Source organism: Catharus ustulatus, chromosome 12, assembly GCF_009819885.2.
Source record: "Catharus ustulatus isolate bCatUst1 chromosome 12, bCatUst1.pri.v2, whole genome shotgun sequence".
NCBI classification, from domain to species: domain Eukaryota; kingdom Metazoa; phylum Chordata; class Aves; order Passeriformes; family Turdidae; genus Catharus; species Catharus ustulatus.
The window spans coordinates 4,488,565-4,632,743 of record NC_046232.1 but is presented as its reverse complement, the minus strand read 5'-3'; the positions used below and the strand labels follow the sequence as shown (position 1 = coordinate 4,632,743).

At 38.2% G+C, this 144,179-nt stretch overlaps 1 protein-coding gene and 1 long non-coding RNA gene across 4 annotated transcripts; one reads left to right on the top strand and one right to left on the bottom strand.

The window, feature by feature from the left end:
* The first annotated feature begins 8,943 nt into the window (after positions 1-8,943).
* On the top strand, positions 8,944-17,271 carry LOC117002043. Its single transcript, XR_004419201.1, has 3 exons — positions 8,944-8,992; positions 15,223-15,310; positions 17,221-17,271. It is a non-coding gene; the product is annotated as an uncharacterized LOC117002043 (long non-coding RNA).
* Positions 17,272-67,266: 49,995 nt separating this feature from the next.
* Positions 67,267-143,763, bottom strand: VPS13C (vacuolar protein sorting 13 homolog C). Of its 3 annotated transcripts, XM_033071157.1 has the most exons (85): positions 143,575-143,763; positions 142,220-142,263; positions 141,176-141,218; positions 140,320-140,415; positions 139,502-139,603; positions 137,170-137,232; positions 135,511-135,576; positions 133,735-133,844; positions 132,850-132,909; positions 132,234-132,293; positions 131,416-131,496; positions 130,719-130,776; positions 130,294-130,421; positions 128,283-128,389; positions 127,462-127,633; positions 126,939-127,001; positions 126,216-126,351; positions 125,557-125,651; positions 124,809-124,951; positions 123,456-123,648; positions 123,187-123,301; positions 122,699-122,835; positions 121,855-121,981; positions 121,120-121,237; positions 120,648-120,777; positions 120,291-120,369; positions 119,443-119,585; positions 118,732-118,885; positions 118,248-118,324; positions 118,012-118,071; positions 116,529-116,682; positions 116,257-116,373; positions 114,394-114,497; positions 113,927-114,094; positions 112,874-113,178; positions 112,478-112,625; positions 111,601-111,709; positions 111,008-111,141; positions 109,989-110,145; positions 109,211-109,290; positions 108,341-108,400; positions 107,095-107,260; positions 106,014-106,130; positions 105,388-105,491; positions 104,810-104,977; positions 104,088-104,392; positions 103,592-103,736; positions 102,319-102,475; positions 101,342-101,472; positions 100,213-100,382; positions 99,437-99,675; positions 99,029-99,258; positions 98,242-98,334; positions 97,394-97,759; positions 96,171-96,260; positions 95,561-95,716; positions 93,347-93,605; positions 92,382-92,539; positions 91,899-92,020; positions 91,427-91,721; positions 89,713-90,102; positions 88,933-89,037; positions 88,230-88,394; positions 87,754-87,882; positions 87,041-87,174; positions 86,689-86,815; positions 85,537-85,772; positions 85,067-85,217; positions 83,897-84,037; positions 82,784-82,865; positions 82,625-82,694; positions 82,083-82,194; positions 81,646-81,759; positions 81,060-81,196; positions 80,716-80,797; positions 80,411-80,524; positions 80,083-80,158; positions 79,769-79,932; positions 79,205-79,250; positions 78,069-78,192; positions 77,316-77,430; positions 70,810-70,901; positions 69,719-69,842; positions 69,373-69,456; positions 67,267-67,985 (listed from the first exon to the last, which is right to left on the bottom strand). In XM_033071157.1, exons 1-85 carry the CDS (start codon positions 143,672-143,674, stop codon positions 67,896-67,898), a joined length of 11,271 nt encoding a protein of 3,756 aa, XP_032927048.1. In that variant the 5' UTR covers positions 143,675-143,763; the 3' UTR covers positions 67,267-67,895. The 3 variants fall into 3 exon arrangements, with proteins under 3 accessions (XP_032927048.1, XP_032927050.1, XP_032927051.1); XM_033071159.1 differs by lacking the exons at positions 135,511-135,576; positions 137,170-137,232; XM_033071160.2 differs by lacking the exons at positions 67,267-67,985; positions 69,373-69,456; positions 69,719-69,842; positions 70,810-70,901 and adding an exon at positions 75,652-76,521.
* Positions 143,764-144,179: the final 416 nt, after the last annotated feature.

The window sequence follows — 144,179 nt, the reverse complement described above, 5'->3', positions numbered from 1 at the left end:
CCTGCTGCTGTCCTCACTTGGAATGAAAATCAAACTGTTTCTACTGACTCCCACTCCTAACCATTTGTAGCAGACAGAATGAAAGCAAAAAAGGGATTCCACTGAGCGAAGAAACCAAGAGGGCACAAGGCTTCGGCAGAGCAGCCGAGGAACAGAAGGCAGCATTTGCTTTGACTGATGCAACCTGACAAAAGCCAAGCAATGTGTCCATTTGCACAGCTGCATTTTGCTGTAAATGTGGCATGGACCACACAAAGGATATTTAATGTAACAAATCAGTAATACAAGTAGTCGAGTTTTTTTTCCAGTTTCATACATAAAAATTTAATACATCTCTATTTCAAAGAGATTCACACCACCCTTTTAGGCAAACTCTTTTTTAGAATTAAACATATGATGGGTTTTATTGTGCAAAATGGCATGGGTTCATGTGGGATCAAGCTGTGAACAGTGATAACACCAGTTGTTGTACTCTAGAAAGTCTATTGGTTGAAACCTGGATTAGTAAACCACAAAACATGAAGAAATGCCTGTCCACAGCTGGTTGAAGTTCTCAGAAATGTGCATGGTCAGAGAAGGAATGCTCAGGAAGAAGTAAGCAGCTCCATTGTTAGCCTTCACTGCTTTTGGTCCCCTGGGGAATGCAAATCACCATCTGGTTACCTTTTTGAGGAAAGAAGGCTTCCAAACCAGGTGTAACTGGAAAGAAAATTTCAGCTTCACTGAAGAGACACATATACACAAAAAACAAAGAAACAAACAAATAAAAATAAGGCACATACCTAGCTGCACAAAGCCATCTGGGACTCTCCTTACATGTGGGCCTGAAGTGGAATTGCATCTCACCCAACAGAGCTGGGGCAACTCCTAACTGGGGCACAGGGAAACTGGGCTGCCTGCACAGAAAGACTCCCACTATCAACACGGCCAAGACCAGCCTCTGATCTAGGCTGCCACAAGGATTCCAATTCACTGAGCATTAAATCAGAGGAATACTAGAACCTCTTAACTATGCAGTTTGTTTCTTCTCCCCCCTGCCAAGGACTGTAAGACCTTACTTTCCTGCTTAACACGTGAGTAATTACTTTTCAAATCTACTGTTGATTGAAAACATATAATTTTGGAATTATTATTATTATTATGGCAAACTTACATTATGATATTACATGATTCAATCTGCCATTATTTTTCAACAGTAAAATATTTTATTGACCAAATCCATTTCCTTAATCTTCAGAACAGGACAGTTGAAATAGCAATTTCCCAAGAACAGCAGAAGCATAAATATCCTCTGGCAGCTTATCTGCAGGGTTTAATGCATAGACTGCCACTAGCAGGGGTGGGCTGTTTTCCATGCACACTGTGCCTTATTGTATGTGCACACAGTCCTAATTGCCTTAGAACCTAATTGCTCTTACGCTACTGAACCCAAACCAGAAGTGTTTTGTTGTGTTTTATCATGGCTTTTGTTGTTGTTCTTGTTGTTCCTGCTGTTGTTTAAAATTAAAGAAATAAACAGACACCCCTCCCACGCCCTACCACAGAGGAAGCAACCCATAGACCACAGCCTCACGGAGCTAATCCAGCAAGAAAAGTGTGGCAAGTGGAGAAAACCGACTTGTGCACTGTTCCTCTTCCCCAGAGATGGCAGGGTGCACTGTGGCACTTCTCGGCACTTCTCTGTTATTTCTCTATAAGAAGATGCGTAAAATTTTCATCATATACAAATTAGAGGGTCGCCAGCCACCTCTCTTTGCAGTTTCCTCCCATTCACATCATGTTTTCTGAGCATGATTACAGTCTCCAGGTTCTAAAACATCCTAGGAATAAATGTAGGCTGCTTTGCTATAAGACAGCAAGTCCTTGGCTCAGGCTATAAAGGAGACAGGCCTGAAAAAAAGTGCATGGGGTGTGTCCAGCCATTGGGCTGGCCCTGTAGAGGAGAGATCACCCAGGACTGCCAGGATCCACAACAGTCACAGTTTTGTCTGTGCTAAAGCAAACATATTCTTTCATAATAATTCATCATAATTAATGTGTTCAATAAAGTCCTGATGAACCACTCTGCAACCAAAATGTACACTTCAGCAATTCACTGGATGTTTAAAAAGTAGAGGATGTTTTCTAATATAACTTTCCTTCTCTTTATCAAAACTGAAAATGCAAGGAGGATTAGCTGCAAGAGAGTACAATGGTAAACGTTTGTAGGTTAAAAATTTACCATGTTCAACATTCTTCTCACATGAAGAGGACAACATCAAGTACTTTTGCAATGTGCAAAAATGTAAAAACAGACTATATTCTCCTGCACTGAGGCTTTGTCAGCTAGACAAAGCAGCTAGTTTGGGGCCTCAAAATGTGTTCCAACCAATTTCCAGCTGCTCTGCTATGTTGACATTTTCCCATGACAGGCCTTTTTTGCACTGCCTAGTTAGCCTTGCTTGGAAAAATTGAATTATTAGTTTGTGTACAACTTGCTCAAGATGATACAATTGATATGATATGATATATCATATTTGCCCTGTCAAAAATATATCTTAATTAGTTAGGACAACAGGCATTTTCCAGATTTGGCCTGTTGGATAACATATCCTAGCATAAGAGAATCTTAAGGGTGATTTCATTTACAGAGCTTTAGTGAGATTATATTTCACCTTCTACATGTAAGTTTTTTCTTTACCTTCTTGAGGGCTGATACAGCTTATCTTCAGGTCACTGAATATCATGAGACATCATTCTTAGAGCTTTAGTAATTTTTATTGTTTAAATATTTAAACAACAAAACCTCCGGGGATGCAGAATTGCAGTAGAACACTACCAGAAATTTAAGGTGGACTATATGACAGATATGTTTTAATTGTTCTTTGGTGTCCTCTGTCCCCTGTCTTCCTAGAACTGCGTTATTTACTGAGACGAAGATGAATCCCAGTAAATTTAAACATACTATTATGATAAAATAGAGGGATCACAGCATGAAAGTTTATGCTTTCTATCACCACCAGAGCAAAAACCAATGAAGACAACCTTACAAACCCAGCGAAGCAAAGCTCTTCAAATGAAACAGGGACCATGAAGCCTGCAGTACCTTTACTGTGCCAACACAGCTCTCAGTACAGGTCACAGAGAGGATGGTAATGTGCTCTCCTGATTAAGTGTCTCTTTTTGAAATTAACCTGAATGTCTGGTTTGTTGGCTTTACAATAATTGCTTTGAGGATGCTCAGAATTTATTAATTTAGAGTTCACTGTATTTTATTTATTTAGTAATGAAGGACATATTAAAATCTGGTTTAAGGCAGCAAAACTTGTACTTATGCAGCTGCAATGACAACAGCATTAAACAAACACCTTGACCTGGACCACTAACACGACAAAGAAATGCAGTCCTCTGAAATCCAACACAGTGCAATCCGTTTTTTTGGGTTGGAGAGGGGGATGGGAGGGGTGGGATGTGTGGGTGTTTCTGCTAACTAGGGGAAAGGAACCACACAAGCTGGACAGCAGCTACTCCACTACTGGGAGCAAACTAACCCAGACAAGCTGTAGCTCCAAAATGATCAGCTCTAGTATCAGGCACTTCTACACTGTATGCTAATCACACTTATTTTGTCCACTCAACTCATACAAACCGCAGGTGTTGTGGTGCTAATAACCCATTTGCTGTTTCTATTCCCTCTGTGCAGTAAATTGCTGACCATTATACATTTCTGGAGGTCTGTTAAAAGCAAGAGAAAAGACACACATGTGAAATGTTCAAAAACAATGCGAACAAGAATCCAGCTGCTGTGAAAGGTTGCTGCTTATAAACACTTCACAGGACTGGCTGAATTGGTGCTGGATTCCAGTTGTATGTGGCACAGTTCTGTCTGCAAGCAATGCTCAGAAGATCTGGGCAGCAGCAGCTGCTCTCAGAATATTTGACTTTTGCAATGAATGAAAAGGATTTGTAAGGTAATTGTGAAACTGGACATGAGGAATATTTGAGTCTAAGCTGCAAAACCTGTGAGACCATTTAATGCCAGTTTATAGCTGACTGCATGAGCTCATTAGCCTCCACAAAGCTCATATAGCCAAGAAAATAACAGAAATATTGCAGTATTGCTAGTTTGATTTTGATACTAACCTAGCTAAGTCTCCTCTCTCTTACATGCACACGTGGAGACAGCTTCAAGGTGTGTCACATTTGAGGGGACTCAGCTTGGTCTGTTGGTGTCAGAACAGGGGCTACATAGGCAGGGGCTAAAATCAACACTCCAGCCATGAGCACTGCAACTACAGAAACTCTGGAACTATCTGTAGCCTGTGGACAAGCCAGCTTTACTCTTGCCAAAGACATCAGGGTGGAGGGAGCCTGTTTCTCTTGTTTCTCCTACATCCCTTCCTTTTGCTTTGTAAGAGACTGAAGATTTGGTCCTTAGTAAGTATAAAATAAGTTTTCTCTACAACCTCTCCCACTACTGTCTTACTTTTATTTTAGCAATAGTGTTTGGTAGTAAAATTGTAAGTCTGAGAGATTTATTATCTGCAGATTTCCAAGAGCCACGGGGAATGCAGGAATATGCACTGTCATTCCTTGTCCTGAAGCCCCCTTCCATTGTTGAATGACAGGTTCCTTCTAAGTATCTCTATATTGCTGTGGGGCACTTCACAGAGAGAGCACTAAGTGTAATCATACACCTGGATAGGTAATGATATAACTATTGCAGTAATTTTTCTTTTCCTTCTTATTTTTTGTTCTCCTTTCCTGGAGAACAGAAAGTGTTTGTTAAAAAATCTTGAGCACAGTCACACAGTAACTGTAATGGTAACAGACCACAGAATTCAAGCATTCACATCAGAAAATACCACAGCATACTCTGGAGGGTGTAACAGTCTGTTTTTTCCACAAGAAAATATTTTCTATAATAAATATATCTGGACAGTTTACAAAGTCCTCGGAGGCTAACCAGTTAGCTGTAACAAGTTCTACACCTGACACATTTTTCTTCAGGGTATTTTGCTTCATTCAGTGTTTTAATGTTTAAATAAACTGCTGCCCAATTCAATAACCTATGAAATCATTCACTCTGGGAAAGTCCTTCAATCCTTCCCCCCTGTTTTAAGTCAATTTATATGCTATGCTACAGCTACCTCTGGCTGCATTTCATTACCTTCCCACTCCGTCTTGTGGCAGCCACTCTGTAGTTTTGGCTACTCTGTGGTCAGCAAGGAAGTCCACAATATTTTGTTTTGTGCCAGCTTGTCTCCAACAGCTGAGCAGTCCTTCTGTCTGGTCTCAGGGTTTTAGATCACTGCTGTATTCCAGCAGAGACAGTGAAATCTGAGGCCAAATGGCTGGAACGTATCCGCCACTCTTTCCTAGTGACAGTAACTGAAGAGGGATCATTGCTGTTGGCTTTGATAATCTTAGATAAAGCAGGTGTGGGAAGAAACAAACTTAGCCTGTATTGATCCAATCCTGTCTTTTTTCCTTCCCAGCACCAAGTTTGTAGACAGCTGCTCTCCTATTGTGACATTTTTTAGAGATACTTATAATGTCTATTAACAAAATAGTTTCCCAAAGACTTCACAGAACACAGAACTGTTAGCCCCTTCAAAAACCCTGTAACTTCAATGATACGCAGTCCTAAGCCAGAGAAGTATTTAAGGAAATGTTTGAAATGAAGCTGGTGGGTATTGCTGTGCTAATAGAGATGGGACCACTCACACACTTGAACCCTCTTCCAAAAATGCAAAGGCTCCTTCTGTGGTTAAGAGGGCTCCCTTCAGCAGCAGAAAGTGTACAGCATATCCAATTGCCACATCCTTCCCAGGCCATACAGCCTATACAGCCACAGTATCCAGAGATCCAATTGGAAGCTTGGCCTCATAATATGAGGACACAGGAAACTACAGAATGTGCTTCATCTCAAACCACAGAAAATTGACAGTGGCTGTACAGGTGAACAGCCTGGATGGGATCAGTTCCAAGCCTTGCCTCACCCCAAGGCCATCAAGCCTGTTTTCCAGTTGTCTGGAAACAGCACAGTTACCAAAGGGAGAGGCAGTAGCCAGGAAGTGCCTGCCCTTAATGTTCTGCACAGCCTCAGGCTGTGTTCATTTATCTGAGATTCTCAACTGCCAATATGAACATCCACACCATAATTCTGTGTTCTTGGAGAAGACCCTGAAGACACTTTACAGCACAAGTTTCTGGTGGAACCTTCAGGAAGAAACAAGCCCTTACCAAAAAACAGGAGATATGGAGAAGAGATCCTGCTATTTTAACACTGCTTATTAGTGAATAATTACAGTCATGCTACCCTCCATCTTTTTAAAATGCAGGAAGACCTCCCTTTGAAACTGAAAAAATAGGAGTAAAAATAAATTATGTGGGAAAGTTTTTCCATTTATGCATCTGCTTGTCTATAGAAATAGGGTTGCATTTCTCTGCAGATGAACAGGAATCATTAAAAGGAAGGGAAACAGATTTCCCTCAGGCTCACTTCTAAATACACTGCCAGCCTACCTCAAGTAATGGGCCTCATTTACCAAACTGCTGAGGGCCTGGCTGTTCCCACTGATTTCAGCTGACTCCATGTGAACTGCTGCACACACTGAAAGGCCCTTACTCATCACTTACAAGTCTGAGGTTCCTGCTTCTGAAAACCTGCAAAAATCCTGAAAATTAGTTGGCAATACCTTACATTAATTTTTCAAATCTCTCTAGAAACAGAGCAATGATGGAAATAGAGCCACAGCATCAAGCATGTGCCTGTGAGCCCCAGAGGAGTGGTGGATGGCCATCCCTGCTGCTTCTGCCACCTCCACCTGCTGCTGGAATGCACAGCCCAGCCTTGGAGCTGCAGCAAGAGCTGCACATACACAGGGCTGCTTCTTCTTGTCTTAGTCTCTGAGGATGACGGGTGGGTCTGAGGATTTTCTGTCTCTCCTTTTTTCAACCAGTACAAGATGGAGAGCAGCATGCCTCCATTTACAGAAAACTTGTATTTAACTACATAAATTCAAGAAGCAAGTGTTTGGGAAAAGTACAAATTGCATGAAAAAATTAAGCAAACATAAAGAGAAAAAATCCCCAGACAAGGAAACATTCAGAAACTGCTCATTTGCTGCTGCACACTGTTCTGAGACTACAAACTTGGAGATACAAGAAAAAAGAAAAAAAAATGAGAGATCTTTAGGTTAGAATATTTTTTCCCCAAGAAAGCCTTCAACCCTTTTTATTTTATTTCTACTTTGGGAGAATGAATTATCTAGACTCGATTCCACCTGTCAATCACTGTGGACAGTAGCCTTCCCTGGCAGCCAAGTCATTAGGAGTCGTTAACACATTCTCTCTCCTCTGCCATCTTACAGAAAAGCTCCCAGCTAATGAGTTCCATACCAGGGCATGATGAGGTCACCTCAAAGTAAAATACCAGAGAACACTGGCCAGAAATATATCAGAAACTTTTGCTTTGCCTACGGCTGTAAAAATGAATTTTTACTGCCAAAGAAGCAAATTAAAAACACGTTTAAAAGCCAACTAAAAATATTAGAATTTGCTCCATTTGGGAAAAAAGAATCCAATAAAACCAAACAAGGACCTTCTTAGAGATTTGCCCAGATTCCCAGGAAAGCTGTGGAAGAATGATTAAAGAAAACATCACAAAGACCCAGGAAGATTCTGTATCCAAAATACTGTCATCCCAGAATAAACCTGTCAGTTTGTTATATAGCCAGGTGGTGTTTTCCTGTAGCTTTTAAGATATTTGACATTCATTTCTACCCTTGAGATGTGACACTGTGAAGATGGTACCTTCGTACTCAACAGATCATCTCTGCATGGATTTTCAGTCTCACCTCTGCTTATGTTAGGATTTAATCTGCCTTTCATCATCATTGTGCTACAGATTCTATATGATTCTGAGGGAGTTATCTATACCCCTAGGTTCACGTGTCACTGGAGAACAATTCTGTGCTGGACCATCTCAGGAACTGCGCAGGAACTGAGTCTCTCTTCAGCCAGATGCTTGCATTGGCCCCACAGCACAACAGCAAAACAGCACTGCCAGCACTGCCCCGTTCAGGTCCTTGGACCAGCTGAGCTGCCTCATGGGCTTCAAACTCCAACACCACTTACACCTGTGCAACCTCTGGGAAGGTCAGAGGGTGGCACGGGTAGAAATGAGAGCAGCATTTGCACTGTAAAAACATTTTGTGTGTGAACCAAGCAGCAGCTCCTTTCAGAAAGTCAGTTCTTCTGCAAAACTCACGGTCTTTTTAACTAAATTTAAGGACTCAAGTGGCAAAATACATGCAAAAAACTTAAACAGGCAAGAATATAAGTCTCACTGATGCTTCTTTTGCAAAACTACTTTGCAGTGGAACAGGTCAAAGTAAGTCAGCATGACCACAGTGTGTATTTTCAGAGAGAAGGGGAACAAACAAACATATCTAACATTTCTTCATGGAGTTGCAGGGTTTGCTATGCTGGAGCATACAAATCATCCAGTTTCATTCCCTATTTCTGGAAGCAGCTTACATGACATGGTTTTAACAGAGTCAGAAAACAAAGCACTCCCTTCTGCTGCATTGAGCTGTTAGTGCCAGACCTTATCCCTGGAGAAGACCTTCTCTCAGACCCTTCAGGTTATTTGACAAAACCCCACCCCTGCAGTTTTTGCAGCCCACCTCACCATAATTTGATCTGAAACCAGCTTAGAAAATAAACTCAGGAGAGGCACTCTTGAACTATTTGTCAAAGAAGAGAACAAGTTTTTAATTAAACAGATATTTGTACTTTTTTCTTTAAAAAGATAGCATAAAGTAAGAGATCAAAACATCAACAGAGCCAAGTGTTCTGCTTTGTGTCCTGTTGCTCAGCATACTTTGTAATAGCACTTTCACTTGAATTTAAAGTCTGCTCACATAATCTAACACTCACTAAAAAGTAGAGGAAGTCAGAAAGACAAGGACAGAGAGTGTGAGAGACTATCTGAAACCAGAGCAGGGTAAGTACGATTTTCTAGCACACTTCTTACTGATCTTAACTCATTACCATCATGCACAGCTAATCAGAAAAATGTCTTTGTACTTCCCAGAGTATAGAGGGACAGTAAAAACTATTTTCTCAGGAATATAAAGCCTCAACAAATGACAGGATATGACCAAATAGAAGAAAGGAACACAAAAATAAACTACACTGTGTATTTGTTTGACATGTGCTACTTTAAATAATTTGGAGGTTTTTTAGGCTTAAGCTTAAAGGAGAGTATTTTAGGACCAATATTTCAAAAGCCACCAAGTTACTACACAGTGCTGGATTGGACTTTGGAAGTGAGTGCAATATAAAAAGAACATGGGAATGTGAATATATCGTCAAGGAAGCAGTGGAGCAACGGAGGTTGCCCAAAAAACAACTTAAATAAGCACAAACAAAAGGATAAGCCATACACTGTATAGAACAATCTCTGAAGACTCCATAATGGGGTAAGCACAACAATATACAGATTTTGTTACAGCACTAAAGGAGGGCAGTGAACCAACAGACAATTATGTTACCTTATATGTAAAGCGTTACTAACCAATCATTAACAAGAACTAAGAACATTACCTTATTTGGTGCTACCGCATTAACATAACCATTCCCACAATTCTATTATCCTCCCCATAATCTATCCAGATGTTTCCCTTCTTAGCATCTTGTTTCCCATGGTCCTAGATTGCTGCTTACCTTCTTTTCAACCAGGGCCAATCCACTCTCGATCCCCCAACTCCCACAAGAATAGAAATAGCAAATCTCAGTTTCTTCTGTTTTGTTGTTTACTGAAAAGTGAGCAGGAAGAGAATGGCATCCTTTTACATAATTTGCAAGCCCTTTACATTTTAACTTTTAGAAGTCCCCAGAAAGCAGACAAGCATCAGTATCCATGCAACTTAATCATGCATATCTGTACCTAAGGAACAATCTTTTCAGGTTTAGCTGGTTTTGAAGATGAGGCTCTTTAAAATGCTTCAAATACAAGACACAAGTCAGTACCCATAGTTGCAGACTCTTCAAGTGATTGTTTCTGCCTTAATTCAGAGGATTATTAATGTGATTTGTTACTGATACAGTTTCCAGGATCAGTAATCAAAATCTGGCATGTCTGTGAGTGTGCCTGTTAATCTGTGCAAGCCACAGGACTGACAGGAGAACTGATGTAAGCCTAGCTAAAGAAAACTGCTGAAGAAGCCCAAAGAGCCCTCAGAAAGGCTGCACACCTGAGTTCATTTCTCATGATTTCGTGACCACATTATTGCAGCAGCTGGCAACAGAACAACTGAATATTCACTGAATACGAGTAGAAAAAGATCTTTTTAATATGGAAAAGTAATTTTACAGGAACATGTATTATTTTTCCAGTACAATGCACAAATACCATGGTGGCTTTTGACAAGGGTGCTACCCAGACAGAATGAGAAGATAAAGAGAGATGCAGAGAGCACAGATGTCTCCGGGGTCTGGATGTTCACATATTAGGTCACTGGTGAAACAATGGAACAGGACTCAGATCCTTGGGAATCTTCTTCAATGCCTTTTTCTTATGTCAGTGTAGCTGAGAAAAAAACATTGTTTCTAACAGGCCTAATGATGGGATTCCATGGAAGAATATTTCATGGCTGGAAACCACCTCACAGCAGCCTTTCCATTTCTAATTTTAATGTGTCATCTGCTGAGAACAAAGCACTTTCTCCTTGACCTGTCGTGATCTCTAATTCACTGGACTCTGCAATTTGCTTTGTATTGGAGGCTAAGTGCAGCTGCTCCAGTTGAGGACTGAAGGATAGCATTGTATTACTCTCCAGTGCATATATCTCATTTCTTACTAGAATGTACAGAGAAAGGAAGTTCAGAATTCATATTCACACTAGGATGTGCTCATGGTCTGAAGATGACTTTAATATAAAGCCGAAAAGTAATATTAGCTTTGTTACACAATTTATTCTTGAGGAACACTTCCATTTGAATAAGGTAACTCTGCTAGCCAAAGATGTGTTTTTACTTCTCTTGAAACCACACTTCTACTGTGAACAATATTAATTGCATAAAAGCTTTTTGTAACACCCGGATTGCATTCAAAACATATAAGGAGGGCAACTCTGACCCAGCATTGGCGCAGTAGATACAATGGAGATGTGCCTATCGCAGTATGACTACATTATAAATGTATTCAATATATTTCCCAAACTAATTGGTTTGTCATCTAATTCCCCTTTATAAAGTAGAGCTGACAGGACCAACAGTGGCCTCATCCTTTCATTCACTTTTTGGAAAACATTAGGGGCTCAGGTCTGGGTTTACTAGGTTAGACAATGCAGATTGATGAGGCAGAAAAGCCTGAAAAGACAGCCTTCTTCCTGAGACAGGACACCAGAGGCCTCTGTGTGGGATGTCTTTCATAGTAAAAGGCTTTCTCAGGGAATGCACAGCTCCTTGCTGCCCTACAGAAATACCTCTGGTGGAACAATAGTATCTTCAATTCAAGCAGTGTGAGAGCAGATTCTAACTGAAGGTGCAATCTTCAAAATTGTAGGACAGCCAACAGAAAAGAGCTCCTAGAGTAATTCCTAAGATTAGACCTGCTGCTCCACAACACTTTCACTCCAGGTTCAGGATAACCTCTCCAGAAGAATTCATTGCAGTAGCAGTCAGAGACACAGATGTCAATAGCTGAAGAGGGTCCTGTACAACAGACAAGTTTTCCTGCTTTGTTGAATATTCCCAATTGTCCAGCAGAAACGTAGCATGTACTGTGGAACACTACCCTTTCAAGTACAGAAATGTGGACATAGTCATGGAATTCATGGCAAAACTGAGTATTTAGGAGTGCATGTTTGGCAGCAGTTCTCTTCTCAAATGCACTAATCCAGTGAGCAGTGAATTACCCATCAGTAACTATGCAATTTCTCAGATCATTTTAAGAATACCTGAAAGTAGCTCAATCTAAGTTTGTCAGATGCCACGTATTAGCAGGCAAAACCTAACAACCAGGAGTGCCAGAATATCCTGAACAGAGGAGATTCTGAGCCTTAGTTTTGAAAAGCAGGTGAACAGAAGCACATCTGCAACTCCTAGGAACCTGTACATGCAGCAAATACACACTTGCAGATGTCAGGCTTGTCTGCCAATGCCACAACTGAAGGACAATTGCCTACAAAGCTTCTGGAAAGAAATTATTTTAATGCCCTTTCTGCTTGCTTGTCAAACACTTTTCTTATCTGAGTTAAATGTCATTAACAACTCATTTGTTTAGTGTTCAATTAAAAACAGAGGAGAATCAAACTAATCAGTTTAGGTTTGAATTGCATCCTTTTCCAGTTTGATTCACAGAAATTAGGGCTAGACTACATCTCACAGATGTGCTTTATCCCTCTCAAAGATTTGTTTCTCTTACTCTGTGTCTTAGTGCACCTCTCTTTGTGGTAGCAAGTCAGCTCAGACAGCCTGAACATCACTCTGCTGTTGTTAGATTTCCAGCAGGGCAGGAAATTTTAACATTAACATCTTCCAAATCTCAACATTCACTTATATTTAAAACTACAGATAAGAGAAGTTTTTTATTAATAGGTAGTTTAGCAAAGCTTGACAGAGTTCCTTTAACATCAGATTTCACTAACAGTTCAAAATTTTCCCATATAAAGTGGCTGCCTCACCTAAACTTTTATGGTCTGTTTATAGGCCTGAGAAAAAGGTCTTTAAAATAAAAACGCTGATGCAACTTTAACTACAGCAGGCATCTCTAGAATGATGTCTTTTGATAGCACCTACAATGACTGGGTTTTAAGTATGTTGTTATAATGAGAAAGGAGGGTATTTAGAGCTGCAGGTGGCATTGTTTCCAATCTAAGAACACAACTGGGTGCAGAAAATGACGCAGCTTTTATTTTCAAATAATAAGTAAGACTATGATATATATTGCTCTGAAAGGCTGTAAGACGGGGATGCAAAGGTGAACAACTTGCTTTCAAACCCAAAATCCACGTTCTGTACCGTGACCTTCAAAGACAGGCACGTCTGGGACGCCCTGAGATTTTGCTAAATATTAGAAAATGTGCTACTCAAATGTTTGATCCTTAGAGCTTTCCCAGGGGTCCATATGTCTACACCCCCTATACCAGAAGAAGAAGGTGGTCTCTATAGTCCATTCCACATTTCTGTGTAGAAACGGGTGCCCCAAAGTACAACAAGACTAGGAATAGCAAGCCAGCAAAATGGACACAGGCTTTCCAAAGCTTTTTCTTTTACACACACATGAAGGATTAATTTCTTAAATGGAAAGTACCAACCTAATATAAAAAAAGAGAAGGGACAAATGATTTGTATATACAGACATTTCCTTGCTTTGAGCAGGATCAGAGTAGTGCTCCTTCTCTAACAAGAATGAGGGATACTAGAAGCAGGAAACAAGGAAGCAGGAAACAATCTCAGTGTATGTGCCAGGCACCCTTTTAGGGACTGCAGCAGTTTGGCAAAGTCTAGATAAGGATACATGGATGACAATAGCTGAGATGACCAGCTGGAAAACTACTGTCTTGTTAAATCTAGGATGAATTTGTTAGCTAAGAAACCCCTTATTTCCTGAAAAAAACCTCATTCCTTCTGTTCAAATCTTTGTGTCTCACATTTGTACCACCACCTTACAGTGCCAGTTTAGTGGGGCTGCTTTAGGGCCTTAGCAAGCTTATAATTTATCAATATAGCCTCTTAGATAAATCAATCTGACTAAAAACAAACACAGAAACAAACCTTACCACACATATTTTCCATTAATTTTTTGAGGCAATCACCACTGTAGCAATGGTAATGGGTCTTTTGCTTTTTGTTCTGAAAACCTGAAAGCTTGGAGCTGAGCAGACTTTAGACATTGCATGGTGAGAAGAGGAATCTGCATTCTTCACTCTCACTGCTGAGAATTCAGCTACAGCTATCACTCGAACACAACAATGTCTGTTCAAGAGCAGTTTGACCACTGTTATCAATCTTAAAATATCAAACAATACTGAAACGTTTAAAAAGTGAAATGGCATAATACCGAAAAAATTACTACTTTAAAGATTATGTTGGTTTTCTTAAAAATTTCACCTGCTATGTGAGAAGAAAACAAAAATCTGAAATCACTGTTTTTTATAATTTTTGTTCTATGGGTTGTTTGCGAATCATTCTTTTCTAGAATTACAGACACAGTATCCTACATCTGATCTTGCAAACAGGAATGTGATCTATTTAATTCAGACATTTTTACTATGAGTTTACCTGTCAATACCAGAAATAAAGGAAAATATCCACAATTTTTGTTGTTTGTTTTTTTTTTAGCTTGCATCAAATTTACATACACAAGTTACACTCTAAAATATTACTATGGAAGTAAAACACCACATAATAAATATATCTGGATTGAATAACAAGCACCTAGGCATCTCTAATTTTAGTATTCATTAATATTTAAACAAATAAATGGTTTATGAGCTTAATATTCTAATATTCTCTTATTCCTGCTTTCCGTATGCAGTAGAGTACAAAATGCTACCAGGCATTTCTGATTTATCCACTTGTAAAGCACAAAAAACTGCCAGGCAGAAATTAATTTGAAAATATAATCCCACGGTGCCACATACTCCTGCCCCACTGACACAGCTGACCCAGAGCTGAAAAGGCATCACTGCTGTGAGGAGTTCAGCTGGACTCAGACAATGCCCTCTTCTTCCAGTGAGGCTGCAGCCATCAACCGCTGCCCTGCAATTCCCACTTGTTGCTTCAGCACACAAGCTAAAGTTTTGGGGCTGTTTGTTTTTGGTTTTGTTTTGTTTTTCTAATTAACATTGCAAATCAGTGCAAAAAGAATTTGCCAGATCCATCTGTCAAAACACTTGTGGATATCATGTGAAATATGTGTTTCTACACTTCATATTAGATGCAAAACGTGTGCTGGGGTAGACCTGAAGAGCAGTTAGCTTGAGAATTCTAACTCAAAAGATGAGCTCACCATTCTGTTCTGTACAAAATTGGTTAAGAACAGCATTTCCACAAAAGCAAAGATTTCTTCTTTACTCAAGAAGCCTAAATCCTTTGGAATTTTGGAAGCTGGTCTTGATCACACACTATATATCCAGCTTCTACCCAGATACAGGGATAAATTGGAAAAGATGAAACCAAAGATTATTTTTATTGTTCTCCCTTTTTCTCTTTTATCTACCGAAGGACAAATTCTGCTTTGTGAGTCTCAGGGGAAGTACAGCACAACCCAGGAAAAGGAGGGTACAAAGTCAACATTAATCAAATACAACCAGTGAGTAACGAATTATACTGTTGTAAGAACAGGTTGAATAAACACTGTACCACAGATCACTTCATTAATACAATTGCTTTGCCTTATTGTTTTTCTAACCCTTTTTTAAATTTTTCTTTTTATTTATATTATGTGATAGAAGTCTCAAGACATTAGTGCTGAACACCACTCCTCTCCAGCACGCTTTCAAAATGTGTTTTATATTAATCATAATTGGGAAATCAAGGCTTTTCTCCTAGCTTTACTTCTCGCTTTTGGGGCTAGAAGTATGAAGGTTGATTTTATAGTTCTCCCTTGGAAGGGCAGGAGTGATGAATCTCTAACAGAGATTTCTTTATAGCTCCATTGGAGGCTGAGGATGACAACAAATATTCGAAACAGCTCCTACAACATTCAGTTTCCCTGCCAGTTAGTCTGCAGCCTCTTCTTTTCTCCATTGCTCCTCAGCAGCGAAAAAACATCGAGATGAAATTTTGCAGTGAAAAATTGTACTACATATCCTACAGAAAGAATGAACCACACTCTGGGAACTTAGCCCATGGGGAAGGTGTAGCCATCCATTAGCTACCCTACTGCATCAGAGGGGATACTTTTTATTAAGGTTTTATGAGGTGAGTCTTGGCAATGTCCTTGGGATCACTGACTTTCTGCCAGGCAGCAGAAACAGAACTACAAACCATTAGAGAATCTGCAATGCCAGTACTTGAAATGCAATGGGGGGCCTCTACATCACTGACAACACTGACTTCTTTGGGTGTTACATATTTAAGAGAAGAAAGATGTGTTTTGCTTAAGACATGCTTGTAAACATGATGCTGTGTGCTGGACCTCTAGGTACAATACATGGCCACATAAATCTTACTCAGTACAAAAACATTTGTATTGAATACTGGCTATATATAAACCTTAAATACTCCAGCACTTTAAAGAAAATCTATATTTTATGGATTAAAATATGCATAACTTTAAATTTATCTGTGCATTTCTTCTCTGGAAACTGTTCCTTGAGAATAACATTAATATTTATTACATTTTCTATGTCTGAGCAATTATATGGGCATAAATTCTTCAAGAGCTGATTCTGCAGGACCTGAGTGGTTACACAGTATTCCATTTATGCCAGTGGGGTTGCAGGTAGGGACATGTGCAAGCCCATTCCTCTAAATTCTTCTATGGGCTTTGTTTGCATGGGCTCTGACATGCTTTGATACCTCTGAGAATTTATTATATTATATTATTATTATTTAATTATTTTCTACAAGAAAATATAGATCTTTAAACAGAACTTGAATGAGCACATTGAATTACCAGGTTAGCTGGCATTTCTTCACTCTGGGTCTGAGGAAGGAAGCTTTCTACCTAGACCACACTGTCAGTTGCTAAATACTTGTTTCCCACAACTACAATTCAAATTTCTACTTGCAGCAAATCTATAAAGCAAAAGGCATTGAAATGCAATTAAAAATAAGATCAAAGCCAAAAAATCATGGATCCATTCTATCTACATCCCTGAGAGAAACAGCAAATCAAATTACACTGAATGGAAAAGTAAATTATGAATCTACTAAGTGAGAATGATTCTTCACAAGATGAACAAATTAACTTCCCAGTTCCATTTCAATATGTTCTTCCTACACACTAAACCCCCCTCTCTCCTTCTGGCTTCAGGAGAGTGTACCTTCAGCTGGCAAAGACAGAATGCTAGCCACTCAGAAAGGTGACTTTTTTTGGACAAATGAGGAAACTTTAATGAATTCCCCACTCTACAGACGGCTGTAGTATATGTTAGAGCACCTGCTGCAACTCAGTTCATATCACATTGCAGTTATGAAAAATAGTTTGCTATTTTGAAATCCTCTGGCAGCCAAAGTGAATCACTGAAGGCCCAAAGCTCATTTATCTTTTGTCAGAACTGAAGCCAAATGAACGCCATCTTGCCCAGCAGCTGAAGAATGGGGGAAGAAAACACTGCAAGTAAAAATAACCAGAAGAGCTTGCAAGAGTTGCAAAGACAAGTAACTTCTGGCAGGTAATAAAAAGCTTTTCACAACTCACTCAAGCTTTTTAGACCGAAGATTTCATTCAACATCCTGAGGAAAGCAATGGGAGGGGGGAAGCAGGGCGGGCAGGGAGGGAAAGTGCAGGGAGATGATCTGGAAGAGGGAAGAGAAGGAGGAAAGGAAGTGCAGGAGAGTCTGAGCCACACTCACACTGTCATGGCTGGGTGACCTGCTGGCTGCATACACGATGACAAGTTTAGGATTTTAGAGCCAGGTGTCACACAGATGTAGGGCAAGAATGGCGCTGATGGGCACTCCACACCTCCAAAGCACCAAGGGCAAACCTGAACGATGCTGCTTGGCAAAGCCTGGGGAAGTTGTATGGCAGGTGGAAGAAATTGGGTACTATATATTATACTATATAATATAGTATATATATGTATATATAGACAGGGTACTATGTATTATGAATATATATATGAATATATGAATGCTCCTTCAATACTTTTAACCAACAGACACGTTATCTGTGCCCTCTCAAAGATCCACACTGCTTTACCTTCCCACACCTGTGTTGAAACCAGTACTTTCACCATTTGGGTGTTTTCTTCCTCCAAGACTTTATGTAGTTCTTAAAAGCTTGCAAAAAGCAGAGTGCAAGGTGATAAACTCACCACATATACCACAGTTGTTCATATGAGATCCTTCTCCATATATTTCCATTTTAAATATTTCAGTGAATAACTGACTGAATTACTGTATTCATTGTATTTACTGATGGAGGCAATGTTGCCTGCATTTGCCCCTAGCAGATGTCTGTGCTCACTGGCATAAAGCAAAACAAGCTCTTCTACAGTCCTGCATATTGATATTTTTTCCTTAGCAAAACACAGTAATAACATAGGAAGAGGTAGGATCTCCTACTAAACTATCTAGAAAGGTTTGAAACCTAAAAGGTTTTGTCACAAAAGCCCTTTTCCAGCTATGCTTGCTCGTCTAATGAAAGATAGGCTTTCTGTAAACCCTGCATTTTTAAAGTTTGCAATAATCATATAATCTGAATGTGGGGAGTATCTCAATAGATGCAGACACACTATCTTTCCTTTCTTCTTTCTATTATGTCTGGTAAGATACATGTTCATGAGCATTTTTTGGTTGTACATTCAAGCTTTAATAACAAATATTTTGTTCTGTGGCCATGAATGATATGTAGGAGTCCTTGCAACCACCATAGGAGGAATTTTAAGGCAACCTATTTCAGGGAAAAAGATAAAGTCAGGCATTAGCCCTGTTTCATGTATGTGACTGTTACACAGGGTTCATGTTTCTATAAGAACACTTTCCTCTCATGCTTCCTAGTTATCTTTTTCAGTTATTAAAGACACTATTAAAGTATTATTAGATACATACTAATAAATGAAATACACAAAATATGTAATGATCCATAGAAAGACGTTACACTTTCAAGTTCAGTAAAATCTGAACACATTTGCTGTGCTTTTCCCATTTCTTTTTCCCAGGTGGGGCCACAAACATCATCCTTGGAGTTTATAATACAAAGAGCATTAAAATGAAGCATTGCTCTTTGTTTTCTGCAGAATTAAATGTAACAGGATCTTCATGACTAAATGACCTGATACTAACGTTTACTTCATACACAAAACTAAACTATATTGAACAATACAGGGAATCAAACAAAGACAGGTCAATGCTTTTACGTGTGGAACTTTGAATCAACATGACAACAAATTATTTATTTTCATTTGTTTGCAGATCTTTTAAAACTTGTTATTTCTCTAGCTTACAAATAACCACTGACTTCCAGCCAATGAGACTTTTCTTGATTTCCCTGGGACCCAGATCATGGCTTTTAATTGCCTTTGATTCTTTGACATTTTGATAATATGATCTTAAACACTTCTTGTTCTGAAATTCAGCTGAAAGTTAGAGAGTTTTAAATAATTCTCATCAATCCAATCAATCCAATTTCTTTACTTGCATTAGTTTAAGTACACCACAGACTGTTGACAAACCGAAAAAGAGTCTCAGAAGAACAACAGGAAAGCAGGAAATGAGCTATGCAGCAGCATAATTTACAAACAGAAGAATAACACATCCTCCTTCTTAATGACCTGAGAAAATCAACATGGGATTCTTATACAACAGTGTCAGTGTTCATGACTTTGAATCACTTCTTTAAAAATCTATTCTGTAAAAATCATATAAAGAACTGAAAAACTGCCAGTATAGTCCCCAAATCTTCTTTGAGTTGCATGTCAGCAACGACATTTAAACAGCGAAATCTTATATCCTGGGTTTAACTTCAAATTTAAATTACAGGAAAAAAGCTTGTCCTCCATACACAGCTAAGCAGAGTTAACTTGATAACTCAGTTTCTAAGGTGGTTTCCAACATGCTCAAGTATTCTGCTCCAACCCAGACTCCCTCTGATACGTCAAAAGGTGAACGGAGTTACAAAATACACAGATTACATGAAATTATTCCGGTTAATCATGACAGAAAGACTATGAAGCTCTTATTAGAGGGAGCCTGGTGAGCAAGAATCATTGTCAAACATGAGATCCAAATGCAACTAAATGCCAAATACTCTACTGGAAAGAATAACCTGAACCACAGCAGCATCTTGCAGGCTCTGCATTACATCGTGACACACATGTACATCTTTTGCAGATAACTGAATGAGGAAACAATCCCAAACAAAAAATAACAAAAACTCAAAGATGCAAAATACATTATTCAGAAATACATTATTCAGAAAATCAGGAAAGTAATTTTCATTCCATATATGTAATTCAGAAATCTAATCTCCTTTATTGGATTGGGCTTTTTTGACTTTGAAAAGAAGTAGGAAAACATGATGGAGTGATTTATGAGTTGCAAATACTAAGAATGATCGAAAGCGTTTCAAAAATCCTCACCATATATGAAGCTGAGTCAGGGGTTTAATCCTCAGACAACCTAAATGCAGAGAGATATGTTGGAAGTAACTCCAATAAAAATGTGGATGATCACGGCTTAATGCCGTGGGAAAACCCTTTACAGTAGGGATGAGTAAAACATCACCCCCAGAATCCTCCAGTTCCTGTACCTTGATCATTGCCAGAAAGTTCTCTGCTTCCCTTGTTATCATTGGTTCCTTTTTGCTGCAATAATTGTAATATTCCTAACTGCCCTTCCATATTGGATCCCCTCCCTGAACTCCACCCTAATTCCTCCCCTGCTCCAAGTTTATAAACACCCCTGCCATGCCCTAACACCTGCTTTGGTCACTGTCCTCGTGCATGGAGCTAGCCTCCCTGTACCATCTTTCCTGGTTCGTTCAGTCAGTACAAACTGTTCAGTTTGCTGTTTGCTGTTTTCTATTATTAAAGCTTTTTAGTTCCCAAATAATCAGGTCAGATTTTCTTTCTGCGTAAAATCGCCGAGCTCAGTGAAGCCACCGACCCTAAAAGCTGGGCTAGGATTGGCCAAAGGCTTCAGAGATGTGACTATTTTGACCATAGTAAACCGAAATCTGGTGAGAAGACTTCTGGTTAGAAATATATTTCTCCAAAAGAGTTAGAGGAAAATAATTCTCTTTTTGATTTGCCATTAAGTTGTACAGCATATTTCTAGAGAGTGATGGCCAAGAACTTCACAAAATTGCTACAAACTGAGATACAATGCTGGGGAAAAAATTCTGAAGCAAGGTATATTCAGAAGTATATTCACCTGGCCTAAGATAGCCTTTAGCCAGGGTTGAGCAGAGAGCAGCTTCACTAATGGACAGTCACACACAGTGCTAAAGCAGCCAGAGCATCACTGCTACAGAGAGTTTTTACTCATTCAACATCAGGCATTTCATAGGCTACAATCTCCATTTCTGTCTCTGCCACAAGTTTCCTTCATCACTCTCCTACTCCTACACTTCAAACTTCTCTTCTAGCAAAATAAAAATAATCTTAGTATTTTAAAGAGGAAGGCTCTAAGAAGAATGCCTGCCACTTTGCCTCATGCCATGCTTTGGGAAAGTTTTCAATTAAAAGCATACAAGAACAAGTGCACCATGCAGCAAACTAAGAACATTTAAAGGTACCAGCATGACTACAAGTGTTGGGAGGCCTCTCAGAGTCTGAGGCTTCATTCAGTTGCAGTTCTCCACGCCAAGAACACATCAATCAAGACAACTGTGAGGTGAACTGAGAATGAATGTTACATGAGTCTATGTTGCTACATAGCAACATAGTCCATGCATGAATACTACATGAATGAGAGTATTTTTTAAAATGTTTGTCATGGACAGAGTCTGGTTTTCTGTTTCAACATTTCATATGTAACAATTCAGCTGCCCCCTTCCTTCCCCAGTCACTTCTTTAACTGTAGTTGCAGCTCCAGCCTAAAGCCAGTGTGGCCAATGGATTCAGTTTGTAAAGCTCCAGGAATTCTCTTCCAGTTATCAGGCTGAGGGATTCAAGCAGAAAACACCTCATCTTCAAACAGAAAATATTACTGATTTGGATAGAGCCTTTTAGATTTCTTCTGATGGTGCTCATAAATCAAACATTTTGATATGGGTGATGTTTGGGCTCACAAACAAAGACATCAGCAATTTCAAAACTCAACTGTTCAGCTGCAGGCAGAGGGTTTTGGGCAAAAGAGTCAAAGAGCACCCGTGGACATCAAGAAGTGGAGTAGCAAACCTTCTGCACGGGGGAGGAGTGGGTGTGCAAGATAGATACAGCCATTCTTCTGTTTCACAGGACAAGAACTCTCTGTCAATAACAGGGATTTGCAGGAGACCTTGGTATTGGCCCTGTACTGCCAAGTGACCTTACTCAAATAGAGGTCCATCTCTCTAGGAATAGATAATACTCAAACTGACAAACAAGCCCTATGTTATATATACATAACACTATACCCCCACACTACTTAAAGCTTTTTAACTTAAATTGATTTTTGTTCTTTAACAGAGTTATTCAGGTGCTGCAGTTTTTTTTTTTCATTTCACTTTTTCACATGGAGAAAAAGACTCTGCTTTCCAATCCTATTCTGAAGCCTTTTTACCACTCACCATTTAAAAAAGAAAAATGGGATATGTCACTTGAAATGTTCTCTTGAAAATATTTATTCATTGAAGAAAGCAGTGCTTCTCCCTTTTCTTTAGAGCCTAAAATATAAAATTAATTTAGGAAAATCAGGCATGTCAAAGCAGATCTCCCTATAAATACATTGCAAAATGTTAAATGATACCACGGCTCTGGAAAAGCCCAAGCAGTTATAGCAGAAATGAGACTATACCAGTTCTCACCCTGGTAGCACAGCCTTTGAACTTGGAACCCAGTTAAAGGAAGTACCATAGCTACGGTGCATGGAATTTTGTGAACTGTGTTCTGCTCTTTCTGCTTCCAGACAGGAAAAATCTACTGTGTTAATCGAATACTGAAATTCTTTCATATGCAAATATGTCAGGCAACAGCATAGCCTCCAGGGCACTGGCAAAACCTGAGAGGCACCAGACTACAGCGAGCTGCTCATTAAAGGTATGTTCTGATCAGGACGGCAATCTAAAGGGATTCAAGTTACATCCACTCTTCCTTCCCACAAAATACAGGACATCTAGACATTCAGAAGATTCCTGACCAGTTCTAGTTTCCTCATCAGGAATGCAATGGATTGGTCAAAACCCAGAGAGCTTTCCTAGGAATGTATCAAGTTCAAAGACATGCAAATCAAAAAGGGTTTCTTAGGTCCACAGTGGATTTTCAGGTCAAAGAGAAAGGCATTCTTCCATCTCCCTAGCAGCCTGGCATCTGCAGAATGGCAGTGGGATGGGAGTGACTGATCCGACACAGGCTCAGGGCTTGGATCTTTCCTCACCCTCCAAGCACAGAACTGGGAGGATTATTCCCCTCTGCAGACACACCAATGGATACTTTCAAATCTGAAATCATCGTGGCTAAATACATTTCCAACACAGCTCTAAACTACCACCTATCACAAGTTTCCTTCTGCCTACACAAAGGTTATACTGTGTCATACTCCTGTCACAGCACACAAAATAACACTTAGGTAAAAACACTTCAGACAAGGACAGGTTGCTTTTGCCCTTAAACATAAGACTGGACCTATTTTTCAGTGGGATGTTCAAAACATTTCAGAGACAACAGATAAATTTTTAAACCAATATGATGTGAAATAAAAACAACAAAACAACCCAAAGAACCCCACAACTTTAAAGGTAGGAGAAATTAGGTACATTTGCCCTAGAGCACACAGGTGGCAAGGGAGACAGGACAGAAGGGTTCTGCATCTCCACTTCTGACAGAAAGAAGTACCTCCTTTTTCTTATATATCCTTATCATAAAAATTTCCTGCTACCTCTGTGGGTAGAGAGCCTGCTGCATGTTGTTTAAATGATCTGGCTCACACTTCTGCAGAAAAGTCCTCTCAAATACTAAACATCTGCTGGAGGTGTTTCTTATGCAAAAAGTCACACCAAGAAGGTCACTCACATAGTGTTAACACCTTATTAAGTTATTCTTTCTTTGTTTTGCTTGATGCTCTAATATTTAGAGACATTTGAAATGTTCTACACTACTAGTAAGCAGCTTGTTCAGAATTATGGAATGAAGGTTACATTAAAGAGTCCTTTTCCTTTCAGATGAAGTTCGTCTGCAGCACTCCAAAGCAATCTAAGAAGCTCTGTCTTCATTAAAGTTTTGAGGCTGAAAGTACAGTATCAAAGGGCTTTGCTCCCCTGCCTGTGCTGCATAATTTCTCTCTCTCTCCCCCTGCTCTCCTCCCCATTTTACCTTTGTAGCCATTAGAGATATTTTAATGTTTCTGTGTTGGAAAACAATCTGAACCATGCACAATGCGATACAAAAGAGAGAGTTGTTTGTACTTACAATTTCAACTCTTTCGTAAATTCTTCTTATTATGGTCTGTTCTTCACCACTTTACATTATTCACCAACAGAAGAAAAACAAAGATGACTTAGCACTGGACTGTGAAACGAGTACGCTGTTTTTATATCAAAATGGAATCCCTGCTTACAGGAATTACTCACTATTTAGATAATGCAAATGATCTGTCATACACAGAAAGAAATTTGGCTCTCCATGTTGTAAACGTGGCTGTATTTACAGACAGACTTTGAAACTCAGCTCTGGGGACTGCACTGGGTTTTAGACAAGGTATTTTAAGAAGTGTGTGAGTCAGTACACCAGAGAAATAAGAATCAGAGAGCAAGACAGATCTCTTTCTAGTAAGGCGGTGGACAGCAACACTGCACATTCATCCAGCTTTGTGGATAAAAGGAGCAGAATTTAGCAAATCCTCACACACAGAAGCAGTGCTATTACAATTGCTCAGTCAGCCATTCTGGGGTGAATCTGGATCATTTGGGTTTTAAGACTATTATGATGGCTTTACGTTTCACTGAGCAGACTATTACATGTATAATTCAGAAAGACAGTGAATACTTAAATGTGGATTCCAAGCTCACTGTGCAGAAGAAAACAGTGGATATCTGTGGATATCATCTCTTACCAAGTATTGGGGAAAAACGACATATTTCTTGTAAAATACATACAGCATTTCCATACACTGGGAGGAATGATACCAAAACACTTCTGGGAAGAATAAATAGTTTTTATATGACTTGTTTTGTGCCCTTCCACCTCCCTATCCTACATTAGAAAAAAAAATATCTGCCCTTTTATATATAGGAAATTTAATTTCTGTATTTTACTGCACTATCCTAATATACTCATTGTTTGTTCACCATTTCTTTATCCCTTCAAATGTAACCTCCATATGTTTATTATTTTCTAATCAGGTGGATTACTGCATTTTGTACTTCACTGCTTCAGAAATAAAAAATTTTCATTTGCTGGGTGGTTAGAGCACAACACCAGAAAAATCAAAAGGCAGATTACTGAAGAGAAAGAAAATTTCCTAAGACACCTATATCTGTGTCTTGGCTGGCAATGCAGGATGTAAATAAAAGTATGGATTCTATCACTAGCTGTTGAAAATGAATTGGGGCAGTGATCTTTATCTTTAGGGGAGATACTTTTTGCTAATAGGCCATCTGTTAAAAACCAGGTGGGTCAGTTTTCTTTATCTTTTCCACAAGCCATCCTTCCTCCAGGGAGGTATCTTCTGTTAATGGGCCACTAAGTCCCACTGCATGACTGATAAAATTACTGCATCCCACTGGGAGATGCTCCACCCAGAGGGAGGAGCCAAGCATTTCCTACTTAAATAAAATCTGAGCTTTGGAACATCAGAGCAGCCTTTTTCCAGAGGAAAACCAGACCTTTCTACATCACTGGACCTTTGGAGGTAAACTGCACTCTTCTACTGGAGCACTGCTTCAACAGAACCATAGCTGTCACTCCAGGAGGATGCAGCCACCATTTAATGGGACTGCTACCAACACCCTGACTGACGGGGTGTCAGGTTGTATTCTGACTCTGTCAGTGTTTTGGTTTTTTGCAGTACTGTATTTCTATTTTAATTTTCCTGTTAAAGAACTGTTATTCCTATTCCCATATCTTTGCCTGAGAACTCCTTAATTTCAAAATTATAATAATTCAGAGGGAGGGGGTTCACATTTTCCATTTCAAGAGAGGCTTCTGCCTTCCTTAGCAGACACCTGGCTTTCAAACCAAGACAATCTGAGAGCTTTTATCCAAATACTGCAAATGTAATCAGTATCCAGGTGAATATAGCACAGTATATTTTAAAAGAATAAGGCACAGAATAGAAAGGATAGCCTTATACTTATTTTGATTCAAAGCACTGCTTCTTGCAATCATCATAAAGCTGCCTCTGTCCAACTTACAAATCATTTTTACAATTGGACAGCTACCTTTGTGTCTTCCTGAAAATTCCATTTTGAAGAGTTGGTTTGCATTCCTCACATTTGGCCTTGAAAACTGATGGAACATGGTGGAAAGATGCCAGAGATATCTGATATAAGGCAACTGCAAAAGTCCATGTCACAGTGTCCTGCATCCAACAGAGACCAAAAGCAGGTCCTCAGGGCAGAGTAGAAATGCAGAACAGGTATAAATGCTGCTTCTTTGGAGCACTGACTGCAGCTGAGTCCCCAGGTGTTTGCAGCTCAGCAGTTTCCTGAGTGTGAGCAGTTTCTGTGTTTAACATTCTTCCAAGGATTTTTCTTCCACAAACTTGTGCATACTTCTCTACAACAGCTCTGCTGGAGCTACAATAAATACTATTTTCAAGCCAAAAATCTATGGAAAGAGGGGAGGCACGGCCTAAAGGGTACATGAAGAGCCTCTAGCTTCTTCCACATGAAATTTGTATCTGCTCATTTAGAGTTCATGCCATGCATCAGAAGTGAAAGTATAATTTTCTGCTGCTGAAACATCTAGGTGATCAACACTGACACTCGAGCAGGTAAGGTGTAAGGGATCACCACTATATCTAGTATGGAAGATGTACAAGGAAATAGGTAAAACTTTCATCTCCTGTGGCCAAGGAAATCAAATCCCAGGTAAGTTTTAAGTTTTCAGACCTGAACAAAGCATCCTGGCACACACAGTCACCCTCTGACAGAGGGTCATCACCTGGGAAAAAAGGCATTCAAGCAAGAATGGACAAACCAGGAAGTGACTGTCTTGGGGTGACTTTATGATGCTTCTGTACCCCAAATCATCTCTTCTGTTGGTGTTGGATATTGAGTTCTGCAGCTTTAAGACTGATTCAAGGAGTGAAGGGGGAGAGAAGAGGCACAGAGTTTGTTATCAGAGACTGCACTTGCTCCCCTGCACACTTCTCACAGGCAATCTTGTCTGCAGTGGACAGCAGGAGAGAGCTCTCCTTTGCTCTTAGTTAGTTTTTGGCTAGCTGAGGCAGAGAAGTTCCCTGGACTGTGCTTCTTTTCCTTTTCCTTGGAATTGTTCCAACCTACTCTGGACTGAAAACCCAGAAAAGCACCGGGAGCTCCCACCTGTGGCTCCCACCTGGGCCACGGCATTTCCCAGCACCAGAGACACTGATAACAGACTGAGTGAGCTGAACTGCAACCCACAAAAAGGGACATTCTGGATTTGTCATCTCTTCAGAATTTTGTTTTTTAGTATTGTTCATTTTTGTGCTGGGGAGTGCTTTGTCTGTTAAATAAACAGTTTTCTTCTACTTCTCTCCAAGGAAATATTTCCCTGAAGCAGTCAGGGGAGGGACTGCTTGAATTTGTTTCCTAGAGGGACCCCATTCAGGGGTTTCCTCCCACATTTGCCCTAAACCAGGACAGTGCCCCTCCAGGTTCTGCAGCTGTGGCGTTCTGGATTGGTGTTTGAACCTTTAACAAGGCTGCTTTCTGCTCACACCTCAGGTTATTTAACTAACCTGCACATGCCCAAATCATGAGCAGACTAGAAAGTCTCTCTTCAGATCACATGCTCAGCCAGCTGAACCCCACCAGTGACAGCATCCTCATGTCCATGGAAAGGGAACCAGCTTGAAACTCCATAAGACATTCCACATATAGGATGCCAATTACCCGTATCCACTTTTAAATATCCAAAGCATTAGTCCTGATTTACTGCTTTTATGAGACACAGTTGGAGTTTAACTGATATAATTCAGTTAGGGTTTAGTTTTTAAATCTTTCTGCAAAGACTGACCTCTTTTAAATGATTGTCAATAACATTGCTTCATTTCCTATATGTTAACACCTTTTTATTTCAAAATTGATACAGTCTTTTGTGCTACTTATTAAAAGATTAATCATTATTGACAGTTAATGCCAGGGTGTTTTCCCCAGTCTTTTTGGTAAAAAAAAAAAAAAAAAATTGAAAAAAAAAAATTGAAAATTATTAAGATGTGTTTAGGGATCACATAGGATATGGGTCCTACATGAGACCACAAAAACTGTAGCAGTATCTTATGGTAACAGCACCACGGGGCCACACACTGCTCTAGAAGACATGTATCAATGTGATGTCTAAATTAATCTGTCCTTTATGCCCAACTCCTATTGACATTGAAGAGTTCTGCATACACAGAAAGAGTAGATAGAATATAATGTGAAAACAAAGTGGCAGCACCAGCTGAAGTTCCTTGTCCTCCTGAGTTTGTCAAGGCTTTGTTACTTGGCAGCTTTTCATACAATATTTATTATGGCTGCAATTTTTCCCCATTATCATGTTTTAATCTGGGAAAAATGTCACATTTTTCTATTTTAAATATACGAAGTCTGACATTTTTTGCGAGCTCATCTTTAGTATATCACTTTTTGTTCTAACCTCAGAGGATTGGAGAAAAAATGCTTCTCCTATCTTCTTATTTCTTTTTCCTTTGAAGTTTATATATTCCCTGTATTTTGGGTTTGTGTGGTATACAGATTCTCACAACAGAGTGGAAGTCACAGACAGTGTTCAAGCCTTAAGCTATTATCGCTCAAACTACAAGTGGATAGAAAACCTCTTTGCTAATATCAAAGACAGACCAAGTCATATATCAAAGAAACGGGTCAGAGCTGACTCCTCGGGCAGCCTAGATTCTCTCTGGTAGATCAGCATTTCAAATTAGCAGGCGCACATGTGCATACTGTACAACAAACTGGATAATCTACTAGTCGACAGCTCAAAAACATTAGCATTCAGTCAGATGGTACTTTATCACTTACTCAACCAGAGATGATCAACATTGCAAGCAGCATGGGAAAAGAATCTAAACATGTCATAGGAAATTTTTTAGAATTCACCAAAAGGCACTTTCTCTGAGTTAGTATTTTTCTTTTTTTTTTTTTTAAACAGTTGACTCATACAAGCTGAATTTTGTATCTGCTCATCTAGAGTTCATGCCATGCATCAGAAGTGAAAGCATAATTTTCATCCTTCTTCATGAACTGAATTGTTATTAATCCAGTTTTCCAGATGTGAGAATTTGTCATCTCTGTCAATGTCTGTGTGTCTAAATTCGTATTTCAACAATCTGGTTTAAATGTCTGAACCCCTGCTGTGCACCTAGAAGGAAAAGGTATTCCTTTCCCTCCTACAAGGAATGTTCCATTGTTATGATCCAATTTTCCTTTCAAATTTTGTCAGTATTATTTTTAAATTAGAGGTGTAATGCATCTAATCTATTTCATTGCCTTGAATTCCTTACCTAATCTGTTTTCTTAAAATTCAGAAATACCAGTTTACCATTTAAATCTGTGTGGAGATCATTCATGAGATAATTTTTTCTCTGTGCAGGCAGACTACCTTTACCTAAATAATGAAGTGTCTTTTAAAGGTAACATTTACATTCACAAATATTCCACATAAGAATCTTATTCTGAATAAATAGACAATATTGCAAAATAAATATGGCAAGTTCTGATTTCACAGTCTTTAGAGTAAATGTTTTTTAACCTACATTTAATGTCTTGAGGAATTGATAAGACCACTACTTTACCATTAGTAGATCAGATTCAACAGGATATTTGCTGCTTTCAGCATCTTTTCCTCTTTAAACGCTGTTTAATGACAGTGTAATCTTATTCACTGAGTTGCTTATACATGGTATTTAAAAAGCAAATTCAACTGAATATGCATTTCTGATTTTGATACAACTCTCCCAAGGCTTACCTAGACAGGTGAACCAAAGAGAAGCTTTGCCTGCCTTATGGACAGCAGAAGACATCCCTGACAGAGTGCCTCAAAGGGGAACACCTGAGGACTTCCGACCACATATCCATAATCTAGCTCTAGATCTTGATTCTATTTCCAGGCAAGTCACTTCCATAGAGCACACCTCTCCTTGTTAGCGCCCATGGCCTTTTCCAAAGCATTGTGTCAGCAGCTGCATGCAAAACAGCTGAGAGACATCATTAAAAATACATAGGAATCTCTTTGCTGATGGCATGCTGAGAAATAGTCAACAATTCTGGTAGTGCAAGCTCTGTCTCACATTCAGCTGCCAATCACACTAAACAGAAGGATGGACTTTATGAGCACTCTGAACATTTGGGCATCTCTACTACCCCCATATTTCCTATCCTGATGAAGTCCAGTGTCAGCCTCTAGCTGACAGAATAGTCAATATTCATCACTGACTGTTTCTGTCACGGCATCAGAAGACAAACAAGAAGAGGTTCAGGGACATTTTAATTCCAGCTCCTGGTAAGAGATTATGCTTCAAAACCGAATGCTGATTTTGAGCATTATGTATCTTGAAGAATCAGGATAGGTGGAAATTACTAATCATTACTAGGAGGTTTATATATGGAGAATTTACTAGCTACCTACATACAAAGCAGCATGGAGTCTAAAATTAACTCCTACATTGCACAAGGAATTTGTTTGTCTTCTGCACCAGCCCACCAGAGTGCAAATCAGACCTATTGGACAAGTACTGGAGTCAGCAGTTGTGGAAACTGCAGTGCTACTTGACATACAATTTTCATCTAATACATTATAAATGTTATAAATATTTTACTTTATAGGCAACACAAGGCAGCAAATATTTTACCAACTGACTGCTACAGGATTTTGCATCAATTCATGATAAAAAAAATGTTTGGTTTTTTTTTTTTAAGGAATGCCACTGGTTTTATTATCCTGCTGGAACAGTTACCCTGGCTTCTCTTCCAGCAGCCCCTTCTGTCAAAGTGGAGAGCACTACACAGCTTTTTGCAAATCTTCTTAGGTCATGCATGTACAGGTGTCATACAGATCCTTGTAAAGAGGGATAAGGATTTTGTTGATCAGGAAGGAACTGGAAGAATCTTTCCTCTTTCAGACCACTTTTCTTTGACCTCAGCTACTCCCCTCAGCAAAGTTTTTAGTCCCAGAAATATCTGAGTCAACCTTAGTTGACTTTCTTCCAGTCCCAGGCTCTCCTTTAGTCTATTTATGATTTTTTTCATACTTTCTACATCATCAGCTCCATGTAAAGAGCACCACTGGAAGTAATTTCCCCAGTTAGGCTGTTACTGCCAATATGGAATGGAGAAGTTAAGGCTACTTTACACCAGTACTGCTGGGCTCCACCCTGGTCCCAAAGTATTCAAGTAGCTCTCCTGGGAGCACACAACCTGTCAGTTAGATAAAATCTAATCCAAATTTCACTTCATGGTTGCACCAATGCAGACAGGAAAGCCCTTACCTGAAGAGCCAATGCATTTCTTTTTACAGCTGCCAAATCTGTAGGAGTAGGTCTGTGCCACCAGTGGGCAGAGAACTTCCCTGGGATTTAAAGCAAACTTCCCAGAGTCCCAATGTGTGCTGAGAGGGTTTGATCTGTGTCTTCCCCGTCCACACCTGTACCATTCTATTATAGAAAGGACTCAGATAGAATAGGGCTGCCTTCAAGGCCACCTATTCTCACAGGAACTTGTTCTGGATGTTCAGGAACTGGAAACAGAGATTAGCTTAATTTAACAAATGCAGACCTAATTCTTGGTAATTCATAAATTAGAAGTACCCAAAACTTCAGAACCTTATGAAAAATGAAGAGCTAATACCTACTACTAGTTTTTGGGAAGTCGTTAATACGATTTCCGTTTGATTAACTTCTGATTCTGTCTTTCATTACATCTATATCTACATATGTAAATATGATGCAGTAACTCTTGTAAAGCACTGTGACCCTGTGCCTGTGAAGAGCACAGACAGGGGCACACACACACCTGCAAGAGGGGGACAGGTGATCCACAGTGCCCAGGGCATGGGGAAAAGACAACGGCAAGGAAAGCAGCTTTACTGCTCTACAAACATCAAAGTTTTTTTATTTGTACTGACTTCTCAGTGTCAGTAACTTGCGGAATTCTTCTCTGACAAGAGAGGAGGCGGAAGATAAGAACATGAGCTCACTTTGTGCCTCACTAACCCCATCATATGCTTGGAAACTATAGAATCTTGGGACTAAATGTGGGCTTTGGTTTGAAACAGTGCAAAAATAAGAACTTTTGGCTAAAAGACAAGGCCTCATACTCTAGGAGAGTCTCTCTCTTCACCATCCACGATATGAAGAAATCCCAACCCTCCTGGAATCCACTCAAGAATGGATACAGCCACACCATCAGATGCCTCACACATACAATTTTAAATAAGTGCACAAACAGATGAAATCTGACTGTAACAAGCTACATATATTCAGATACCACATAAATATCAGCTGTTATTTTCTTATAAATGCAATTGCCAACATGTAATAAATAAAAGAACAAACCAACACTCTATCCTGCCAGGCAAGAGGGAGCCAAGACAAGACAGGAACTCATCACGACAATTTTATCCTGCTGCCACTGATGAGCTTCACTCAAAATTTGCCAGGCATAAGCTTCAGGTTTAAAGTAACAGTGAAAGCAAAGCCAAGAACCTTTCATTCCTGCAAAGTAACCACACTGCATTTGAAGTACTCAAATGGACAGAGTTGGGGTTTTTTTTAAACAGATTTTCCATTTTCAGTCTAAAAACAAAAGAAGTTCCTTTGGGTTTTTTTTTTTTTCTAATTTGTCTACATCTGTTTTTCAGCTTTTCTGCTCTCATGGTTACATATGCATAACAAAATATTCTCCTGTGTGTGAGAATATTTGTGTTCCTTGACAAGAAAAATCATACAATCATCCATATCATAATTTCTTACACTCAAGTACCTAGTTGAAAGCCCAGATCCTGCCTTCAAAACATAGCTGCCATTGAAAACAAAACCTAGAAAAGAAGTTCCAGATGTCAAGCTAACTTGGCTGCTGCTTGGAGGAATGTTAGAAGATGGAGCTATCCTATGACTCTTCGTTCTGCAAAAGAGAGAAAATGACTTGATCAGAGGGAAGTCTGTAAAAACCACTTGTTGAGTTGTTGATTGTGGTTTTTAAAAAGATATAGAGTTCTTAAGTTATTAGTGAGTGATCACTCAAAGGAAGTGTGCAGTTGTTTTGATTGATGATTGAATTTTAAATATTTATGATGGATGAAGTGTGTATCTGGAAATGTTTGGGGGTACTGCTGTTTGTTGTACGCTTCTCTCCAGGACTCTGCTGAAAATGAGATAATATCACTGGGTTTAATTCCAAGATAAAATATTGTAAGAAATTGTACAGACAGAAATACTGTATGTGTATGAAATCTAAATAGCTAAAAGCTAAATCAAGACTTTTTTCAGAATATTTTGAAATTAGTTAATTTTTTTTCTTAGAAACAATTTTCTGATGACTTGCTATTTGATGTACTCTTGAATCACAACTTTCCAAATGCTTTTTAGCATTCAACAGGAATTTGCATCACCTGAACTGTTTAAAGCAAGGAAAACCAAAAAGCTGGGTGGTACTAGTAACCACTAAAACAGAAAATCCTTTATATCCTGTATATTATCTATACATATTTATCTCTAGTATCAGGTGAGGAATTTTTTAAATTTTTTTAATTTTTGAAAATGAAAATAAAAATATAGGAGCCCAGGATTTTACACAGACATTTGTGTTTTGTTAAATATTTATGAAGTAATCAGAAGAAATAGTCTGTAGCTTTCTGCAGCAATGTTTTCATATAAAATGAATTTTGATTCAGTGTCTTAGGCTGTATCTCTAGCTGTGTTGGTGGGCAAGTATATTGCAGATTATAGTATTGATCCATTGCAAAAATTATGTGAGTGGAATTTAAATTCTCAAATTCTCAGATGGTTTTTTATATCTTTTCTATTTTAGACATCTTCACCAGGGCTGAAATTGTTTATCATAAGCTTCAGCCTAAGGCAAAATTCTAGACCTGAGCTTGGATCCATTAAAATACATGTTGGAAAAGCAGGTCTGGACACCCCAAGGAACAATATACCATTGCAACCAGAGTATTTCTCTGTGCCCAGTGACAACTAAAAAATTCCTTCAAATATTCATCATTTCCTGATGCTTACTTATTGAAAAGTCTAAATAATTACATCCTGTACTTGGCAATATTCAGAAATTATTTTCTGCTAGCGTAAGAAATACTTAGGATTAAAATGTTCTGTCATTGACACCTTTCTGTGTGGTATTAATACCACACAGAATGTATTTATATTTAGGTTTCACCCACGAGAAAAAGATTCTTACATAATTCAGTACTACACTTAGAGACAAACCTCTAGGCCACAATATGTAGTCAATATGAAGAATTAAGTCAGTTTATTATGCATCAACTGGTAGGTGAAACTCAGCTTTGTGTGCTGTAATTTATAATACAGCTTTATGCCCAAAGCAATATGGAAGCCCTGAAGCAATAAAGTGAATTATTACAACTGAATCTGAACACTGCCTCCAAAAATGTGTATGATTTCTTCTACTTCTATTGCATGCAGGCTATGAACATGATGTTAGATACCTCTGTGCTGCGAGGACACCTAAATAAAATAGGTTTCATGACCAGCATCAGCATTTGGAAGTCTGCTTCCCACAGTCTTAGTAAGGAGCAGTCCCAGCTGCTGCAGTTGATTTAACTAATTCAATAAAGTGATACGAGGAGCTGTTAACTGAGGACCTTTTGAACTCTAAGAATTAATGGATTTTTCTCTCCTGACAGCGTAGCAAATAGAATGGAACATAACAGTTCTGCCCAAGCTCAGACTTTATATTTCATGATCTGAAGACACAAAGCAACATGCTTCTGGAAATCCTCTGGAGCTGGAGCTGAAGTACCCTTCATCCCTTCTGCTTGCACACTGTGCTCCTACTGCTCCAAAGCAGACAGACATCCAGGGGCAAGGCTGGACTGCCCTTGCAGTGCCATCACTGTGGTGAGTTGGCTTCTGAATAGTTATATTATCAGAATACTTTACAAAGTTATACTTTGTACATGGCAAAGAAAATCAGAAATGGACATCACAGACCCAGTCAAAACAGTTTACAACCTCTTCAAATGCTGGAGAAATCAGCTGCTTGCCCCACATTTATTCATACAGCAGTCCAGAGACAGGACAACTACAAAACACATGGTGCTTTTGCCACCCCTGAAAACTAGACCTGGTTTTGTTTCTATCATTTTAAAACACAGCTGAGATCTAGGATTGGAGGTATCGCTCTGTAGGGTATTTTCAGCCATGATGTTTTTTCCTTGCCCACTCTCCTCCCATCACTGGGTTCTACACATAACAGGTGCATTAGCACTAAGTTTGCCAGCTCAGGCTTGGTAGTCACTTTTGAACACTTCTTTTAATCCTCTAGTAATATGTCACCCTGCTAAGAAATAAATTTTAAAAATAACCAAACTCTGTAATCAAACCCCACCAACATTGGCTAATTAATTCTGAGCATTTTGATGTTGCTTCTCACCACTGCATAGCATCTCTCTCTAAACTCACAAAGAACCTTATTTATACATTCCTTGGAGCAATTCTTCACTGCTCTATCCCTATCACTGCATTAGAATGGATTTATACACCTCTCTGACAGATCTGAACTAGTCCCAGGAGGTTTACGCCTCACCTAAATTAGTTCTCAGTGTGAAAGAATCTGCAAATAAACTAATTAGAGATTAATTGTCTAATACATATAGATAAGTTAATTAGAGATTAATTAGTGTTTATATAGTATGGTACTTAGAAGATGTAAATTGCTCTTAAGGTACTAAGTATAATATGTCAGTTTTTATGGCTGGTTGACAGCTCTTAGTTGCTGTTGTATCTACCAGCTCACACATCTCCACACAACTCCTTCTTAGAGCTTGTCATTATGAATTTGATCTTCTCATCTTGAAAAATAATTAACAGGAGAAAAGAAAAATAATCAAATCAAATCACGATGCACTATTGAAACTCACACACCTCCAGTCCCCTTCTGTTGTGCAGGAGGTATAAAGCAAACTTTTTTACAGCTTGTGCTGAGCTCTAAGTTGAGTGGACCTGGAGCAAACCCGGTCTTTCCAGAGTTTGGATCCAGATGCTTTCTCATGAACTCCTCTCCTTTAACCCATCAACCTTCCTGAGATATGGGCAGGAGCAAAAATGTGCCAGTACAATCTAACAACATGAACTCCTTCCTCTTCTGGCTGCCTATAATTTCCCATCTGGTTTCAACTGCTACAAATTTTATTTTTCTGGTTCAATCTAACTCCAACCAAGAGTTGCTGTAATTTCTCAAACCCTGTATTCTAATTCTATGGACTTTGGAAAACTTATGTTGCTGTATACTTCTATTGATGAAATGTGTTGTGAATTTTCTTTTATCAAGGTTTTCCATGTCAACCATGTATGTTCCTCAATAATGTTGCCAGTTCTGAACTGCTTACTGGGATAGATTTTGAGGAATGGGGGGCTATAACTGAGCTTGAGTCAGCCCCTGAGAGAGCAAAGGTTGAACTGCAAGCTTGTCATGCTGTGGTTTCCAGGTCCTGTACGCTCATCTGACTTTAAACCCAGTTTTACATATACCAGCACAGGCTGAACACAAAGCCAGTGAATATTAGTCAACTAATGCAAAACTGCAACCACAATGGACATGTATGATAGCTGCTCAATTTCAAAGATCACTTTGCTGATGTGCACACAGGTAGAGCTTCAGAGACAGAACAAAGCTACAGGTTTCAGGTCAGTGAAACTGAGCAGACTCCAGACACACAAACCTGTAAAAACAGAATTTCCTATTGATCAAAGCTGATATTTGTAGACCACAAAGGACAGAATCATAACTAATCTGTCGAGGAAAAGGAAAAAACACCTTTTTGTAAATCTGTGCCCTGAGAAGGAAAAATTTACAATCTTTGCTCTAATAGGCATTAATAGAGTCAGTAACACAAAGTTAAGAAGTCTTCAGTGAGTTTTGAGTAGAACTGTTATCGCAGGACTAAATGTCAGCCAGTAAAGGCTTTACTTTCACAAGAATCCTCATAGCACCAGCTAAATGAGATGTAGCTGAAAACAACAGGGGATTTCATATGCTTGTGCATATCCCACACACTAGCAAAGTAATCAGAAAAAACCTTTCATATAACTCACCTAAATTGAGCTCCTCAGTCAAGCTCTTGAACCTTCTTCTGGCTATAAACACAGAGTTCTGCCACAGCATGCTTCTTGTAAACGCCTCTGGGAATGATGAATTGGACCAATAATTCCTTTCAGGTGCTTTCAACTTAACAGATTTAAATAGAGTTTTATTCTGCTGGCACAGAATGGGACTTGTACAAGACAGTCTGAATAACTACCACAAGGATGCATTTTTCTTCTTCAGTTTTGACTGCACAAGCCAAACACTATCATTAGCAGGCAAATCCTAACTGTGAAGAAGTTGGTCGATGCAATACACAAAGTTCTCAAATTATCTTTTCCTTTGGTCTTTATAAGAAGATTGCTCTTTATAAGAAGAGTTCTACCTTGTTACCATTCTGGCACAGATGACAGACATTTGAAAACAAAACCTCCATAATAAAAGCAATTAAAGGCCTAGGCCTGCTACAAAAATCCACATTTATCTAACGAGACAGCACAATAAAATAGGCAGCTAAACAAGTTTGTTGAATACTCAAATATGCAGTAAGAAAAACAGAAGAATCAAGAATTGTCCTGCACTATTTTAGTCAAACCCATACATGGTCTGAATAATAGAGGATTTCAAAACCAGGAAGTAACCACAAATGAACACCAGGATAAGAACAGCACCTCTAATACTCCTTACATACATGGAGGGTAAAAGCATTTACCAGTTGTTTGCAACTAAGCCTCAATTGTTCTCTACTGATATACAGAATGTATCAGAGTTTTCAATTAGTTTAGATACACCTCCAACTTTTTTTCTTTAACTTACAAACATCTCATCTGCTTAATCATGAAAGAGCTATGGTAAGAAATTGGATGTTTAATTGAAAATTCATTTCATTTACAAATTTCTTGCTATGATTTGCCAGCTTTATACTTTCTCTGCTGTAGTGTTTCTACCACATTTAACAAGGAATTGACATAAATTTCAGAGCATCTGTATTTGTTCAATTACCTACAAAGCTCCAACTCTTCTTGTTGTTCACCCATAAGACTTTGTTTTCTTTTTCCACCACTTAGTTTTCTTTTTCCACCCACTGTGCTACTGTCCCTACACCTTGCTGGAAAAGGGTATTGGCAACAAGGGGCTACCTAACTGTGGAACATAATCAGCTTCACACATAGGTGACAACAAATCACACACAGCACGGTTTCTGAAATCAGGGTTAGTCTCCAGCCCCAAAACCAAATCAATTGTGAGGTCAGGAACATTTGGGTTTGCCTATGAGCATGAAAGAGAACCACGTTTATGGACCAGGATCACTGGCTGGAACAGCAAGGATGGTGGAAGGTGTGCTGGATGGGGGGCAGGTGCAGAATTGGCAGGGTCAGAATTTACCAGAGCAGGGACTGCAGAGGTCCAGCATTCCTGGGTACAATCAGAGCTGGCTCAACTCGGGTAGAAAGGGACAGATTTTTAGAAACACAGCAAAAGACTAACTGTCTGGGCTATGATATTGAACCATTTTGCATTTTGCAAAGTGCAGCAATAACTTAAAGGCAGCAGCTGAATACAAAGTTTTCAGAGTGCACATTTTAAAGATCCTCATTTCCTTCTAGCATGCCTTTCCACCCTTCCCCCTTTCTCCTTCCACACAGAGAAAGCCCTGCAGATACATAAAGAGTCTGTATTATATCTAGTCAAGGTTAGCAAAATCCTTTTTTGCATTTTTGTCTTTAAAGAATAACTTTTAAAAATCATTATTACCCTTACATGGGTGGTGTTTCTCAACACAAAGCCATGCTTGTAAATCAGAACCATCCTGTTTACAGGTGCAACTCTGGCAGTTGAAACAAAAGTCAAAAAAATGCAACAAAAAACAAACAAACAAACCAAAACAAAATAAAAATTACAAAAATCCCAACAAAACCAACAACAAAAAAACAACAAACAAACCAACCAACCAAACAAACAAAAACGTTTCTTACAGAAGAATGTATTTCCCTGGAAGGGCCATGGTTCGTGCATGTCCAGTACTGTTACCTTGGCACATGAGAAAATTATTCCTGGATCATTTCTGATTTTTCTTTTAAGTTTATTTAATTGTGAAATTCTTCAAATCATTTTCCCATCTGGACTGTTCCAGGCTTTTCCAGGACATTTGTAAATGCTTTCATTTCCCCTCAGTGAGTACAGTCATCTTTTTTGAGTATAGCCTTTTCCCTGCAAGCAGGCACCACTTGCTGAGCTTGCATACCCAGAGATTGTATCATGCAGTAGAAAATGTGCAAAGCTAGTGCAGGATGAGTAAAAGCTCTTAAGTGTATGTTGCTCATTAATTAGTCAACACAGTTTCCAGCTGCCTCTCTCATTCAAGGCTGGTTTTTTGCCTTTCCTTTTTTCCCACTCCCACTCTTGGGAAAAACAATTCCATATATGCAGCTTGTCTCTAATATCACCTATATCTAGTGCTCCATATAAAACCAGAGAGCACATGCTGACTCCTTTTCCTTGGAATCTCGGAATTATTTGTAATGTTTTTACTCTGGTTTTTTGTTTGCTTTTTTCGTTGTTTTTGTTTTTGCTGTCAAATTTACTGGTATTGCACAGGGATATGCTTTATTATGGACAAAACGTGCCCATGAGTGGGTAACAGAATCAAGGTACTCTATAAAATAAAATCATGTTATCCACACAGAAGCATGGGGAATCAGTAATGTTATTTGTTTTACAAGAGAGCTCAAAGGCGTCACTGCTAATGATCTGCTTTAGCAGTTCTCGACACTAAGCAAAAAATATTAATAACTTTTGACTCCCAAACTCACTATATGTGCTAGTGAATAAATAAAGTGTATAAATGTGGAAAGCGAGTTTTGCAAGGGCCAGAAAAATAATTGCCCTGTGGCCCAGCAGAGGAACTTGTATTCCCTGGAATACACTCTAGGGCTGTAACCTATCATCAGGGAACTGTAACAATTGCCAACGTTTGTCCAAAGCAAGCAAGAACTAAAATATTGCCATTTCTCTGGGCATACAGGTTCATGTATTGGTGTCATACATCTAGATGTATAAACATACACTGCACAGTGAAACTTCTCATCTTAAATAAAAGCTGAGGTTATTTTAAAGGTAGCTGAAGGCCAAAACATTTATTAGTTATTCCATTTATCCGGTTTCTCAGTTTAAAGAACATATCATATAGAAAATAATTTAAAAGTTCATGTAGAACATTTTGCTGGGATGTCAAATGTTAACACATGAGGGAAGTTTAATTGCTCTGCTTTTCAATCTAGTTCTGATAAAGGACCAGCCAGCCTCTAAGAGTCCCATTCAGAAATGCTTTTGGATTGTTTATGTCTTCTTTCACCAAATTTCTATGAAGGACATTCTTGAGCCATCTGGTGCCTATTTAATTTTTAACCACCTCTCGCTTGGAATATTTCTTTCTTTATACTTATTTTGTCTTAACAAATTGGCCATAAGCTAAACTGCGCCATCTGTGACTTCCAGTAAATACAACTGTTGCTAATGAAATTACCCAGCTTCATCATTTTGATTTAAATGCATTGCCTGCTTTTTCTATGACCTTTCATTGCTTGCCATCAAATCACAGCTTTCACACATTTAGATACACACTCATGTAGGTCAGGCTTCAGGAATAAATCTTATCTGTGAATCTCAAGAAGCCTGGCCAAGCTTGCTCAGCAGGCTGGCATGAGCTACCACAGCCAGGGCCATGCTAAGAAATCATTATGGCATTTGTGACCGTGCAGCTCAGGGGCTGAACTCAGTGTGTTCCATGCTCCAGGGCAAATCCCCTGCCATGTGACCAATTGGTCACTGCTTCTTGTTCTCTTGCCTCCCATTTGTTTGACTGACTGAATTAATGATTCTGGATGCACTAGCCCAGTCTTTTGGCTAGCCTATCTCTTATTCAATCACAGGACAAAACTGAGCAGATTGAACTGGAGGAAGAGACTGGGACCATTACCTTAAAGAAAAATAGAAGGAAACTAAGGGAATCAATAGAAGAGTAGAGCTGGAGGAGAGGTATATCATCATACAAATCATTTATATAGTATTTTATGCATAAAAGTAACCTGGTGTGGTTAATTTGGACCAGCAGATTCCATACCCTTACTCTCATGTTAAACTGGATGGTGCCAGACTTTTGGAAACAGATTACATCAGAAGGAAAAGACAGAGGTGAAATTTGGTCAGAAAGTGATTTACTCAAGGAGGTATTCATCAAGTAAGACACTCATGATACAGTGGGTGTTTACACAGCTCCTGCAATAGTTTTCATTCATGTGTTTGATACCAACAAAGCCTCAGTCCTTCAGAGAGATGTAGTCCCAGTGAGCTGGAAAAAGGAGAAGTGTCCATTTCACAGGTACAAGAACCTATTTCAGAAGTCCCCTAGGTGCTCTGCCAAGGCTTTGGTTCACTATGGATGCCCAAGCACCATCCTGAAATTGCTGTCCCAATGAGACATGGCTAAGGCCACACTTTCCAGCCTCATATTCAGAGGTACAAACAGTATTATGGTATCTGTTACTGACAACACCAGTGGCTCAAATGTAAGAGCAGATCTGAGTACATCATACACTGCTGTACTCCTCCCCAACCTTCTCCCTAGAAAACTAGTAACACCTGTCCTACAAATGATGTTCCATTGTTCTACAGTGTGGCAGGATCGTCAAGAGGTGAAACATGAATGCTGGAAGGATTAAGGAATGAGCAGCCAGGTTCCTAGGTCACATAAATTATTGGCTCACTGTCAAGACACAAATTTGTGCCAGTTTGTGAACCCTCTGCCATGGGTAAGGAACTCATAACCCTGGTGCAATTTGCATTCTAAAATGAACCCTTATTTCCAGTTACTGTGACAGAGAGCAAAGTAAATCAATTTAATACTTAATATATGAAACTGAAGAGCTCAAACTAAGTTCCCTTAAATAAGAAAGAGGAGAAGCCAACAGCAACTTGCAAAGTTCAACATACAATTCATATTTAATAATTTCTCAGTGATCTAATTATTAGGCAGCATTAGAAACATAAAGGCATAAAGACAAGCTCCTCTGTACGTATATGTTCCCCATAGCAGGATTATGACAATAGGCCAATGCAGGTGTTGCAAACAGCTTTGGGTATGGAAACTCATTTTACCAAACCATCCACTGCATCCTTTCTAAATGGACACATCTTCACTGGACTCCCACTCAGTGCCTGCTCAGCACTTCCTTCTACCAGAGCCAATCATGTATTGTTACAGCACACAACCCACTCTTGATCCAAGTCCTGACAGGTCACATTATCATGCAAGTGCTACCATAGATGGGGTAGGCTGGAGGACCAAGGAGCTGGTAGGGGAGTTATGTTTATCCAGAAGGAAAAGGCAGGCAGAATAAGAGCAGATGGCAATTGCACTGGCTTTTATTGTAAGATTTCAGAAGAATGTACATTTAGTTAGAAAAAGGGGTTTTGGAAATATGCTGGATACTTTCTTCCTGTCAAGGAAGGGAAATTACCTTTGCAAATACACTTACTAGTTTTATTTAAACTTCCAAGAAGCCTGGTAGTATCAGCAGTCTTTGCTGCTCCTATTTCCTGTTTTCAGCACAAAATACATTTTTCTATTGCTCCCAAAACAGCTGTCAGTGCAAACTATAAGTGAACACGCTTTATTTGCTTACTCCAGTAGCACAATCCCAGTAGCTGCTCATAACAAATTAGAAAACTTAATAATTCATTAATCAAAAAGCCCTTTTTGCTGTAGATATCACACAGTATTTTAGGAGAGCAGCAAAACACAGGCATTAATACTATGTCTTTGGAGTTAGGTATTTTATATTGGGGTTGGACTGGATGATCTCCAGAAGTCCTTTCCAACCTTATCAATTCTGTGCTTCTGTGATTTTGGCAGTGCAATAATTTTCATGTCTGGCAACATGAAAGTTTCTGTAGTATCAAGCTGATACACAGAAGCAAGTCTGTTAAAGGAAGCAGGAAAAGAAAAAAAAAAGAAAATCTGTAAAAGAACAACATTGTTCAGTGCTGAAGACTTCCAGAAGCTGGCAATACTTTTGTGTATCCCACAGAAACAGTTAAAATCTCCCAAATACAAGATGCTATATGGCTACCAGTAGATAAGCTGACTTCCTGTAAGCTGGGGGAAAGAAAAAAAATAAAAAGGAAGTTAAGACTCCAGCCAAAACCTCATCCTCATATACCTCATACCCCATATAAATAAAATGCACTCAGCAACTCCCTTCTGCATGGAGGTGTGATATTCAAGAGGCAATAACAAAAAGCCAAGCCAACCTTCATAAAGGGAAATGTGCATTTCCCATGGGAAGAAACAGAGCAAAAGGAATGTACTGCCAGAACTGACTTGTTATGAACAGACACAGAGACATCTGAAACCCTCAACAGTTTGGGTTACACAAGTGCTAATCTATATCAGCATGTCGACAACTGATAACAGAAAATCATTATATAATTCTCTATTTTTTGTTTGATGGGATTGGGTTTACTGGAAGAGATAAGGTACTGCAAACCCCCTCCCAGAGCCAAGGCAGACACAAGACAGACACCTGCCTAATTCCAATTATCCTGCAGTCAGGATGTCTCACAACACACCCCTCTTATAGGGCTGCAACATGATGACATTTTAAACTCTCACAGCTCATGGCTATTACAGCTACATGGATTTCTTTAGAACTGTAGTTTCTTTAAATATTAGAATAAAAATACTAATCTTGTTCAGTAACTCCCAAGAGATTCAAAGCTCTCTTGTCCTGCAGCCATGAGCGATATGCATCTAGCTGAACAACAAAATACTGTGTAATCAATTGTCTTTTATCCACACATTTGAGTATCAAACTGTTTATCATTGTGCCCACAGGAAATTTTTAAAAACTCTCCAAAAAGTACCTCAAGTAATTAGAATGATCCAAGAAGAATCAGAAACTCAAATATCCCAAAAGCAATTACAAGCAGCTATTTTTATGGCAAAAGTTATTTTATGAAAGTCATTATGCTACTGTTATCACAGTTTATCAGCCTCCAATGTTCTGTGTGCTTTTGTATTTTCAGACAAGGAAAGAAGACAGGCTAATTGGAGAGAACTGCATCTAGAAGAATAATATATGGTAGGAAATGTTTTGTGTGTTTTTTGTAACACACATTTCTCCATTGTCAACAGCAGGTCAGGATAACAGGGTGACAGAGCTATCTACCCAGGCAGCACAGATTCTCAGAGCAGTAATAACTCCTTTGATAGATGCAGTCAAGATAGAGCTACAAACATGTCTTATTGCAAGTAGGACAAGGCTCTGTCTTGGTTGAATTCAGGTCCAGTAAATTTTGGTATAATATTTTAAAGTGAAAAAATAATTTAAAAAGGAAGCTCAGGGGATGATTAAGCTATGTCTTGTTATTTGAGGAATTCTGTGGGGAAAAAAAATTGCAGGCAGTTTACATATGGTCTCTCATAGAGAGGTTTCTCCAGAAGACAAGTTTATCTCTGAGTTTAACAGCTTATACAAGACCAAATACTGATTTGGCTAAGATGACAGTTTTTTAACAGTTATTGTATTTCATCCCATGCCCTTTTCTATAACCTCCAGACTACGATTGTAACAGGTACTGACAGGATAACTAATTACCCCTACAAACAGACTTGTTCAAGGCAACACAGACTCCAGTCTAAATTTCAAAAGTAGCTTTGCTAGTACTTTTCCCTTTAAACTTTTAAATTTCACCCCTGTGAAACTTAAAAGTTCTGAATTATGGAACTGGAAGTCTTCCTAAATACATTTTCACCACTTGATGAAAGATTGAAATGGTACAACAGTGCCAGAGCTGGCATTTTAAAGGGCAAGCACTCCGACCTTCAATTCAGAAGGAGAACTTTTCCCTCAAAAAACTGAGAACACACTTTATCCCATTAACATAAATTATTTTTAATAGTTCACAACACTAATTTTAAAAGTTTAGTGTCCTGGTTTTATCATTCTTTCCCCAATTCGCATTTGTATTCATATGTATTTTTACACTTCCTATTACTTCTAATGTTTCTTAAATCTTAAAATCTTACCTCAACATTATGCTAATGTACAGATTCAATACAAGAGAGGTTTAAATTCACACTGTTAAACCACAGACAAATCCATTTGGATTCAAACATTAACCTGGAAATCTCCTATTAACTCGGTCCTCTGTTTTCTGTACCTTGAAAAGTCAAAGTTGTCTCAGTGTTTGTCAGGGCAGACACGTAAAACACATTGGTATGATTATGTGTTAAGTCTAGATAGCTCATTATTCTTTTAATGCAAATTAGCAAAATCCTAGGAGAACAAATTCATGGAAATTGAGGTAAAAGGCATCCGAGGAGCTCAGTTTCAGCAGACCTCAGTCAGTCCAACAGCATCTCAAGAGGACATTCCATATCTAAGCCTTAATTAGGAATTTCTCTTTTTCCTCGCTGCTGTCCAATAACAATGCAGTTTATGAAATAAAGCTGTAGTACATGATTCTGCCAACAAAAAGGGCAGACTTTCTTCCTCTGGGAGCCACCAATACCTGATACAGAAAATTAAATCCAGGTCATTACAGGAAATGACCCTTTGTTTCTACTAATATTAACTCTTATTTGTATCTTCAGAAAGATGAAAGGAACACATCATGTCACCCAACTGGATTACTAAAATGGGTCTATCACCTTTGTGCATCATCTTTGACTTTTCAATTTACCATGTTTATCAAAAATAAGCAAATTTGATCCTGCTAACTTTCATATGTATATCTGCAATTAATCTTCTTCACTATATGTCTTCCAGAGATTCTGGAGAACAGACACTGAATGATTTCCAGATCTTCTATTTAGAACCTAAAGGCAAATTCATCTGTTCTTCCCCAATTTTCTCTGCAAAAAGTGGAGATTGCCCTCCAGAGAAATGAATAAAACTGCATTTATATTACAAATTTACATAAACCCCCTCAGTTCTACAGCTGTTTAGTAAATACTGGTAAATACTTCTGCATTCAAAGAAGCAGATATACAGGTAGAACACACCTCTGACTAGCTAGATTTTAGCTTAAGGTGGCTGGTGTACACACTTCTGCAGGAGCAACTTCTTTTTAAAGCTACTATCTTTTAGATCTTCAAATTGTCAGGCATATTTCTATTTTGGGAATATGTATTTTTACTCATGACAGAGAATTAGATCTAGTAAAACACTATTTCTACTTTAAAAATAAAGCCCACAGAACATAATCAGCAGTGTGTCTGGTGATGCCTTTTCAGAGCATCACTTACTCATTATTTTGTGTAGAATGTGTGCAGGAAGACAGTTTGATGTTTAAGTGGGACTTGAGTCAGCTTTCAGAAAAATAAGCTTACAAGTACTTCATCAAGTCTTTTTAGGGATTAGTTTGTTTCAAATATATCCTTATTTGCATTTCAAGTTACCTAAAAGAAACTGCTATCAGCGTTTCCAAGTGGATAAAGCCAGACACTTGGTTGTGAATCGAGACATTTGATTGAGGGAAAGAAATATTCATATAGTAAAAGAAAGACAGTCACAACAACAGAGATTTGCTATGCTACAATTTACTGTTACACCATGCCATGAGTCTTCTTACCTACTGAAGGAGGTAATAACAGGAAATTTCCACAGAACTGAAACCTTAAAAAAAAATAGATCGAAAGAGGCTCAGATCCACTGTGCAACTTCAGCAAATTTTCTTTACCTGTGTGCATTATCTGCAAATCCTTAAATTTGTGACAGGAGCAGGGAACGGAATGATAATTCATTCATATAAAATTATAGTGTCCAGGAAATATACAGGAGAGAAAAAGGAAGACAGCTGGTGCCTGTAGCATCCCCTTGCCCTGTCTTCATCTCTGAGAGAATCTGAAAAGCTTGAGAAGAAAAAGATCATACACAAAAGAACAAACCCCATGTCATGTTTCTTACTCTGGTTTTTCCTGCTTGCTCTGTCCCCAGGAATCTGTGCTGCTGTGCAAATTACAGAAGGCAGAAACTCTGTTGTTTCTGTTTGTTTTTCATTTTATGGGGGTCCATCTTGAGTAATGTGGTCTGCAGAATCCGAGCACTGTTAATCACTACAAGGGTTGTCCCTGCAGTTAAAAACAACAAAAGAAGGGTAACCGAGGTTCTGAAAACATAATCATCCAGTAAAGTATGTACCAGATTTCTATCTGCCTGAGCTGTCCATTCCAAAACTGAAAGGAATGCCTCTACCTTGTCTAAATGTGGCATTTCTAAAATAAATTCGTAACTGTGAATTATGAACTTCCTCATGGAAATCATTATTTCCATATTCAATACAGTGTGAGTACTGCATAGAAAATAGGACAGGAGCCTATGCAATAAGGATAAAATGAAACACTGAAAAACTGCTCATTTGTTGAGTTTTGAGTACCCTGCATAGTAAATTAAATGAGGTCCTGCAGAAAAGGTATGTAATTACAGAATTAAAAATCACCTTATAAGTGCCTCTTCTCATAAGGAGGGCAGTTGAGGTTGTCTGGAAACATCTTAATTTTGGCATATTCTAATTTGAACATTTACCTTCACAATATTACAGACAAAATTAACTTCACTGGTTTATATGCAGTTCTATGCACAGCTAAAAGCTTGCAAATTTCAGAATGTGGGCCCATTTCACTGGTTAACACCCATGGTCTGATGCCACTAAATAATTGGGCTGAGTCCACTAAAACAGGGTAAATGGACTGAAATCACACCCACTGAGCACTCCCAGGGTGAGTATCTAAGAAGTGAAAACTCTTTCTATTCAGCACTGCTGAAAAAAAAAAAAAAGTTTAGTTCCAAAAGAATTTATCTAGAAAAAGGGAAGTGGATCTGGCAAGAGTTTGACATTGCTGAAGGCATGCACAGGTGGATGAAACTGCAGGCCAGGTCAAAGGAAAGAAGAGATTTATGTTGTGTGCAAAGAAAAGGGCAGAAGAAAAATAGCCGCTCAGTCTGGGCTGCACTGAAGTGAATGAAACAGCTGTTCATACAGGGTAGGAATGGTCAGGTAAGACAGGTTGGAAATAATAATCATAGGGCCATCTGCTGCCCTGGGACTTTGCACCCTCAAGGTATGAAACAAATTTTGTCTTCTAGGAGCTCAAGCAGTGTAGCTGTTACAAGCCTGTCAAGTAAACAACGCCTGAACAGGGCATTAAAGTTATCCCAGTTTCCTGCAAAAGTTGCTAAACTAGTTTAACTTCAAGTCAAAACTCAACAGTGTCCCTTTTAACCAGGTTTCCTATTTTACCCAAATGCTCTGGAAGAAATACACTGTATGAAGTGACACTACTGTTTCCTGCTTAGATAGAAGAATTAACAGCCATTTATTTTATCACTTCCTAAGAAAGATACGTTTTCATCTTGATGCTAACTTTTAACTTTTACCAGGACTTTTTTCAATTATTTCAACAAAGAACTTTAGATAGCTGGAATCCCTGGTGCAGGTATTTCCTTGACCTCTTATCACTTAGTTTCAGATTTAGAAAGCAGTAGAAAAGCTATGTTTTGAGATAAAAACATTTTCTGAATTAATTGTTGCTTTCATCCAAATCATACTATTTGCTGCTGCCTTGAGAAGAAAAAGAATGTATCATTCCATCTCCAGAAATCTGTGTAGCTCTGTAAGCTGTTTCTGAGATCACTGTTCATGACCACTTGAGTGGCAAACCTGTACTGCACTGCAGAAAAAACAAAGGGGAGACTTCAGAGCTGCAGAGAGACCTTGGATGGATTACAACCTGGCCAATTGGTCTTCTGCAAAAAAGCCTGTCCCAGGCTGGAGGCAACACAAGTCTGTTTAAATCCTCTCTCTTGCTTAAGTAGTATATCAAAGCATCAGGAGGCCGAAAAACCACTGACATCCCTGGTAGCCACAGCTCCAGTACTGCCTTTTCTCAAACTCCAACCAGCTAGAGAGGTGAAGAGCATACAGCATCACAGAATCATTTAGAATCATAGAATGATAGGATTGTTTAGATTGGAAAAGGCCCCTAAGGTCACAGAGCTCAGTCTTTAACTCAGCACTGCTAAACCCTCCACTAAACCAAAGTGCCACCTCTAGCTGGGCAGCCTGTTTCAGAGCTCAACAGCCCTTTTCCTGAAGAAAGGGTTCGTAATATCCAATCTAAACCTCCTCTGCTGCAACTTGAGGCCATTTCCTCTCATTCTGTCACTTGTTACATATGAGAAGAGACTGACCCCCACATCACATGTAGAGAGGGAGAAGGTCTCCCCGAGCCTCCTTTTCTGCAAGCCAAACACCCCCAGCTCCCTCACCTGCTCCTTATCAGACTTGTGCTCCAACCCCTCCCCAGCTCTGCTGCCCTTCTCTAGACTTGCTCCAGCACTTCAATGTCCAGAACTGGACACAGCACTCAAAGTGTGGCCTCACAGTGCCCAGCACAGGGGGATGGTTGCTGCCCTTGTGCTGCTGGGCACCATGGCTGGTCCAGGCCAGGTGCTATTGCCCTTCCTGGCCGCCTGCATCTACCCGGGCTTATGTTTGCACGCTAGTACTATAATTACTATAATTACTAAAATTACTGGTTCTGTATTCCTCAAAAAGAGCTGGAAAGGTATTTTACCATGGTACACAATTGCTCATTTTGGTGGCACCAAATGTTTTTACGCTGGCTCAATGGAAACCATATTTGTCAGACTGAAGAACACACTGCAACAGGCACACTCCTTCTCCAGCTGCCCTGCAAAGGAGCCTTAGGGTGTTAGGCTGGAAGAGAACAGACTCCAGAATAGGGGTTTTTAAAAGAAATATTGACAGACATGACCTTGCATTTGGGTTCCTTGCTGTTTGCATCTCTTAGAAAAGGCACTTTCAAAATTACATAGCATCATGGCATATCAAGTGCAACTGAAAAGGAAAGATAATTTATTTAATTTAATTTATTTATTCAAGTTAACCTGCTGGGATGGGAAGAAATGAAAGAAGGAAATGGGAATGACCTTGCATTAATGAAGATCACAATCTACTGGCAAAATAGTCAGGGACTTTTCTCTAAGGAAACCTGCAGCTGCTGAGCCTTGCCAATGCTAATGGCTATCGTTATGCACATTTGTGAATACAAGCCAAATCTTAGTAGCAGGGACAGAGAGATTCATGATGTAATCATAATATACTGAAGATAAGATGAAATGTTGGCCCAGTATCTTACTTAGCAACCACTGCTAAAATACTGAGACCCAGCCCAGACACTGTGATTAAAAAGCAGATGTCAGATGACTCAAAACAGCCAAATCCAGCACAGCCCAGGCCAGGCAATCAATGTTGGTTCTGTGTTTTTTGTAGAGTTAGATTTTGTTTTGGCTTCTTCAGGCTAACACCATGGGACAATAGCTCCTAAGTGATCTTTCCAGACAGGAAACTCTCCCTCAGATCAGCTATTGCCACTCAGCTGGCACAGAGAGAGATAAAATATCCCAAGTCAGAAATAACTATGCAAATGAAAGCAGTCTGGCCTTGCATCTATTAGAGTAAGTGTGAAGTCTTATTGACTGGGAAATCCATTTCAGCATTACCAGGAAAATTCCCCATTTGGGATAGTCACACACAAATAGAGTTTATTAATAAGTCCAAAACATATAAATCTTTTAGCATTAACAAGGCAAAACTGTGGAAATCATGTTCCCTGATAACATCAAATTTTGGACAATCTTCAAGCTAGAGGCTAAGCCAAAGGCAAATACATTTGCTGTGGGCATTATTTAATACAAATTTTCAGCTTTCTTAAAAAAAGAGTATCGAAGATGTTTAATTTATTGCATCTGAAAATTTGGAATATATAGGGGAAAAAACTGTAAAGCAACAATCAGAAAAGAGTGACTGAAGTCACCAAAAGTATTTTTAGCCAAGATTCTCAATCATGGAGCATAAAGCTTGGGTAAGCTTTTTCTCTTTCCCATCCAATTTAATATATTGCATCACACAGTAGAGAAATGGCCTTTGGACAATCTACAAGAAGAAACAACTAATGAGATAAGAAAATGAAGGTTTTAAAACTCCTCATATATCCTGTATATTTCCACTTGTTAACAATTTTTTTTCTGGAGACCAGTGATAACTCTTCCTTAGAAAGTTAGGATACATGAAAGTTTAAAAACTGAAGCCATGTAACTTTTTTCCATTTTACACCACTGGTCCCCCACATTAAAAAATGACATTCAAGATATTAATCCAGTTTGAATCCAGGACAAATCAATGCCTTTAAGAACTGTATTGCTAGGATTATAAAAATAATTGGTTAAGTAAGGATTCAAGCTTCCTCAATTTTGACCTCTGGTCATATTTTCATTTACTTTTAAAATATAAATACAGATTTATACAGAGAGTTGTTGGTTTAACAAAGACACCAGAAGTCCAAGGAATGCACTGCCAGATGGTAACAATATTCATGTATTACAGTGATTTTTAGATCTATGTTTGTTGAGTCTGAGATCTTTTCACAATAAAATGTCCTACAGGTACTTTACCTTTAAGAATCATAGTATTTTATAGACTTTGCAAGTTAATGAATGTGACCAACATACATATGACCACATACACATAAATGTTTGACCTACAATGCAAAGATACATTTCAAGTTACTGTTGAATTTACAGTAGGAACTTTTTTTGCCACTGCTACCCTAGAGAATTTTTATTTAAATTAACAAGCAAGATTTTTTATTGAAAATACAATAACTGCATTTCTATATATATTTTTATATATAAAATTGAAAATAAAACCCTCTTCCTAGGGACTTTCCCTGAAAGCAGCGATATTTCAGGACTTCTAAAAAATTACTTTCTTGGTTAATTCTCATTTATATATTTTTGTGCCTGTTGATAGAGCATGCAGTCCTTAGTGAACTGGATTCCTTTGCTCCAGGAAGCGGGGTCACACACATCATCAAGGAAATGCCAGACAAAATTGCAAATTTGTCTTGCACATCAGTAACACAAAGAGAGACTGCATTTTTCATTTTTCTCTTCCGTATGGGGACAGAAAGAAGAAGCCTCATGACACCTCAAAGCTTCACAAAGCAGCTTCCCCTTGTGTTCCATGTTCCTGTTTCTTTTTGGAAAAAGGAAGATTTTCTAAAGCTACAAGGAGCACAAATGAAAGGACACATCTATCTATTCCTTCCCCTAACTAGAGCCAAGTCTGCTTCTTTCATGCAGGAAGGGAGAGAAATAGAATCAACTTTAGGCTCCAAACCAGGTTCAAAAGATTAGCCTGTGGAACAAGCATTAAGACACCAGAAAAACTTTTTTCAGCCTTCCTTGATGTTTTCATTTAATTCCTATTAGCAGTAACAGAGCGTAGGCATGTATGCAGACAAGCTGCTAAACCACTGTGTGGCTAGCTAAGGTTTCATCTTGGTGTTGCTTGATTTATTCACAGTTAGAGGATAAATAGATTACCAGCTCTGTGCTCAGAAATCTCACATTTTTAACACCACTAACACCTTGTAATCTTTACAAGGTTATCCTCATAACTATCATCTCCAGCAAGCCTTGCATCACCTAATTTACAGGGTATTGACAGTGAAACTAGTCAATCCCTTCAATAACTGCTGGGAAGGGATGGTTATTCCTTGTTCTTGTTTCTAATTGTCTCTAATCATCAGGACAAATTAATTCCCTTTCCCTGAGGGGTAAGGACTGACACTGTGGGTGGAATAAGATGGGGTGACTGAAACAGCAGCTCTGCCACGGGTTCCTGTGTCAGCTACAGTAACAAAATCAAGATTCATTTAGTAAAATAGCACTCACCAAAAATCTTCCTGCTGGACATGGAGAACACTGTCACTTTGCCTGCTTTGCCACAGCATCTACACCACAGGCATCACTTAGCATCTGACATATTACTATAAAATAGCTGTCAATAAAATAGCTTTTAAACAGAGAGTAGAAGATTGCACTGTGTCTTCAGCAGCCTTTGGTGTGTATGTTGGCAAGCAGAAAAAGAGGAGAGGACAGCAGAGCAGAGGACTGATGACAGCAACTGTAGAGACAACTGAGTTGGATTTACTGCTGAACATGAAAAAAAGCCTCAGACTTGCTTTTTCAGTAGAAAGCCAAACATGAATTATGGCTCAGATATGACCACACTACAAGTCAGCAAGGCTGGAACTCGCTGGGATCATACCCTGCAAAACATCTCCACTGCCTGCATCAACTCTGCATACACACAAACAGCTGCTCAAGCAGCTGGAATATGAGCTATGGAATAGATCACCACAGGTACAAATTATATTATTTCCAAGTCATTCAGCAGATTGTCTTACCAGTCTAATTTATATTTCAAATATATCATTTGTTTTATTCAGAAATCAGGCCTATCCCTTGCCAGTTCCCACATCAGAGCATGCAAACCACTCATATAAATCATCTTTGGCAAGTTTCCTACAGCAAAAGGTTTGCTGGACAGGCAGTGGGGTGTGCTATGGCCACAGCTGATTAATCTTCATCCTACAGTCACCTCATGTTCCCCCATCCCTGAAGCAGTGACATTATCTTTCAGCTTACCTTACAGAACAGTTAGGAGACACTCAGCTTTGGTGCTCTTCAGCTTTGTCTTATGGTGGCTCTGAACTTATTGGAATTGTCAACACTATTGAATATTATATTTATGGCACACTTCAAGCTTATGCAAAAAAACCCAAACAATTCATGGCAAGTTCTGCCTATCTTATTATTTACATTAATGCATATTCATCTCAACTTGTACAGGAATGCATCCATTTGCAGGGGCAAAATTTGTATTTCTTTGCCACAAAAGGTATAGCATATTGCAAATTTTCACACTGCAAAATGCAGGGTTTTGGGGGTTTTTTTTGTGGGTAGAATCATTATGTTTTGCTACCCTGGTGTGTCTGTGTGTACTAGAAGACTCTTGGTTCTCTGGCTAGATCCTTAACCTCCAGACATATTTTTTAGCTGTTCTCCAGCTTCGTGCTTTAATTAATTTTGGGGTTCTTGCACTCTGTTTCCACTAGTAGAAAACAAGGTAATCTGGTATTTCTCTGATATATGACATCACTTATAAAGAGAACATGCAGCTCCTGTATTCCTAATCATGGCTGATTAGGAAAATAACTCATCACATACCAGAGAGAACCTTTGTTCACAGACCAAAACATTTTAACTTGTCTTGCTTAGGTTATGCTTCCAGATAGCACCTTCGTATTCATCTTGACCCCAGGAGGGATTCCACCTGGCTGCTCCTGCTGCCCCCAGGCTGCCCATGTGGTTGTGCCAGTACCACTGTCTGCAAGGCCACTCTGTGCCTTGGACAAGAAACTGAACCAGGCTGAGAAGCACTTTTTTAACACATACCTGCATTGTTCACAAGCATAGCTGCATAAACAATGGTGATGCCACAACAGAACAAAGGCTGTGGGCAAACATTCAGCTCAATCAGCAGCAGGAAGATTACTTACTAAAGCAATCACAGTATTTACTCACAGGGCACTGACTGGTACATGGGGGAATATCTGCTGCCAACTCCAACTGCAATGCAAAGTTCTTGGTGGTGTTTTAGTATTGGCCCTGGCAAATGGCAAAATAGCTACTGGACACCTGTAACATGGAGAATGAAGCCATGTCTAAAGTGGACAGCTGGAAGGAGAGAAGAGGCAAAACCTATGAGTAGAAAACAGAATTGTGCAGCAAACTCAGCCTGTAAGGACCAATGAAAGATAACTCTTTATAATCAAAGTACAAAGTACCTTCTGACCCAGCTCATACCAAACCATTAGTAACAATAAAGCTGTTGTGAAGTCTGAGATTCAGATTCAGGATCGCCTCAACTATAATGATGCAATCAGATTCCAACTCAACCATCATGCCTCAGGTTCTTCCTCTTTACTGTGCAAACAACTCTGGAAGTGCAGCATCAGATCTCAGACTTGGATCAGCTTATGGTAGCACAAATGCTGGAGAGATGGCACGGTGGAAAAAAGGTTTACATTTAGTTCAACTTTCAAGGGCTCCAGCAGGACTGGGAGATGTTCAAGCTTAGTCAGTCATTTGAGCATATGGCTACACATCCCTCCATAATTAATGAATCATTCTGAAAGCTGCATTGAAGCCATAGCACTCATTTTCACTCCTATCAAAACCAATAACATTTTTCACATTCAGCTGTAAACATACTGGGTGGGAGCCCAACATGCCACAAATGTGGAACCTGGCATTTAGTGTCTCCCCTACAGTAGTCTGGAGTTGCTCAAAATGAATAAAAATTCTGACCATGCTTTTCTCAGATGCAATATAGCAGAAAATTCAAAGGTTCTTTTTGTAACAGATTAATCACCAGCTGATGCTGAAACCTTTTGTGAAATTTAAGTGGTGTATTTGCTTTATTATGTCACTGCTCTGATATGCTTAGTTTGCATGTAGGACTTGCAGTCATAGAAAGATATTGCCCTTTTATTTTTTTTATGTATCTGGATATCTTGATTACCAGAGCAATTATTCATGAACAAAAGGGTTTTAAAGTTCACCCTCTTTTTAGGTAATGAAAACTCCAAACCAGTGCACTGTCCATATTATACAAAATTCAGCTGCCATCACTGCAACACAAGTTCTCTTGAAATAAGAACATTCTTTATAGGTTTTCAAAAGCTCATATTCCTACAAATCCAGTCACTATGCGCTCCTATTTTCACAGATTTGATAGAAAATTAACCAATTAATCAAATTGCTACAGTCTGCTAATTGAACTTGATGAAATAAACATGAACATTCAACAAAAACAAAGCAAACAAACCAGAACTTAATTCCTTAATCTCTCTAAATGGCACCTGATTGCTAGCTTCTCTCCTGAGGCTAATGCAGGATCCAGGCTGGAAGATATTTTCTACAAATAGATCGTTCCATGTAGAACAATGTCTCCATAGACAGCTTCCACTCTCACTGCCTATGTGAAACTGAAATGTGGACCTTTACAAAAATAACAACTCAGCAGTTGTCTCTCTACAGTACTTCAATTTCAAATAAATATGACCAGAAGAAAAGACAACTTAGTTCTTTATCAGTGTTTCTGGATTTCTTTAAATGAGCCACCGCCAAGAATTGTGGTCAAGCATAGAACACAGATAGAATACAAGGTTCTTATGTGGAGGAATTTAATACCAAACCATAGAAAACTTGTTTTTAAAGTAATTTTATCATCAGGTTTCATTAACACTCTCTCCATAGGCTTGTTTTGAGCAACAGAGTTTTCAAAAGGTAAATATGGTATCACAAATTCTTTCTTAGAACTGCCAGTGCTAACACTTCCTACTGAAAAGGAATACCACTGAAAAACACCTTTCTAGGTGGTCAAGAGGAAAAATGCACACTGTGTGCAAAACTAGCTTCAGCCCAAAATAGAACTGAACCCCAGATCGTTCAGACATTCCTGCACACAATATTCTGTTTGGATAAACAATGGCAACTGTCAGGTACCATCGATCATTTACATTATGTTTAGAGCAAATCTTAAATCATTGTCTCTTTGGAAAGAAAGACAACTGAGATAGATAAGGAACAGTCACAAGCAGAAAGCTCTGTAATTAAGGGTTTTTCATGAAAAGTTTTTAACTGAAGCAGTGGCCAGGCAAGCCATGGAGCTTTAACACCTCATGATGGCTCACTAAAGGATACATATCTGTAGAGGAGGAGAAATGCTGTGAGCTTCATTGTGAACTAGAAATAAGTCTGGGGAAAACTATGCATAATCAGAGCAGAAGCCGGTTTTCTTATAGCATATATGAAATAAATGCCTTAGAAAGTGAATTTCAGCACACTGAGTCAGATTGAAGGTATAGTAAAGGGTGCTCACTGGTTTAACACTGACAATAGTGAAGATAGAAACAAGTAAAACACATGTAGCTAATTTTTGGGGTTTAAAAGTTCCAAACTTGTTTTAAACTTTGTGAAAAATCTTCGGAGGAATTTACTTATTTTCACAGAGCTACGATTTTTAACAAACTCAATGTGGACTTCCAAATGCACAAAATAAAGAGTAATGTTTTTAAATATAGTCTAAAAATATTCACTGCTTTTATTTACTATGCTTCTAAAGTTCTTAGGAAAATTCTCCAGCATTATATCTTTTCTAAAAAGAAATAGCTAGCCATCTCCATTTCCTCTGATCAGAAGCCTGTTTTAACTCTCAGACTGTTACAGAAATACCTCACAAAGAAGAAAACAAATTTTAAGCAGTTTGCTGTCCCTACAGATGGCCAATTTTAATGCTCAAACACCCACACAGGAGAAATATAGCGCCAGCCTCTCTAGAATACTGGTATCTTGAGGAGAATACAGCATTGCCTCATGCTCTCCATTCCACAGTATCACACAAAGACTGACACACTCAGCAGACAATTTTCTTCCTAAGGCTTAATAGGAAAATGTAAGAGGAACAGGTTGAATCTAAAACCCAGCTTAGATTCACAGCTATGACAAAAATTTAATTTCCTGTTCCAGTAATACCTTTTTCCCTTTTTCCTTCAGCATCCATTAGAACAAAACCACTAAGTTTTGAAGGTTTCATGATACTATCAAAGAAAGAAAAGTTTCCTCAATACATGGTCACCTGGAATGTGAGAGGATGGTGCTCTAATTGACATGACAGTATTCTTTGTTGAGGGAAGAGGGAGAGAAATCTATTGTTTTGATTTCACTTTTTAACAGAACACAAGCAACTCTGGTTCAAATGAATGTGTCAACATATTTACCATTTTAACTAACGTGCTTTCCCTCCCATTAAAGCAGTAACACAATATTTCACTTATGAAAATTGCACAAGAACAGTCTTTCCTAAATTTTTGCCTACATTATTTGGAAGGCTAACAAACGGGTATGTTTAATTTTTGTGCCATCCTTGAGAGGTTTGGCTCAAGACATTCAATCATCTTTGAAAAAAATTCTTCGTTTTAAACTTTTGCTTTTTACTGGGACTGAAAAAACACGTTTCAAAAAACAACTATTCCAATTTTTTTGTGCTGCTATAATAGGGAACCAGACCTGATCAAGCAGTGAGTAGGAGGTCTGGATAGCAAAGAATCACTTTGTCTTTAAATCTTTTTTTTTTTTTTTTTTAAATTCAACTTTGACATAGTCCAGCTGTTAAGATTTCAGGGAATTTTTTTATTAAAATATTGTGCAGCAATTATTATTGTATTTTAAAGTGCCCCACAGGAACTCTAACTAATTGTTACAGAAATGAGGGGCAAGGTGTATGAAGAGATAGATACATTTGGTATGTTTTAGTTTACAAGCATCAGCCAAAATGAACATGTGTAAAGGGATTAATATTTTCTGATGTTTATAAAACATCAAAGGACCAACAAACATTTATTATCCCTTTTTACTGCCATACTTGCTCTGCCAATGCACAGAATCACTTGAACAGAGATTTAGCTGAAGTTAACAGTATTTACATTAATTACTTTGCATTACTTAACAATTTTAAACATCAAATACCAGTCAGTTATAAAAGCATTGCACCCCTACTTACCAGATGGAAAGCCAGAGTGTTAAAGGGTAAGGCTTTAAAATGCACACAAAAACTCTGCTGTAAGACACCCTCAAAGTCAGTGATAGCCACTGCACATGAACCCCAAAGCAGTACTGTCATCCCTTTCTCAGTGACAAGCAAGTTCCCAAGTCAACCACCTGGGAAAGGAAACTTTAAATTATTGTGATCAGTGGCTACAGCATTGCTTATCAAGGGGCTAAGATACCTTCCATATGTCTTGTTGCAAAAGTCTGCTACTCTCACAGCAATCCAATGTTCCAAGCTCAAAACGGTTTTTATTCTTCATAATACACTATTCTTGTCACAAGGTCTTTGGAGGTCTCAGTTACCTCATCTTATATGTCACTTAGCTTCTATAAACTGAAAGGATTATAAAAGACAAAATTCTCTTAATTTCACATTCTAACATCACCACTATATTCTAATACAGACCATAAGAATTAGTACTTACCAGCACATGGCACCTTCATCATTCACACGAATCCTTTAGCATTTACAAGTTTCAATGCAGAAGTCATTTTCCCTATGATCCACTCTTACAACATTCACTGTAACTTTATGAAAGAAATGTATGACTATATTGTGCTTCCCCCTCCCCACTTTAGTCCAGACTGAATGCTAAAAATGGGGTTTGTAATTGTCTTAATTAGAGGAGGTTTTTCCCAAACCCTTATCACCTGTAACTGAATAGGCTTGGTGGAACAGCTGAATACTATATTATGCAGGCAATCATTTATGCTATGATATCCACCTGGATGCTTAAAGAGAAGCATATTTTCTCAAGAAAAGCTGGTAATAAAAACATTCACCTGTGTCTCAAGGACAGTACTATTCTTCTGTCCTGTATTGTTTTGTATCTCATGAATAGGATCTCTTTCAGGTTCCTCTGAAAATGCACAGTAAGTCTCTTAACTGAACTGCTAGAAATACAGGTGGCCCCAGTTCAGATACACACTGTGCTATCACACCATTTTCTTTGTGTATTTATAAACATGAAATGTGAAGACATCTTTCTTCCCAAATCTTGGAAAGCCAGTGGATAGCTGCCTTGCTCCCAAGTGCACAGGTATGCTCACACCTTTGACAGACTTCACCCTGCAAAACTTCTGTACCAATTTATCTTCACTAAGTACACTGGTGAATGGATCCTAAATCATGGCCTATTTACTGCCCACTGGCATCTATTTGACTTATGTCATTGCAAGCACTTGGAGGTTTAACTGCCTACTTATTGCCTTTGTAGCAGAGGCCTTTGAAAATTGCCATACACCTGTGTATCTGTGGGTGGAGTAATCAATAAGCCTGCCTTCCAACAGCCTCTCTGCTAGAATTTCACACTCCTTTCCCTGTTTCCTGCCTCTGGTTTTGGGGCATTTTGTTGACTCCACTCTGCTACTAGGAGCATTATCAATCTGACCCAGAAGCAGGTCACAGACCTCAGCTCACAGAAAAGAACTGAAGCAATAAACCTCTGAACTTTGTATCAGACAATATCGGAACACGTAAAAACCAAACTATTTCAGCTTCCAGCTGAAATTTTTTAAAATTTCTTTTCTGTTACTCAATTCTTCAGTGTCAACAAAAATGGAAACACTGTAGAAATGAGTCACTTTTCAATGAAAACTTCATTCAAATTAAACTCTCCATTTTAGCATGCAACTTGATTCAAAAAACGTCTGCTAATTCTTTAGCACTTCTACCTTTTGCAACAAAAGAGCCAACATAAGAGCTAGAGGTGACCAAAAAAAAGTGCCTCTATCTAAGGCAAAATTTTAAAGAATATCTTACAAGTCAAATATAAACGTTTATGACATCTAGGTTATATTAAGGTTTTAAACTTTGTGAGTAAAGATCACAGAGAGCAAGTACTGGAGTCAGAACAGGATTCTCAAATTTCTTGGCCTATTCCAGGTTTCTCAATTTTTTATTCTCCATTCATCCTTTATTCTAAGCTCCCAATCCTTCAAATGTCACTAGATTAGTCAGGCATGGGCCACAGAAATTATTAGAAGGAAATGAGAGGCCATCCAGAATTTGTTACTCAGGTTATCTCAGGTGTGTCAGTGCCACCATAGCCAGCTCAGTTTGCCTTTGTGCCAATGGAAGCCTCAAAGCTTTCACTGAAAAAGGGCAGATGCTAACCCAGACACAATATCCAGCAGAATTCCATGAATAAAAAGACAAAATTAGGAACTAAAATACAATGGTTGTGTTACTTGCTGGCTACCCAGGGATACATTAGATGGGCCACAGAGTCACAAGATATTTTTTCTTCCTGGCTAGGATGAGAGCAGCTAGGCAGAATGGACAAAAGGAGTATGGCAGCAATCTTGTTGCAAGTGCCTTTCTCCCTCTTTCCCGCCTTCTCCTCAGTTCTCAGCCCAGGCTGGCAATCCCCAAATGCTACAAGGTTAGAAAATTGTGAGCAATGGCAGGAGGATCTGAGCAGCCCTCAGAAGCCAGCACAGAGAGCACTCTTTGCCTGATAATGCCAGAAATAACCTTGTTTAGAACATGTAATTCCCTGACAATCAAGACTGTCTTTTATTCCATATGCCTTTCCAGGAATATTTTCTCTCACTAAATATTTTTTTTGCCTATAAAAGATCCAGCCAAACTACTAAACATTTAGGTAGCCTTACCTTGCAAAGAATTGGGAAGAGATCTTCAGAAAGAAGGAACTGGAAAGGATCCTAAAACCGTCAAAGAGACTTGCAACAAATAATACAGACACAAAAAGGGCAAATGAGCTTATGTGTCTTAAGTTCTTGCATGCTACAAAGGAACATCCATAACACTCTGAGCCCTGGAAGCTCAGGGGTGTGAGAATGGCTCCTACTACTGAACCACACAAGCTGAATGAGGGCTCATTATCAGCAGCTCCTAGTGGCAGTCTCCAAAGCAAGAAGCAGAAGTCATGACCAAAATACAGAACAATATTTCTGATTTTTAATTTTTGCTCATTACACTTAGATTTTTAAATACTATTTGAAAGAGGTATAGTACCTACCATAAAGTACTAAGAAAAATTAGATTTTTATTAACTTTAGCTAAACAGCACAAAGTACATAACCCCGTTAAAGAGTTCTCTGATGGCTTCTTGGGCTGCCTTAGATCTCCCTGAATTTATCAGATACAGAGAGGGGAAATAGGACATTGCCTGTTACACAGCCACCTACAGATCAGTAATACCACTAACAGAATGAACACGTAAGTAAAAACCACACAGAAAAGCTCTTGCACTAAAACATTCCCCACTACAGAAATCTGTACCCATGGAAATCTGCACCAATTCAGATTATTACACTGTGTACAAATAAGAAATAATAAGTGAATGATCACTGCAGTATGTTTTTTCAACACTTGTAAAACTCCAGATTTGTATCTACAGCTTGAAAGCTTCTGACAGGCTCTGATTTACTGCTCCATGCTCTGCATTGACCACATCAAGTAGGTGATTTAAAAACTGTGGTATCCAGACAGGAGGAGGGCAGGCAGGAAAGATGCGAGAGGACAGCAGTAAAATACAAAGGTTCATTCCCCCACCTTGTGGACAACTACCGGAACAACAACTCACAGCAGCATTCCCTTCATTTGCAAACCTGACTCACTCATCTGTGTCATTCCACACAGATCTCTGCTGTGCTACAGCCAGCGTCCAACTTTAAAACATCTTTGCAATTAGTTGTTTTAAGTAATAGGCTGTTTAATTTTTTTAATTGCAGAGCAACTTAGAGAATGTCTACTCTTGATGTGTCTCAGTATTAGTTACTCAAGCTTGGTACACTCTGTTAAAAGTGTGGAGAAGGTTTCAAAAAGTTAGGTGTTCAACTGTTCAAAGTTTCTCATTATACAAAACCTGCATTTTCTTGTTATTTGATTATATCCCTTTGTGCTGCTTTTACTGACAATTAACCTGCAACAACTCTATGGGATCAGTTTCAGAAGTCTCTTTGGATTCCTTATGAGCACCTTAGCATGTCATGGATCTTGAAAAGTCAACAGCAAATTTCTTTCCAGCAGGGAAAGCACAGCCAGAGGTGAAGATGACAAACCAAAGAGGAGGCATTATAAGCACAATCCAGTTCTCATGCATCAACTATGCCAAGGGCAGATTCAGGGCCACATTTATCAGTGCAGAGACTAGACCTGTACAGTTCAGTGATTTACCTATGAAGCTTTTATTATATGTGAGAGGAAAGTATGTCATACCTGGTGGGGAGACGTTTCAAACTCCTGGAAACTTGCTCTATTATTTAGCACACAAACTGCTTCCCTACTTTTAAAGCTTTTTGTTTTGGACAAGCATTTTGCAGACTTGTACATCTTTACTGTACTTGCCTCTGATAAACAGCAGAGTCTAGAAACAATGTGGACACACACACAAGACCAGCACTAGAATCTGAGTGTTGTCATTTTAGCAAGGAAGTACATTTTCAGTGCTCCATCTGCTGACTCCAGTCAAGTAGCAGGGAATGGCTCTACTTCTCTGAATGAAATCCAAGGAAGAATTTCTTTTCCTTGTTGAAGTCTAATGAAGTTACTGTTTCCAAGTACTGATGTTGGTCTTCACATTCACGTATTTTCCCAATTATGGATGTAAAAGGAATTTGTGGCAGGATACTAAATTAGCTTTTTAATAATTAGGTTTTACCTCCAAAGACCTAGCCCTTTTATGGATTTTTCACGCTCCTGCTTTCACCTTCCTTCACTCCCAACCTATCATGTCAATATTATGAGGTTCCTCCCATCTCCCTCCCAGGTTCCCCTGGACTCTATGCAATCTAAAGACCAGATCAGGATAAAGAATTGGAAAACTGATTTCATAGTAAATAATATAAAATGTTGTCAAACTAGAGGTTTACTTGGTGACTGACAGGAAGGGTGAGGATAAAGTGAACTGAATCAAGTTTTAAATTCACATGTTCAGTTTTTTCCTTTTAAGAATTATTTCTTCTTTCATATTTCAGCTTTTCTCCCTCAGACAACTGAGGTAATTAGATTAAGCTACCACATTAGTTGATGACAAATATCTAGAAAAATCCCTATCAGAAGCAAATTGCAGTGCAGAGATAACACGTGCTAACATCTGGAGATCTGTATATTTGTCTCACTGTTACTTAGTGATTGTGCAAATAAGATCCATAATCCAAGGGACAGAATTACATTAGGATCATTAGTAAACTAAAAAAACATTCACATACCTGGAACAAATTTTAATTAGACATCTAGCTGTAAAACAACTTTCCCCCCCAACTTGGATCTGTCATTCTCCTGCTATGTGGTATCACAAGTTTAACTGGGAACTGCCCTCTCCCTCCAAAGCATATCTTTGTCCAGGGAATCTTAAAAAACAAGTTTAATAGCTTGTAAACAAAGCTTAATTAAAAAAGCTTAGATATTTTCAATTAAACTTGAAGTTGCATGTGTTGATTTTCAAACCCCTCCACTTGTTTCTTACATTAAAACTTCTCTAGTCAGCCCACTGGCATCTATTCCAAATTAATATAGACTCACTTTGAGAAGAAAAAGTCTAAATGAAATCCAATAAAAATTCTCATTGAAAGAGAGCCTAAAATCTCCATGAACAGTTAACAGCAAAATGGACCAAGCTCAGGTAAGAAATCAGTAAAGAAGTTGATTGCATTTTCAAAATACAACATTTCAGCATGTGATTATTTGTCTCCAGATTGGGTAGAAAATCAAGGAAAATTATCAAAGTAAAATGCTCTTTAAAGCTCACAGTTAAGTGGAATTGATAGCACTATCCTGTGAAGAAGCACGTGTAGCCATTATCTACTCCAGAAGTCCTCATGTCATTCTCTTTTTTTTAAGAATTAAGTGATTCTAAAAACGTAAGCACAAGCATATTAATGTGGTTTTCAATGAAAGAGCTTGACTGTATTATAATTTTTCTGCTACTGTCTTTTTTAAATGGTTACTAGGTCACAGATCTACACTGAGGAAGGCTGTACTGTTCTTTACCTAGGGGACAACTGAACATGCTGGGGCACGGGGGGCATGGCACAAAGGACTGAGCAAGTTTCAGAAGGTTTCAGGAGGCTACAGCTGGAGCAAGAGACTCAAAAGTCACAAGGACTAAACATTCATCCACACCTTGTGAAAAAAACACTTTAGAAGAGCTGGAGAAACCTATGATGAGCCAGAAAGCAAAGGAGTTACTGAAGCTAAGCAAGGACCCAGGCCTGACCTAAATGCTTGGAGTTCTAATTAACACTAATTTTACTGTCATAATATTCAGCAAAAAATGGCCTTTGAGACAGCAAAAAGCTTCTGGGTGCTCACTGAAAGGAAAAGGCTAGGAAGATGTCAAAACCTTGGCAACCTGGTGTGCTCAGTAATAATGAAAAACTCATAATGAAAAGATGCATAAAATCTCTAAGGTATGGAAAAACATTTTGTTCCCAGATACTTAAATTAAAAAAAACAAAACAACAAAAACAACAACTAAACAAACAAAACCAAACCAACAAAACCCACCAAAATCTTTGAAAAAGCTTTTCACTTGCATCACAGGACCTGCTTGAAATTCATCACTCAAGATTGTCTGAAAACGCACTGTTACCCTCTTACCCCAACAGATCATACAAATAGGATTTAACTCTGCACTTGCTCTCATGCTGGACATGCCATTAGGGACTAGACAAGAGACTCTCCTTGTCCCTTAACTTCCTCAGCCAGCACTTCAAGAAAATGCACCAGCTTAAGGAAAAGAACTGACAGGGAACAGGAAAAGAAAGTTCCCAAAGTCAGAGAGTAAAGCTCAGGTAGAATCAACAGCATTTGCAGCAGGATACAGCTATGCCAAAAACAAAGACAGAAGGAGACATGGAAAAGTGGAATGGAACACTAGAGGCAAGCCCAGGACAAGCACTGGAAACCAATTCATCCCAAAAATCCATTTTCATTTAACTAAGAAATGGAATTCCTCTCTCATGTCCTCTTCATCCAAGTGGTAAAGGTCATTCATCACTCCAGCTGGAGGACATCTACCAGTTCAAATTCAGCTAGCAACCCAAATTGCAAAGATGTCCATTTCAACATAACAACTACTGGTTATTCAAACTATTTTAAATAGGAAATTTCTTCATTGAACCTAATCACATATAAAGTGAGAGAATTAAATATCTACTGTTTACAATTCAAGCCAGAAAGTTTACCAAAAACATGAGGAAGTATATAAGGGAATCAAGCAGAACTCTGGAGTCAGAAATGAAGTCTTCAGAAATGTTTTAAGCTCCAATTCACCTAAAAATAGCCATATGACACTGTCTGAACGGGCACCACAAAGACTAAAGTGACATTTATTTTCAAGTATGAATTAAGAGGCAGTACACACACAACTGTTCCTGATGTCAGAAAACAAGATGCAAAAACTGCTGAGCTGTAGAAAGCTCTTCTGCAGTACCTTCATACTCCAATTGTTTTCATACAGTGTCAGTGACATGAGGCAAACCAACAGCACATCATGCACTTGAGAAGCAACAAAACTAAATCACAGTACAAATACTTGCATATAAAAATTTATTGTCATTTTTTAAAAAACATGAACTTGATATACGTACAACCTGGACAGCTAATTTATTTATTGTTTGAGCAGAGCTTTCTAGGAAACAGGTGAGAGCACAGAATTAAAGGCTGTACCACATTTTTTCCCATGTAGCAAAGTGGATTAATAGTCAAGTGCATACAACAATAATAAAATCATGTGTGCAATGCTCTCTACAAGTTTTGTGTTTGGCAGCCAACTTTCAAACGTCTTCAGCTTTATAACTTTGGTGAGCTCATAGGTACAAAAGTTAAGGTTGAGAGTGCATTTATACAATGCATCAGCCCTTAAGTGTAGAGTTTAAAAATCCAGGCCTGGTGCACTGTATGGATCTGTAGAAAAATATTGTCATTTTAGTTCATCAAGTTTGCAGCTACAGCTATTATCTAGCACAAAATAGAAGTAAGAAATAGAAATTATTCTTCCCAAGAAAGGAAGGAAATTGGAAAGGTCAAAGGTTTTTGCAAGGACACTGATTTTCTTATCTGATAGCCAAAGACTGACAGCAAAAGCTCCCAGTTCACTGATCACTGAATTCTAATCTGTTTGCTCACACAGTCCTTGACTCAGTTACCTATCGATGTGCCTTGTGTTAAGAATGGAACTTGTCTCTAGGAATTTCATGGGGTTATTCGTACCAGGCACACACTTCATGTTTAAATGTTGTGTTGAACTGAATGCTAAATGCCTTCAGGAAGAGAAACTGCAACAAAAATGTTACATCAGAAGTGAGTTTTAACTTAATGAGATGGCATGCTTCCAGTGGAGTAAGAGTTAATTTCTTAGATTTAAGTTTTTGACATACTATGCTAAACCCAGCGTGCTGTTCTTCTTAGATAACACTTTAGGCTACAGTGACACAACCAAAACCACTAAGAGGCACTTGAAAGGTAAATAATATTTTTCATTTTTAAAGTGCAGATTTTCATTTACAATATGACAATATTCCAAAGTAAACATTTCCAGACAACAGCCTATTTCTTTCATATATACTCATTCTTACATTGCTTCAATGCAGTATTTTCTAATATTAAACACTAAGAGATGGAATTATAGTAGCTAAATTATGTACAGTAATTTAAGGAGAATGTTGTCTAAAATAGAGTTTTAGCTTGTTTCAATCACGAACAGAAGTACTTCATCTGAAAAAACACCAGAACCACAACCACTACTACCAGTCTGTAAACCATAACCTTAGAGTGAAAATAAGATAATGACTTCATTTTAGACTCTTGACGTGAAAAAAGGCAGAAAATAAAATTTCAGAGTGGGAAAACATTTTATCAAGACTTGTAATTTTTAAACTGAAATGCACGTTGTAGAAATCCATTGTTTCCAAAAAAACTGTAGTTTGTAAAACTACAGTGTAAATGGCTGTTAACTTTGAAAGAAGACCTCAGATACTTTATCTTTACTTTTTGCCCAATGTTTCCATGTTGCTTCTAATCAATTTTAGGGAGAAAATTGCATACCTAACATTAAACCCAACAAATTCTGTCATTATCAAGACAGCGTTTAAAGTTTCCTCAACTTCAAGGATGCTCTCTTCACCAGCTTCTCTTGATTTCGTGTTCTTTGGGCTTCCTGAATGGCACAACAAATCCACTGTAAAAGAACACAGTGAAGGTAAAAAAAACACTTAAAGCAGGTAGCACTTTTCTTCCATAAGAGGCTTCTAAAACATACCTAATTCAACAAACATGTAAACCCCCACACCCACAGGCTGGTCTAAGTTAGATACTTAGCTCCTGATTCACATGCAACAATATTCAACTGATGAACAGAAACAGAAATTCACAAAAGGTAAATGGGTAGTGTTGCACTTGAGAGCAGAAAAATCTCTTTTTAATGTAATAGATACCAGCATAAACATTGGCAAAGGGAAGTGCAGTTAGGAAATAATACCAAAAAAGGTAATTAAACACAAGGAAGTATCCTTCTAGTGTAACCTGTGTGTTTTGTGCAATGCTCCAGGTTTGGCCATGCCACTAAGATACAGAGAAACTAAAAGGATTTAAATTGCTTAATTCCAAGTGTGATTTGGACAACCAGCTATAAGAGAAAGCTGAAGGAACATTTTTACACGAGACACACTAAAAGAACTAAGATAGACCCTTCCAGTACATAAAGGGCCTCAAAATTACAGCAATCTTTTTCCTTCCCAGTCTAACCCATTCTTTTAGGAGGTTCAATCAATTTAATAGCAGTAATTTGGCCCTGATTCTGAGTCCATCTGCTGACTTGAGATTTATTGAAGCTACAATTTCAAGCATGCTTCCAAGACTCTGTGGATCTAATTGATTTCCCATGGGGTATCAGGGAGAACACCTCCTCCTCTCATCACCTGATACAACACTACAATAACACAAATGGTTTCCTAGGTGAATTTTTCTATCCTTGAAGTACCCCAGAATCTATTCAAATTGATAGATCACCTTAGGTAAGTTACCTACAAGATCCAACCATCCACAGAAGGAAGGCTCACAAAACACTCCAGCCTCCCCAGCACAAATAGGAACAAACACTTAGAGATAAATGGTAGAAAAAACACATTTGGGGAGGGAGGAGGCAGGAATCTAAGTAACCCTTTTCATACAAGGTCCACTTGTACTGGCTTAGGTGATCTTGAAATAATCAGGAGGTATGTGAATCCTATAGACTACAGGGTATTTAAAACAAACTAGTACTTTAGATATTGGAATTATTTTCATTTAATGAGCTTTAATATACAAACCCTAAGACTATGTAGCTTCAACATTAAATTATTATTGTATAAACTCTCTTGAATGCTTTGGATTATGCTTTGGTCTCATCATACTCTTGGTAAAATATATTTTTCAACATAAAACCATGGTAAATGGTCCTCAGGCACAGCAGCCTATTCTCTAACAAGTCTCTGACATTACCATCTGTTTTACATGCTGAGTTTCAACAACTGCTAACAATATCATAAGAAAATAAGATTACAATAATTATAACAAAAATAACATACCCTTGCTGTAGCTTCATCCTGAAGCTGAACTGTCTTTACACATTCATGACCTGTACTATCCTTTCTTGGGAACATCTTTTGATCCTGCAGGAGAGGAGAACAAAAATGAGCTTCAGATGACTCACAAAACAAGAAAGCAGAATCTGATACTTAAATGGCTTGAATGCCAATTTCAGGTTAGATTTCAACATGGTCTCTGTCTAACCAAAGTGTCATACTTTGAAGAAACTTTCAGTAAATCCTGTAACATAGTCCCTTAGTTAGCAGTCAAAACCTAAGTAAGTTAAAGGCATGTATGGACCTCTAGTGAGTATTAAATAGAAGAAAATTTACATGCTTTTCTTACCAACACAGTAATTTTTAAAATATTTGCTTCATAGGAGGGATAACGCGTGAATTCTTCAAATAAGTAAACCCACTCTGTAGTTAAATGGCCTAAGATTTCCACTTCTTTCAAATATATCACTCTCCTGTTCAAGAAAAAAAAAAAAGTTGACAGTCAATTTCTCTCTGGGACTAGAACTTGGCTAGAAAAACTAAACAAAATGAAAGCATTTGTTTAAGAAGGCATTTTCTATGTGGATTTAAAGAATCCACTCAGTCACAGTGGAGCCATATTTCCTTAACACATTCTGAGACAATCACTTGTTCTTCAAAAGTCCTAGACGATCTAAAACATCACACAGTATGAGCAGGGCAAGAACTGGGATAAGGAAAAAGTGCCCATTTATCTAGGGCTGCAAACAACTAAACTGCCCAATTATCATTCATGGCCTTGGTCAGTGCCTTGAAATCTTGTTGATTTGCAGCCTAAATTCTGAGGTGTGGTGGTCATTATTTAAAAAACCACACTGGGAAGCCTCCATGGATAAGCCTCTCATACATTCAGGCAAGGTGCAAACTGGTGACCTGTGGAATGTGGAGATTATAATCCTTTTCATTATCTAAACATAATCAGAAAGTTTTGAGTGCTCAAACTCAGGACAGCAAACATCCTGAATTCTAAAACTTGTCAGATGAGTTAAATAATAATTTTCACGCTGGTACAAAGACCTAAATCTTCATTTAAAATATTCTTTAACGAACAAGATCATAGATGCATATTATCAAACTGTTAGGTTGACTGCAAACACTTATAATAAGCTAATCTGAAAAATCAAAAACAAAAAGAATAAAAATAATATTTCCCTCCACTATGATGGAAGGTTCACTGACCTCAGAGTAAACTATCTTCCCAAATTAGTATCTAGCACTGACATCACAACTAAATTACATTTTCCATTAAGGAAAGAAAATAAAATATTTTTTAAAATCAAGAAGAAAATAGAGAAGGAAAATAGATAAGCAGAGAATAGCAATCAGTGTAGGCTTAGCCAGATGTCAAATCCCCAAACTGAAATCATGTCAAGCCCTTAGGAAGCATTCAAAATTTAATACCTGTTGGTAACAATAAGGTTTGCTCTTCTGCCTCTTGGAATTGCACAGTGGTGTCGATACACCTCTTTTTCCAACTTTCTGATGTGCAACTTCTGAAATAGAAACAGAAAATAATTCTGGGGCTGTACAAAAACAAATAAAACCAAACAAAACAAACAAAACTAACAATCAAAACAAAATTTAAAAAAAACCCCAAAAATCAGTGTCTTGAATTCAAAAGCCTCCTGAGAAGTTACCTCATTGTTCTTTAAAGGCAGGTTCTCACAGTGCTCTCAGTCCTCAAGCTAAGTCACTGAGAAGTCTGATCCATTCCACTCAAAGGTAGAACACTGACACTGCTATATCAGTGTACTATTTCTTCAGCTTTGATTTCCTTTCTGTGCTACTAATTGTTTAATAATGTTTATTCTGCTACACTCCATGCTGTAGGCTTCATTTAAGAGTGAAAACCCTGCAAAGGTCATGTATCTTTATAAGGTACAACTCAGACCCTCAGAAAGAAACTATCAACACACAAATTCTCAATGTACCTCAAGAACATGCTTCTGAAGCAATGAGCAGATATGACTATACAATACCCAAAATACAAAGATGTATGAAATTACTGATCACATTTTGATTAGACAACTACAACTCAAGTGACAACCTACAAATACAGAAAAAGTTTTGAAATAAAGTACTGTAGTGCTCCTAGGATTTTTTTGGGCAATTATTCATTGATTTCTTTTTCAGACTTCCCATTCTGTACATACTCTTTGACTCAAGTATAATGTTTCCTAAAGCATGTCACCAGGATTACAATATTTCATCAACAACATAGACCAGCACAGAAGACAGGTCACTCCACATCAAGCTCCCAATAACACTGGATTAAAGGCAGCAAGACTCACAGAGTGATACCTGAACACATTTGTAGGAAAGGAATATACATCAAATCATGCAGAAATAAATAAAAGCATGAAATTAATAATAGGAACCAGCAGGAAGCCAGCCTCAAAGTGGGTATGAAAATAAATCTCTGTCAACTACAGATTTTCCTAATATGAAAGAAGTCTTTTTTTAAAGACACGTATAAATAGTGTTTAATTAGCAAAAAATAGCAAGACAATTATGTAAGTATAAAGTCGATGCATATTAGCTTTGTACCCTCCAGGTCAGTACAAGCACCCTTTTCTATTATACAATCTGTTTTAAGGGGAAATGGGTAGCTTTTCCCTTATGGGGAAACATAAAGAATGCCTGGATGCAGGATGCATGTACTTCAGATCACCCTTTAGCAAATGGTGGCCCCAAAATTGGTTTGATATTCTTCAGAGCAAAGTAAGAGGACTTTCAGTTCATTATACAGTTGCTACTGTGAAATTCAGCCTCTATAACAGTAAATTCCTCAAGTTCTCATTCCTCATGTTTCTGACAAACTAGTAACAATAACCTAAAGAGGAAGGACAAAAAATTCAGGATGTTTTTAGTTATTTCTTGTAAATAGCCATTTCTTTTTTATTTCCTTAGATGGACCCATAAAACCAAGATAACAGCAGAGGCCCCACTGGACTCCACAACTGACTGCCTGTGATTAACAGGTTTAACTCTATGCAGTGTAAGTTATCAACATGGAAAGATCAGCTTACATAAATATCAATTAAAAGGTTTGACTTTTTTTATATTTTCATTTTATTTTCATATATTCAAAAGTTCAACGAATATCTTAAAGCATCATCATACAACACAAGTGACTCCAAAAAATCCTTTAATCTCAGAAGTGGATGAATATTCAAGAACTGAAATCAACAGCACAGTGTTTTCCTGGACTTGCTCTCAAGTGATATTATGTTTTGCAATACATTTTAATCCAGCATTTTTCAGCAATCAAAACCATAGGGTCAACCAACATATTCTATAAAAAATATCCCTTTCTAACCATCTTAAAAATTTCTGAAACTGCACAATGTACATGAAAGGAAACAAAATGCCAAAAAGACTGCTTATCTCAAAGTCTCCTCAAAACATTAGAAGAAATATGGCAGTATATGACTAAAATGAAAATATGAACTCACCTTTTGCACCTGAACCACAGCTGTTTCAAAAACAAGTAAAAAATTGAAAAAATAGAATACCCACCACCATGAGAAGACTGTAATTCAAAGACTGCAATACATATTCTGAACCCTTTTGTTGAATATGAAGAAATTAGACATGCCACATATTTAAACAGATTTATTCATAAGCATGTTTCTCTATTCAAACTCAAAGCTTTGGAGAGAAAGTCTGTTTCTCATAACTTCAGAAACAATCCCAATAGTATTTTTAGATTTTACATGCAATATGTTACCAAAGTAAGTGTACCACTGAGGCCTGTGCCTGAAAGATGCAGTACTTCTCAGAGCTATTCTCAATACACCTGATACGTGCCAGCACAATGGTGGTGGCATTATGTAAAAAGGGGGTTGCACTTGATGTAAATCTGCACATTCTTAAAATTTAGACATCTTTATCAAAAGCTGTTATTTTTATGAGCATACTAGAGCACTTTGAAGAAGTTAACTCATCTTTATTTTACATGGAAATGAAAGAACCAAAGCAAATTTCCACAGCAGAACCGAGTCTAGCAGAAATAGAATCTGCAGTTTCCAGCACAGTCTGCGCTCTGTCACACAACACTGTCTCACCACCCTGCCTCAATTATTCATGAGGTGTTCTCTGTCCTTTATACAGCTCCATGCTTTAACTGGGAAATGAAACAAAGTAACAGCAACAGCCATTGAATAATATATGAGTGACATGGTGGCAGCCCTGAGGAGCTGGGCGAGCAGCAGCCCCTCACTGGGCACAGCCTCTGCAGGCACATGGCAAAGCCCAGCATCGCCAAGCCAAAGGCTGCCACCACCTGCTCCAGCAAACCACAACTCAAACACTCCCCAGACCATGATTAGAATGCTTGAGAACTGATTCCCTGAAATACAGTTCTCCTAAAGCTGCCCTATTTGTCCTTCAAGTTCTCCAGCTATGCTGTTGTCTGGGGTTACAATACAGGGTGTGATAAAAGGTATCTATTCTATCACCATCTGTTGAGGGTGGGGGCAGTGATCCTTATCTCCACGGTAGATATTCTGCTAATGGGCCATCCATTGAAACCAGGCAGGGCATTGTTCTTTATCTTTTCACAACCCATCCTTCCTCCAGCCAGTCATTTTCTGCTAATGGCCATTGAGTCCCACTGTGTGACTGATAAAATTACTGCATCCCATTGGAAGTTGCTCCAACCAGGGGGAAGAGCCCAACATTTCTTACCAAGATAAAAACAGAGGTTTTGGGACACTAAGGGAGCCCCTTTCTCCACTGGACTCCAGAGGAAAACCGGATTTCTCCACATCACCACTGGACCTCCACAGGGAAACTGCACCTTGTACAGGAGCACTGCTCCAACTGAGCCACATCTGTCACTGCAGGAGGATGCAGCCACCATGGAATGGGACTGCTACCAACACCCTGCCTGACGGGGTGTCAGGCTGTACTCTGACTTTGTCAGGGTTTGGGGTTTGTTCTTTGTAGTGCTGTATTTCTATTTTAATTTCCCTAGTAAAGAACTGTTATTCCTAATTCCCATGTCTTTGCCTGGGAGCCCCTTAATTTCAAAATCTTAATAATTTGGAGGGAGGGAGTTTACATTCTCCATTTCAAAGAGAGGCTCTTGCCTTTCTCAGCAGACACCTGTCCTCCAAACTAAGACAGCTGTGCATTTATGTTTAAGAAAACACATCGTGTACTACTCAGCTCTGTGAGATGAGGTACGGCCAGCACCATGGCAGATCTGACTTCTTAGGTTTTGAATTGACTGGGCACATCCCTATACAGCCTACATACCTTAAATCCAGCATTTCTGGGACAAGGAACTGCATAAACAAGTTTACACAACTGAACTGATCTACTCCACCTGGCTATGGTCCTCAATTTGCACCAAAAACCTGACTTTCCTGTGGAAAAGGTACCTTTTCTTTTAAAACCTACAGGTTTGCCCCTCTAAGACAAGCTATAATGCCTACGTTTCACACAAAAGCAATTAAGTGAAACATTTTTCCATCCAATCACTGGATGATATTGAGGCACCTGTTTCTTAAGGTTATCTTACAAGGTTTCCACTCTGTGAGCCTATATTTATTTTAAAGGGACATATGCTTAAATGTAGTTAAAATAGATGAGAAGGTGTGGATTCTGGTTAAACTACTTGTAACATAGGATCAAAACTGGATCCAAAAATAAACAGCACTTGTATCTCTTGTGATTAAATTTGTAAGTGCACATAGAACTTTCTGACTCATCTTTTTCATTAAATATCTGATTTCATGTAAAGACACTGTCTTGTCTTGCTTTACATCACTTGCTAACTTACATTAGAAAACAAAGCCTTCTCAACACTGACCTCTAGCACAAAAATCAAGAACAGTAATTAAACCTCTCCTGTATTCCATTAAGTGACTTGTTGAAAGAAATAAACTGTATATAGAGGATTCATTCCTGGTTTGTATCCAGTTCCAATCTACAGCTTTTAAGAAAAATATAAATACTAGACGTAAAGGAACTGCATAATATCAAATTTTCTGTGTTGATTGTGCCACCTCTTCCTTTCTGCTAGATGTAAAATACATAGTAAAAAAAAAAAAAAAACCCCAACCAAAAAAAAACCCAAAAAAAAAACACAAGAGGAAAAAATTTGGCCTGCTTAGTATACCACAGCTTAACTTCATTTAATCCACTAAAAAAAGTTGATAAATGGTTTCTTGAATTATTTTAAATTGACCATTACATTCTAAAAGGCATTACCAGCAAAGATGCTTCTGTTCAACATTTTTGCCCATGATAGGCAAAAAATTTGCTCTGACAACAGCTTATTAAGCTCAGCTTGCTAATTTGTAAGATGCTGTATTAGTAACAAAATTTATGGCATTGCTTAGTATAGAAATACATACACTTATTTATGTGTGTGTGTGTGTGTGTAAATTCCTGTTAACATCTGAAAGTTTAAACTTTTTTTTTTATGTCTAAGAGCAAAGCCCCTGAAGATTCTGTGAATAAAATCCAGAGTCAGCTAAGCTCACTGTATGTTTCAGCTGAGCAAAGTTCATAAAGAATCAGCAGTAGTAACTTGAAGGCATAATGGGTCAGAAGTTGTGTAGCTGACAGTCCTACGACAGCACAGAAAACACAAGGTTTCTATGAAAACAGTACTTCCAGGTTATGAAATTACAAGCATTTTCCCAGAAGTAAATTCCATTCACTATCACTATTTTAAATTTTGCTCAAGATGTTGCTCTGCCCCTCTGTCCACAGCCCTACCTCTAGGAGATAACCAATAAATAAATGAACTCATGGTCTAACCCCCACGATTCTTTTTTTTTCAAATGCCTTCTGTGGCTGTCATTCATAAGGCGCTAAGCATCCTCAGAAAAAAATATATATAGGAAACAAACACTCCCTGTCTCCCCTTCTGATTCACTCATCTAATCTTGCTGAAGATGGTTATTCAAGTTTGTTTTCTAAGCCTGAACAACATGAAACACTGCTTTATTCAGCTGCTACAGAAAAGATAGAGAAGAAGGGGAGAGGACATGGTAAATGCAATCATGCCCTTTATCTAAATACTTTAAGCAGATGAAAGACCATGATAGAAACAGACAAGAAATGTGGAAAGTGTTTACTCCATTATTCCAGTTCTTGCTGCATGTTAGGAGAGAAGGAGAAAGAAAAGAAATGTTAGAAAAGTCTATAAGGATAAAAAGAACATGTACGAGCAAGTAGCAAATATCCAAGTTTTGGTTGTAAAGTGTTAATGTAGACAGTTATTTTACTCTAACTTTCTAGCAACAGAATAAGCATTTATAGGTAAGTATTAAGAACACAAAGTCTGAAATACAAATTAACCAGATTCTGACAATCAAGAACTTGAAAACTCATGTTGTTCATTTTCTGTGTGTTAGGCACATCCACATAAGAAAGCAGGCTTAATGCCCACACAGTGCCTGTAGCTATGACAGATTACTATTATGAACAACATAAGGAAAAAACAGAGAGGTATTTTGAAAATTCATGCAGTTTTTTAAACTGATGATACAACCAAACAATTCCAGGTCTATAGCTTAGTTGCTCAGTCTGTAAACCAGCCTCAGCTTTGTTATAAAGACAAAAATTTGGAACTATCAAAAGAGGGTTTTTTTCACATATTAAATCTTAATCCTAATAATTCTTAATCCTACTACCTCTTTCCAGAGCATGAGGAGTGACTACAGAACATAAAATGGAGAAGCCCATATAACAGCAATGCTGCAGTTTCCATTTTGCATTCAGCTTGCTCCAAGCACTGGGTCTTGCCTGCTATCCAGGCTTGCTTTATGAAATAGGCTGGGGCAAATTTTTACTTCAGATAATGACTGCTACAGATTGATTACAACTTAATCCTTTAAGGAACCCTGCAGGTTATAGAATTTTAACTGTGTTTACAATGCAAAACATACCTCAAATAAATCATACCCCTCAGCTTCCACCCTGTTGTAGGGCCGGATGATGCCATCTTCACGGATGAGGCGTGGGGGACGGAGATTTGACACTTCTTCAGTTGATTCTGCCACCCTGCCATAGACAGTGCAACATTATTCTGGTAAGCTTAATACAATCCTGAGTTCCACCAATACATCACACTTCACCCTTTCACTTGCCACACCATCCCACTAACACATCCTGGGTACCCTGCAGATGTAAATAGGATAGACAGATAATAATAAATCAAAAGTAGCATTAGCCAATTAAACAGCCAGACAAATAAGCGGGAGAAGTTTATTCCCAAATGCAGATCATTTACTAAGGGTTCACAAGTTTAGTAACACACTATCCAAAGGTCTCATTAAAACACAAGGAGACCCTGATGTGCACTGCTAATCAAATTTCAGACTGGGAAGTTTTACTCTGAAAATTTAGCCATGCATTTTTCACATTAAATTTAACTAACATTTCTCCTCAGGGGAAGCAGTAAAACAAAAAAAAGGATTAGTTACTTTCTACCTGAACTACCACACTGCATCATGTTCTCCAAAGCAGCAATTTCCCCATCATCATAAAATACATTCATTACAGGCTACGGGACATTTCTCAGCCTCACATATCATTCTGCTTTTTGTATTTAACAAGTAATCATGTGGTACTACTGGAGCACTTTAACACCTGGTATCCAACATAGCAGAAGTACTTCAAAACTTGCTCTTGCACTGTACCTTTGAATCCCCTGGAAGGTACTGCTTGCCATATCTACAATGCCTCCTGTCGGGCGGGCTACCACTCCTACAAGCCCCTTTCCAATCCCTTTAAAGAATCCAGCTGCACCTTCTTTTTTAGCCCCTTTGAAAGAATAGAAACAGAAAAATAAATGTTTTCATTACCTACTTAACCACAGAATTAAACCATTATTGCTACAGGGGAAGTGTTTTGAATCAGAAACAACCCATAGCCATTGATTGCATAGAGTCCTATTGTAAAAAGTGCTGTCTGTGGAAAATCACCCCCTACTTCCTGGTCTGCTCAGACACATCACTGTTCACTTAACACCTTATCAGCCTCTGAAGGGCCCAGAACTGAGAGGTTACCAAGATTCTCCTTCTCATACTTTCAGTCTGGACTATAGGCCAATAGATGAGTTTTTTATTAGGTTGATAGTAATAACAAAATACTCTGAAGACACTAAGATGCACAAGTATGATATAAGTTAACTATCCAAAAATTACATGGTTCTGGTGATATCTAACTAAGGAAGAACCAAAGGAGTGTTCAGAAAGCAGGTGTGGTCCCCCACCCAACAGACAAGGACTACATATCAAAGCATCATGCAAAAGCTATAAAATACCACACAGTTACAACTGACTCCCAACATTTAAATCACTGCAGTTGAAGATAAATAAGAGGCATTTTATCCTGGATATTTTTCATCATCTATCATTTTCATGAACAAGAACAAATACTGACTTCAGGCATAAAACCAAATTTGTTTTTTAAGATTTCTCTGACCTTTGGAGTCACAAAAATCTTTTTCAGCTGGTGATTTTTACTTTATTATTTTTACTACCTTTATTCTGGCTTCAGACAATAAATTGGGTACTACAGCAAGCCTAACAAAATACATCACAGAGACAATGCCTTCTCAACCCATACAAAGGTTTAAAAGGTGGTAAAGCCAATAATAGATATAAAGATATTAGAGGAAAATACTGTGTAAATTCACATTTGAATAAGAAATATAAAAATCATGCTATGCCTTAGCATCACCTTGCTTGGATTGATATTTCTTAACATTACAAAATATATTGTAAAGTACTGAGAAACCTCTTAAGCAGTGCAGTGCAGCCTTTGTGCTTACCTTCTACTGGTTTAGTGATGATGCCTGTCACACCTCCAACAACACCCTAAAACAAACATAATTAAGTTCCCTATGAGAAACTGGAATGCTGTCAGTCGATGTGGACAACCTGTTGTCTCACATCCTTATTTTAATACTTTATAATGGAAAGTTCACTATCAGAAACACTGGGAGTTTTGGCTTTGTTTTTTCTCTTACTTTATATTTTTAAGAGAACTATAACTGAGGGAAAGACTCAAATGACAGACTAGACTGCAAGGCCAAGTAAGGGCCCAGTTACCTTATTTACCTAACATATTTGTTGAATATGAGTTGAATTATTTATAGAATTCACAGGAGAAATAGGTGTTATTTCCTGTTCGAGATCCTAACTTCACTTCCTCCGACTGACCAGAAACATGACCTCAAACACAACAGCTTATGCACTACACTGAGTCTCCTATAAACCTACTGCTTGTTTGTCTCTTCTGTTTAGTTAATTAACCAGTGAAAAAGGTATCAAACTTTCTTGTAGATGATTTTCAAGCAAGTTGGCACATCAAACACTCATCTCCAAATCCATACCCGCAAGAGGCCTTTTCCTCCTTTGGCCAGGCTCTCCCCAAAGTCTTTTGGCTGCCGACCCATTTCCTCTCTCCTTTTCTGCTGAAATTCTTCGTCCAGAGTAATGGCAGCCAAGCCTTTGCCAACAGTGCCAGTGATCCTGGACACCATCCCTGCTGCCCCACCTGAGGGAACAGGGCAGTAAGCAAAAGTTACTGTGCTTTCACAGCATAAGAGCAGACAACACACATGAAGCCAACAAGTTCATAACAATTTCCCTTCATATTCAGTTTAGAAATGATGAATTCACCAAAAAAGAACATTATGACACATACCAACTGTGTGCCCAAGAAGACTTCTAACACCAATTACAAGGCCTTCAGCAAATTCTTCAGGTCCTTGAACAGCACCCTAAAAAATGAAATTCATTAGGAATAGCAGAAAACTACACAATAATGCAGCTGTTACAAGAAAAACTAGCAATTCCTTTACATTGATGCAAGTAAGACTACCTGAATAGGTTATTTCCTTGAAATTCACATTAAAAAATTACTGCTGCCTTCCTGTTCTGGGTATGGAATACAGTGACAACAAGCTATAAGCCTACCAGCACATTTAATCAGCCTTTTATAAAGACACAGTTAAAGAATCAGGAACTCATACCTGGAATGGCTCATAGAAGAAAGCTTCAACTCCCTCAGACAAACCTCTGATCAAACCAAATGGATTTCCAAGAACATCTAATCCAAGTACAAGAACATACATCTGTTTCAGGAACTAAATGATGAGAGGGAAGAAAAAAATGCAAACAACAAAAGCAGTGTTATGAGCTGTTGTCACATAAATCAAAACCTTAGCCTGGTTCATTTTTCAGTTTACTACCCAAGTAAGGTATTAGAGTGCCCAACTAAGTATTTGGTGAAGACATACCCAAAATTTTACAAAAAGGCTTGACTAAATAAGCTTACTTGTTCACTGTAATGTCTAATAACTCTCATCCTCAGTTGATCTCTCTTGCAGAATTGGTATTTAATTTCAAAGAAAGCAAGTCTGAAAGACAAGTAATCATACATTAGTTAAAGACACCCTTCCTCACCCAAACACTTCTCCGCTTTCCTTCATAGAATGCTGAAGACTATTGCCTTAAAAAGGATCCCAAGCCCATCTTCCCTCCATTCCTCCCCTTCTCCTAAAGCTGTATAGACTTATATCAGCAAAGTTTACCATGGATCCAATTATTAAGTGCACAGCAGCTTTATTCAAAGCATTAAAAAAACCCCACAAACAAGCAACCCCAACCAATTTTGCTTACTTGAAAATAAGATCATCCACATCTGTTAGAGTAGCTCCAATACTTTTCAACAGCAAATTCAGAGAATGGATGGCTATCATTTCCTCTCCTTTATCTGATGCTTCTCCACCAGAAGCCAGAGACAAACTCAAATGCAACTGTCACGGCAGAATTAGTAAAACAAAACAAATCAAGACCAAAAAATGCCAAACCAAATCAGACAGGTCACATGGTGTACATGTAAACAAATCAGTGATGAAAATTAAGGAAAGTTATTATTTCATCTAGTGATGACTTTTTTTCCCTTGCAAAAAAAAAAATCCAACTGCTTCAAGAGAGACATGAACACAATCTCATGAAAATGCATTTTAATACAATTTATGATACATTACTTTATTCAGTATTTTATCTGGCTTTCAGCATTATTATACCCATTGATTCTTCCCACTTAGTTATGGTTAAAGGTCCATTGGTACTCACAGGCAATAGAGGAAGTTTTCCAACAAAGTATTAAATTCTAGAGAATGTATAAATCCCCACTAGGGATGTATTTACTGTAATGAATAAACTGGATGTTTTATTAACCAATAATCTCTCTACTGCCTACCTTAATTGGAGAAATATGGAAATGTTCAAAGAAGCTGAGCATTGACAGGTCTGTTAGGGAAGACTCCATTAGCTCAGTGTTAAGTGCATCCACATCTTGCTGAATTAATTTAAACTGGTTTCAATATTTAAAAAAAAAAAAAGAAAGTTAATCTCATCCATATGTGTAATACAATTAATCATATTATAGCTAAATGTTTTATATATGTAAAAATAAACAGTAGAAAAAATTATCATAGTTAAATACGACTAACTACTTATATATGAGTGCACTAATGAATCCAGGGATAGCAAAAAAAACCCAAACAACCCTTAACAGAAAGAAAATTTCTGGATGATTTTTCCATTTTATATTATATTGATATTCACTTAAATTCCTCAATCACTTATGGTCCCACTGAAGCAAAAGTCAGTTCCTCTATCTCTCTCATAGATTACCCTTTGTCTTTCAGCTTCTGGGTCTGTAGATGGAGTGAAAAGTTCACTAAGGGCTCCTAGAAATCCTTGATCAATTTTCAGTGCCATTTCCTGGATAAGAACCATGAAGTACCTAAAATAGGGAAAAAAGTGTATACTTGTATAAATTTAACTTAAATATTATTTCCTGCCTAGCCTACACAAGTGAAGTCTTGCTATGCAATGTCACATATTAAGATTTACAATCCACAATATCAATTGTCAATTTATAGTTAAGAAATGCTTACTGGCAACACTGCACAGCAAACAGATGTGCAACTCTGATACTGTAGTACAAGAAGGAAATCATTCTGATTACTAAGAATTTGCATAACAGTCCCTTCACGTGGTCAGTCACTTTCTAAAAGTAAGTTCCTTTTTGAACAATGTATTTTACTGGAGACATTTAAAAACTCAATCTGAAGTCAAGACTGGTTTGGATAGAAGGGCAAACTTCAGAACAAAGTTCCCTTCTACAATATATTGCATCTGTAAAAACAAATTACAATTACTGTTACACTCACTTGAATTGCAGGACTTGGCTGTATTCATTGAATCTAGTGATGATGCTGATGTCAATGAAGGGCTTTGGCTCTAAAGAGAAAAAGATACATTAAAAAAAATTGCCAAGCTCCTACTTTCAAGGCTGAATAAGTCTGATATTACTATAGGCTTTCTCTTACCTGAATCCAAAGCAACCGACTTGGGAGGGGCTACAGGGTGAAACACAACAGGAAACATCGATCCTGGTAATTGATTATCAACCTTAAAAAATATTGCATAATTACAGGAATATTTTAGTGACATGATAATCAAGCCCAGTTCCCATTTTAGAAGGCTTAAATAACTTGTTTATAAATTGTGCTCAAGAGGAATGCCCTACTTATTTGGGTAGAAGGAGGAAAAAGCAAAAGGATTACTCTGATACCATTGCGGAATGTTACTCATTCAGTTATAAAAGATCAGATGGTTGCATGTGCTGCACAAGGGATGCCTGAGAGAGGTTCACACCCACAAAGACTCACTCACAAGGTCTGCAACTGACAGCATACATTGACTGTATGGTGAAAACCACTTTCAGGCGGTTTAATAAAATCAAAATGAAAGATAAAAGGAAAGAGCAAACTTCCCCACCAGCTGGTCAGAAAAAGCACTAGGGTCCTCAGTAAAGGACAGCAAATGGAGATGAAGATGGCAATGATGGTGACTCAACATTATTTCCCTCTAGCACTGAACACCTCTCACTAGTACCTGCTAAAGTGCTCTACTGGCAAATTTAGCAACACAGTACTGACTGGACTATGCAGATCTGCTGCAAGTGCTGCCCATTAATTCAGCGTTAATATTACATGTAGATACATTATTGCATACTATTTCAGTATTTAAATGCCTGTTCTCTACTTCCCATTAGACAGGCAGTTTTTGTAGTTTAGGTCTCTAAATCCCTAGATATTACTCTGTAGAATAATGTTACACTGCTGTGTAAAAACTACAGTAAGCAAAAATCGAAAAAGGCTGAGGTCTGTTTTAAAACACCAAAACACAGATCTTTAGAAATAAACTCTACATCTTAGCACCCTCCTTTACATTAGCACACAGTTTTGTGGAATTCTTTCCATACTAGTTGCAAAATCCTGGGATTGCAATTCTGCAATACTTTTCCATCACAGTACCCCTGCTACTCTGATGTAGAGAGCAAAGCACCACATGCATAAGATTTGGAGATACTTCTCCACATAAATGAAAAAAAGCCTTAATGTGTCTGTTCAGTTTCAAAAGCAGAGGAAGGCTGGTACCTGCAGCCAGTACAACTGAGCCCGTAGGCTTCTTTGGTGAGGTGACTGTTTGAATTCAACCTGAATTCCTGACAGAAAGTTACGGCGGATGCTGCATCGGACTGGGAGACGCATTTCCATTGGAGAACTACCAAAATTCACCTGCAAATATAAGAAAGCAGAGCTAAGATACAGTTTAATTTGGGAAACAACAAAATGGCACATTACTAGTTAACAGACTAGCAAATGAACTCTGTGGTTTTCCTTATTATCAGATCACAAGGCTACTGAATTTTTCCATCTAATTAACTACATGGAAAGTAATGAAAACCACCAGTAAGTCTCACAAGGACATTACATAGCAGCTTTAGTTGTCCCAAGCAGGAACCTCTGTGCCATCTAAGTAGCTATTTCTTCATTAGTTATATATTACACTGGCATAATTAAAGATATTTATATGGAGCTGACTCTTTTCCTAGCTGATGTTTTTCCCCTGATGCTGAAACTTTTAAGTTATGAGAAGCAGAAGCATAAAGCTCCCCTTTATTGAGAGTGAAACGTAATGACCTATAGTTAAAATATTTGATACTATATACTATAAATGCATTACTGCAGTGGTCAAAACTTCAGAATTCAAATTGCTGAGGGTGTATACATGTTTTTCAAATGAAAGGATGATATAGGAAACAAGCTTGACTGTGGTACTATAAAGTGGTCGTATGGGACTTAGCCATTTGAATACGCTTCTCATGCATGGAAAACAGGTATGTACAATTGATGTCTGAACATGCTCAGGTAAGTGGATTAATTTTAAGAGTCCTTGAAAAGTGCAGACTCCTTTACCATATCAAGTAATGGGAACTGCACCTTATTAAGAAACTAAAACCAAAATTTCTGCAAAGAATTTAGGGTATATACCGCAAATATAGGTTCACAACCAACATGCAGACATCAAGCAATCTTTTCTACCACACAAAAAAAAAATCCTTCGAAATTCTTACTTCATAATACAAGCCTGGATAATCTCTCAGTACTGCCTTAGTATCCGACACAAGACAAAAACATTCTACTGTGCACAATGTGCAACCCTTTGTCTTCACACAGCATCTATCCCAACTTAGCAAACCAGAAGTCTGTTTTAACTGTTGCACTTGTTCAGCAAGCATTTGAACACTAAAATTCAATACATACTTCAGTATTGCTGTCCAGTTTATGCCAACAAGGACCTTGGAAAGCACTCTTGGAGAGATACTTTTGATATGCTTGTTCCAATAGGTTTATCTGCTTTTGATTAAATGGTATCCACTTTTGCCTTGGTTTGCGTTCCCAAACAACATCAGAACTGCGAGACAAATAACAAAGTTAACAATTTCAGAGTACTTATACCTTTCTTATGCATGCAAGCCATGTAAAATATATTTTCTAATTTCTCAGGCTCAAAAAACCCTATTATGTCTTTTTTTAATATAAGCTAAGAAAAGGAGGCAGTTAAATCCTATTGGTTCTAATTCCACAATAGGAATAAATGCAAAAACTTTATTTTAATTAAAAATGTTTCAACTTAACTTGAAACATGTCCCCTTCAACTCTATTGCTAAAATTATAATACCCTGCCAAATTTTGGTTATTAAAAGGAACATTTACACTTCCATATGCAATACCTAGTAATTCCTATGTAAGAGATTTCTTTTTTATTTTCATTGTTAACTAGAGAAAGTCCAAGACTATGGATTGACAAGTTTATTTCTTGATCAGGTTGCTCCAGCTCCTCTGCTTGTCGTGCTTTAGAAACCAATGCCACATCATCCGTGAAGAGCAGCACCCGTTGGCGTCCATCCAGGAAAGACACCCAGTGAATTTGAATATTTGCATTATAAGGGAACTGGCCACAGTCATCCTATGTCAGAGAGAAAAAAAGCACATTACAAGAGAAAATCCATGATGTTGCTCTGTGTTTATAAGCAAGTTTACAGACAAACACAAACAAGAACCCAGTATTTTTCCTGTTTGTTCAGTTCACTGCATTGTCCTCACCTGGCTGCATCTTGTACCCTAACACTGGAAAGAAGTGGGAGGTTGGGATATTTTTTCCTCCCTTTTGTAAACTAAACATTTCAGCAATACTTGTGGTCTAGAACAGTACTGGAAATCACTAGGAAACAAAGGCCTTCAGAGCAAAGCAAAAGGCTTGGAATCTTAGTAACAGCAGAAGAAGGCAATAAATACTACACCATGAAACAGTAAAAGCAGACAATTACTAAGATCTCTGCTCTTCTAAAGCAGATACTCCACATTTTTTAATTTCTAAGGCAAAATTGAGATAATTAAAGCCCTTTTATCAAAAGCCCCAAAGAATCATGAATATAACCATAATTATATGGTAAGGAAATTGGTTTTAAACTAAAACCATTTTTAAATGTGAAAAATTTAACCCAAGGAAGTGTTCATACAGTAAAGCACACTATAACTGGTTCTGTCTGAGTTCAGGTGTGTGAAATTAAACCCAACAACTGACACTCAAGTTTGCTTTACTGTCCCTTCTTTTACCTAGTAGTATTTTTCAGTTTTGTTCACTCTCTGCTACTCAACAGACAAACCAATCCATCTCTGAAGAATTCATTTTAATGTAAGCTGCAAGTGGGCAGCTAATTACAGACAGACACACTGGACTGTCGAAACATCTAAAATCTTGCTTCTTGACAGTAGCTAAAAGTCTCCTACAGGATGAGACAGATGCAAAGTTACTGAGGAAGCTTTCTCCCAGATAGTTTTAATTCTGGAGTAGTCCTAAATTCTCCCCTTATAAAATTTACCTTAAGAAGGTCATGTTCACCAAAACTTTGAGAGTAGCCCCAAGTCAATTTTCTTGGTTTGGTTGGATCAGTCCAGGCAAAGAGGCATACTTGCCTTGGTTTCAACTCCATTTCCTCGTGCAATCCACTGCAGGTTAAAAGTAAAGGAGAAAATTACAGCATTCACTGGTTAAAAGCACTGATGGAAGTGGTGCCACAAACCCCAGTACTAAATACTCCACCCCTCCAGCAGTGAGGCATGAAGGGCCTAAGTTATTCAACCCAGACAAGTCAAGGTGTAGGTTCATCAGCTCTTGGTGATGTTTAATCAGGATATCCTGATTAAATCCTGTGAATTGTTTCTTTCACATACCTCTGTTTATATCTGAGAGAGTCCCATGGAGTATGGTTAACAATCAGAGCAGGGGCAGCTCCCTCATGGTAATCCGTGAAGCTTATCACAGTAGAATGCTCTGAGACATTCACATCTACCAGCAAGCCCCCATTCTGGAGAGGAAGTTTGACAAAGCCCAGTATTTGTTCTATGCATTAATTCAAGTTTGAACTATGATAAGCATTATAGCCAAAGACTTTACTGAACACAGTACCTTTATAAACACATTCCCTAATGCTAGGCTACAGTGAGTTCTGAAATTATAATATTCTTCATTTGAGTCAAATTAATTTTACCATGAACTGTGCATCTCCAAAATGCAATAGCTTATCAAGAAATCCTAAAATATAACGTATTTTTGTTACCTATTTAAACAAACTGAAGGCACCCAAGACATACCCTCTACAAAAAGCCCAGATGCCAGAAGTGCAGTACAGCATTGTAACTTAATACCAATACAGCTGTTCAGTTTCCTATAAGCTTGTCACAAATAACTCAACATGACTACACAACTATGGAAACATTAACACTGCAAACCTCATTCATAACTTTTTTTATGCTACAGAACTGAATGACGCGCAGCGTACCCATAACTTAACATACAAGGTTTTGATCTTGATGATTTCATTGAATCAAGTTACCATAGGGCTAAAATGAAGAATTAACAAAAGACTACACAAAGTCAGTCTCACCAATTCTTCCAGTTTCAGAAGAGTACCATTATCCTGGGTTTTAAACAAGAATGGTTTGGATGAGCTTTCATAGCCAACTACTCTTACACAAAGTTCACCAGATGAGTTTTCAGGCCAAAATGGAAGACACTGTAAGACAAGAAATACTCATGATTTTAATATTTCATATATGTTCAATATGGTAACCCAGTGGCAAAACAAATTGGTTTGTGTGACTATTTCACATGCCTTAGTTCTTACCCAATTGTCTCCTGATGAATATATCTATATCTACTAAGTTACCTAAACTGAAGGACTTGATTAATGTACCAGCATATGCAACCTTTACTGTTCAAGTTCCCTTGGGATGTGAAATACTCATTTCATGCCACCAGAAGAGACATCTTCCCTAAGAGAACTACTCCTCCCTTAAGTGACACCTAAACACCAGTTGTTTGTCTACAATGATATGAAAAGGAAAAAACATGAAACATTACCTCTGAAGCTGAGATGTAATTCCATTTATTAGTTGGAAGAGAACCATTAGGACCAATTTCTCCAACTTCAAGTTCCAGAGATGATTTGTTTGCTATTGTGTAGAATGGAGTGAAGGTAACTATTCTGGTAAGGTTGAAACTGCTCATTTTGATGCTAACTCCAACCTGTTGAACAAGGAGAATTTGAGCAAATAATCAACAATAAGCTAAGAAGAAAAGTCAGGATGGAAAAAATAGAAAAGCCAACATCAGTGTAACTATAAAGCCTAACCCACAACACTCCTGTTCTGTCCACCTGAAGCAAAAGCACCAAACATGCAGTAAAATCAGCAGATTATGCAACACAACTAACACAAGAGTAAACTGACAGGCTTAGCAGTAGCATTTTGCAGTTGCAGCTTTTGTGGGGAAAATCCATCAGAGATCCCTTTAGAGTAAATCATGACAACTTAAAATAACTTATCATCAGAAAACAATTAAAGATTATATGAAAACACAACTATCCACATCTCTTTACTCTGTTTAGCTGTGGAAAGAGTCTTGAATCAGAAGTGCCGATATAAACACATAAAATTGGGAACAGTTATCTCCACTATGCATGTTCATCGTGGTTTCAAACACCTGAGTACTACATGTTTGTAAAAAAGAAGTCAAGCCAAAAGAACCCAAAGAGAACTTCACAAATCACTGAGACATATCTTACCAGATAGTCCATGTTATTAGCTGAACACCTGACACATCCATAGCTTCCTACAGTATCAAGGGAAAAGCTACTGGACCAAGTGCTAGTCGAAATACAGAGCTGTATCTACACACAAAAAACAATAGGCAAAGAAATTCAATAAACTCATTTTCATTCTGTAGTTAATGCATTATGGAGTGCACTTGTACTATATATAGGACTGTAAAGACAACACTTCTGTGCTTTTAACACTTTCCATAAATCAGGGTAACCTAAGAATGCAGTATCACTATTCATATTCTGATTTCTTAATCTGTGATTAAGTTCTGGGAAAGATGTTACAGTAAAGAGTATCAAAGCAGAGTAATCCTCATTGACTCATACTCTTGACAGCCCACATAGATGGGAAAAAAGACCATAATTTTGTGGTGCTTCACAAACTTAAAGAGATGGAAGAAAATAATCAAATGAACTCTGTCTTTCAACCATTTCTTCAACTATTGTTAGGTAAAAAGTTATTTAAAAGGAATGAAGGGCCACTTCCAAAAAAACTACTGCAGTACTCTTCACTTGACCATGTAAACATCACATCGTACCAAATTCAAAACAAAAGGAATGTGTTTAACACAAAACAGAATATTTATGGTGTGCATTTTAAATATCTAAGTACCAAAGAAAGCAGAAGCCAAATTAAAGCCTTTAGACTTAAAAACTACGTTATAGTATTCCTTACAGAAAATGTGTGTGTGTGTTTTCCCCCTCAGAGTATGGCCTAAAGACTGCCATCTAAAGCAGATATACCTTGTTCTTACTAAAGATATTTTTCTTTTTAAATGAAAACAAAACAATATCTCTGTAGTCTGCTGGATGCTTCACGTGGGTGTCTTCAGCTCGGTACTGGAGAACACGGGAAGTCTTGTTGATAATCCAGTAGGGACTGAATACAGACAAGACCATATGGCTCCCAATGCGCCTCGAATGGATGTAAACATCCACTGTCATCTCTGAGGCAGAATGAGATGTGAAGCGCACAGGAAAAAATTCAGGCATCCCATCACAAATTTTAAGATGGCCATTCCAGTCTTTGCCTTGATATTTTAACAACACAAGCTCCATTATTTCTCCGCTGATTCTTGAATGAAAAACATCTGCAGCACTCCCTTCAGTTAATTCACGGGCTTCTGCGGTTCCCTGCAGCAAAATTAGAGAAGGCAAAGCAAGCTTTCAACACAAAAAATTTAGGTGTTCAAGAACCAGCATGTTATTCTTTTGTAGGGTGTGTATTTCAGATATCTCCATAACACATGTCCTAATCTCCAATCACTTCCTGTGAATAATTTGAGATCAACAGATCAACAACTTGCAGAGCAGTAAAGACTCCTTAATTCTGGATTCCAGGAAGGCAAACCAGTTCTAATATATCCCCTGTTTCCACTCCTTCCCTCTCTCCTCCACGATTTCCAAAGGATTTTGGCAATGAGTTCTTATTCATATTCTTACAATACTGGGTGGAACACTGCACTGGACTATGCTGCAGATGTACAGCCAGGATTTTTCACACTAAAGAACCCGCAAGGCATGAACCTGACAGTTCTGCCATAGTATTTGGTAGCACAACTTTGCTCAAGCAGTAGCATCCAGCAACAATAACTTTCCTAATTTTTACTGATAAACAGTATATTTTACTGTAGGGAATAGTGGTGAGGTTTGATTAGCCCAGGGATGTGAAGACAGTAAGCACAAACCCCTGTACAGGTACAGACACTTCAGAAATAGATATGAATTACTGGTTTCTAGTTCCTCAGTCAAGGCAATGGCACTCTGTTCTACATTTTGTTACTCCAAGTCCTGAATTACAATGGAGGTGAGGAAAACTAGGTACAGTGCCATTGGGATGTTGGGCAGAAGTGAAAGAAAGATCTCAATGAATGCCACAGCCAGTTATGCAAGCAGGACAAAACAGAACAAACAAGGATGGTGGTTCTAAATGCTCACACCTGTTGTATTCACTACAATCACTCATCCTTAATGAAGAAATATCAGATACTGAAAATACTAAACAGACAAGAAAATGGTCTGTGTAGCATCCTTCAAAGATTCTTCCAATTTGTGCAAGTGAGACCTCACAATGGTCATAAGAATCAGTGTCAGAATGGAGAGAATTTGCATTTTCTACATAGAAAAAAAAGCTCTAGAAATTTACGGATGTTTTCTTTTATACCTCTTCTTGTGAAGCTAAGGACAGCTTGCAAAATACAAAGAGAATGTCAGAAGAATATAAAAGAAAAAGACTAATCCAGTACAGGATTCTTGTTAAAGGAGCAAGGCAGAGCTGGCCAGGTACACTCAGATTTAAAACAATCCCCAAAACATCCAGAATCGATTAATTTACAATAGAAAATACAAAACTCAACATTCAGTATCTTCCACACTACATTCACCTTCACTTTTAAGTAAATGTATTCTTACTTAAAACCAAGTAAAATAAAACAAATAAAACCATAAAGTAACTTACCTCAAGTAAATATCTCAAGGAGTATGGTAGAAGGTTCCTGACAGTCAGTGTAGGATAAAGGTGGATAATGTAGGCAGGATCCAGCTCCTCTACAGAACTTGAAATAAAATTTAGTTCATCAGGTACAGCTGTTGAGCTGATTATTAGAGGCAAGAAACTGGTCTCAGTGGCTGGGCACTGTAACAAGCACTTGACTTCATTGCTCCTGTGTAGCTCTTCCCTCCAGGCAATGTAAGTTGTAGACTCCTTGAACTGACCATCAAATATTCCTGTTGGTTGGACATATAGATGGCACCTGCAGGAAAACAGCAGGAATTGTACACAATGGCTTTGCACTGACACCTAACTTCATCACTTTGGAGTTTTAGTCCAGTCAGGAAGACTTCCACATGCACATTAAGGTTCCAAAATTTATGCTGTATTTGTGCATCAGTGTGACAGAGACTGGCCCTACAGAGCAGAGAAAACATACCTGTATGAATGCAAAGGAACATGAAACTCTTCTTCTGGCCTGGATATGCCAATTGGCTTCAGCAGCTTGGACCCTTTAGCCAGTTTATAGATCACAAATGGAATTGAAAAATGGTTCTTGATCTAGAATCAAAAGGAGTTAACTTTTCACTACATTTCTATGGTACAAATTTCTAAAGGAAAAAATATCAGTAACAACAAGGAAAACCAACATTAGTCGATTTAACCAAATTCCTCTAGAAAACAGACTCGAGCTGTCTTAAAACACAAGTATACGTGCTTAAAATGTCATGTAGCATAAAAAGAATCTCCAATGCTGGGGATATTAAAAAGCCAAATAGAAAAAGGAAAACCAAAGGAAAATTCATGTAACAAACAGAACAAAATATTTAGTAACTGGTCTTTAAGTAACATTTTGGAAAAGTATGATCCCAAAAAAATGCATTAAGGAAGAAAAGGAAGCAGTGCTTTCAGGGGTTTTTACCTGCAGAGGGGAGCGCACAGTAATGACCTTATTTCCTTCCACAGCATCAATCTGCACGACAATGGAGTCCGAGTGACCGGCAGCATCTCTGACATTGTACAGGCGGCGGCCTGGCTTGGTCACAGGAATGCTGAGGGCCTCTTTATATCCCTGAAGTTCTGATCCATAACAACAGACAAAAGTCTTTTTAGAAACACAAATCACATTACCATTTCCTATTTGAACAGTACTTAAGCTGCTCAAAATTCAGCAACTACCAGAACCAAAGTATCCTCTAGCAAAAGCAACTTAAATGGTACTTGAGTACCACTGAAGGAAAGTTTTAGTGTCTAAATACTCCTCAACTCCACAAATTTAGATTATGGTTTATACTGTAAGCAGTTATCAGAAGCATTTGCTGGCTGAGTTAATGAAAACAGAACAAGCTTTGTATCACAGCCAAGTACCTTCATATGGGATGTGATGGAAAGGGAAAAACTCAAATGATTACATATTAGTAGTTATTGTAACCTGTTTTCTTAAGAACATTTCCTGGCAAAGCTAAAAATACAGAATCATAACTGATCTCAGGTAGCTGGGTAACTACAGAAAGCCAAATAAAAGTAATGATAGAAGAAATGGAAACCCAGTTTAATAGGAGCTAGAACACACAGGCCTATGTCACAGGGGCCTCTAAGATGGTCTACCAATGACTCCACTAGAATGTCTTCCAGTTCTCCCAAGGGGTAGAAAAAAATACCACTCTTTTCACTTTCTGAAAAACTGGAGCAGAGGAATTTTCCATCTTTTTAGGAAGTCCAGTACCTGTTTTGTGGTGGTTTTTTAAATTGGCATCAATATTCAATTTATTGCGTAATTCCAACACAATGCACTTGACCTGAATTTCTATCCCAATGAATGTAACTCTCATCTTCCCATGCACATGACAGGCTTGTCATAACAAACAGTGTTCCTTAGCATAATACCTAAATTTAAAGAGAAGACAGAGCTTTCCTGTCGGTACAATGCAGACAACCTTCCTCGCTGGAATGTTTCAAAAGCAGAGTATTCCAGTTCCATGCTCTGACCAGTCTCTATTTCATTCATATTTTCTTTTTCACCCACTATCCGAAAACTTGAGCTAGGAAGCACTTTGAGAGAAACACCCAGGGCATTTTTCACTATGAAAGGTGCTGTCTCTTTAAAGGAATAGCCAAAGGTGGATGCAGTTGCTTCTGAAAATGCCTGTAAATAACAACAGATACAGTATGTTATACAAAAATAGTCACAATAACATACCTATCAGGGCTTTAAAAGACAGTTCCCAGCAATTACCTTTTTTAAGAGGGGAGAAATTACAGTAATTTCACAATTATAAGCCGCACCATATTGACTAAAATTTTGGTCCAAACCCAAAGTATGGCTTATAATCAGGTGCGGCTTATATATGGACAAAGAACAAAAAGTTGCTGTTTTAGTTTGGAGGACAGGTGTCTGCTGAGAAAGGCAGGAGCTTCTCTTTGAAATGGAGAATGGAAACCCCCTCTCTCCAAATTATTATAATTTTGAAATCAAGGGGCTTTCAGGTAAAAATATGGGAATTAGGAATAACAGTTCTTTTCTAGGGAAATTAAAATAGAGATACAGTACTACCAAGAAACAAACTCCAAACCCTGACAAAGTCAGAGTACAACCTGGCACCCCGTCAGGCAGGGTGTTGGTAGCAGTCCCATTAAATGATGGCTGCATCCTCCTGCAGTGACAGATGTGATTCAGTTGGAGCAGTGCTCCTGTACAAGGTGCAGTTTCCCTCTGGAGCTCCAGTGGTGATGTGGAGAAATCCGGTTTTCCTCTGGAGTCCAGTGGAGAAAGGGGCTCCCTTAGTGTCCCAAAGCCTCTGTTTTTATGTTGGTAAGAAATGTTGGGCTCTTCCCCCGGCTGGAGTAACTTCCAATGGGATGCAGTAATTTTATGAGTCCCACAGTGGGACTCAATGGCCATTAGCAGAAAATGACTCGCTGGAGGAAGGATGGGTTGTGAAAAGATAAAGAACAATGCCCTGCCTGGTTTCAGTGGATCCCATTAGCAGAATATCTGCCGTTGAGATAAGGATCACTGCCCCCACCCTCAACAGATGGTGATAGAACAGATACCTTTGATCACACTCTGTATTGTAACGTGCGGCTTATAATCAGGTGCGGCTTATGTATGGACAAAGAATGAAAAATTGCTGACACCCAGAAGTGCGGCTTATACTCGGTGCGGCTTATAATCGTGAAATTACCGTATATACAACAAGACCTCTGTTTTGTATAGTAGCATTTCAGGCAAGTACAGGTTATTTCTGGAGAATTTAATTTTATTCTGTGATTTGCTGCAAATATTGATGCTACAATAAGCATTCATGATCCTCACAGGGAATTTTCCCAAATCTTAGATTGTAAGAGAAACATAAGATCTGGGACATTGAAGTCACAAGGAGATGTAACATGTACAAGTTCCAAATTCAATCAGCTTGTACTTACAAACTTTGGTTTGATTACACCAAAGTCAAGTAACTGACTGCCAATACAGACTTACAGCGTAAGCAACTACTTAGAGAACTGCTGTTCATTCAGAATTTAAAAAATAAATAAGTCACGCTCTGTAAAAACAGCTTGATTTAGTAACCAAAATTCCTTCACTCCAGAAAAAAAGGAGGGAAAAGCAGCCTCATCCATTCATAAGCACACCTACTATCACAGGACAAACAGGGGTAAAAAGTATTTTAACACATGGCACATTCTTCTCCTGCAGTTTAAAGGCCAATCCTAAAATGCAGACTTTTCCTAGTATCCAATTAAGCAGAAAATATGGAAAGGAGTAAATTTCTTCTTTAATATTTCAGAAGGAGTATTGCAGGAAACAGCTTTTTTATTAGAGCATTTCATGTTCATTTAACCTGCACATCTGACACTTCTTTAAGTCCTGCATTGGCACATATGTTGTTCTAACACAGAAGTTACTTCTTTCAGAAGACACAACCTTTTTGCTGAGCCTAAAGGAGTCATCTGAGAAAAACTCCTCAGCCCTTCTGGGTAACATTTGTCAGAGCTGAAAAACAGCCATTGAGTGCCAGCCAATACAGTTCTTAAAACAAAGAAAATTCAGAATTTCCTATGGAAGTATGTGATTGAGCACTTTCTGCTTGCTGGGGTTACCTTGGCTAGGTTACTGAAAACAGCAAGACAACATTTGGATATTGTTATATTCATTGTATCCATCGAAGAAATGTTAATTGCTGTTTGTGGCTCAGGAATAACAATGAAATCATCCCCGGGAAGCAGACTTCTCTCCTGGACAGGGTTAGTCTTCATCTGAAAGTAAAATTTCATTAGACAATTACAAACCTATAGGTTACTTTCCCCTATGTTAAAACAGGAAAAAACTACTTGACTTACACTTGACAATTTTGCAAGCAAAGTAATATCTATTTTGCCTTGTAAATCTCAGATGTTTTAAACAAACATGGAAATTCTACACCAACATAGAAGGCAAGTTCATTTTTCTTCTCTACATGGTTACATGCTTCATTGTGTCTATGCACTGATAATTCACATTATTCAGAAAAATCTTATGATCTCTAAAAAACGATTTCTTTTTCTCATGTAAAATTGCACAGCTCCTTCAAGCAACAGCATTCCACAGGCCAATGCCCCATGAAGTTTCTACGAAATTTATAATAGCTGCCTATTCAAATCATTTCACATAGTGTCAAGTATCTGCTGCCTATTCAAACCATTTCACATAGTGCCAAGTATCTTTACGTACCTCCAGCTTTAAATTCCATTGCTTCTTTCCTCCTTCAACTCGTTCAATAAGCGGCTCCCACACTGCATAGGTTTCATTGTAGTAATTAACCTAAAGAAATAATCCAAATTAAATAAGGTATCTAAATACAAAGCAATTATTACAAAAAATATTAATAAGGAAACTATACATCTTCATTTCATGTTTCGGAGGTCTAGTATTAACCTGCAATGGTTTCAAAAACTAATACACAGAAACATATATATCATTTTATTTTCACAAATTACACCATTTTTGAAGAGCTCATTCCCTGGCTTGCTTTAAGGGCAACCAAGTATCCTGGTAATGCTGTATCTTTGTAACACTTTCAGTTAACATAATCAAGTCTCTTATCTTTTCCCATATGGATTGAGAGAATTATTTTGAGACCAGGAACATAAATGCCACAAGAACTTTATTGTACTATGAAATTTGTTTGAGCCATCTATAGTCTGAATCTAGAATGATTCCTCTAACTCATAGCCAGCACCAAGTTTTTAACTTGCTTCCATCACTGCAAATCTGAATAGAAGCTGTGGACTCAATAGGTCTGGATGCTCCCTTTCAGCTATTTTGTTCATCCCTCATGGAACCACAGTGGCTTTTCCCAGAGGTACAAAATTAAACATTCAAACCCCACCATGATATGCACACCTGGCAATTGAAGAAGGCTACTTATATATCCAAGCACAGAATGAAGAATGAGGTAATTTGGTAAAATGACAAGAGGTAGTAAATGTATTGCACAGACCAGCTGTACATCTGGTTGTATGAAATTTTAACATGCTGTCTCCATAAGAGACTTTTACTATCCTGGAATAGTATCTCATTCTGTGAAAAGAGTCTAACTTCTACCTTACCAATAAACACAATGCTGGAGAAACAAACAAAAGGGGGGCAATAAGAATTAAATGTGAATATTCAAGCAAGCAAAGCTCATTGTTCACACAGCAGAACTTGTATTTACAAAAATAATACAGAAACAGAAGGACTATTTCATAGATTATTTCATATAGCAACCACCATTAAAATCTATTGACTTCCAACTTTCAGTACAAAAAACGTTATGTTTACTCGCCTGACTAAAAAACTCCTGAGAGCATTACAATTTAAACTAGTATTAATTCAGCACATATAAAGTGTATTAAAAAGTTACTTGAACTCTTAAAAGTGTTTTAAACAGCGAACAGTTTGACCCCACATACCTCCAGTGACATATCAGCAGTGACTTCCATCAGAGAGGACCAGTTTCTAACAATACCTGAAAATGTGGATTCCACTAATAATAAAGGGACAGTTCGATGTCCCAGACCACATTCCAAGGTAATCTGAATTGATTTCACTACAATGTCAAATTTCTCTTGCTTCAGAATTTGTTCATGGTCCTTAAAAGTTTCTGTTGCTTCTGTGGCTATGTCAACACCAAGAAACCAAGCATTGCACTCATCAATAGGTTTCACTTGCCACAAATTCTCAGAAACTTCAGTTGCTCCTCTAGAATCCTCTTCTGTTGTTTTGAGTTTTAGAGCATCCATAATGGTCATGACAGTATTCAAAATTATTGGCGATATCTTGAACAAATAAAAAATCTTCTATTAAAATACAGTATCTATTATAAATGGAAATAGCAAACATGAAAGTCTTTTAAGAGATGCAACTTAATTTCTAAAGAAAATAATCCATTTATGGACCTCCTCTGGCTTTTGATTCCTGCAAAATATCCCAAGAATAGTGGTGGCAGCAGCAAGGGGATGACTTATTTCACAACTCTGGAAGGAAGTGGTAGAAGGAAACCTAGAATTGGAAGTACTTCAATTATTCCTTTTCAGTCAAGGGACTGTCAAAATGACAAATGCACAATGACTTTTTCCTACACAGTGCAGGTCTAAAATGCATATTTCTGGAATTAAACTAACGGGGAAATATGCAAACAAAATAATTATTTTTTTTTAAATAACAAAAATAATAATTTTTTAAAACCCACACAACAATAAAAACCAAGCTACAGCCTGAGAAACATAGCTGTTCTTCCAAAGAGTTTTAATAATCTTACCTTAATAGTTAGTTCCTCTGTTGTTACTGCCACTGTGTGCAACCCTGAAGTGTGCACCATATTTTCCATGACCAAAGAGCATGGCCATAACACCTGAGTGAAAAACAATTTGATTACTAAGGTGACTCCTTAAATCTAATCTTTTTTTTCACTCCAAAGGCCAAAGGAGTACTAATCCCATGAAGCAACAACATGTTTCAGGGTAAAAATATTCCATACAGTGCAACAGGCACCATTTTGTACAAGAAGGTTAAAAGCCAGTAAAATGAAAGCTTCTGACATAATGCTTAAAAACCAGACAAAACAAAAAAGCCAACATGCAGAGATAACACAGTAAAAACCCCCTGAATCCTTAAAAAACCTAAATGCATAAGAGAAGATAAGCACATGTGAGATGAACCACACAGGCCACCTTTGTGGCTCAGTACTCCCTTGGCAGTAATGCGCAGATGAAGTTCCAGACCAAAGGCTGCTCAGGACTCTACTGCAACAAGGAAACCAACAGGCAGTGAAAAACACTGCAAAAGGTCTTGGGCTTCAAAACCCATCACATAGTTTATTCACTAAGAAACTTTTAATGTCATTTACAAACGCACAGCACAGGTTTTAGACAGAACTCTAACTGCTCAAGTCCTCCACCTACTGATAAAAGATTAACCCTTAAATGGCACAGGCCCATCCTCTCTTCTGAATAATCAGTGATATGAAAACTGAGAGTTTTGAGTGCTATAGATATGCCAGCCACCAGTTCAAACATTTTTTTATCATGAAACACTGGTTTCCTTACCGTGGTAACATTCTTGCCTTGTTTTTCTTTGAGAAAGGCACAGGCCAACACTTTGAAGGCCTTCACTTGAGCAGTCATCCTTTGTGCAAGCTTGTCTGATGTCAGAGAAAAGTCACATTGGAAGGAAACTTTTAAGGCAGGGGCATCAGCACTGGTCAAATTAGCAACAAATACAATTTCTGGATCCATAATCACAGCTTTTACTTTCATGTTTGGCCGTACAGATATTTCTGTGAAAATAAATTTTAAAACCCACCTTGAATATAAAAACCAGAAAGAGGAAAGCTATCTACTAATTTTTTAAGTCTGATACCAAGACAGCATCTTGAAAACTTTTGGACGAGTTATTTTCAGAATAAAATCTGCAAAGGAGGGAAATGGAGGTGGGTGGAAATTGGTTTTACAGACCTGTTTCTGCCTTGGATTTCCCAGAAGCAACTTGCTTTAATTGGAACTGTGCAGATCCTTCAGCTGAAGATACTGGCATTGACTTCATGAAAAAATGTGCTACTGTCAACAAAAATTCCATGCTAGCATATATGTACAGCTTGTCGAGGACAGCAACAACTTCAGTTCCATTTTTGTCCTGCTTATATCTTATATCAATCATAGAAATGTCATTTATGTCATCTTTCTTGTCGATCATTCTGCAAAAAGTTTAATAAGAAACGTCTCAAACATCATAACACATAGATCTAGGAAATCAGATATGCATAAGTACTGTCATTTTTTCTCTCCATGCCATTTATAAAGAATTACTACATAAGCAAGCAGTGTGTCTTCCAGAAATAAGAGGGTAGAGGCTTTTCTAGCAGAAGAGTCATTTCCATTTAAAACTACTGTGCTACACTCTTGAAAGTATGCATGCAGCACATAACAATCACACTGAAGTTTCAGTGCACACAACTATCTAGTTGAGGCTGGGTGCCCTCTATAGAGCTGTTCTTCAGTTTACTGTATTATGCCAGTCTCCAAGATTTCATTCTAAGAAATCAACCTAAAATAGTAGAAACTTCTTTAACATTATTAAAATGAGATTGTTAATTTCTTAAGCACAGAGTATTACAGGCCACAGTTGACAGCACTACAGAGTTTTATCAATTCCATGTGAAGCAAAATAAAGAACAGGGAAAGCCTTCCTCATAAGCTGGAGTTTTTTTCATTTCTGATGCATTCAAATCTACCTTGCAGTCACATTCTGAATTCCTTCTCTGAGATCATCCAAGGTACATGCTTTGAGTTTAACACTGATATCCATGGAGCCATCTGAGAACATCTCCCCTGCAGATGCCATAAGATGCAGCCGGAGCTCACCAAGGCGCAACTTGTCACTGTGCACTGAAAGCAGAGATTCCTACAGAAGGACAAAGTGCAGGGTTAGTTATCACAGAACCAAAAAATGAGACATTCCCCTTGCTGCTAGCCATGTGCATCATTATCCATGAACTGAAGGGCCTGATTAGCCTATCACTGTCATCAGTCCTTCACTCATACAAATGAGTTTTAAAAACTCACCAAGAAAACAAAAAACCTGCAGGGCTGTAGCTGTTTCTGCGCCACATTGCCAGCTGTTGCTCAGAATGCATCACTGAAGGAAAATCTATTTAAAGGCTGGATCCCATACCAGAGGATCCCTCCACTCTCATCACACTAAGTCATCTACAAGAGCACCTCAGCAATAAGTGGGAATTATATGACAGTGAAATTAAAATATAATCTCATTACAATGTCTTTCTTCCCTATGATGCTCATTGTACAAGAGCATCTCAAAAATTATACACAAATAACATTCACTATACACAAAGATACATAAAGCCTTCACATCTACACAAAGCAAACTTTGTTAAGTCATAAAAAACAAGACAGCATTTCACATCTTTCTCTTCTGTTTTCAGCACAGAGAGGATGCCCATGATTGCTCACACTCGATATACAAGAGGAAATTATGAGCCATATACAACTTGGAACCTGCTTACTAACTCCAGAGACACCATGTAACTAGCACTGTCTGAGCTAACAATTCCTGCTTTTCAAATATTCATTTTTATTCTGGATACCTGGAATCAAAGTCTGAATGATCAAATCAAATGCCGGTGGTTTTGGTGATTTAGCAATATTTTTAGTGTGACTTTCAGAAATGCACATACCTTCTTCTTAAGGACACTGTCTGCCCAAGAAAGCTCAAAGTTCCATTAGGAAACCATTACAAAGCCAATGCAACTGATAGAACTTCATTTTCCTGACCTGAGTTCCATCCATGTGAGAAGCCTTGGCTACCCACTCCACCTGTGTGGTAAAAGCTTTGTCACAAACCTGAGTCGTGTCACTGTTGTAGAGAGTTACAGAAAGGGACTCAAAATTGAAGTCAAATTTAAGCAATGTATAACATTCCACAGAAGACTGAACTTCAGAAACACTTTTTTGTCCAGAAGCAACAATGGCACCTGTCAGTGAAAAGAAGATATTTTTACATTTCTTTCGAACAATGGGCTTGCTTTTGGTTTTGGTTTTTTTTGTTGTTGATTGCCTTTTTTTTTGGTTGGTTGGTGTTTGGGTTTTTCTAAATTAAGATCAGAAAATCACAAAAAGAGGAAAAGCTCTAAATCCAGTAAACTACTCCAAATAATTCACACTTCTAATTTTGTACTATCCAATGCATACTAAAATTGTCCAGCACAGAGTGGTTTAGAACCTTAAAAGAAGCTGTCATTAGTCTACTGAAGTTCTTTGTTCACTTTAATGAAGAACAACATGCAGTACCAAGTCTTCCCAAGGAGTCTGCCCAACTCTTCCTTTAAGTTTCTATTCACAGTAGACCAATTCAACTATTGGTTAAATAGCAATTTTTTGACATTGAGAATGTTAAGTTTGGAGCAAAAACAGATTTTGGCAGAGTGTTTACAAGATTTCATCCAGAGACACGCACTGTTTACACTGACAGATTATTTGAACACTAATATCTTACTCGATAGTTACAATTGTGCGTTAACATTCTAGGGTACATGATTTGGCTTTTTTCTTTTTTAACCACATGCAGTCAGAAGAGTGATTGATATAAACTGAGTAATACCATCATATGAGAAATGCATCACAGAAAACACGTCACAAAAACTTCCGACCATCAGGAGCTCACACTCTATATAAGGCATACATTCTTATTTATAACTTTTCATGTACACAATATATTTGTAACCAGTTAAAACAATTTGTTGTGCTTCAGAAAAATATATTTGAATTTGCAAACAGTCCTCTGCCTACACATATTCATTCAGCCTTTAAATTTAACAAACCTCCAGAGCCACCAGACTCATGTGGAGCTTTCCCTTTTTTAGGTATCTGCGTATCCTCAATATTTTCTTGCCCAGTACTTGGCTGGGAAGAAGCCTCTCCAAGGTTTTCAAGTAAAATTTTCAGGATAACAGTTAGATCATCTTCACTGAGTGCAATCTGTAAAGTGATAAAGATCATTTTTGGTGACAGTATTTCTTCCAACACAGTATGCAATTATTGAGGAGAAACAGTGGTTGCTTCCAGCAGAAATAAACTGGATAGTCAAAATTATCCTGTTCAAAATTATCTAAATTATCATTATTATCTAAATAATTTGCCTGTTTTTACCATATTGTTTGTTACTTGTAATAAACAGGAGTTACAACAGGAAATAACAGCCCATATGATAAACACCTTCTAGACTTGTAAAGGATCTTTGCCCAGTAAAAATAAGAGTAATTGATAAACATAAGCACTTTTCAACAATTCAGTAGTCCAAAAACATGACCAGAAAAATTGTTATTCAGTAGACCTTCAAAGATTTAACCATAACATCATAGAATCACAAACAATCATAACATTACAGAATCACAAAAAAGCAAGCAGTACTAAGTGACAAAATGCAGCCACTTAGCCCATAACACACAGTGTAAGAATATTTTTCCCAGATTTGGTTAATTTTGTTGGTGCTCCTTTAAATCTCTTATTTCTCTGTGCTTCAGCAGCGTGACATTTGGCCACAGCACAAATAGATATAGGAATGAACAAGCAAAAGGGCTCAGGAACAAGGAAAAGGTGTGCCAGTTTGGTTCTACCCATTTAAATCCATATGGTTAATGCAGGAAAAGAAAAAGTAGAGCCCACCCTCTGCAAGGATAATTTTAAATTGTTGCATAATAGAGATAACCTTTTCATTTCTAATACATCTACTAAACATTCAAATAACCTGAATGTTACAGATTAAACAATTTGAATTAAATCTTGTTTTTAAATGGTAACTCAACAGATAACCTGGATTATTTTACTGACTGTTGAGTTAATGGATAGCTCCAATGGACCTCCAGAAAAACAAAACCAGATTTTATTCTATTTGCATGCAGCTACACCAAAACTATTCATTATACAGTATCAAAATTCTAACAAATGAATAAACTGGATGATCAAGTTGGAAGTCTTTCAACATACTGTAAAAGACACAAACTGAAATGAGCTTACAAGCTCCTTAACTAAGCTGAGGACTATTCTGAGAATCCACGTGAATTTTGATAGAGCTTTTATTAGTCATGCTAGTACCTGCATTGGTTTTAGGTCTCCTTTGATACCAATTGTTGGGCTTTCATGATACCATGCTGCTGCTAAATTTCTCTGGACCAGTAAAGTCAAACTCACAGGACGCAGAATTTCAGAATCTGGTTGTGAATCTGTGGATATAATGCACCTAAAAAAAGACAGTGGAAGTAACGGAAGAAAAATGTTGACTAGTTGCAGAATACCAAATAATACCATATTAATCTAGCAAAATGACAGGCATAATTAATTTAAGGATAAGCTCCAGATGAACTCAAGTTACTGTGCTATCATTCCTTTCTTTCCAAGAAAGTTTAGAGATTGTAGAGCTGTGTCTCTATCTAAAAGCACTCCTAAACTTACCTTGGCAAGGTCTTTTGCTTGTTTTTAGTATGTTCTCATTGCCTACCATGTTCAAATAAGAGAAAAATACTGCATAAAGAACATGGACATACTTTCCTTTACAAAGACACTTCAACTCAGGAAAAAGCTCCATGTTTACCTTGATAATTTCAAGTGAGTTAGCTGTACATCCATGTTTTCAATAACTGGAGGAAGAGGAGATTCACCTGAAGACACCAGTTTGAATTCATTCTGAACTCTGATTAAGCCAAGATCAGCTACCAAAGCATTACGTGAAGCTGAAGATTCAGGGACAACTATGACTGGAGCTTTCAAGTTGACATCCATTAGAAGGCGGAAGCTCTTTTTAGCAAAGTCCTTCATGCTGGAAGCAGCCATTTCTGCTGCCTGGACAGTGACTGCAGTCAGGGCTTCTTGTGCCGCTTGGAAATTGTTTAGGTAATTCTAGTCATAGAATTCAAAAAAGTAAGAGTTCCATGAAAACAAATAGGCCTCTCAAAAAAAAGGCAAGACACAGGCAAAACGTAAATTTGAGAATAATTAATTAATTAATTATGAAATTTCTAATTCAACTATACTTGTTTCAAATGAGAAAAAGGTTAAAATCATTAATAACCTTACACATTGTTTAACTGTTTAATTTTTAAGATATTACTAAAGCTATCAGCTCTATTCATTGCTTCTTTTGTCATCATTCTCCTTGGCAATCTTCTGTAAAGCAACTTAAGTGATAACTCTTCAACAAAATACTTCTGTGAGCTTGCATATCAGCTCACTACCAGGTACAGGTCAAAAAGAGCTGATTGCATTTTATCTCATTTAAAAAAACATTCAATGTCAAGAAAAAAACTGATGTCTTACCAAGAGAGACATAAAGAATTTTTGTAGATAAATTATTTGGATGCAGCCCACCTTCAGAGACATTTTACCATCCACTCTTGACATATCAGTGTAGGCTTCCCCTGCAGTAGCATCTGGATAAAGTGACATGTGAAATCGAAACACTTCATCTCCCATTATGCAGACAGCCTAGAAGATGAAAGTCCACATCGTTAATACTACCAGGTATTTCTGAAACAGAAAAATATTTCTCCAACAAGATCAATGGCAACTTATCAGCAGTACCTGGACACATGGTAGGCACAAAAGGAAACAGAATCATCTATTTTATAGTATATGCCTCTTCTCACTTGCTTATCTATAGTCCATTTTATATTTAAGCTCTGCTACTCAGAACTAAACACACCAGTGCAAATATACCAAACACTAAATGGAATATTTTTCTTCTCCGAGGTGAAGGAAATTAACCAATAAACTTTTGCTTAGCATTACATCATACATTGCATTCTATAACACAGCAAATTAAACTACATTGCTGTCACTACATCACTTAAAGGACTGGGTCTCTTCAGCTGTTTACAATCTGGTCAACACATCACCTTTTTATGGATTGTTTTTGGATCAACATTTGTAATTACAATGTCCTCAAGTCTGGAGAACACTTTAATCTTTTTAGGCTTCTTAGCCAGAGATGCATCCATTCCTGAATGAAACACAAGAAAGAAGGTAATAAATGCACTTCAACAAACTTCTAAGTAAATGCTTCTAAAAACAAAGAAACAAACAGAAAACCAACTCTCCAGAATTATTTACTACTGAATATAAAGAATAATAGCAGCTTAGAATCCAGCCTTCTGCTATGTAACAATGAATGCTAAGCCTGAGAGAGAAGTCAGGGCCTTACTGCACATGACAAAGTTGTCAACATAACTTGATTCTAAGACTAGAGTACAATTCCCCAACACTGTATAGGATCTAGCTATTCAAAAATGGAAGCCTGTGTTATCTAAACCATAGTGGCTTTACTTCTTTTAATTTTATTACACTTAGAAATTGTCTTAATTTTCTGAGTCAAACTTTTTTTTCCTTACAGATCATTTCGTACAATCAAACACATGTTAGAGATTTCTGCAGTGTACACACAGGCTTTAAGAACTGAATGGAGGGAAACAGTCTATTTCTGGCTACAGCCAGCTTCATCTAATATTTTTTTAAAAACCCTTACCTCGTATTCTAATGTCTGCAATTCTACAGGTCTGATCACACACTGCAATACTGAATGCATTTAGCTTTGCAGTGACTTTTAATTCACAGACATCATCATGGGCTGCATCATCAGACACTGGATAGAAAACATAAGAGACATACAAGGAGTTCAAGTACTACAAGTCCACCGTTTAAAACAAATACTAGATTAGTCATTTTGTACATATATGAACTATTCAAAAGCAATTTGCAGTCATTCCCTAAAAGACACTATCATCCTTAGCCAAAACATGAAAAAAGTCATTTATTAACAGTTTCGTTCAGGCACATGAATTGTCACCAACACAGACAAAAAGACATCAAGATGATGGCTTTTCTCCTCATTAATACCTGGTTTTCATGCATCGATTGCTGAATGCAGTATACACTACATTATTTAAAACACTGTCTCACATGAGAAATGCTCCTCTCTGTGTCAAATAGCAAAGCTAATTTAGGCATATTAGCTGCAGCAACACTGCACAAACACAAAATGTAATAGCCACTCGACTAAATCCCAATAGTTTTAGGATTAGAAAACCTTGAACTTCACTAGCAACACTAGAAGCACAAGAATCAACAGCACAGGACCTGATAAAATATTCAGGAGCTCCCATGCAAAAGGCTACAAAGACCTGTAATTAAAATAAAAGCACCACCCCTTCAGTTCAGAACTTCTCTTTGCCTCCCCAGAGGCATATTTATTTTCAGCAATGCAAGCAGTCTTTAGAGCCTTCAGATTGGAAAGCTACATGGTTGTGACACTAAGCCTTTGGAAAGGCCGCACACTGCAACGTCATTTATTCAACTTTCATTACAAAAATCAGACCACCACCTAAGCAAAAGTTATATTGAGTAAGGAGAATTTGTAAAATTAAGCAACAGGAAAAGTGTCTACTTTTTTTTTTTTTTTAGTAAAATTATTTTCTCCCCATTTACAGTTGTGCATGCTTTGTTTTCCACCAAACAGTCTGCAATGCGGTCATCTGAAAGAATATCCCTTGAAACTGAAGGTGAGATGCTGTTAAACAACAAAAGTACAGCCTTTCTAATGACACTACCTGGTCTAAGAGTACTTCCTTTTCCCTGTTCTTTCATTTGAGGCTCGTGGTCTGATGATTTATCTGTACTGGGAAGACCATCTGATGGAATACTGAAGGTGAGGAAGCTCATGATGGAAAGCAAAGCCTCTGTGTGAAGTACTATGTCCAAACATGAAAAGATGACCTAAAATAAAGACAAGGAGACAAAGTAATATTGTTATTTAGTAGTGGTTTACACCCTAACAACTCAGAGTTGCTGTCATTGAACCAAGGAAAAAAGCCTTTTGCTCAATTTTACAAGTATTTGGCTCTTCTCTCTCCATGCGCTTCAACTTCACACTATACAAACTCCAGAACAGACGAGGGAGCTAGAGAAGGGAAGCTTAAAAAAGCTAGAGGAACTGTGCCAATCTAAAAATTGATGCCTCATGTGGTTACGCCTTTTGCAGGCCCCTCTCGTTAGTTCTGCTGCATTGCATTCAATTGCATTTCATTCAGCACTGTGGTTGACAACTTCAGAACTACATATGAAGATATCTTAGTAGATACAGTACAACAGCAACAAAAATTCCCACTAAGATTCAAAATTTGCAATCAGAACAGGAAGTATGTGAGCAGCAACTACTGCTGCCAGTAATACTTAGTGAAACCCAGCATCAGTCACTTATTCCACATAAGGCCACCAAGAAGCGAGTTGACCCACCAATACTGTTTGAAAGGAAACATTTTAAAAGTAGAATGACGTGCTTATTCCAGAAGTCACTAAAGTCATGGGAAATTACTCATGATTAGTTGTTTTCAGGACAAGTAAAAGGACTAATTGCACTCATAACCCCTGAGAATGCTACTTGGACATTTCAACTCACATCTCAATTTCACTGTTACTGTTACAAGCTCAGAAACACAAGGCCCTGGTTTCTCTCTCTCCTACGTGTTTTACTCCAGAAACAAAGCACATGCTAAAGGCCTCAGTTAAAATGCATAAGGACATTTTTCAAAATAGCAAAAACTGTATAGTTTTCAGTTCAAAAAAATTAATACAATAAATACATCCATTATAAAAATCCTTTTTTCTATCTGGATTTGTCTTTGAAGTAGTTAAATATAAAGAGTAGGTTTTAATAATGAGAGTCAGGGCTTTGGTTTTTAGGTTGGTTTTGTTCCCTTTTTTTTTCTCTTGAATAAGAAGAAAAAAGGGAGCAGCTAACACAGTTGCTATGATTTGAAAAGCTTAAAAAACAAATTAAATACATCCAGTACTTACATTGATGTTTTGCTTAGTGCTTTGGTAAACAGTAACAAAATCTGGTCCATCAGGATCAGCCTAAAGGGAAGAAAAAAAAAAAGAAAGGGACACAGTCAGTCTCTAATGAATTAGCCAGTAACTAATAATAATTATGAATAATTTTATTAACTGAATTCTTTGAATTTAACCCACACAAAGGATTATTCCAATTGCAAAAGAAAACAAAGGAAAGTGATGAAGCCCAAACAAACAAGTTCTTCAAATAAGGCACAAGCAAGACAAACAGAACAGGGTACTCACAATGCTCTGCTCAGAGACATTTCATGGCATATATTTTGTGAAAATTCACCTGGCTAGTTACAAAACTTTCTCTCATCTAGAATCTATTTAAATTGGATCAATTTATGCTTAGTACTTTGCCAGTACAAATTAATTTATTGTTCACTATGTAAATGATGCCATTCCAGATGAGAGTGTTGAGGAGCCCACTGGTTGTACATCCCATCAGATTCCCAAGAATTCACGCAATTTTTGAAGGCCTTTTTTAGGCTACCAACATATCACTCTTCAAATGCAACTTTTATCACCTGTAGAATCACTCTTCACTTACACAGGCAAAGACCATCGACCTGGTAAGTTTCACAAAGATACTCATTTGTGCTGTACACACAGAACACAAACAAGTATTTGTCTTGCCAGCGATTTCCATAATAGCATTGACTTATGAAGCAAGCACTATATGGAAGCAGTGGAGAATAAAATGAAATGCTAAACTGAAAAACAGGTGTTTGGGAGAAGGCCTGGGTAAGTTTTAGATACAAATCTACAGGCTAAGTATGGAAGCCTTACTTTACTCCCCATGTAATTTTACTGAAAATGTATTGAAACCTTAATATATTCCATTTTCAAAAGATGCTCATCTGTGTCACTTGAGGAATTAAGAATACAAAGAGGCTCTCCTTTTGAGTCTGCAAACAAAGAAATAAAAATGTGAAGTGTTTCCACTCACAAGCTTTACTCTAATGTCTCCAAGCTAATTCTCTATTGCATACTAATTACATACTATTCTTGCTGAAAGAGTAAACAGCTATTTTCACTGAGAAGCTGCACATGAAGCATTCTTTTGTGAAATGCTATATTCACTTTATTTTAAATTAAACTAGTAAAAATTAACTTATCTTGCTCTTGAAACAAAATTCAAAATTGAAAGCTCTTTGTATTCCTACCTTCATGTTTTCACACTCAAAACCTAACTTTTCTACTCTGGATATGTGGCTATTGAGTTATCACTTCACTGTCAGTTTGAATTGTTACCTGACCAATCAACGAAGCACCTGCATTTCCAGAACCGGTCATAAAGCACAGAATCAGAAGCTCATCAAAACACAGAATCAGAAGCTCATCAAAACAAACTGAACAGTAGGAATACTTCTCAGGAACACCATTCCTGCTCAAAGTACTCAACTCACTCAAATTCAGTAACTCTAAATCTAGCAATGGCAGTAAAACTCTGCATCAGGTAAAACAGATAAATTCTATCTAAATTATCCTTTCCCATATCCCTCCTCCTGCCCCCCCCCATTATTGGTTTAGGACATGTTATCCTCTGGCTATAAATCCAATTGCACACATTCTACTGACTGTATCAGTTCTCTAGAAGACTTACCATTTATTTCAGTGCATTTCATTGTAATTTTTTTCAGATATGCTGCTGCAGCCAATTCATAATTTCTAATTTTGGTTTTGGTTCCAAGCTGTAGCACAGTTAAAATATGTAATGGATATCTCTCCTTCTGAACCTGTTTCATCAAGGTTATTACAACCTTGAATATGGAAAGGGAAATAAGTTCAGTAGTTCAGTGAAGCTGTTCAGACATGGCAAGCAGTTACAAGCAGACATTATTTTCTTATTTTCTCAGCAAAATGTGAAACATAACATTAATCTAGACCTTTTGCATTTTTATAAACAGACCCCATAAGACTGTCTTAGATTGCAACGGAAGATGTGACCAAAAGTATGTATACTATTACCATCTGTTGAAACCAGGTGGGGCAGTGTTCTTTATCTCTTCCATGACCCTCCTCCCACCAAAGGAATATCTTCTGTTAATGGGCTATTGAGTCTCACTGCATGACTGATAAAATTACATCATCCCATTGAGAGATGCTCCACCCAGGGTGAGGAGCCTAGCATTCCTATTGGGATATAATCTGAGACTTGTAACACCAGGGCAGCCTTTTTCCACCAGATTCCCAGAGGAAGACTGGGTCCATCTACACCACCACTGGACCTTCAGAGGAAAACTAAACCTTCTACAGGATTACTGCTTCAACAGAATCCCAGCTGTCACTCCAGATCACCATTTAATTGGACTGCTACCAACACCCTGACTGACAGGGTGTCAGGCTGTATTTTGACTGTGTCAGTGTTTTTGTACTACTGCATTTAATTTTAATTTTCTTATTAAATTGTAGTTCTGACTTGGGATCTCCCACTGGTTTACTTCCAAACCAGCACAAAGACCAATTGGCTGAAGGTTTCTCCTGGCCCCTGCTCTGTTCCACTTGTTTGTTTTCTTTTTGTTGCACACTCAAACTGTTAAAATGGACTTTATAGCCCACTACTTCTAAGAAACAGATGAGTACTGGGTTCAAATAGAATAAGTTGTACAGATGGATACATACCTCTTTGATTTCAAAATTTAGTAGCATATTGATTACATCTTCATTTAATGTCATTTTTCCCTTTTCAGACAGCATACTTTCTGGAACACCCTTATCCTGTATCAAAACCAACCTCTCCAGTTCTTTCATTTTACCTGGAACATTCAATATATTACTTAACTTTTGAAATTGCCACCATTTGTTTAGCTCAAGAAACATATCCAATTCCTTTATTAATTTAGATGGATTATGTTAACCTAAGATAAGCCAGCAACATTTCCATAATCAGAGCCTTTAACTTCAGAGCATGAAAAGGAAGTAGAAACATGTTCTGGCAACAAGATGACTGACATCTCAATACCTTGCTAGTACATTGACAACTTAGCTAATTACCAAATTTTGTCTTGTAATGTTTCCAATTTTTTGACATATCCAAGTATGAACACTGTCCTTGCAAAACAAAACTAAAAAGAAGAGTTTATCACTTACACTCAGCTTATCACCATACTCTCAGAGCTAAACTTGCTTTCCAGATAAAAAATGTTTTTCCTTACTCCTGAAAGCAAGTACACTTGATATTCATGACAAACAAGTTCCATAATTCCATCTCTGACCTTCCTTTTGCAGTACTGATTTTGCATCTGTTTGAGTTTCTTCTGCTTCACCCAAGTTTTCCGTCAACACTTTGAGAAAGACATTCAAATCCTCTTGACTTAACACAACCTGAAAAGTTGCAAATCACAATTCTCAGGAAAAACACATTATTCCTTGACCTTGTCATCTACTAAAAAGCAGAACAATGTTTCCTGACAAGAAGAGTGCTTATTTACTGCTATTTTGTCAGCAGAATCATCCCTTCAATAAGAAAATTAAATTCTTTCAAAAATAATTTTTTTTTAATTGTAAAAGTCTGAGGAGATTTTGAACTCCAGTGCTATGTTAACACACATTGTAGCATTTAATATACCTATGCTTTTAATATATTCCAGTCAATTACATGCCCCTTCATGATATTTTAATTTCAGTTTCTTCATTTAATATATCTATGCTTTTAATACATTCCAGTCAATGACATGCCCCTTCATGATATTTTAATTTCAGTTTCTTCCAAGATGTCCCTGATACTTTCTCTCGCAGTACATAAAATGCCATGAAAAATACGTATCCCTCTCAAGGGTGATGGGAAGGTAGGAAGCTGGAGTTACTAAAGCTAATATTTGCATTAACTTAAACTCCTCTCAAGAAGATACCATTTTTAAAGAAAAAAAAAAAAAACCACTTTAAAGAATTCTTGCTCAGAGAACTGGTCACAAAACCATTTATGTGATTCTTTCAAACCACTACATTCATCTAGGTGGGGTTAAATCCCGTTACATTGCTGAAATCCACTCCACATCTACTAAAAATTTGCACCTTGTTGCCTCTCTGTGTCCAGAACTAACATTAAGGGCTGCTCTCACAATATTATCACCACTTTCTCACAAGACTTACATTCATTGTATCCAGACACCCTGTGACCTCCAATACAGGTAACTTGTGAAACCAAGCTGCAGAGAGATTTCGTTTCAGAGACAGGCTTAAATTAATAGGGTGAAGTATCTGAATATCTGGATGTGACAAATCTGTCTCCAAAGTGATCCTTGAAACACAGAAAGGAAAAAAAAGATAACAGTTGAGAAGTAGGAAATCATATGTTAGATTTTTGAAAATCTTAAAATCGCAAATGTAGCACCAAACACTTGTCTAAGCAGAACAGTTTCTGATTTTATTACTGATCTAACTGCTCTAAGATAACAGGCTAGTATTTTAATACCAAATACTTGACACTAGCACCAATCATGGTTTCTAGGCAAGAACATAAATGTTCTATAGGGTATGTCACTGTACCTCGATAGTTTCAGCTTTGTCAGCTGCACATCCATTTCTTCAATGACTGGAGGGAGTGAACTGCCTTCTGAGGACACCAAGACAAACTGGTTCTGAACCTTAATCAAGCCAAGATCTATCACTATTGCATTGGGGGAAATGGAGGACTGGGGTATAATTATAACTGGTGCTTTCAAGTGAATGTCCATCGCAAACCGAAAACTCCTTTGGGCCAGGTCTTTCACACTGGTAGCAGCCTTTTCTGCAGCTTGAACGGTAGCAGCACTCAGTGTCTCCTTGGCTGTCTGGAAGTTGTTTAAGAAGGTCTAGAAAAGTAGTTAAAAGAGAAAGGAGAAATGTCTGTAAACAGTTCTTTACTCTAGGCTACTTTCTCCTTTTACATCATCATCCACAAATTATGCTGCCTACTCTATTGAATTTTCACAGGAAAAGACAACTGAGTACTTTTCATCATGACTTCTAATAGAAGATCAAAGAAGTACTAACCAGTGCAATCCACTTATTTTAAATTCATCTCTATTTTTTCTTCTTTCCTTAGCTACAAGACTCAGCTCGTTAGCTTTTAGGGACACAATTTTGAAAGCCCCTCTTGCCTTCCTTGAATGCTACTGAATTCCTGTTAAAGAACCTATTGAATGAGAGAAAGCCCACTGCTGCTTTATTGAAAACGCAATCATCAGGGTACTCAAACACACTGATATTTACACTGGTTAATTTGTATGAATCATGACACCTAACTTGAAGAAAGATTTGCCTCTACTCTTAGCTCTGATGTGTTTGCAATTAACTCAGAATTTTGCTAGGGTGGAAAGGGCAGCAAACAGAAAACCCCCAAACTACCTCAATAGCATGAAGTTTTTCTCTATTTCCAAAGCTGAGGGTGGGAAGTGACCCAATTGAAATTTAAACCAGTTACTTACCAAAGTTTTTAATAATACACAGAAAAATTAAACCCATCCCTTTTCTTTCAGAAACTGAAGTTGTACTGAGGGCACAGCTCAGAAGACTAATCTGAGAATGCTGCAAAAACATACAAAGGGAAATAAGACTTACCAGGAGAGACATGAGAAATTTGTGAAGGTACACCAGCTGGATGCAGCCCACTTTCAAACACATGGTACCATCCACTTTTGACATGTCAGTGTAGGCTTCTCCCTCAGTAGCATGAGGATTTAATGTCAGGTTGAAACTGAAAACTTCATCTCCCACTATAGACACAGCCTAGAAGGGGAGAAAGAGCAGCCAACAGCCATCAGCAGCTTCTACAAAGGTACTTAAAACAAAGAACTAAAGATACCATCAGCCTATCAGATTACAAGTTAGATCACTAGTTCTTTAATCCTTTCAGACATCCATTGTTGTAATACGAAAATTATTCTTTATGATGTATCTTACTTGAAGATACTTATTAATGACAAATCAAACACTTTTAGAAGAGTGGAATGTGTATTACATTTCACTTTTATACACATCAAGCTAAGCAAGAATCAAGTAAAAGTTAAAATATTGTAGTTAAGTACTTTTTTATGAAGGGTCCTTGAATCAACATCTATGACAACTACGTCTTTAAGTCGGGCAAAGAATACAGTGTGACTTGGCTGAAGGCAAAGAGATGAGTCAAGACCTGCAAAGTACAAAAATAGAAACAGAGTCTTGCACAGTAGAAGTAACAGTTATTTTCAGGGGGGACAGCAACAGAGGAAGTGAGGAAAAATCACTAAGCTTTAAAAATGACTGTACTACAGCTTCAACCAAAACAAAATAGAAATACTTCTAATACAGATACTGTCTCAATATCAATCATCTTTGGAAATAACTCAGCTACTATTCATACAAAAATACTCAAACAATAATCCACTTCTTAATAAGCAAGCTATTGAGTGCATTGAGATTTTCTATCAGAAAATACGTTACTATATTGAACTATTTGAATACAATACTTTTGCATACATAAACTTGTGTGAATACACTATATGATTCAGAGACGGGCACAGGCAAAAGTCTTTATGAACTGCAGTACTAATCTTGCATATCACACATTCTTAAATATTCATAAGAGAGTGTTGGCAACTATGAGGATGGCAGTTGAAGTCAGTCAGAAGTGAAACTGCCCCAAAGAATTACTGATAGCCCTTCCAAGGGGTAAAACCCATCAAGAAAACAAAACCAAAACAAGGAACCCAAACAAACCCCTAGGGTTAAAAACTTAAGAAAACAATTTGAAGGGGAGTTTTTATCCTACATACAGTAATTTCACGAATACAAGCCGCAGCAATTTGACAAAAATTTTGGTGGAAACCCGGAAGTGCGGCTAATAGTCGGGTGCGGCTAATATGTGAATAATTTTCTGACATTTACAACCCCAGACGTGCCAGCCAGAGTGCCGAGTCAAGCACCTGCCAGTAAAAGCCGGCATTCCGCGATTGTTACAGTGTTACTGTGTTGCCCTGGCTCCCTGCAGGCAGCACGGGGGGTGGGGAGAGAGGCGGGAGAGCTCTCTTCTTCCCTCCTCTGCCACAGGCCAGGGGAGGGGGGGGGGGGGGGGGGGGTGCGCCGTCATTGCCGCGGCCCGGGGAGCCGACGGGAGCCCCGCGCTGCCATTGCCGCGGCTCGGGGAGGAGGCGGGGTGCTTTGTCCGCGCCTGCCGCCGGCGCCACGGGCGCGGGAAAGCTCCGTCCCCGCCCGCCACCGCTGCCGTAGGAGCGGGGGAAGCTCCGTCCCTGCCTGCCACCGCGGGGCAGCGCCGACCCGGGGTGACCGAGCCCAGGGGCAGCGGCGGCCGGCCCTGAGCGGCAGCACCGGGCTGGGCCACCTGGCCCCGTCAGCGGCCCCTAGCGGGCCGAGCCTGCACAGCCTTAGCTCAGCCAGTAAACCCCGCCCTCCCGTGGTTCTGTTACTAATTGCACGCGGGTCCTCGCTGCGAACGACAGAGTGGCTTATATTCGGGTGCGGCTTATCTATGGACAAAAACCGAAATATTTGCCAACACCCAGAGATGTGGCTTATACTCAGTGCAGCTTGTATTCGTGAATTTACTGTAATTATTTTCCTATATAATTTTATGGTATACCATAAAAATATCCAACACTTAATAAAACATGAAAAGCCTCCCATAATCAAACTCCCTCAAAGGATGAACCTAACCATCTGAGTAATAACATAGCACATCTTTCTAGCTGGAGGTCAAAACATTATGACAGACTTGAAGGCTAACTTTGAAAATAAAACTACAAGTGCCATTTTTGCACTGACAACAATAAATAAACAAATAAATAAAAACATGCTGCATATTTACACCTTTTTTCCTTTTTTAAATCCAATTATTAGCAATTGCTTTGAAACTAAAGGACCAGAGTAGTAACTTCTAATAAAGAATTTAATACCTTGTATCTTGATCTCTGCAATGTTCTTTTTTTCATCACAAATATCTAAACAGAAAGCATCCAGCTTGGCAAAAAGCTTGAAGTCAAACACATCCTTATCCTTGGAAGGTTTAGACACTAAAAATAAGAGAAGGTGGGATTTTCAAGATCTTATGAGTAATATTTTCACTTTCATCTTTATTTCTATAAAGGTAATCACGTTTCTCTGGATTTGCTTTGCCAGCATGCAACAAATCCTTCTAGAACCATCATTTGGATAATCACAACTGTACCTTTCTTCAATCTAGAGTCATCTTCTCGCTTTTCTTCTTTGGATGGTGTCTCTCCACTTCTTTTACTGCCGGATGGACTAACAGCTGTTAGAAAACTGACAGCAGACATAAGAGCCTCTGTATGCAACAGGAGGTTCAGTGATGAAAAAGCTACCTGTTGAAAACGAGATTCCATATGATCAAACAGCAACTTAGAAGACTAAGAGTCAAACTGAAGTGCAAGAGTACCCAGTGCAACAGAACCATTCCTTAGAAACAGAAAAGCTGTGTATGCGGCCAACAGATCATAAAGAAGAAAGCTTTCTGTAAAGCAGAAATGGAATAAGCTTACAAAATAAGGAAACCTAGCTGTAACCTAGAGTTACAGCTCTTACAGCCTAACTGCTAACCTATAACCTCCTCAGCACAAAAAATACTGATTCAAAATTAATTTTGTCAAAAACAGCCTTGGGCTTGAATGGTCCTGCAATAACAGTCCTACTAGCATGGGTTAAATGGCAGGTGGCTGACATATTAAGAAAATATTTAGAATATGGGTATTCCTCAATAAATCCACTAAGGAGTCCCAAACGTTAAGTGCATGCCTGGTCTGTAGTTTAATAGAAGTTTTCCACTTGAATGGACTTGAAACTGGAAATAGAGCCCAAATGTAACTCTTCCAGGTGCCAAAGTCCCATTGAAGAGCTGTAAGGGAACAGCAGCAACTCCCTTGAACAGATGATATACAGAAAACTCAGTTCTCTTAATAGAAGCATTAGCCCATAGTATGAAGACAGTTGACTCAGCAGCACTGGAGTGTTAGAACTCATCTCTTGCTGCAGCTTCAGGAACTGCATTTTCACAAAAAGATTTCAGTAATTAAAGCTCTCAGATGAAATCTATAGACACTCTAAAACTATTAAGTAACAAGTGAAATATTTAAGTCTTCACAATAAAATAAGGCAGACAAAATAATGCCATAAAGGTATAAAGAAGAGAAAGGACCTATAACAGAAAACACCATCCTGTGTACTTTATTTCAAGAATGCCTCAAGTCACTCTTTTTCCCTAGACTAAAATCAAAAATACACCATGAGTAAAAAAAAAAAGCACTCTCAAGACAGGGATTAAGACTTCTTATAAAAGATAGCCAACAGAGTGCTGAATATGAGGTACTCACAAACACAAATTATTTGACATGAAAGACTTTGTGACTCCTCTATAGTTTCCCCTACTGGGCCCCTGAATATCATGATCCCTGACGTATGAGAAGGTGCATTCTTACTGTAGTTGGAATTTCATCCACATGAACTAGATAGACGCTTTTTCAGCAGTTCAACAACCATTCTGCTCTTAAGTGGTATAAAAATTCAAAGGTGTTTTAACCTCTGAAATCTCCTGCTGGAAGGCAGGAAAACAGGAAAGCAAAACATCTCTTATTAATTCCTCTGTTCTGAGCAAGCAAACCAAAGGAAAATAAGCAATAAAATCTGCAAACACTCACTTGAACCATCTGCTCAGTGTTGTTAAAAACTTCCTGAAACTGTGGCCCATTTCTGTCAGCCTGAAAATAATGATTTGAATGAAGGTTAATACAAATTTCAACCAGTCACTGTCCTCTTCAGAAGATACAAAATAATCCAACTAGCTCTGAATAGTAGGTTTAAGACTATATATAGACTACATATTAGAAATATGTAGAAATGCTTTAAAAATACTTTTTAAAAGCTTTGTGTATACCTTGACATATTCCACCTTCAGAAGGTCTAAGGCAGTTTTGTCTGAGGACCTGATTAGATGAATGGGTGCTTTTTTACCTGTAAAACACCACATGAGATAAACAAGAATTAGGATCATTCTTGTTCTTTCAGAGAATCAAACAACTTGTGCCTTGAAGGTAGGGATTAACTTTCGGCAGGATTTGCTAAAATACATTGCACCACCAAATATGCACCACTGGTTTCTCTTTGCCAAGTCCAAAATGACAAATCCTTTCTCCATCCAAAGACTGAGCTCTAAGCCATTTATTTATCCCATAAGCATTATGGTGAGAGTCCAGGGTTTATCAACTGTATCAGTGGCACAAGCACTGCCAATGGACAGTTGCACAATAACTGGGAAACAGGAACAACATTTGTATTTCAGCGAGCACAAGGAACAGGAGAGTTCCAACTGCTACACACACACATAGACACAAATCCACTTCTCTGCCACTGCTCTTTACCTCCAATTCCATAGTAATCCAAGCTTATTCTCTTCAAATAAGATACAGCTGCTAAATTATAGGTTTTGACAGTAGTTTCTGTTCCAAGATGCATTACATCAAATACAAGTACTGTTTCCTCAATTTTCTTTTGTCTGGTGAGTTCTACTAAAACCTGGATGAACAAGAAATACAGTTATGCCATCTTTGCACACGCAGTATTCTCACCATTTAAACCAACAACAAAAAAAGTGCAAAATTAATGCCCTCCCTGCTTTGTTGGAAGCATTTTTTTATTACAGATTTAAGAGCATATAATAGAAAGGAGAAGTGACTGTTTGATAGTGAACAATATAAATACAAAAAATATTTGGGGATTTTCCCTTTGCAAGAGACCTGCCTGAATACCTGACTTTGTTTATGCAGTGCAAAATTCCCACACCCTACCCCCTAATTATGAGTTGGTACTATTTCTTTCTACTAAAATACTCCAATAAGGGACTTTTTAAAAAAATATATCTGTGTGTATGCATCATGTTTTTATTTATATACATCACACACAGACAAGATGTATCTCACATGCATAAAAATATGTATGTGTATATATGAGGGGTTTTTTTTGTTTGGTGATCATGTTTCTGCATCCACTAATCTAGAGAACACTAATAAATGAATATTGGACTTTTTGTTAAAGTATTCTTTAGGTAGGGAAAAACAGAATTACAGACATACTTCTTTAATTTCAAACTTCAGCTGAAGATTTATCAGCTCCTCCTGAGCAGACTCCTCTTTTCTTATTTCTTCTCCTTTAATTACTGAACTGTCAGTTGGTTCAGAGGTTTCCTCAAAATCAAAATATTCTTCTTCCTCAGAGTCTACAGAAATGAAATTACTTCCTCAGTAAACTTTTTCTAGAAAAGGACTAAATATCCCACCTTCTCTTTCCTATTCCAATTGCAGTTTTAACAGCATGATCAGTTTACATCTAACCTGACAAAATATACTTTAGATCCATACTGCTCTATTACCCATTGGATGGGAAGCAAACAAAAGCCCTATTAAACATAGCACTAGAGTCTAAAAGCATCATAAGACATTCAAGAACATATGAGAAAGTAATAAGAGAAGCTCCAGGAAACCAGTGTCCAGGTTACTATAGGAAGTTTTTCTGTAGAACAGCCATGAAAATAAATTATCAAATCCAGTGTCAATACAGTAATTTCTCAGTAATGTGTTATTCTAGTTCTGCCTTTTCAGAAAAAGGAAAGCTTTGCTAATGCAAAACAGTCAGAACAACCTAATACAGCTGGCATTTATGGTTCACTCATTTGAAGAGGTTGCTTATGCATAATATTATTTTTTTTTAAAAGGTGGATTTGCTTTTTAGAAAAAGCAAGTTTCTTAGTCTGAGGTAATATCAGCATCTTAATCAAATCTCCTTATGCACTTGAGGGTAGGTATGACCTATCAAGCCTCTCTCTGTTGTCATTACATGTTTTAACATCAATAACAGCATGAAAATATTAGCTGTTCCCTAAATTATGGCCTTATTGTACAAAGACACATCTGTAGCTTCTTACCTGACACTATTTCTGCTAACAACTGGGGTGTATTAAGTAACCCTTTACCAACAGCAGGAATTGTGGGAATAGCTGGTGCCTGGAAGGAAAGAAAAGAGAAAAATAACCAAAACAGTATTTTAAAGTTTCTATAACTTGGTATGTTGGTATTTTTCACTGATGATGAATGCCTTCCCCACACTCTTTGGCAAGGTCAGCTCTGCCAATACTTGTACTGAAACCAACAGGACAATGACAAAGGTTCCACCACTTGTTTGAGGAAGACCTGAATGTTCTGATGGTAAGTCAATGAAGACATTAGTGACGTTTTTTGCTTGTTTGGGTGCTTTTTAAGTTTCTTGCTTGTAGTCAGCTTACCTTTGTGCTTGGGACTGACACAGATGACTTCTGAGGCAGTGGAATGCTATCAATCAGATCAAAGATTGCCTTGATTTTCTGGTCAGAGAGTCTGATATGCACCAAAGGAAGTCCTCCTGACACTTTAAACCTTTTTTTAAAAAACCAACTGATTAAACTCCTACACAAAAAGGTACCAATTCTTCATGCAAATCTTACTAACATGGATACTTCTATATAAAGATCATATTACAGTAAAGCCAGTGATTCTGCATTAAAACAGGGCTTTGACTTAAGCAGTGGTTAGTAAACAGAAAAGGATTCAGGGAACCACTACCCAAAAAAGATTTTGCCAACAATAGTAACCTATTTCAGTTTCTTAGTTAATACCTTCAAATTGCAAAGTGCAACCAAACCTCCAGAGAAAAAACAGCTTTCTTTTCTCTAAGTACAAAGTAATTCTAAACTAGTCTTTTCTACATTAATACATTACTTTGCCATCCTGGAATCTCTTTCCACCATTGATTTTGCCAACTGTACATGAATATCCATAGGCTGCAAAATGTGCAAAGTTGATGGATGTTGAAAACGAGCCTTCTTCCAGTCTTCACCTGAAAATGTCCAGTAAATTTAGATGAAAAAAAATCACTTGCTAATTGCTTTAAATTAAGGCATCATTAAAGTAATCAAATGGCATCACTACAAGGGCAAAAAACCCAATCACCAACCAAAGAAACCTAAAACTACTTAGATCAAGTATTTTAAAAGCTTTTAATCCCATATGTGAACATGACTGCCTTAGCAGCACCAAACACAATTCGACACTAAAAGACGTATCTACATTGACCCCTAGAAAAACAAATGGATAGACAGATAAAAGATAAAACAGCAACCTAGCATTCTGTCGACTACATGAACTTAAGTGAAGAACTAAGGCAAATTTTAGGCGTGCTTTTCCAACATATGATGAAAAGCATAAGAGTTCCAGTCATTTACATACATTGCTACCATCAAAGTGATGCACAAGTCCAAACAAAAAGTGAGCAGCTGTTTGAAGAGAAACTAACCAATTTTTTCAAAGTTTGGTGCCCAATTTGTATTATAGCCTATCTTTTCATTAACTACTGATTTTAGTTTGTTGGGGTTTTTTTTTAAACATATTTATTTATTACTGGTAGGTAGCTTTCAACAACCTTTTGCATAAACAGCAGCTATGTTGTTTTGTTACCTGCTCTTCCAAAAAGAAGTTGCACATTTTGAATTTTCACATCAAATTGGTCATAAGCTTTGTCCATAATCTCCTCTAAAGATGAAAAGTTAGAAGCTTCACTGCCGCCTTGATTTATGCTGTTCAGCTAAATACACAACAAACAAAACAAAGTCAAGTCTTTAAAAGAGACATGTGCTATTCATTCTAGTGAAGATGGAAAGATGATTCATAGGGATTAACAATTGACATTTGGACTCTTACAGAGAAAATGTATTAAATCATTTCACACTTCGCTTATTCTTGCCAAGTAGATTTTTTTGTTGTTACTTCTATCAATCCACTTAATTCTAAGCTACGCAAAAAAAAATTTTTCACTATTCTATAATTTTACTTATGGAATAAAACTAAAATATTTAATCAATCATTAAATCAAGTTACATGATTGCAATATTTCCATTTTATAGAAACAAGGTAATTCATTTTCAAACTTCAAGAGAAAAATTGTTTTATTAACAATTTTTTATTTTACAAAATTTTATTTTACAACAGGAAGCAGAAGTTCATGTATTCTACTGAAGAAATGAAAGATACTAGATGAAAAGATATTACAATCTTGATTATAACATGAACATGTTTCCTGGGGAGGATTAACTCATACAAGTATGTCAAAGATACCCTAACAACTCTGATCAAACTGCTGACCCAAACCTATTTGGTTAGAAATATGGTAAGTTAAAAATAAATCAACACAGATGCCTTCTGAAATCAACCCTGCCTTCTGAAAGCAAGATGGTTCGAGACAACAGCTATGTTAAAAGAGAATATTTGCTACCCCTGAGCTTAAGAGACATCATTCATATACCTGAAATGTACCAAAGTCCAAAATCAGCAAATCTGAGTTTTCATGGTAGATACCAGTCTGTGGAACCACAAGGTAGGAAGGTTTCAGATTAATCTTCAAGTCAAGGACTTTCCGCATTTCGATAATATGGACTAATCCTTAAACGAAAAGGAAAGGGCATGGAATTGTAAATGCTATTCAAAAGTGAAGCAACTGTGACAGCATACAAAAAGATGTTATGTGAAAGATAAAGCCTCTTGAACAAAGACTTTCATAGCATTCTATGATTTCTTACTAAATTCAATGCTCCTTCCCACAAAACATTCACTAAATCTCCAAGCAACCAAGTAAGAAGAAATTAACTCTATCCCAGTTGAAATGAGGGTAACCAGCTCAAGGAAAAATTCCCATCCTACTATTGGTCATTAATCAAAACAAGCCAAGTCTTTAGGTAATCATATGGAAACATTCTGAGGGCTCACCTTCACTGAGATTTGTTACTATCTTACCTGTAGCAGTTCTTTCCTTGATTTCTTCCAGTTTCATTAATGTGGCTGTTGTTAATCTTTCAAGATCCATTCCCTTACTTGTCTGAAAGAATTCTACCATTGCATTTATTGTTCTCTTTAAAAAAAAAAAAAAACAAGAATTAGCATTATATAGCACTATACATATAAGTCACTCAATAAAAACTTAAAATCAGATCTGGACAGAGCCAAGAGAATAAGAGCAGAGAAAAAGGACTCAGAAATACCTGAGTGTTTTGGTTACTACTCACTGCGTCATATTTTACTTCCACAGGCTGCGATTCAATAGTAAGCCTCTGGTCAGCTGTACTGTCCTCTGGGTTAACATCAAACTCAATTTTAAGCAGAGAAGATTTGCTATCCCCTATGGAAGCCACAAGAGATGGTACAATGTTTTCTTGTTTCAGGCCTGTAACATACCAGTTTTCAAGCTTTGCTTCAACCCTAAAGAAGATTAAATAGTTAAAAATACTTAATTGTGAAAGGGTTAGAATCAGTTGGAAGAGAAAAGAAAGGCAGAATATTTATGTTGCATAAATAAAAAGTATAGGAATGTTTACTATTATGTATGGATTTAAAAAGTAGTTACAGACTTCTTTTGGTGCAAATGGGAATTCTGTACTGAGAACTGCCCTGACAATAGCATCCAAAGTGGAGTCTGTAGGAAAACATCTTTAAAGAAAGCCACTGAACACCAAACTTCACTCATCCTTAGAAGTACCTATTATATAAGATTATTTTCATGTCTTGTGCCTTCACCATTGAAATCCCTGACTTTGGGAGCCAACATATTTGGCCATAAACAGTGTCATATGCCTGGCTCCATTGAGATAACAACCACATTTTTTCCAGAACTATCACTTATAGGAGTATCTATTCTACAGCTTCAGTCTTGCAAACTAAATTATATAGCATGCATTTATGTAAAATAATGTCAAAGTTCTTTTTGCTTCCCTACAGTATTCAAGCTGCACCTTGAAAATTCCCCAGAATGGTTTTTGGCAAAAATATTTCAAGAGTCAGTCGCTGAGCTGGTGATCTTATATATGAAGCTTGAAATGAAGAAACTACAAATGAAAGCAAAAAGTGCACAAATTCATTTTCCAGACACTGGAAATCTTATTCATTGTCCATGCAATACAAAAATTTTTGTCCAGTATTTCTGGTGTGCTCTCTCGTAAAACATAGGAAAGACTCAGTATCTTCTGCTCTGGCTGATCTCCCATCTACAGCACAAAAAAACGCCATAATTTTTCATTTTTGTAGGCAGTGAGTAACACATTGATTAGCTTGGCTGGAATATGCTGGCCATACCATTTCACACGGTTTTGCTATCACTTCCCAAAAGTCATATTCAGCAATTTGACTCTCACATTCAAGAAAGAGGTTGCCATTGTTCATGAAAACTAGCAAACAGCATTTTTTTCTTCCTTTCATTCTATGCTATTCACCAAATGATATTATTTACAACAGAGTACAATTACAGAATGCCCACAGATTTACACGGCAATACACAAGCACTACCCAAGAAGAGTTAAGAAGCTGGGGAGTGGGATGAGGAGAGGAAGAGATGTTTCTACAAAAAGAAAATACCAATCAATTACTTAATGGCTTGTGCTCCTGGGCGCTGTGATATTTTGGTACTCAGATCAATTATCTGTACTTTTAGAGTTTCTGCCACATTCTTGTCTTCTTTAATTGTAAGAGAAGCACTTAACAGCTTCAGTGTCACAACATGGGCAACATACTAGTGAGAAGAACAGAGGAAACTGAAATTAGTCATCCCAGTAAGAACAATTTTTCAGAACTCCTTATTTAAACACACTGAAATGTGTCTAAGTTATTCCAGTCAAGTAAGGTTAGAAACTCATCTCTATGCAGAAAGCAAAGTATATTCTTTACTTAATTCAATGTTTATCAGTCATTTATTTAATATAAAATAGTGTAGTTCAACAAATGCAGAACAAATACAGTCTCACTCTTTTCAGCACTAAGGAATTTTTTTTTAAATGCTGAAGCAAGCATAGCTAAACTACATTCAGTCAAGGACGCCTAGATTAACCAACATCATTATAATCCCATTAAATAACTACATTTTGGAAGACACAGCTTGTATGCCTTTGTTGTTCTTACTGCTAAATATCAAGATTTGGCCTTGCCAAGAGAGGGTTCTGACTTCCCAATATATGTACCATTTTATGACTCCATCAATCAGCAACTTCAGAAGAATCAAATATTTCCTTACCTGAATTTGAAGCCTTCATCTTTCTTCAGGGTAATGAGAGAGCTGAAGGCATCTTTACACATAATTTGCTGTGTGGTTTTTTCTAAACCATCCCATAGTTTGCTTACCTGCTTCGGTAATGAAAGGTGATGGGAGCTGTCACTATATCCAATAGCAGTAAAAAGTTTAGCTTTCTCCTCCGGTGTCATTAGTTCATCAATACCTAAAAAACAAAAATCCACACAATTTGCACCTTAATAAATAACAATTACCACTTTTCCTCACATTTGCCTCCCTACTACTTAAGCTGATACATTCCATTGACTCTTCATATTGCACTAAATTCCAGATTGCAAAATAATTCACACAAGAGTCGTCATATATGGTGTTACATATGTAGCACACAAATCAATGTAATTTTTATTACAAAAGTATCCATAGCTCCTCATGATGAAAACAGATTTCAGGAATTTTTGTAAATCAAACCAGTGATCCAGACAGCAAATCACCAGAAACAGTATTCCAATTGTTGCCAATTATCACTGTAGCTGTAAGTGCCATATTCTTCTCCTCACCAAGGTCCTGAGAAGCTTAAGGCCAATCTAGAAGAATGCCTTATTTGCCAGCTCAATATTCAGTAAGAGGTGCCATAAAATGATCAATACTGCATTGCTTATGCCATACCCTCTCTTGCACAGTAGGAAGCAAAAATACCGTCATTTTATTTTTAATGTATAAGAAAACATAAAATCTCTCCAGACATTAGTGCATTACAATCTACACTTACTTTCAGGTACAGGTGATTCTTCATCTTCTTTAATCCTAGATTCTCTTTTACGCCAGAAACCACCAAACCATCCACCACTTTTCTTTTCCGCTTCAGTGCTTTTCTTCTTCAGTAATTTTTGTCCTGACCTTATTGTCTAGGAATCAGAGATTTTAAAAAATTGGACAAAATACTTAATTTATAGTATCACTGTGTTTCCAGTAATGCATATTGAATGTGCATTTAACTGAGGGACAGCAACACCACACCACAAGGAATTAAGAGCTTTTTGATTCACTAGACAGTAGCAAAAAGAGGACCAGGGTGAAGGACATGTCTCTGTATCTGTGCACGCACAGACACAAGCAGATACTTAATTTTTACTTTGGACAGTTTTTCCTACACATCACCAGCATTTAGACTACAGGAAGGTAGGAACCATACCAAAATACAATATTTAAGAGAGTAAAAAAACAATTACATTCCTTAAACGTAGTAGATTCCTTAACCTAGTAGTAACAAACCTGAGGACTGATCCTGTATCATTTGAAACTTTTGAGCTTTTTTTTAAACTGGTTTCCAGTTTAGAAATCAATTTACTCTTGTCCTGGAAGGATAGAAAACTTGTCTTCCAACCTACTTATCCTATCACACACATCAGCACAATTTATTTAAAAATACTATCATGACAAAACCATCCTATTTAAAGTGCTACAATATTACTGAACAAAAATTACTCCTTACCTCAACTTGTGCTTGTTGTCTTGCTAAGACTGTATTGAAGACGTCAAGTTTTCTTTCTAGGTCCTACAAAAATGTATGATCAAATTATTTGCTGCTAAAACACATTTAGGAAAGGCTCACCACTATGAATTTTCTACCAGCTCCTTAATACACTCCAATTGATTTCTACCTCTGCTCATTCCTATCACAGGTACATCCCACCCCAGCTGCAAAGTTCACTAAAAGATAAAACTGATGTTAGGCAGTCTAGTTTTTTTCCGTCACTAGATTACTCTCGCCCTTCATTATATGTATCCATGTTCATTAATCCTCAACCAAAGACAGATTGGTTTAAATGGCACTTTACTAATATTTTATTTTGTTTTCCGCTACAGGTTACACAATACTTCAGATTAAAAAGGTATCTCCACAGATCTCTTGTGCTCTTGTAAAACCAATAACTCAGATTATTCTCAATTATATCTAAGGAATTATTTCATAGAGGGACCAAAATACAATTCCTTCAAAGAGAAAGGACTTATACCTGGATTTGCTTCTGTGTTTCTTCTGACAGTTTACTCTGTATTAGTTTGTTCTTGTACACATTTTTGTAACTCTTCAGAAGCTGCCTGTGCTGTTTTATGTTACTCCATGACCACATTCGAGTATGTCTTCTGATGTGAACTTCAAGAACACTGTTACCTGCATATTTCCACCTACAATAATTCCACACTTGTGAACAACTTCCCATTTCATTTGTGCATTACAACTTAGAGGTTGCAGAGGTAGTTTATTAGTATACAAACACTTTGTTCACCACTTGTGATTTGAGTAACGTGGCTTATAAAAATTTTAATGTTTTCAACATCACTTTTGAAAAATGGACTGAGGGCTTACATTTAATGCCTGAAGAACTACAAACCTTCATTATTGACTTCTGCATGTTTCCAAATTTGGGCTGTTACAGCATTAAGTGCACTTAAGCACTTTGATAATCAGTATCAGCGAGTACTTTGAAAAACATCAACCAAAAGCATTAAGTTCAAATCTTTAAAAGCTACAGCTGACATACGCATTTCCCTTGTATAACATTTGCCAAGTTTTTTCCTTTAGCCTTTCTAAAATTACATTTTAACCTCTGGTAGAGAGCATTGGAATTTTGTTCAAATCTCGGGGACTTCATCTTAGCAAGTGAGATTTTCATCAATTGGATCTTTGTCACTTGAATCTAAGGGTTAAGCAAAGCTCTGTGAAAATTGTATCAGCATGTGATCTAATTTTAAAATTACTTTTAACCACAAAGAATGAAGAGACTAGAGAAGACTCCAGCATCTCCTAAAGAATGTATGAATGTACATAGCTTACCATTCCCTGGCATTTTTATGGAGACATACATTTGGCCTAAATCTTCTGTACGGTGCATTGCGAACCATGTAATCTATGGACTCCAACAGGTCTATCATGCTGAGGTACTAAACACAGGAAAACAAGTTTCTCAGCAGAGGTTCAGATTTTGTTTGTAGGCAGTGCTCAGATTGCAAGTATACCATGGCCTTCAGTATTCCTCCAACTACACAGAAATTTAAGTCTATACATTTTCGTTAGTACCCAAAAGTGACCAACTGCACCCATTCTTCTCAAAGGACACCTCTTTGAACCCCTACTTCCCTCCAAGAACAACCACTTGTAGTTTTACCAGTCTGCTCAGCACAAACTCTCAGGCCTTCTCAAACCAACCACTCATGCAGTTTCCCTCATTTCAGAGCTGCCTTTACATTAGTGAACCTTACTGGTACAGTTCTGAACGTACAGTAATTTCACAAATACAAGCCGCACCATTTTGACTAAGATTTGGCTCCCAAACCGGAAATGCGGCTAATACTCAGGAGCGGCTAATATGTGAATAATTTTCTGACATTTACAACCTCAGAAGTGCCAGGCAGAGTGCCGAGCCGAGCAGCTGCAAAGCCGGCATTTCGCGATTGTTACAAATTGCTACTCTGTTGCGCTGCGGGTGGAGCCTCGATCCCTGCAGGCAGCACGTGGGGGTGGGGAGAGAGGCGAGAGAGCTCCCTCCTTCCCTCCTCTGCCACAGCCCGGGGGAGAGACGGGGGGGCCCCGCGCCGCCATTGCCACGGCTCGGGGAGGAGGCGGGGTGCTCCGTCCCCGCCCACCGCGGTAGGAGCAGGCAGGCTCCATCCTGGCCCGCCGCCGCCACGGCAGGAGCGGGGAAACTCCGTCCCCGCCCGCCGCCGCTGCCACGGGTGCGGGAAAGCTCCGTCCCCGCCCGCCACCGCTGCCGTAGGAGCGGGGGAAGCTCTGTCCCTGCCTGCCACCACGGGGCAGCGTCGGGCCAGGGTGACCGAGCCCAGTGGCAGCGGCAGCCGGCGCTGAGCGGCGGCACCAAGCAGCCCCGCTGAGCGATCGCGCTGAGCGGCCCCGCCGAGTGATCGCGCCGAGCGGCCCCATCGAGCGGCCGCACCAAGCGGCTCTGCCGAGCAGCCACACCGAGCAGCCCTGTCGAGCAGCCGCACCGAGTGGCCCCGCCGAGTGATCGCGCCGAGCAGCCGCGTCGAGCGGCCCCACCGAGCGATCGCGCTGAGTGGTGGCGCCGAGTGGCCCCGCTGGGCTTGGCCACCTGGCCCCATCGGCAGCCCCGAGCGGGCTGAGCCAGTAAACCCCGCCCTCCCACGGTTCTGTTACTAATTGGCAACTTTGTTGCACGCGGGTCCTCGCTGCGAACGACAGAGCGGCTTATACTCGGGTGCGGCTTATTTATGGACAAAAACTGAAATGTTTGCCAACACCCAGAGATGTGGCTTATACTCAGTGCGGCTTGTATTCGTGAATTTACTGTATATAGGCTCAGACATCATTAGGAGCTAAAAAGCTCTTTAACCAACTAACTGCAAGATCATCTCTGAATAAATGAAAACACAAAATTGCTGTGGAGCAATCTAAATCAGCTCCTTGATGCTTCAGCAGACTTTGTTGCCAAAGCCAGCACACTCCATTCATTCCCACCCTTGCTTGTACTGTGGCATTTCTGCAGTTATAATACTGGATTATAGTTTAATAAGATAAGGACTACTCATGATTGCATTCTCTAGGCGTAAAGAATGCTGCTGGAAGGGCTGAATACAGATCAGGTGGTTCCCAGAGGGTCCACAGAAAAGAGTGCCAGAGTGCAAGAATCACCAGGAAGTGACTGTTACACAGTAGGGAAAAGATTCTACACTTTTCCTACAGGTACTGCTACACAGTTTAGAAATTCTACAAGCATATAAGCACACAAATCCCTAAGAATTTTTTCCAGTGAAAAAACACAACAGTTCATCACAAACTGAAATGAGTGATAAATACCAAACCAACTTGCCTGTGGCTTAGTGAATTCAACAACAATTCTCTGTACTTCCACATTACAATCAATCTTAGGAGTTTTCAGTTCTGCTTCTGCATATGGGTTGATATAGAGTCTTGCAGAGGCTGACACTGGTCTGAAAACTTGAAAATAAAAAAAAATTGAGATGGATTTTTTCCTTAAATATAACAAGTGATAGACCAACCACATCAATAGATAATGTGCATGTTCAAGCCCCACAGAATCAGGATGCAATTCTTGCCAACAACAATTAAGACAGCCCTGCAATAGTCAAAAAGCATATAAGCCCTAATATGTCCTATTACACTATGGTTTTTCTAAAAAGAAGACATTATGGCCATGCCTGCAGGATCAGATCAGGTTTTTGTACACTAACATGCTCAGAACAGTTTAGATTCACTCATTCCAAGCTTACTTACTGTACTGGTAGTCTTCAGGCTGGTTACCATGACAGGGAATTCCTCTTTTCAGCTGATCCTGTAAAGGGATATGATACTGTCTAACAATTGCTGAAGAGCATTACTTGTTCAGAGTTCTCGAAACTTGAAGTAAACCAACTTAAGTTCATCTGTACTTAGCAGAATTTTGCAGCTGTCAATTCAAGCTGTGTATCAATTTGTGTTTTCACTTCAGACTAAGATTCAGAGAAAAAAGAGGAAAACATCCACAGACAGGCAGTGTCAAATCAACTTGGCTGTTCTTAGACAACTGGTTGGTTTTAAGCACTTCACAGTTTTGAATCAATCTTTGATGTTAGAACCAAGCTCACTGGGTTAAGTACATACCTTGTTAGGGGCAAAATAAGACAAAAATAAAGGTATCCATAAAAGACAAGCACAAAAAAAAAAGGGGGAAACAAGTAGTATTGTACACAGACACACAGAACACCTTTATAAATACAATAGTTTAATAGTTTATCATGTCTAAACCCTATAGGGGTTAATAACAAATGAGGATCACAAAATATTATTAACAACAGTACAATGGATTAACATATGACCACCCTGAAAACAGTGACCATAAGTGTGAGGAGTGGAGTAGAAATCAGTGTGGCATAGTGTTGAATACTACAAGAGCCAGAGAATAATGCTATTAATGCACGTTCTTCTACATTACCAGTATTTGTTCACGGGAGCCATGATAATACATTTTGCTGTGTACATTCCAGTAAGCACTGAGGCTGTCCAGGCACAAAAGCTGCACAGGAAAGAAAACATGCAACGATCTGCATACTCTGTATTCCATCCATCCTACAAACTTAACTTTCCATTTGTGAAAATAGAAAACATATGAAAGCAGAATAGATAGCAAATGAACCATTAGCATTGAGATATATTTAATCTGACAATAGTATCTTGAAATAATTGCAAGTTCTTAAAGCACATATTCATGCACATCTGTTAAACATGACCCTGGATTACAGGATGAGGGTGCAGAAAACTGGTACTTGGCCTAATAAAAAAGCCAGGACTATTAAACCCTCCTTATATTGTCCCTATAATTCCTTAGATCTCTGCATACTCCTTTCTGCACAGGCTCTGGGAGCGGTTCAGGAGGTGGGCAGGGAGAACAAAGATTCTGCATACCTCCCAGAATTCAAATTATACTAGGAATACAAATTAGCTTAGGAAAGGCAATTTGACAACCTCTCTGAAATCACAGTTTTCACACAGGCTTGCAGTACAATGCATTGAACAAGGGGATCAGCATTCACATTTAAGAGAAATTATTTAAAGAGAGCTTGTTTAAATTTATGCCTGACATTAAAACAGTTACTTGTCTTCTACATGTGCTTATACATCAAAAATAAAGAAAAACAGGAACATTCAAAAAGCAAACTATTTTTCCAACTTTATTTAGAGCCCCAGGTTTACTAGTCTCAAAGATTATTTGCTTTCTTCACTTGTGTAGGAAAAAAAACCAAAACACATTACCTTATATATTATTTTTGCAGCTTCATTCAGAATAGAAGGTGTCCAGTTCTCATTTGTTGTCTAAAAGTTCAAAGTGATAAAAGTAATTTTGTGCATCTTAGCTAACACATTTGTGGATTTATCCTATGCTTCTAAGCAACAAATGCATCCAGTTTCTCTGCACACACACTCATCAAGATAACATACAAAAATCTGCCCATTTACTTCCATGCTTTTATATTCAACTCCTCATCCTACCCATAAAATGCTTAACAGCTAAGGTAAAGAGAGGCTGAAATTTTCTCTCTCCATTTCTCAAAAGGCCTGGAAAAATACCAAATTCTTGGTCATCATGATGAAATGTTTGCCCTCGTTTATTATGCCTGAACATAACCTGCCTGGTTTCAAAGGTCACTCAGATCAACCAATCACCAAGTCCCAGAAAGTGTAATGTTCCTCAACCCTCTTCCCTTCTGCTTGCTCCAACTGCCAGTATTATTTGCAAGAATAAAAGATTGTCTTCATTTTCAGCTGAATGCACACTATCACTGTCTTCTTACTATGTTCCTTATTCTTTCTGCTACTGCAAAGACAAGCAAACTTAACACACAAGCACATGCATTCACACACACATTACCAGTAAACTAAGCTCGCCCAATGTCATTCCCAAGGAAATCGGACACCGTGGGTCTGTGATCTACAAAAACAGAAAAATTACAGGTATTTATTTCTCTTGCTGCAGACAGATGCATCCCTCAAAGTTGACTGAAATCCTGAACTGTTCTGAGCAACTTCCTTTGCTTAGTTAATCTAACAGAAACATTACTGGAACCCACTAAGATAGACCAAAACTAATATGGTTCTACTGTAAAGACTTAGGACATCAAACTGAAAATTTTATTTTGCATTCTAACATCATCATCAGGAAAAAAAAATAAATTCGAGTACCACATCTCAGTCAGCTATATCACTTTATGACATCTCCTAACTTCAGTGTCTCTGACAATAGTCCCAAAGAAAGGCCTGAGAAATACACTATTATCCAGTGCTTTTCTTTTAAATTCAATTGTCTCATAACAAACAGTCTAATTGTTTTTCTAAAGGAAGGTAAAACTAGAAATACTAGTTTGGTTCAAACAAACAAACATTCTTGTATATCAATTAAGTGTTTTCAACAATCTGCCTTCACACCCATCTGTAAACCCATCGGCTTCTGCCATTGTGGACTTTCCCCAGGACAGTGAAAAAACTCTCTACATCCACTGCACACAGCAATATGTGAGAACAGACACTACTCACATTCAGTGAGGAAGGCAGCACTGGACAAGGGGAAAAAGAACATCTGTTTCACATATCCATATCTCTGGCATTCAGTCATATCTGAGGCATGTTATTTGAAGGGGTGCAGAAGAAACCGCAGCAACTTTTTCAAGGAGGCACATACAGTTTCTCTATGGACTAGAGAATCAAAACTGCACTGAAGTCCAATTAAAAATGAAGACTTTATATCCCAGTTACTTACATCATCTTCATATTTAACGTGAATGCCTGTGATTTTGACTTGCACATTTTTTATAACTTGAGTTGCAAGCTTTTCTAAGAAAGTATCCTTCTTCTCCTCCTTTGGTTTGGCTAGAACAAAAATTTTTTAAAAATCAGTATTTAGTGTAATAATTGCATCTTGAATTTCATTACACCAACACCTACAGCGATGTAAATTTAATATTTCCTCTAAATTAACATTTCAGTTTTCATTTAGACTACATATTTGCATTTTTTTCCTGTTTCTGCACATCCATATTCTGAAGATGCGATATCAGCTGCCTGTGCACAACTTAACCACAAGAAAATAGATGTCTAAATTTCAGTCAAAGTAGTGTAGCTCACAGCAAGTTCTGGATTAATATACTCCTCATTACTCCTTTCAAGGTTGAAGATTCTCACTTAAAAGTCCCTCAGTTTCAAGAAGCAAATGAATAAGACAGAGTAATTTAGCACAAAATACCCTTGAATAATAGATGTAATGGCAAGCAGTAATATTTGCAACCCCTCATTATTTCACTGTAGTGATATGACTACCCGTATTTCAGCATTTTACCTGCACTATGGTTGGATGAGAGAGCTGCTTGTGTTCTAGTTGCCTTTACAGACTACACTGTTGTGTTCAGTACCCTCCCTACAAGGCAGCTATTCCAGCAAATGCCATTGATCAGCCTATCAAGCTTATACACTTTTGTTGGAAAAGCTACAGATGGCTCAAGTTGAAGAAAAATAAGGACTACAGGTTTTGACTTTCCTTACTTTAACTAATTTACTTTTCTAACTTTTTACATATGCAGTGTACAGTGAACAACACAGGTATCTAACTTTGTGCATCTTGTTAAAGAATGAAAAATTGTCAAAGATTTCAGAGGTTCAGGAAATCTGTTTAAAAATGAAGACTTCACTATTGAACATGATATAACAGTCAAGAGAGCACTTAATTTCAATTGAAAAAAATTAGGAACTCTGAAGAAACAGAAGCATTGTATCACTTTCACACGCAACATACACTTTCCTATTAACTGATTTAAAAAAAAAAAAAAAAAAAAAACTTTTTGCAGCCAAATGCAGCTACCAGCAGCAATTTGTGTGGTAACTTGTAAAGCTTATCTTAGATCCCCACAAGGTTTTCCCTCCAGCTGTAAGTCTGTGTACAGTTGCAGCTTCCTCCAAGATGAAATACATAATACAACCGCATGGGACATGGCAACCCATTCTTACACACATGCTAATGCTGAAAATCTGCACAGTTTGGTGTTTATGGACAATGATTATCCTCTTGGGAAACAACATCAATTGCATTCCTGTTTGAATATGTCACAGCACTAAATCAATTATTTAGAACAGAGAGCTAAAACATGATGAAAAAGACTATTTACTGCTATAGCATCAGTTTCAGGTTTTCTTTACTTGTTACTGGAATCTGACAAAAATCAGACAAACAAATATAACTTGCATATGCAGTTTTTCCAACAGTCACAGTGGAATGCCACTAGTTTACAGTTCTGCTGTAAACGCTACAGATAGCTCAAGTTGAAGGAACAGGCACAACTCTCCATGAGAAACAAGGACTCTCTTCAGTCTCACTGGATCCAGAGAACATATAAACAGCAAGAAGAGCCCTCTCCAATTTATGTCCTCTCTTTCAAACAGGAGGAAAAAGGTCTCACTGGATGGACAGCCAAGGCTATGAAAAACTAATCCAAACAGAAAGCAAAAAGAAGCCTTAAAGTTAAAAGCCATAACTGTTACCCACCTTTTGAGTGATCACGACCTTTAAATGGTCTCTTAAAATGCTTTTTGTACTTTTTACGCTTACGTCCTTTTGCAATGCAAGCAATTTTTTGGAAAAAGGATAAAATTCAAGTTAGTAAAGCAGAAATGTAAGAAAGCATAAGAAAATACAGAAGAAGGTTTAGCTTGTCTTAAAGCATAATGGCTTAGAAGGTCTCAGGTCTCACTAAAAGCTTCAAGAATTGCAGCTGTGTTAAGCAAACAATCAGCTACTTCTCTTAGCATAAGATGTAAGTCCAGAAGACAACTTTCAAGCTAAGATACAGATGTACGTGTAAGTCCAAAGAGCACTTTTCAATAGGATTCTTATGATGATCAGCAGTATGGTATGAAAACACTCTGAAAGAACAAATCCAATAACCATACACAAAAGACACACAAAAATGATGATTCTAAAAGCTTTACGTGAAATTAAATTCCATTATTTACATACATATGACAACCCAAACCATCACAACCATTTCATTAATTAAATGATGCTCGCACTTTTTCACAATCCTGAAGAAAACCAGTTTGGTGAGTTGCATTGTTTCTTTCCCCTCTAGCCAACCAAGGAAAAAACACCCCAGGAAAAGTGCTGTCTGCTTATCTTTATGGGGATGGAGCATGAGAAGGGCGTACCTCATTAAAGCAAGAAGGAAGCAAGTATAACAGTGTACCTAACTTAACTGTGGGGAACAACTTGATATTATTTGCAGAATTGTTCAAACAAAAGAGGGAAATTGCCTGCCAAGATTTCAACCTGTCTTGCAGGTAAGGTAATAGAGTGGTCACTATATAAATAATAAAAAGGAAAAACCAGACAAACAGAAACATTTTATTTTGGATAGTTGCTTTTAACAGCACAAGTAATTTTAGAAGGACAGCTTCCTTCACTTACTATTGAATTTGTTGGTCTCAGGCTTTCACTCCCATGTATAACAAAACTAAGGAAACATGATATTCCTCTTCTTCACCCACATCCACTACTATGGAGAAACTAAATGCATGTTTTTAAGCTGACTTTAAACCTGTGCTCAAATAACAGCTCAAGCAAAAAAACTTTGGCCAAGTGTAAATTTCTGAAAATCAGGTTTGGAAGTTAAAAATAAAGCACATACAACACAAAAATAGTTCCTTTGAATTTCAAGGGAAGCTGTTTCCTTGCCTAACTTAAGAGCAATGCAGATAAAGAGAAGTAGGGGAAAACATGCTAATGGCTCCAATCTGCTATAGTTAATTTTGTCTGTCCATGGTTTCAAGACAGCCTGAACTTCCATTACCTTAAACCCAGACATGTTAAGTAAGGGTAATTACAGCCAAAGACAGTGTTAAATTATAGTACAATATCATCAGTATTTTATTACAGTCTTAAGCTGCACATGACTGATGGAAACCTAGGTGGTCTCCTAATCTTCTGAAACAGTCACTCAATTAAAAGAGGACTAAGTCATTACAAGATTCCACTTGAATCCACATTCATTAAAATCCTATTTCTAGAACCACCAATACGTGGATGATTACCATACAAGTATTGTTTTCTCACTTCCACATTGGGGTGCTTTGGAGAGGGGGACTTTTAAAAATCTAAAGGACCTGCTCATCATGCATGTATAAAATGTAACTAACCATGCATACCCACCAGGCTTGGTGTCCTTGTAAACCAGACTTTCCAACCCATGCAAGGAATCTTGTAAATGCGTGCCTTGGTCCACATGGCAGCAAATAACCAAAAAATGCATTTGGTTTAAAATAAGGAAATCAACTCCTGATTTAATATTAAGTTCACAAAATTGGTATGACACAGCAGTATTTTCATTACAGTATCTGACAGCTCAAGTCACTTCAGAATATCAAGTTTCAGTGATTACCTACATAGGAAAATCATGCAATTTACATTTTTTCTTGTAACCAGCAAAAGACCTGCAGCCTCTGGTCTCCATATATGAGGTTTGATAGAGACAGATTGTAACAGCTTAGAAAAAAGAAAATAGTTTCATCAGCTTGTGTCAGCAGTTTCCACTTCCCCCTCACACTGCCTTACTAACACAGTGTCATGACCACTGTGCTCAGTATTTAAAAAGGACATCAAAAGAAAATATATCCAGGCCTATTTATACTCTTAAATCCAAGGACTGAATCAAGACTGATTCTAAATACATTAATATAAATCAAATATTAATCAGAAAAGAAAGTACAGCTGAGAATTCATGAACCCTTACAACTTTCTATTCAAGATATTTCCTAGATTTTTAGCAGCTATTGTGTGCTCTTAAAAGCCTAGAGAGTGACAAATTTATTAGAATTTTATAGTACAGCAGAGCAACACAGGCTCCAAGATTTCTGTCTCTAGCAAAAGCAAAAGACCTGTTCCTGCAGGACTTACACAAGTCCTCTTGAGTACAATACTCTAGTACAGCACCATAAACACAAATGGTTACCAGTGAAATATAATCACAGGATAACAGAACATCTCAAGTTAGAGTAGAAAATAATCCAGTTTAAATGTTCCTCTTGCTTTTCCTTCTCAAGGTCTAAAGTTTAAAACTACAAAACATTACTAAATATAATTCTTGTTCTTTATATTATCAGTTGAGCTTCTAAGGTATCATTTTTCTATGATGATTTTTTTCAAAAGCATTAAGTAAGTTTTTATTGAAAAAGAAAACTGCCAGAGGCGCACAGACTCACTCTTAAATACATGAAGCTCCAGAACCTTAAGCAGTACCCATTAGGTTAAGTTCATTTTATTACACTACCCTTTCATCCTATTGCTACTGGTGCAAAGAATATCATTGAACCACTGCTGCTGTACAGGATCCAAGCGCTACATAACTGAGGTTAAACTTCTACCAACATTCTTTCACCCCAGTATCAAGTAATGGTTGCAAAATTCATTCACTAAAGTTGTCTTAGGTCTCATATATTTTCTGGCATATTAAAAGAAGAAATAAAGCAAAGCTCCTTTCTTCATTGCAGCCAGATTGCTGTTTGGAGGAACCTGTACATGCACATGTCAAACTAGCAGCGCAGGAAAAAGGCCACAGACTTTCCTGTAACTGGAGAATTAAATGAGCAAAGGGATTACAACCAAACCATATTTTTTTCCAAGTGTTGAAAGCATCATCTCTTTCTCAGTAACTCTTCCATGATTTGCAGTATTACAAGTATTGTAGAAATGCACCTTAAGAACCATTACACAAGCCAACAAATAGGTCTCAATTCAGACAAAAACTTCAGTGATAATTTTTCCCTCCAACACATGTTACCTGTTATTGGTTCTGACCTTGATTTCTGTATAAACAAGCCTAATTGATACATAATTGTATTGAAGGTATTGGTGATGACAATACAAGCAAAAAGGAAAAAAAATCACCAACACAAACCACTTAGGACTTAATTAAGAGTTTAACACTTTTTATGACCTAGTTTAAGGTTCCTATGTTCATGCTCAATTGTTTTGTTGTCATTAATCATTTCCTGCTCACAAGTGTTTCATTTCCCAAACCAGTCGAAACACAGTACATCATAAAAGCACAGCAGAAACTGAAACAAAAGCATTATCATTGCAGTAAAAGTTTACAAGCCTTCCCCTTGAAGGTTCGTTTCAGCAAAGAACCTCTAAAACACACAGTTGACGTCTATCATGAAGGTGCTAAAGGAAGATAACATCACCCTTACACAATGTACTTTCTATTGTTCTGTATGGTCCTGTTCCTCTAGAGCACAAAAAAAAAAAAGACATACCAGATGAATAAATTCCCTTTTCTCATGGAAGTTGACTGTATAAATGAATGGTAAACAAACAAATAACATTTCTTTCAAGCTTCAGAGTACAAAAAGCACTGTAGTGAGATTAGTTAGACCCTTCAAAATACAAAATTCATTAAGTCAATTAGAAACCAGGACTCTTCATTCATGGCACAGACTAAGTCCTCAAATTCCAATGGAGATTTGCATTATTAACTCAGTACCTTTTTCTGCTGCTTTCTGCAAGGCTTCCTCAATTCTTGCCAGTTCCTTTTGTTTATTATCCTGCAAGTATTTTTCTTCCTTTTCTGCATCATATTTAACACCTGTAAACCAAGTTGGGAGAGCATTAATCCTAAATGTCAAGCTACATAAATGCATTATCAAGCAATGCACACCATCTATAACATCATGTTGCAAAACACCTTATTTGAGAGAAAGGCCATTCTTTTTTCATTGCTCAACATTGCAGTCAGCCTCCAAACCTACTGTTTTTACACAATTATGCATTATTTCACAGAACTTTTCTGTGGAAATTCAGACTCCTAAGAGTGGTCTGTGCAATGTAAGATAGAGTTTTAGGTTCTATACATATCACACTCTAGGAACTTGCAAGTTTTCTCACCATACCAGAGGATCTGATTTCAGAGAAAACTAATAAAGTTCTATGACTCTCTTCCCTCTCCCTACAAACAGTACTAATGGAGTTCTTACCTTTGATTGTCATCATTTAGAAGCAGACAAACAGCTAAAGATCTAAACCATGCCACAAAACTGGATTCAGGATAAAGTTTTAGAGGAAACTTGGCTGTTGAATTGAACTTGGAATGGATACAACCAAGGACTTCCATAAAAGCAATAGGTGCTGTTTTCTCCCACCCTTCTACTGACTTGCCAGCATGTATCTAGAAATTTCCCTGAGGGAGTAGAATGTAAAAACAGTGGCTTACATGAACTACTATGCTATTACAGACTCATTTACACGGAACCCTTAGATATTTTTCTCTTCCATTATTTAACTGTTGCTAAGAAGTTTACATACTTGCTCCAGGAACTATCAGAAGATACAAGCCTTCTAGAGTTGCAACAACTGCCTCCCCATAGAGATTCTTCCAAGGAATCTTCAGAGTAAGTTTATCTAAAGAAAGCAGATACAGTTACATCAAAACAATCATCTCCACTGTGCTTAGTCCGAAGAACATCCCCAGCATTAAAGAGCACTAGCCGTATATCTTGATGTCCTAACACCTTAGAACATTAGGAGAAACCATACAAACATTTCATAAATCCCTTGAAGTGATAAAATACATGCAGAGGAAACACAAGCCATAGTTTTAAGCAAAAAGTTGCAGTCTGAGTCAGAATGCTTCAAATCAAAACCCGAGATCACTACTGAAGTTCAATTCACTGGGACGAATACAATTTTCCCATGAAGCAGAAGAAAAAATACGACACATATATAATATATCTCCTATAAATGTGTCCTGTGAAAAACAAAGCTGACCACCAGGGAAATAAATTTATTAAAAAAAAAAATCTAAGAGTTCCTAAACCTTTGGCATATTTGCCCATTTCAGGAATTTAACTTTAAATTCTTGGTAGTCTTAATCAGTCCTTTAAAGAACAACACATATTCCATCTACACTAAACAGCTCCCTCCATCATTCATGTCTCTGGGAAGAACTTCTCAGATGTGTTTTTCATACCAATCTGAAAAGTTTCACAGAGAGGGTTTGCCAGATAACATCAATGGCAGTCACATTGAATTTCTATGCCAGGTCCAACAGTGAGTATAATTGCACTTAATAAAACTTGATAAAAAAATTCAGGGGCAAGACTGACTTTACAGCCTATATTAAAAGTTCCATTGCAATAGTCATACTGGAACTAAAACTTACCTATCTGACCAACTTTTATTCTAAAAGGTACATCCAGTTCACTCTGTAAATGACAAAAAAAACGAAGTATTAAACAGAAGAAGTAATTTAAATTTATTTATTTGATTTTTACTACATTTGCAAAGTACTGTATTTACATACATAAATTAAAAACTACTTTATTTCTAGTTGTAAACCTTAGAAGAAAAACAAGACATCAGCAGACATGCAAACTAGAGAAAAAAAGAGAAGTATTGGACCATATCATATTCCTTTGATCCCTTCTTTTTCAAGAAAGTGTAGGTTACTTCTCTAAAAGTGGTGCTCAGTACTGACCTTCCTTTAACTACTTTTGCACGGAAATCTAACACATTGCAACTGTGTAACCCCATCAGAACCATCTCTTATTTTATGGTTTTGACTTGGTCTTGGCTCACTCTCAGCTCTGGTCAGTCACACACGACTCCACATTTTTCTACACCAGAACTGCTGAATCTGAATCAATCCCCGTAAGAAGGAAAAGAATGTACAAAGTAACACTTCCTTCCTTTCTTATCTACTAGTATGAAGCTGTATGTAGCAATAGATTTGAAGTACAACAAAGCTATTAGGAATGGATGACATGGACAAGTAAAACACAAAACTTTAGAATAACAAAGAGAAGCCAGTGATCAGGTTGCATAAAGATCCAATGTATTTTCAATGCACAGAAGAGTAACAGCCCTCTCTAGTGAGGCTGAAATACACAAAATTTTGGCACAAGATTCTCTCAGTAGTCCAGATGTTCATTAGTCAAATTAAAGAACATGAAAATTAGCCCAGTAATTTGTTTTTCAACACAAGAGTATGGGAACTTAATGCAAGTTACTTCTTGTTTTTCAGTCACAGCTTTTCTTTCTTTGTCCCAGTAAAATGAGCAAAATTTGAAGCAGTTAACCAAGAACTTACTTCCAATAATCAGTAAAAAAGAACAGTGTACCCTTTTGTGAGATTACAGTGAGCAATATTTTATCCTATGTCCAAGTCTTTAGACCCATAAAACCAATTTTAAATTAAGATACTTACTAATGCATTCTCCTTTATCTGTAAATTGTCAAGTGCCACATCACCTGTTTAGAAGAAAGACAGAAGTACAGAAAAAAATTACTTCAAGTATTACTTATATTACAAAAAAGAACACAACCACAATCGTCCCAAGTACTTATGAATAAAACCAGAAAATCTTATTCCAGTTACAGAATAGCACAATAAATGTGTAATTTGTAAGACCTAAACATGGGTTATAGGCAAAATTACAGTTGGAAGAGATGATAAAAACATCACCAATTTAGATGTCTACAGGTTTCTACTCTATTAAACACACCCACAATAATAGGAAGTCTTTCTTGTTATTCACTTAGTGTGAATGACAACTGCAGTTCTATCAACATAGGGTAGAGCTGGAAAATGGTATCTTGTTTTTCATGATTTCACATGAAAGAAAAATCATGAATCGCAGAGCCACAAAAACACATACCTATTTTCACAAACACATTAACTCTTCCTGATGCAGACAACATAACAGGATTTCTAAAAGAAACACTGGTCCAGAAGTATACCCGAGGAAAGCCCATATAATATACCTCTTCGTTCTTTAATGCCAGATTCCTTAGAGTTATATTCCCTTTGAAGTATAGGTGTTAATATTACGCAAATGTTAAAACACACACAACGACGACAAGAGCAAAAATAAAGGTGGTGACCTACCCACGGAAGGCACCTAAACCAGCCAGCTTCCCTGGGCTGGCTTTCTGCATGACTACAGAGCAGCGAACAGAAATGTTTTGATATATTCACTGAGTTACTCCATGTTCCTGCACTATCCCGGCTGTTTAACACACATTACTTAGAAATATAATTGAAATACACAGCTCCCCAAGCACCGCACCAGGCACACCGGCACCCAGCGCTCTCGGCACCCGGGGCACTGCGCCATGAGCCCGCCCACAGATCAAACAGCACCATCGTGCTTCCTCCAGCACCCGAGACAGGGAACAGAAGCGAAAACAGGGCTCTGTCGATGTCGGCGTTTCCTCCCTCGAAGCACTCAGGCCAGCGCCGTGCGCCCACGCTCCCCCCACAGACCGACGCGAGGGAGGCGGTGTCAAGGGACCACGGCACAGACCACGGCACACAGGAACCGAGGGCGCTCCGAGGGAGCGGGGACGTGTGCGGCCACACCACCATCCGCCGCGGAGGGCCGCGGCCCCGGAACTCGCCACCTGCTCACAGGGGGCTGCAAACCCACTGCCCACTCTGAGGGGTCGGCGGTACAATGGCCTGCGAACCCCTCATGGGGAAAAACCGTATCCAGCGAGAGCCGCTCCCTGTCCCCGCTGGCTCCGGCGGACACGGAGCGGCAGAGGGAAGGGGCTCCTTACCCCCCCAGATGCCCAGCTTGAGCTGAGACTTGTTCAGGTTCTCCACATAGTCGCCCAGGAAGCGGTTCAGCAGATCCGCCACCACTGATTCCAGCACCATTGCGCAGGCGGCCCCTCAGCCGCGGCCCCCGCCAGGGAGGGGAGCGGAGCGCAGGGGAGGGGGCGGCGAGCGCGGCGTGACCCAGCACGGGCGCGCCCCCGGCAGTCAGCTGACGGGGCGGGGCGCACCCAGGGCCTGCCGGGGTGCGGAGGTGGGGCTCGGAGCGGCGGAGGGTGGCGGTGCCGGGCAGGGACAGACCCCGCGCTGAGTGGGGAACCCTGAGCTTTCCGCCGGTGCTCGGCCCCGCGGGGCCGAACGAGCGCGCGGGGCGGGGCGCGGTCGGTGCGGGCGCACATGGCGCCCCCGTGCGGCGCGGGACCGCCACGGCAGCGCGGCCGCGGCTCCCCCGGCGCTGCGCGGGGCCGAGACACCGCGGGAGGGAAGAGCGGCCGCGGGCGCTGTCTTGTCGCTGGCGCCGCGCCCCGATTCCTCACCCGCAGGCACCGTCGCGTCACCGGCATCGCGGCTCGGCTCCTCAGCAGCCCCGGAAAGCCGTGGGGTTGGA

Bases quoted from the DNA above. Each gene is read 5' to 3' on its own strand.
- VPS13C (XM_033071157.1), bottom strand. From the start codon at position 143,674: ATGGTGCTGGAATCAGTGGTGGCGGATCTGCTGAACCGCTTCCTGGGC. The intron at 123,302-123,455 runs GTGAGTAGTAAC...TTTTTTTTAAAG, and splicing joins TGGAAGTAAAATATGACGCA to AGAACAATAAATGCAATGGT. The intron at 69,457-69,718 runs GTAAGAAAAGCA...CCTCTCCTGCAG, and splicing joins TTTTAAAAATTACTGTGTTG to GATCAAAAGATGTTCCCAAG.